General features: G+C 31.6%; 1 protein-coding gene across 6 annotated transcripts; it reads left to right on the top strand.

The window, feature by feature from the left end:
* Positions 1-686: 686 nt before the first annotated feature.
* Positions 687-112,988, top strand: LOC146533115 (uncharacterized). Of its 6 annotated transcripts, none has more exons than XM_085196807.1 (16): positions 688-1,089; positions 105,696-105,780; positions 106,001-106,138; positions 106,394-106,511; positions 106,824-106,955; positions 107,392-107,555; positions 107,897-108,008; positions 108,428-108,537; positions 108,859-108,962; positions 110,180-110,462; positions 110,943-111,026; positions 111,196-111,346; positions 111,714-111,812; positions 111,963-112,034; positions 112,330-112,409; positions 112,853-112,988. In XM_085196807.1, exons 1-16 carry the CDS (start codon positions 1,031-1,033, stop codon positions 112,880-112,882), a joined length of 1,821 nt encoding a protein of 606 aa, XP_085052933.1. In that variant the 5' UTR covers positions 688-1,030; the 3' UTR covers positions 112,883-112,988. The 6 variants fall into 6 exon arrangements, with proteins under 6 accessions (XP_085052931.1, XP_085052933.1, XP_085052934.1 ...); XM_085196808.1 differs by having other exon boundaries at positions 690-1,089; positions 112,333-112,409; XM_085196810.1 differs by lacking the exon at positions 688-1,089 and adding an exon at positions 105,090-105,247 and having other exon boundaries at positions 112,333-112,409.
* The last annotated feature ends 9,919 nt before the right edge of the window (positions 112,989-122,907 follow it).

Below are 122,907 nucleotides of genomic sequence, written 5' to 3' on the forward strand. Positions count from 1 at the left end.
AGAACTAAATCAAGCAATCTAAGCAGGAAAATAGTGACAGATCACTACAACACTAAAACAATACGACATTTACTTTGAAAATAAAAAAAAAATGCAGTTAAAAAACAAACACGACAGTTTCCCACGTTAAATAAAAGATGGTTATAGTCGTAACTAATTCCCGTCCAGCCTATGATATATGGACGGACGCGCGTGTGCGTCGACTCCGCTAACTAGTGTTATTATATAGTCATTTGTGATGGCTGCTTGGAAGTTTTGCTAGTATGAATTATTTGAACTTCTTTTGATATATGTGTAAGATTAGAAATAGAATGATAAATACAAATAATATTTTATTACAATTGTAGGAATTAAATTTTAAATAAAGATAAAGAAGTTTATTTTTATATTTACTCTATATTGTTTTTCTTATATTTCGTCCTGAAAAATAAGTTAGATGCCCTCTCAGCCTAATAAAGCATGTATGAATGTGTGATATAATTTTATATCTTTCTTTAAAATAAATATACATATATTATACATTTTCAGAAAAAATACCATAAATCTTAAAGAAATATTTATTGAAAATAACCAACAACTAACAAGAGGTACAATAAAATCATCTTCACATTATTAAACTTAGTTAATTTATGCAACAATATATCTTGTTATAGTAATGTAAGCAGCCATCACTATTTCGCATTCATCTATCGTTGACCAATAGCGAGGTAGTGTAGTTCCTCCCGCGGCTTCGACAGCCAATGGCAAGGCGCCATTTGAAAAACAATAGAATATAAAAAATTCGTCACTGCGCACGAGTTGACTGTTTAATTTGTTTGTGGTAAGTGTTTTATTCCCACCATTGTTTTTAAGGATTTTGTTTGTATGTAGTACCAATATATAAATTGTTAGCATATTCGTGTAAAAGTGGGTAGATTTAGGTGAAAATGACAATAAAAGCAGTGGAATAGTGTCAAACGAACACAGTTGCTTGTAGGCGGAAGCCCTGATTAGAAGGTAACTAGTGTGTAGTGTTGTTATTGAGTGATACATGTTACTTATTGTAATTACGTGGAACCTCTATCCGAGTACGTTGGAAACATATAGACGGTATGTATTTTTATCGTGTTATTTTAAAAACGCTAACCGCTTCTGATTTCTAACAATATTTTCAATAATAGATGTGACATGTCTCACCGCATTGATTGGGGAATAATAATAAAATAGATAGAAATAGTGAAAGACCATTTCTTCTTTTTTCTTCACTTGAGGCCAATAGGTAAACACACAATTTCTAAATTCACATCAATTGATCAATTAATCATCAATATATCAAATTAATATTATTTTTTTTATACATACATACATATGTACATTAAAATTTACCAATTATGGAGAAAAAAAAATATAAATCAGTCTAGTCAGTCAAACTTTTCTACAGAACCACTAGTTAATCCAATTTGAGAAACACACAAAAATTGTAGAAGAAAAGCAAGAAATAGAAACGAAAATATAAATACTCATTAGGGGCCTACAAAAGTGTTTGTATTAGTATTTCCCATGAGACAAAAGGCTGTAAGGTGCAGTACATCCACGGTGCGGGAACACACATACCAACACCTCAGTAGTCCTAATTAGGGAGCGGACAACACCTGGGTAGAAATGATACCTAGAAATGAGATAGGGTTGCCAAATTAGATATTTTAGATTTTTTTTATAAGAATTTTATTAGATATATTACGTGTTAATATTGGGTAACGTATTGCAATCTAATGTATACGAAAATTTCTATATTATAAAAACAAATATTTTCTAAAGCGTTTAACCCCTACAAATATCTCATTCACAGAGAAATAAGTCTAGTTCGTTTTGTGCATAATTTGCATAATTGATGTGGAGGTACATTTTTATGGTCGCTGATATAGCTAAAATATTTTAATTATTTGAAGGAGAAAGGAGAAAAAAATATTTCTTTCGTCTGATTAAGTTATGTAATTTAATTTTTTGCCTATTTTCTTCATATTTACTATTATTTAATATACCTCATCGACAACCCTAGCCAAGTCAAGGCGTTGCGTGTAATTAGAGAATGTATACATTAGCGAATACAAATAAAGCACAATGCGAGCGGGTCCCCGCGCTAACATTAGTCTCGGGAGGTCGGGGATACGAGTACGTGTGCCCGGTACTGTTGGGTAGAACGATTGTTAGTAAATAAATTAACTATCAGTTAGTTAATGTTTGATATATTCTGAATATAACAAGAGGGAATCTAATGCTAAGACACTGTTTCTCACTTTGTTTCTCACATACACTAATCTGCTACAGTGGAGATAGGACGGCCTCGTCTTCAGACGTATCGACCGTCGATGGATCCAGCACGTGTTAAACGGCAGGCAGCGGATGGACGCTCTCTTTAAGTAGTGGGCGAAGATAAACTGAAAAAAAAAATCAAAATTAGATATTGAATAAGTAATGATTTTGCCTTTACATTTGAATTGGATTAATAAAAATCATTACGTATATTACAATTTTTTTTAATTAATTATATTTAATTTGTACATGAGTAAAACTAAAATATGAGAAATTTCATATAAAAAAAAAACATTTTTTTCGTTGAGCCCTCGAATGCAGAACCTTAGAGATATAATTTATACAAAAGCTGGCAATATATTTAGTGTGTGCACATCATTAATATAAATGAATTTATATCCCGACACCCGGAGCTACATGTTTTTCACAATACACTAGATTTATTATGTTAACTTTAGCTTATAACCTCATATGGGAAATATATTGTAATGCGAACTTGAATTAATGACTATATGCTTTATTTGCTTACAATTGTTTGAATATTGTTTATCGGTGATGTGGTGTGATTTTACTTATTTTTGAGTTATTACTAAGGATAAAATATACATAAGTATCGTTATCATATCGAAATCCTGTCGTTATCATCTACCTAGTGTAACTATATACAAAGTTATTGGACATGGAGTTTTCTCGAAAATTCGGCAGAAAAAAGGAACGAAGTTTATTAATAAGAACATTAGGTTCCCTCTGCCTACCCTGTTATATGTAGGATAAAGCGTGAAGTTAAAGAAAATCTTTAAATTATATAGCAATGGCAATTTCAATTATTATCCGTCGCTTGATATATTTTCAATCAAAATAGTACCGATTATAGGGGAAGATCAGAAGCCAGAAAAAAGTATCAATTCTTGAAAGTCACAAAAAATACATATTTTTATTCAACCTTACCTATGAAAGAAATATAGCTTTTACCTACTTATTTATACTACCTATATTATACAATTCAACAAATTCTCCTTAACTAAAATTAAAACTTTAACTAAACGTTTTATCCTCGACTTCACCAGCCCTCTGACAGTGGCGTGGTCCACTCCAATTAACATAAACATCAACAGTATTTATATCTATACTATACAATTCTATACTATACGTTACAAACAACAGTGTGCCAAGTAATTATTCACGGAGAAAATTGCCGCAAAGATCTAGATCTTATCTCGTAGTGGAAGCTTTGTTTTATTATACGGTTGTTCTATTCGAGATATAATTTAAGCGGATTGTTTAGTTTATATATTACTTTGCGAGAGTTGTTTAGCAATGAATATATTGTCGATTTTGTAGAATATTTTTTTTATTTATCTATTTGCTAGAGGGGTAGAAAAAAAAATTCGGTGTTAAGATTTGTTGTCCATTTTACATTTCAAAGGCGTTGTAAGTGGCGAAACTTAACGCCGCGCTTTCTCTTGCCATATTGGAGAAGGTAATACCTATGTATGATCTAGAGTGTGTCCTACTGTGCGACGATGGTTTTATTCTTTTTAAATTATATTGTTATTATGATTTTGAAAAAGATATTTTACTCTTATCAAATTAGTGATACGAGGTATCTACCAGATAATAAATACAGCTGGATGTTAACTTTTTATGAAAATAAGGGAATTTCACAATTTCTATTATAGAGAAACCAAGGGCAACTCCGTGTGTACACGGAAATTCAATATCCTTAACGCTGTTGTCTATCCAACCTTACAATATTTTTGAGACATAATTATATACCTATTTTTTCTATAAAATGCCATCTCAAGATCGGTCTTAGATTTGAGAGACCCATTTTTCCTTTAAGCACCTATCATATAAAGCTATGCTTATACCAACACCCGCAGGTACAATATTCGCAGATTTGTACCGATGAATTATTAGATTTTATTCGACATTAATCTTAGAAACGTAGATTGTACAAGTGATAATTTACATGACTTTAGCTGTTTGGACTCACGCGATACTTGTCAACGTCCCGCTATTGTAGAAAGTTGAATTATGGTATTTATGTACTGGTTGATGTTAGGATTATCGATGTTTTTTTATAATTATATAGAAATTATGTTAAAATAAGGAAACATTTTTAGTGAATAAGATGCTAGTACGTTAGTGAGCTTCCCACATAACTCAGGAATGGTTGAATATAAAAAAAAGAATATAAAAAGAAAAAAAAAGTATAAGAAGTGAGTGATATTCATTCACATATGACATTGACGTCTCTTAAAAACTAGGGAGAAAAATATATTTTAATATTTAATGTTATATACATTTAAGTGTAATGTATTGTACATATTACATCAGATTCAAGATTGACATCAATAAGTTTCTTGAAAGCGATCCTATGGCATAATGGTTCGATTTCCAGTTGGGTTATGAATATTTTCACTTCCTCCTCCTCCATTGTATATGCAAGACACAAATTGTTCTAGATATTTTTAATAATTATTCTAAATTCTGTTAAAATTATGAAGTAAAATATGTTTAATTACATATTAATTATGCTATAATAAGCACAAAAAGCTATACTCACATAGTAGAATATTAATTTTAGACTGTATGACTAGGTACGACTAATCCCTTGTAGCTATCCGCATGTAGACAAGCTTTGTAATATGAGAATACGTATGCTTTACATTAGTTACATACGTTCATTTAAAACGTCGAACTTCTATGAAAATTTTAATTTCATCTTGTTTGAAAAGTTTCAAGGTTATTATATTATTTTTAGAAGCTTTAAACTTTTCACGCTTTTACTATATTGGGGTAAGCAGAGGGAGCCTGCTGTTAAGACGCTCCCTTCCCCAATTTCCGCTCAAATTTTCAAGACAGTGTATTGAGATGTGAACTCAACGCCGTGATATGTCTATTGAAAAATGTTAACAATTAGTGGAAATCGAACTCACAACCACGGCGTTCACAGTCAGATGTTGTCTGACCCATATGATTCTTAACGTCATAGTGTGAGTTCGATTCCCAGTGGGCAAAAAAAATATTTAATATTTTCATTTCCCCGTTCTGGTAACGAGGAGATTTGTGAACTAAAGTAAATGATTATTTCTCCGCTCAGTTACCTTTAGTTAACAATATCACGGAAAACTCAATTCTAGGTTATTTTTACTTACTCTGTTAAATACTAGATATAAAAAAAACCTTGCTAAATCAATAATTTAAATATATATATAATAATTTAATAATATATATATAATAATTTAATAATTTCAATAAAGCGTCGTTCTCAACTAAACGTACAAAACAATATGAGATCTATGTGGGTGCCAAGTTCATTAATTGAATTATCACTTTTTATTTCATATTTTTATATAAGTAATACTCTCACAATATTTTCACTAAACAATATTAATAGTAAGTTCGATACAATAATGGCTAGTACAAATCCTATACTATAACAACACATAAAATCAATCGCTAATAAATCGAACCGAACTCCATATTAATTAGCTTGCGTGACCGCAACGCTACTGTACCTACACTACACTATTGCGAATTTATTGTTCCTAGCGGACATAAAGTTTATATATGAAAAATGCATTCGCTGTACCATTCGAGTTATCTTGCATGTAAGACATTGCTTCTCGTTTATTTTGTTTTTCCAATAGTTTGTATGCAAAGTTGTTTAAAATTATGTCTAATTATGCTTAGATTAATTTTTGGTGGACATCATGGCACAGTTGAGCAAATGTGATGGTCGTCGATTCATGTTTAATCATGGGAATGGGAAAAATTGGGGCGGGAATTGGATAAGGGGGCAACGACACTAAAATTTTCTACGCCTAACTCAATATACGGGATTAAATAGGGTTAACCTGAAATAAAAACATAATTTTACGTTGTACATATCGTACGTACAATTTTCCTTTTCATTTTCTTTAAGTATTTTAATAGAAAAATATTAAAAAACCCTAAGGATATTAAAACATATGAGATTTATTAAATAAATATCTCGTTATGCATTTGCCATTTAAAAATAAGATCAAATTAGCGTCACAGTATCGCGTTCAAATACATAAGGGGCCAATTCTACCAATTTATTGCCCTCTGGATAGCAGTAGTCAATATGATCGGAAAGCTGAGCCTCGGTGCTAATAAGATAGAAGAAGAAGAAGAATAATTATTTTATATCCATATTTTACTATATATATATATATATATATATATAAATATAAAATTAATATAAAAATATATGCTATTATAAAAGATGAATATAAATACAATTTGAATATTAAATTTATATTATAAAATTTCACATTTTCAATTATAGAATTTTGCAAGAGGAGTTTCATATAAATATGTTTGCATGTCGAATGTACGAGTATATATTTGTGCAAGCTCAAGTTCAAATCTCCAATAATGTAAATATGTTCGTTAGTGTACACATACGTACTGTAATGAATTTATACTTAAAGTCATTTTATGAAAATTTTATATTTTATTTACTTCTTACATTTTTTTTTTGCAAATATGACGGATTTGGGTTCGATTCCCGTTCTGGGTCTCACTCACTCAAAAGACACTATCTCGAAAATTGGGCGGCATTTGTTTCCTCTGCCTACTCTGCTATATAGGATGCTGTATGCAGCTAAAATAGATAAAAATAGATATAAAGATAAAAAATATTTTCACATGTAGGATTTGAACCACTCACCCTAACATACTAGGTAGCTATTTCTCAACTGTATCCCACCACAAAACATATTATAAGCATCGAACAGGAAATTGATACTATTTTTATACTCATAATCAATTTACCTCCGCTACTCCTATACTTTATCAACACTGTTGATTAAAGTTTATGCTTCTATAGCATCGTCGCAGTAATTGGCTATCTCGATATCAAAGAGCTAAGATCCAAAATGGCTATATCCTGATATTAATAAAAATAAGATATTAATAGATGAAGTTACACAGGACTCTCAGTCAGCTGCATTTTCTTAAAGCACCAAGAAAATGATGTCCGATCAAATGTTTGCTTTGTGTGGATATGACTTTTGTTATAAGGTATATAAATAATAATATTTTCGTTTTTCTCTGATTTTGAATATAGTAGTATACAAAAAAACGGGTGTATTTTAAAATATTGTTTGTTAAGCCTTTGACAAAAGGTTTATAGAAAGCTACTTTGAAATAATCAATTGAAAAGCTTAATAAATTTTTAGTAGATCCACTTCCTGTGTGTTTAAACAGGACAAGTAGAAAATAGAAATAAAACACTTCATTACACCATTCTAACGAACCATTTTTATAAATATAAAATTTTACCTAACCACAAAAATATACCATCGTATCCACATTATCCAAATATCAAGTTCATAAAAGCAATGTGGGTAAAATTGCAGGTAGCGCAAAGGAAAGCGGCGGATATAGAACTCAATACCAGGCTTTTAGCTCAAAGCGTGGCCGCGTTGTAATAACTGAGATGTTTTCATGTCTTATTCATTATTGGAGTTCTTGAGAAATTGTGAAACGATTTTTGTTTGGAATGAAAAGAGCTTTGGAGATTTATCACTTTTAATATTAGGTTTTTTTTTAGTTTTAATTTGTTAATGAAAGTAGTAGTCAGTATCTGAGGGAAGATTGTAAGCTCAAATTCAAAATGTTATTTTAATAATATTAAAATGTATCCATAGTTATATAGAATTTAACATACAATGTAAAAAATAATTTAAATAATAATCTTATACTAATAAGTCACTATATTAGAAGTAACAATGAAAAATATGTTTATTTTCTTATTAATATTGTAGGATCCTTACAGAATCTCTATTGTTTAACTGCAACCACGACTGTCATTTGAACTAAATTTTACCTTGAAAAATTAAAATTGTGTTCCGCCACTTAGCACGCAATTCCTCCAGAATTAGACAGAAAGTAGGGAGCAGAGTGTGTTAATATTAGGCTTCCTCTGCTTATCCTGATACATGCGGGATACAGCGTGAAGCCACGTATTAATTAAACAAAATAAAACCATACAACCCTTAACACTAGAAGCGCCGCCGTCCCATTTTTGACCCAAACGCAAGGTTGATTGTTTATAACTTTTTTGTTTGTTAATGTATGTAGATGAAACTTTTTGACTATTACCAATTTTACACCTTTATTTAATTAAAAATATAAATAATTTTATAGCAGTCATACTTTTTGAAAAAAAAAGAGATTTACCTAGAACTGCCGCTGGGTCATTTTTGTCCCGCCATTATTATTTTATTATTTGAGGGTATAATTTGACATATTTTCATGCCTCGGGGACGAGGTGGAAGTGAAAGGACGATGCGGGGGCGGAAAAAAATTGAATAGTAGGTTTAGCAGTCAATACCTAAGTTTTTAGGGTTCTGTAGCTTTTAAGGAAAAAAAAAACCCTTATAAGATCATTTCTTGCCCATCCGGCTGTCTTTGCCTTTATCTCAGGAACGCTTGGAGAAATCGAGTTGATATTCATATGAGTATATGAATATCAACTATATGACGATCTACAGTCCCTTGATTTCCTGAAAAAGCACCCTTAAAAAAAGATATGACCATTTATATAGTAAAAAACGTGTATTTCGACACTATAAAGGGAATCAAATTAATAAGAAACTTTCAGTTAACTTAGAATTATGAAATTTGGCAATTAGCATCTACATGTAGTACTAGTACAGGAAAAAATCTGAAAACTATACATTTATGCATAAATCTTAAAAAATTATAGCCTGAAAAGTGGGGTAAAATTGGTGTCAACACTAAATTTTGCCGCTAGTTCAAGTGAGGTATCAGATGAAAGGATGACTAAGCTAGGCTTGAATTTTAGAAAAACACTCGATACCAAATGTGGGCAATTGTAGGGTAGGTGGAGGGAACCTGGGAACCTAGTGCTATGCACTCCGCTGGCATTTTCCGCCGAATTCTGGAGGCATTACTATGCAATGTTATAAATCATCTGTGATGTATCACTGATGAAGAATATATTAATGCATTATAATAATAATAATAATAAGCCTTTATTTCTATGACTTGATAATACAAAAAATACAAAATAAACTATAACAAATATATGTTCAAGACATAGCCCCTTTTCGGGTATAGGCCTCCTCCAAATTTTTCCATACTTTTCTGTCTTGTGCTGTCTGTACCCATTCCTTTCCAGCAATTTTCTGAATGTCGTCTACCCATCGGTCTTTAGGTTTTCCTGATCTTCTTTTACCACTTGGGCCCTTCCATTTGGTGACTCGCTTTGTCCATCTATTATCTGTTGTCCGAGCAACATGACCTGCCCATTTCCATTTTAAGCTTTGCATGTATTGTACTGCGTCTATAATTTTAGTTTTTCTCCTTATGTTCTCGCTTTTTTGTTTATCCCTGAGTTTGATTCCTAGGATGCTTCGTTCCACGGCACGCTGAAAGGAACGTATTTTCTTTTTTATTTTATGCGTGTAAGTCCATGTTTGTGCACCATAGGATAGACATGGTAGCAAACTCGAGTCAATGACTTTTTTCTTCAGCTTTAGTGGAAATTTTGCTTTTAATATCTCTTTTAAACTCCAATACTTTTTCCATGTGACATATATTCGACGCTCTAATTCGTCGTCGTGCCTTGTTTTCTTGAAAGAAATTTGTTTGCCAAGGTAAACATATTCGCTTACGTTACGTTATATTAATGCATTACTTGGCCTAATAATAATATTAACTAATTTCAATAACTTATAATTTTGTAAAAGTTATTCAGTTAGTTGTCACGACCTTAGAACGTATTTGAAATATTTGATTCTTTCTTTGTGTTTGGTTTTTTGGTACTTTTTGGTGTGTTAAAGAACAAAAATTGATTATTAAAGATGATCTACATATTTTACGAATTATTTTAATAATATTTTTTTTGTATTATACCAAAAATCAACATAATAAGTAGAATGGGACAAATTTGTCACGACGGCGGTTCAAGGGGGGTCTCAATGTTCGGCACTTCTAGTGTTAAACAACCATGAGCGAGCACTTAAAATATCATCGCGAGCAATACGTAATATTTCTAAGAAACAATCAATTACATAGGAACTGTCGAAGTGAAAACTTTGGGGAAAACAGGTAAAACAAAATATAAAACTGTTACGAAACGAACAAAACATTGATTAATGACAAAATGCACTCGCAAACAAACTGTCGAACTTCTTCAAATACGCCGTACAAATGCCTTGAGTGTAACCCCTCGAAAATAATGGTTTCCTCCATCAAGCGTTACCGAAATGACCTAAAAACTATATCAAAACCATAGGAATTTCAACTCTGTACCTATAAATATTAAAGTAACATTTCTGTTATTTGAGGTATAGTGAAAATCATCAAATATTCGACTAAGATTTTCCTTGGTACTTCGCTACTTTTTTTGTTGTCGCGCGGAAGTTAGAATCCATGTATGGACGTGTGCTTCCTCTTTTTTTGTTCAGAAATTGTTTCGGTGCCATTAAGCCGTTGACAGATCACCTTCTTTGAGTAATGCCTTCGATTGTTCGTCGAGGGTGGATTCATTGTGAATGGAATGACGGTTTGGAAGCGATTAGTAAAGTCTTTGTATTTTATGGAAGATACATGTGTTTTGGAAGAGGATTTAAATGTTGATATTTTTTATATTGTTTATGTATGTATGCTTTGACTATTTTTGATTTTAATTTATATGATTTTATATTTTTATTTAGTCCCTGTATTAAGATTTTAAAATAATATGTTATATAAAAACTTCAAAATTGAAGATCCCAGTAAAATGAGAGAAGTAAGAGTATACAATGTACGTCTTTAATTAGTAAATCAATCTTAATTAACATTTAAAGAAATAAATTTTCTGTTAACAGTTAGATAAGTTTGGATTAAAGTAGATACCAGGTGTGTAAAATCATTAATTATTTATAAGCTTTTTTTAAACTAAAGGCGTGAGAGTACAGATTTACAATCTATTACATTTATTTATATACGATACGATAAAGGCGTACACAAAAGCTCTCATAATAAAGGAATTGATGACTCTAACTTAAGTAAAGCCTTCGTAAATAAATCAATCATTGTGTTGGATATTTTGAATATTGATGAGTTTTGAATGTATCGGTTACACGAAAAGCCTATAAGTAAGTATTTTATAATTTATTTTCTTAGAAAAAAAGTCTTTCTCACGCATATCGAGATTTCAAACTTTATGAATAAATGAGGTGTAATGAAATAAAACTATATGGTCATATATTATTAAATTTAGCAAAATAAAAATAATCGATATAAAGAAAAAAAAATGGAGAATTTAATACTTAAAATATACTCGTGTTCCTCAAACTCTGTTCTAGTTAGGAATCGAACTCGCATCTTGTACGTAAAAATCATAGTAAAGAACTGAACAGTTAGTCAATGTATACTTCAGGCGAAGTTCAAATTCTTTGATTTCTCCGCTCTGATATAAATCGCGATGTTGAGTTTCACAACACAACATGCAACATTAAATTCGGGCAAAAAATGGACAACGGAATATTTCTTCACTTCTATCTACCTACCCTGAACGGCGGGAAAATGCGTGAAGCTACAAAAATTAACACTAACATTAACACGCTATAACACTTCCCAAGCCCATAAACAGCGTAGGGTCAAAAGCCACGTCTTGTATAGTCGAATTTTATCTCAATTGTAATCTTGTTCAGTGACTACTAAAGCCTAGAAGATATATTGCACTATTGATATCAATTCCACGGCTTCGTGATTAAATATTAACTTAGAACAAAAACTTATAGTTGATTACTATTACTAGTTTAGACGTTATGAATGACGTGTGGGAATTTTGCTTATTTTACTATGAAATTGTGTAGAATTGTATTATATTGAAGTAAATTGGGCGGTTTTCTCATTGCTTAAATAGGTCATACGCACAAGCTGGGAACCTGGGAACCTAGTGTTAAGACATTCCCCTTCCATTAAGTCACTTACGTTATCAACTTTTCGTTGTGTTGAGTGGCGGTACTCAACGCCGCGCTTTACCTCGTTGCCAAAGCGAGGTAATATTAAATATTTCATTACCACGAGTGAGAATTAAACCTGCAATCATCGCGTTTACAGTTGAACACTTATTCTATGCGCCTCGATAGCGTTACAAAAGTAAAATAACAATAACTTCATGGAATTTCTATTATCTGTACTTCTCTTAGAATATACGAGTATGTACATAGATTTGAATGTGTAAATGCGAGAATCTGATAAAAATCAGAGGTCAATATATTAGTTTACTGTGTAATGGACTGTATCATATTTCTATAAACTTTAAATTAAGTTGTTTAATTTTATTATGTGTGTAGGTATTAGTATGTTTCCTGAGGCGCGTAAATGTAATCTTTGACCTTTTATTAAATATTTAAAATTTTATGTAATTCTAGAGTGGATCCAGTACACAGAACGGTTCATCATAAATTGTACTAAAATTAAATATATAGTTTATATTATATGTGGGAGATTCCTTTAGTGAAGTACTAATCTATATAATTAAGTGATATTTTTGTATATATACAATCTATAATAGGATAAGCAAAGATAATCTAACTTCAAAGTATCTAGACGCCCCGTTCTATACTTTCAGCTCTAATTAAAAAAAAATACTTGTTAGCTAACGGAATTCAACGCCGCGCTTGGCAAAATAATATATATGTAATCGTTCATTCCAAATGAAGTTCGTATCCATATACACCGTGTTTACAGACGGACGCCATTGCGAAACGATGTCTCCAATAGTATATAATATACACAAATATATTCAAGTAAATGAAAATATATGTACCAGTTTCTATTACGAAAAAAGGAAACGATTTTGCCAAGAACTGCCAATGTATGGACAAACGCGTTATCTCCAGTAATTGGCGTCGGCTGATGGATGAGGCTAGAATTGCTTGGTACAGAATCGTTATTGCAAAAAGAACTTATTTTAAGTTTTCTGTTTCCTTATTTAGTTCATTAAAATAGTTGTGTAAGAGAATGAAGGAGAGACATTACGAAGTTAAATCTTATACGTTTCTTAAACCAGTATTTATCTTTTCTAAGTATGTAAAATAAACAAATTAAAACATATCGATATTTCCAAGATACGTGGATTCGAGTCCTGCTACATTTTTTTTTCGGTTTTGAACCTTAGCCAGCCTTGGCAAGACATAACGCCACTGACAATATTATAACAGGAAAATGAAAATGTTGTTACAGAGTTTTCCAATGAAATTTGAACTCACAACTATCACTTCCAGTCAACCATCCCAACTTAGTTATAATGGTGTGTTAAAATGCATTTATTCGTTTTTAAATAAGGTATCCGTCCGAATAGCTGAGAAACAACTTGATGTGGAAATACATTTACGTACGTTTATTGGTAATGTATTGCATTTAAAATGCACTTGCACAAAATATAGTTTATACGTTTCATAGTCTATTTTTAAATTTTATTTATAATAATAAAGGAATAGAGTGCCTTGACACTAGGTTCTCAGGAAACCAAAATGAGAATCTTCGAAGTTTGTCCAGCGACCAGGCACTTTTACTTTTCCATAGTACTTCTTTCGTTTTTCTATTTTTACTATACATATGTCTCATGCAATGAGTGTATAGGGAATAACGTAAGATGTAAAATTTTTAGGACAATGTCACTAAACATCAGTTCCTTTTAGTTCAATAAGCCATTTATATAATCCAAAAGTCACATAAATATCTAACAGATTTACTCTTTATAAAACCCATGTCTATGGCCTGTGACGTTGATCAGCCAGTACTAATAAAAAAAATCAAAGTATATCAAAGTCAATCTATAGTACTCACATACTATATTATTTAGAATCTACTAACATTATATAATATAGTATAAGATAAGAAAAGATAAAAATTCGAACCACCTGTCGACGGCGGGTGAACCGGTCGTACTTATAATAAAAAAACTTTCTATAATAGAATCATCTACGGCTAAGGCATACATGTATGTAGTTTTGTTTGGTAATACACGAAATAGGACCGATCGTAGGAAACAGCCTAGTTATATGTAATTAACATCTAAAGTAGGCGATACTGACTGTTAAGTAGTTGTACACATATGAATCGCTGTTTCCACTGTGGTATATTTAAATATGCACGAATATTTTTAATTCCACTGACTCTTCATAAAGTTGGATTTTTTATTAATGTTTATAAAATCTTTTTTTTTGTGCTAGCGAAATGTGCAAAAGCTTATGTCTAATCTTTTGTTTCATAAGCAGTTGTCCATATTATTATTTGTATATTGATTTTCGAATTTTTATGTACTTTTGAAATTCCAATTTTTCATATGAATTTAAAAAGAAAGAATTATGATGATTCTTCCGCTTCACGCTGTATCGTACAGTTAACATACAATTGTACATACAAATAATTTCAATACAATTCCAAATATAAAAAAAATATTTGTTAACTAAGCCGTTGAGTTCCGCCACCAACACGTAATGCCTCCAGAATGTAACGGAAAATGGGGAACGAACTATCTTAATACTAGATAACCATGTTCCCCCTGCCTTACCTGCTATTTGCAGGATAGAGCGTGAAACTAAAAGAAAATATTGCCAAAAATCAAAATTACAACGTCATTTCAATCTCGTCTCAAAAACCGTCATATAACAACGGAAACACGTCCGAGGTGTGGCTAGAGCGGTTTTCACTTTCTTAAAATCCGCAAGTAATTAATTAGTCACTGTCTCCACGGGACGAGTGTTGCGCAAACACTCTGTGCTTTAGATGACTTGGAAAATTGTTAAATGGAATACTTGTGTTACTTGTTTTGTGTTGTTACGTTTGTTTGTTTGTATGTATATTATTATAGTCAATATATTAAGTATTAAAGTACTTTGGGGAAGTATGTGTGCTGAGTCTTATTAATTGTTTTAGTTAGTCTGAAATATAATATATATTTTTTGTTAGTAGTATTTCTTACGTGTTACTTTTCTTTAGCTTTGTGTTGTTTTTCGTGCAAAGCAAGGTAGGGAAGTTGGAACCTGGGAACCCTGTTAAGATATTCTGTTCCAATTCCCCATTAGAAGAGAACACTACCTACTCAACACGTAATATCTCCAGAATTCCTCTGAATTGTGTGAAACGTGTTGAGTAGCGGAGTTATTTCTGTCTTAATTTAATATACAATTGTTATCAAATATTTAAAAAACAATAATAAAATTAGGCCTCTTCGAGAGTCTTGACTTACTTCTAATTGTTTTCTTATCCTTGACAACTATTCTAATCGCAAAATTTTAAAACTAAATGAAAGTAACATTCAGAATACATAAAATCTTACAAACACTATGCTTTTTATTTACTAAATTTGTATATACCTTCCTATATTTTAGCGCACAGTAAACAAAATAAATTTACTTGTCCACATAAATAAAAAGTTCTATTCAAGTTTTTCTTTAACAAAATAAGACATTCATCACTCGTCGCCGTCGCGTCTGGTGAAGCCTTGTATATCCTAGAAGTCTAGAAATAGTAGGGTATTCTCTATTCCTCGTGCCGTAGACGAACACTGCATATAACGATAGGACCATATTAGTGGTGTTACTATAGACTGAAATATTTTAGAATTAGGCTGTAACAAAAAAAATTGTAAGAAAATTATCCATTTCTATTTCGAGATAAATAGAAGGGATGAATTAAAAGTTTTTTTAGCTTCACGCCGTATCTCGCATAAAGCAGGGTACGCAGAACCTGGGAACCTAGTTTTAAGACACTCTGTTCCCATTAAGACATTTCCGTTCCCCACTTCCTGATTCCTTCAGAATTCATTCTGAAGGAATTGCGTTTAGAGTGGCAGGACTCGACGAAAATATTAAATATTTCACTGACCGGAATGGGAATCGAACCCACAACCTCTCGCTTTTACAGTCGCTTACTTGTGTGTCCCTGCGTTATAACTGTCCTCAATAATTTAATAATTTCTTCAAATCGTACAATAGGTTTCATTTCTATACATTTCTTCAGTCTATAGTACATAACTCGCCAATCAGGAAGCTTTCACATGTCAATCACCAATTACATCACGTTTTGTTCACTATCGACGCTGGCCAATCGGTCTTCTGAATTTCAAATGGATTTTGAAAGGGTATTATCATTCTTTTACTTTATATTTTAACTATATTTTTTTATTAGTTTTTTATACAAAATTTTTTATAATTTTTATTGTTAATTTATCAGCTTCACGCTTTATCCCGTGCACAGCAGAGTAGACAGAGGAGGATAGTTAATATGTTTATCTAATATTCTAAATTCTGGCCGTCATCGACGTAAATAAATTTATTTTTAATTTTCCTTAAGCGAAAATATTACTATTCAATAACTAACATATTAGTTGTCGATGACAGTTTGACAAGAATATATTTGTTTTTGCATATATTAAAAAAATAGAGATAAGAATTATAGTTTTTTTTTATTTAAGATACATATTTTTTTTATAAAATTACCATAAAATTAAAAGAATAAAATTTCCATAATTAATACATGTCAAACTGCAACTACTGTATCCGGCTTATCTAAATATTTGTAATACTATTTTTTTTACATGAATTTTTTTTATGAAAATTTTCATTGTATGTATAAAAAAAAAATACTATCTAAGCGTAAGTGTTATGTTATAAGAAATACATATATTTTTATTCCATTAGAGGATATGCAAAATGCCGATGGTGAATCTGACTTCTAACGCGATTATTGTAGGTTCGATTCCCACTTTGGGTAATGATTATATTTAATTATTTCACTACCTCGCTCCGGTAGATAAAGATCTACCGGAGCGTCGTTGAGTTTCACCACTTACTCGAGGTACGTACTCGAGAATGAGGTGGAAAACTTTCCATCCAAGCGGAAAATGTGTGCTTTTTTTTGTTAAAAAATAGTATAATAAACAACTTAAGTACCCAGCAGATGTACTGACAAATTCTGAGATACGAATCGGCTGTAGATTGTAATCTACAATGAAAGCACATGTCAAAAGACGAATCATCTATCATTTCAAATATCTACAATTTAAAACAAACGAAAATAAACTTTAAACCAATTAAACTTAAAGCTTAAAATTGTGCCAACTTTTGGACCCCATAACAAAATGCATTATTAAATAGCGATTCTATGACCCCATTCGAAAGGCATTAGTAAGTATTATGTCTAATTTGCTTGTTTTAATTCGGTTTTGATTTTAATAAAGTTGGATGTTTAATTATTCAGTAAGGCGCGTGCTGTGGGGGATTTGTCACAATATGGTGTTTTGGAATTCCGGTACAATTGATGTGAATATGAGAGGGGGTACAATATTGATATTACTAGATACATACATATATGTATTTCGAGGTTATCGATGCTTTATCGTCTAACAGTATACGCGATGGTTTTGGGTTCGATTCTTGCTCGGGGGCAAGGATGAGATTCAAATCTTTTTTTTGTTTATTTTTGTTAAAATTATTTTTTTTTAATCTTTATTTATTAGGGATAACCCTATACCCTAGGATGAAAATTGAAACTGAATTTATGTGATTTTCATTAAAACCATAAGTAATTAGTATCTTAATTCACATAACAGCGTGAAATTATAAATAATTCAAATATTTTATCTGCTTTGTCACTGTGTCTTTGATATCATTTTAAATTTAATTTATAATTATAATAGGTGACGTACATTATCACCACATTTTGCCAGAATGTATCCCGTGCTATCAACAAATCGAAAATTCTTCATAATTTTAATTATTAATTTTAACATTTTTTTATACATTAACTATGTTGTATATTCCTGTCAGGCTGGTAACTCCTGCCATTTTAATTCCATCACATCACGACTTACGAGCATCTCATTCTAAATTCCGTATAACGCAGGGTCGTTAAGCAATAACTCATAAATTGAAGCGATTAATTGATATCATACTCGTATACGTGGAAGGGTTGGCGCCCCCGCCGTCTTGTGACAAACGCGCCGACGAGGGGTTGGTAAAAAAAAACGTGTTAGTGTTGTTTTATCGCTAATTGTACTTGAGTGGAGTTTGATATATATATTTTTATAATATATGTGATGATCAGTTCTCTATTACATGAAGAAATATGAAAGACAATACATTCTTAGCGTAACGTGATGCTTGTGACAGTATTTGGTTTCTAAATACGAAAATTTTAATTTTAAGAATGAAATTTTGTATCAAATGTAGATGCAAATATATCAGAGGTGTTGTCCATGGATTTCCTTATAAAATCAGTTGCAATTAGTTAAACATCATAATACAAAAAAGTAAATTTTTCATACTGCACAGCTTAGTAAAATTCTATAACGATATAAGAAAAGGAAATTAATCGATTTTGTGTGAAATGTATTAAAAAAAACAATTTATCTGTCTTTATAAAATTTTTAGTTAAGTTATCAAATATGTTATATTACAAAGTCCGGGTTCAACGAATGGGTATCAATAAGAAATTATATATATCTATGTTTCTTTCAAATTTTCTTTAAAAGGTTCTTGGTCTTCAATCATTCTTATGAAAATTTGGATGCAATTGTTGTTTCGATCTTCAATTGTATAATTGTTATTTAACGAATATATGGTAAATATTTGTATAATATGTAGAGGAACTACTGAAGATACTGAAGATGGTGAAAAGTGGTATATCTGAGTGGAGAGGCATACCCTAGAAACAAACGCCAGAAGTAATCCCAGGTAGAAGTAGAAGAATATGTATGTTCAATACGTCTTTACCTTACTTCTTTTCTGCATACGCAGACGTTTAGAAAATAAGTAAAATTCAAAAATAAATAATATGTTAGTAGCTAAATATAATTTGCATATATTAGTTGATGCAAATAAATCATGGAGGACAGTAATCCGCGGCCATTTTGATGTATAACAGCGCCATCTGTGTCAACTGAATGAGTTATTATCCTTCTATTTTCCTATAGGGTTGTCAGATAAATGTTATTACAATTTTTTTAAATGTTTTTGATACCGTATTGTATTGCGTTTGCTCGGTTAGAAATTGTAATAAGTGACTTTCTTTAATTTTTTTAAAAACCTAATAATATGATAAAAGAGAAAAATTCACCTGTTGAACAAATGAACAAATCGAGGAATTGAAAATAATTGATGTGGTAATGACGCATAGCGCAGCGTTGGGTTCTCTCACTCAGCGTGCAAAGCCTCCAGAAGTTTATTCAAACAACCTCAGATTTATAAGTTTTATTATACATACGAGTAAATCTAACTAAAACTGACGGCCCTACTCAAATAGGAATTGACATGATTTATATGGCAACCCTCGCAAGATTAACCCTTTATCTCAGGTCACTGAGGGGTCACGGAGAACACTTGTTCTCTTGTAATTTATTGTTTTTCGTTACGCTTTTACTATATCTATTTATTGGATGATCATAAATTTGTTTGGGAAATTTAATTTATCATTTAGTATTGTGGTCTCGGTGATTTCTAATATTTATTATTATTATCAAATTCAGAATATACTTTTATTAAATTAGTAAATCAATTTTACATTTTTAAATATAAATTATTATAAAAAATACATTTAAAAATATAAAAAAATATTAATTTATCAAATTTATTATTATTAATGCAGCTTCACGCACTACCCTGCACAGAGCAAGAGGGAGCATAGTGTTAAAACACTCCGTTCACCAAATTCTGGACGCATTCTGTATTGAGTGGCAAAATATTAAATATTACCTTCCCCCGACTGGAAATTGAACCTGCAAAAGTCGCGATTACAATCGCCAGCTTACGCTCCTGCGCCACTACGACCTAACAATCTACCTGAGATATAGATTTTAAACCTATAACAAAGTAAATATTGTCGGGTAGGTCGACAAGAGTACAACAAATTCGTGTTACGTTTTATATTTTTCGTTTAAATTTAATTATATTAACAGTTTTTACATGTATTTGCTATAAAAATAATCAGTCAAGCCTACATTACCTGGTTTACATTTATTCCTTACAATTACTGTGCAAAATAAGAAGTTATCACAAGATGGATATCCATAGTCAACTTTCTAAGAACATGGACGACATCGTGGCACTGTTTCAAGCACGTATGGATAACTTTGACAAGGTACTATCACAAACACAAAACAAAAGTCCAATCCAGAATTCTCAGAAAGTCTTTGGTGATCTGGCTACATTGTCTTCTGATTATACCAAATTCAAAGACTTTGTTTGCAAGACGTTGTCTATGTTGCGTCAGCAAATTCAGCTCCTCACAGAAGGCTACGATATGCAAGAAGCATGCTCCCGAAGGAACATTTTACTGTTTCATGGATTGCCCGAGACTGCAGATGAACGCCCAGAAGCTGTAGTGTTGAATGTGCTTCATGATAAATTAAAATTATCAAATATAGACAGTTCTATGATTGATATATCACATCGCCTGGGTACGATAAAGAGTAAGCCCAGGCCCATACTGGTCCGCTTTTCTAATTTAAAGTCAAGAAATTTAGTTTGGAATACCAAAACTTCCCTTAAAGGTTCCAGTGTAACAATGTCAGAATTCTTGACAAGACCAAGACAAGAAATCTTCAGTGCAGCTAGAAAGCATTTTGGCATTAAGAATTGCTGGACGGCTGATGGAGTGGTTATGGTGATACTGCCTGACAAAAGTCGCAGAAAGGTGGTAACAGTACAGGAACTTCAGATCCTTGTCAGCAATCATCCCCAGCCAATTAGTTCCAAAGATCCAAAGCCTTCCAGGGTTCGTCGGGGTGTTAAAAACGTTAAATAGTGTGCTTACTACTATATTTTCCTATATAAGTAGTTATAGTTTCTAGACCTTGTATTTGTGTTAAATTTATCTTCTATACTTCATTAATACTCAAATCTCGTTGGCGGCTTACGGACGACTTTTCCATATCTTGTTTTATTAAAATCTTTTCACTCAACACATTTTATAAACGCACCACTACAAAGTGTATACATTTGTTTTGACGATCACACGCGAGTAACCTTTGTAATTGCTTTGTAACTACTAACTTGCATTGTAATTGTATTATAGTCGTGCCGCTGACGTCATACTGTTAGCTAGTTCGGATAGTCGTAGTTCGGTAGATGTGTATGATAAATGTATGGATAGTCGAAATATATATACTTATATATATGTATGTATGTGTATATGTATTTATATATGTGTATTGTGTGTATATATATTTTGATAAGGAATAGTATAGGTTTAAATGTGTTTTACTTTCATTGTTCTATTAAACAAGGTACAAAAAAGATATTATATTGCTTGTAATAATATATCATTGTACTGTACCAAACCTATTAAGTTACGCTTATTGTTGTTTACATTGTGTGTGTTTGTTTACACACAAACAATAATGTGGTTTTGGTGTTGTTAATATTGTAATTTAGCATCCTCTCTTCCGAACTGCCAGTGAATGTGGGTTTGATTATATTAAAGTTTTTATTTTTGTATAATTATTGGTGTTACTGTAAACAGTAGCCGATATTAATATTTATTATTTATATATTTGATCTATTTTAATTATATATTTTTATCATTTTATATTTGTTCTTATATAATTTTATTATTGCTGTAAGTATATATATACATATATAAAGTTCATAAATTATGTCAGATATTGATGAAGCCTTAAAGGATAATTATTTTACATGTTCCTCGTCTGAAAGTTTTCATAGTGTAACAACTGATGGTAGTGATTTGGGAGTTAGTGATTTTTCTTTGGATTGTAAACTTCAATCAGTATTCAATGTGAGCTCTTGCTTGAATCTGGTGCACATCAATGCTCAAAGCATACCAGCGCACTACACCGACCTTCTTGTGTCGTTTAACAATGTACCCGTCGACTGTATCTTGGTCTCAGAGTCATGGCTTAAACCTTCTCTCCCTTCTTCTCTTTATTCCATTTCAAACTTTAATCTCATCAGAAATGATCGTATTAATAAAAGAGGCGGTGGTATCTGTATTTACCTTAAAACTGATATTTCTTATAAGATCTTACAACATTCTCCCAATGAATACTCAGCCAATTTAGAATATCTCTTTCTTGAAATTAATTGCCGCCATACTAAAGTCCTTCTTGGTGTTGTTTATAGTCCCTCTATGAATATTAATTATTTCCATACTTTTGAAATAGTTCTTGAAAGCCTTGTCTCTTCTTATGAACACACAATCATTATGGGCGACTTGAACACTTGCCTTCTAAAACAAGACTCCAGAGCTAAAAGGTTACAATCTTTAATGTCTTCTTTCAATCTCTCTATTCTTACCCTCTCTGAAACACATTTTCCTCCAAATTCTGATCCCTCTTTGATTGATGTCATTATGGCCTCCAAGCCGGAGAACGTACGTGTACATGGTCAACTGACAGCCCCCTTCTCGTACCATGACCTCCTGTTTGTAAGTTACACTTTATCACTACCTAAGCGAAGAGGCAAAGTGTTAATGCGTCGTAACTATAAGCATATTGATCACGACTCGTTTGCTTCAGACGCTAGTTTAATGGGTTGGTCTCATTTTTATTCATCTTCTGACATTGACGAAAAAGTTGACATTTTTAACAATAACTTATTATCTTTATTTAACGCTCATGCACCACTTAAACCAGTCCGTTTTAGACGCCCGCCTGCCCCTTGGCTAACTTCGTACGTAAAGATAATAATGAAGAAACGCGACAAAGCCAAGAGAAAGTGCAAGTGGCACCCGAGTCCAGAGAATGTTGCCGTCTATAAAAAGCTGCGAAATCGGTGTAACAGGTTGTGTAGAGATGCAAAACGCCGGTATATAACTTCCTGCATTAATAATTTCTCTCCTTCTCAAACTTGGAGATTCTTTGAGTCACTAGGCGTGGGTAAATCTCGTAACATTTCTTATCAGTCCATTGATTTGAATTCTCTAAATAGTTACTTTTCTGCTTCCCCCGTGCGTATGGCCAAATCCAATAAAACTTTATGTCTTCGAAAACTGGCTCAGGCCACCCAGCCTAACTGTGATCCTTTTGCCTTCCATGAAGTGACAGTAGAAGAAGTTAGAAAGGGTATCGTATCTATTTCCTCTAAAGCTGTTGGAAGTGATAACTTAAGTCGTGACATGTTGCTGCTATTGCTACATCTTGTAACTCCTATTATTACTCACATTCTAAACTTCTCATTCGAGTCAAAATCTTTCCCTACTGCCTGGAAAAGTGCACATGTCCTTCCGTTACCTAAACAATCTAATCCTATTCATTTTTCACACTTTCGTCCTATTTCTATCCTTCCTGTCCTTTCGAAGCTCCTTGAGAAATCAGCTTTTCAACAGCTTTCTAACTATTTATTCCAAAACAATCTTTTAAATACATTCCAGTCCGGCTTCCGTCCATCACACAGTACATGTTCAGCGTTAATTAAAGTTACTGATGATATTCGTTTCGCGATGGATAATAAAAAATTAACTATACTTATTTTACTCGACTTTAGTAACGCGTTTAACTCTGTGGATTTTGATGTGTTACTTGGTATCCTTTCCACACTTAACATCTCTCCTGCTGCCACTGAATGGTTTCGTTCTTATCTTCGGGGTCGCAAGCAAAGAATCTACACCGGAGAGCTTTGCTCTGACTGGGTTGATTTGGTAACTGGTGTACCTCAAGGCGGCGTACTCTCTCCTCTGCTCTTTTCCATTTTTATAAATGAAATTACCAAAATCCTATCTTGTCAATACCATCTCTACGCTGACGATTTACAGCTATATAGACACGCCACTCTTGAAGACTTAAACACTGCAATTTTGAACATTAACACTGATCTCGCTCATATTAGCGAGTGGGCGACTTTGTTTGGCCTTCTTATTAACCCCTCCAAATCTCAAGCTCTAATAATTGGTAGTAGGCAACTACGTGCTAGAGTAGATTTTAACACCTTACCTTGCATTAAATTAAACGAGACAATAGTACCGTTGTCTGATTCAGCAAGAAATTTGGGTCTCATAATTGATAGCCAGTTGTCGTGGTCTGCGAACATTAATGTAATCAGTAAACGTATACATTATTCTTTGCACTCTCTTAAACGCCTTCAAAATTTCTTACCCATTCGCACTAAAATCATTCTTGCTCAATCTCTTCTTCTACCACTGCTAGATTACGCTGATGTTTGTTATCCTGATGCTAATGAAGAGGCTCTCGACAAACTTGACCGACTTCAGAATATGTGTATTCGCTTTATCTTCGGATTACGCAAATTTGACCACGTGTCTGATTTCCGTCGACAACTGAATTGGCTTCCTGTGCGTTTACGTCGTAACCTGCACATTCTCACTTTGCTTTTTAACATTTTAAAGTCATCCTCTCCTCCTTACTTAAGGGAGCGTTTTCAACTGACACTTCCAAGTGAAAGACCTGTACGCTCATGTGTAACTCAAAGAAAGCTTGAGTACCCTATATGTAATACCTTTTTCTATGAAAAATCCTTCACAGTTCAAGCAGTGCACTTATGGAACTCACTACCTAACTCTATACTGTCGGGCAATCCATCTCTAAATACTTTTAAAATCAAACTAAAACAACATTTTCTTCATCTTAATTAGAATCTTTAGTAGTCGCTTTGTCTTTTTCTTTATTAATTTTCTTTTTCTGTTTCAACTCTTTTATGTCATTGTATATATTTATATGTTTGTATGTGTGTATGTTTGTAAAAGTATATTTATGTAGGTATAGGAATATTGATTAATATTATGTATATTTGTATGTAGGTTTATTATTATTATTATTAACATAACATTAAAATACCGCACCCGAATTATTTCTTATAACATCTCCTACATTCAAGGGTTTCTGGTAGAGATCTCTATTAGAGATAAGTTATCCTTTGTACACTTTTTTACCTGTTGTTATAAGTTTTCTGTACATTCTATCACGTGTGGTACATAAATAAATGAAAAAAAAAAAAAAAAAAAAAAAAAATTAAAATTATACCCCTTTATTAAACAATCCGGTAGCACAGTATTTTACGCATGTTATAAAACCTAGTTATAAATATAGCAATCAAATATGAATATTATAACGAATACGCACTTTCCGCATTATTAGTTATAACTAAAGGATATACAAGGCGTTTTCTTTTAATAACCATCTCTAGTACACAAATAGGTAAAAAGATTATACGTTAGGTACAGTCAGCAGTGTTCTACGATATTTTTATTGTCATTTTCTTTCTCTGTCTTTTTCTGTCGAGGAGTATATGCACGGACGTGTCATTTAGCATTTAGCATGTTCGTAAGAACGACAGATTATAGGTTCGATTTCCATTCTAGGTATCGAAATACTTTTTTTTCTATTATATTCAGCTATTTTCTATTAAAATAAGTTTAATTTAAAATCATTTATATTATTCTTTTTCCATTTCCTATTGTACATATTTGTATACATCGTGAAATCAATAAATATTATGATGATGATGAGGTTAGCTTTTAATAAAAAATCTTCTATAAGTATTTAATTAAAATTGATCATTATTCAATAAAGTTATTTTATATACGAATAGAGAGGATCCATTGTTAAGTTACTTTCTTCTCCATCTTTCACACAGAATTGAGACATGCATGTTGAATGGCGTAACTCAACTCCGCGCATCATCTTTGCGGAAATAAAAAAAAAACTTTAATTGTGAATGAATTATTCATAAACCAAATATTACCAACAATAAATTACTTAAAGACAACTTAAGTTTTCTTAAAATTTAAGTTTAGCTTTGGAAAGGTTTTAATGATATTAGAATAATAAATCTCCCCTTACTTAGTTGCTATTTCACACAGAGAATATTTTACGCTGAGTAATTACCAATAAAGGAAGTTAGTTGTTTATAAGACGAAGGCGAAACAATTAGGTAACTTGTTAGCTATTCACTGAGATGCTTTTGCTAACTAATGTTACAATGTTTTAACATGAAGTGGTTAAAATATGAGATCTATGGATTTTCGCAGTTTTTACTAAATTTAAAATCAAATTTTTCAACTCTATCATTCCAGTTAAAGAATTAATTTAAAATGGTTTAAAATTTAAAATGGTTTTCTTGTTTAGTTAGAAACGTACGAAAGTACAATGGTGCCTATGCATAAATGAAAAAAATGAAGCGATCTTTACGGCATGTAAAGATCGCTTCATTCTTTCTTCTTTTGTAATTCCAAAACAATAAACGAAACGGGTCAGAAAAGTCTGGAGTCCTCAGCCGTTAGAATGTTTCTAACGGTGCTTTAACTATTCAGTGGTGGAACTTAATGCCGCGTTTTTCTTTTTATCGGAATGAGGAAATAACAATAATTCATTCTCCCGAGTGCGAATCGTACACACGTTCTGCTGCTTCTCGTCTTTTTTCAAGAGGTTGTATATTCATTATTTTAATGATACAAAAGTCCTATCTAATCTATATCTTTCCAACTTTTATCAGTAAATTTCAAATTATTTAATTTAATTTACTATTTTCATATAAAAGAAATTTCTCTAGTTATCTAATGCGTGCGTAATAAACACTAGTAAGCACACTATCTCTAACCAGATATATAATAGCAACAAGTTTTAGCATCTATAGTGAAACCAATATAAAATTAAACAACCGTTTCTTTACTTAGTACCTAATTGTAAAATATAGAAATTTTCTTTGCTGTCCGTAAATCTATGCGTACGGTTGCGCGGGCGCCTCTCAGCCAGTCTGATTTACTGGTGTCTTAATGAAACCTGTTATGTAAGCGGAATTATTTATTATTTCGTAGCAACGAGCCATTGGAAATTGCTAGCTACTGTATTAGATAATAATTAACTTTGTATTGCAATCACGACACCCTATGTTTTATAATAACCACCTCGCTTCGGTATTGTGAGAATCTTGCGAGTTGTAACTTATCATGTTTTATATTGTATAGACTATAATGCTATTTATACTTACCCAAAAAACTTTACCACTGTTATACTTTTACGGGGTAGGTAAATAAAGTTAGAGTTCTGTCACTATTTTCAGTGTCCAAACTAGAAGTTAGAAACGTTGCGTTCTGAAACTTTATTTAATTGGGGCTGGGGCGCCCCAGTGTCAGTTCGAATCATTTGATCACCTACAACGTAGAGCTGATGAAATCGTTGGGAGCCCAACAACCCGAATTGTCAATGTTCTGGGGAACTGGTTGACCTGGTACCTACCGCCAAATTTGTCTTAATAACCTCAAATACCATCCCCATCACAAAGATTTATAGCACTCTACTACAGCGGAGATCTCTTACCATCATTTGACCCGTACGCTCGTTTACCTTGTCTTTCCATGAAAAAAAAACTTAGATTAATGAATGAGTAATTATTTTGTTTACAGTTACTCCTCTTCTTCCTCCTTTTTCAAGTTTTTCTTAGAGAATCTGTCGGAGAACACTTTAAATTCTTAAATTACAGATACTATGTTGAATCATTAACATATCGCACATGATAATTTTTTTGCTAGAAATTTATGACCGGAGATTTTCCCGATAAGGTATAGATCAATTTCAAGTCGATACAAAAACAACTTCCTTTGAGCTCTTTTTAGATATCCTTTAAAATAACGCGTTTTGTAAGCAATAGTTTTGTTTATGTGTAACAAAAATACTATTAAATATTAAATATTTCATTTTCTCGAGCGGTGATCGAACCCACAACCAGTTGCGTTTACAGTCACATACTTGTGCCTCTGCGTCTAGTCGACTAGCCTCAAGCTAAAAAACTTGATAAGGCATTAAACTTTGAATCTATTACCATTAAATGAACTACCTCGACTAAGCCTCGACAATATGTTTTGTATTAACAACATCTATCTATCTATCAATTTTATGAAGAATTCTCGACATTCCAATATCTAAAACCCATCTTTAGAATAACTAAACAGAATTTAATGAACATTATAACAGTTATTTTAAAGAAAGATCTAACTAACTATGATAAGTATAGTTAATTGTGTTATTTAAGAGGTAAGGTGTCCGTGTGTAAATATTTTGTCGGCTTCGTACTTTATAGCTTGCATTAGACGTCGTTTGAGTTAAAACTATAATTAATTTTGTTTGAAAAAAATTTCGTTGAAATGTACGGCGCGCGAGTTTCTGGTTGCTTGAAAACTTTTGTGTGTTTACTCGTTTGTATGTATATTGGGCTGCTATTACGTAATAGGAAAAAATACTTAGGGTTTCTCAAATACTACGAAAATTTCTTACATTTTTTGTTATCCTCATTTGTTTAAAATAATGGCATCCGTTTAAATTCAATATTAATTTTAAATTTAGAAATGTATTTCATCCACAGTTTTATCAAAACTCAAATATTTACATACAAAATCGTCGCATCGATTGTTTTCAGGTTTTCATTTTAAGTTTATATCCGATGACTCCAATTTCTTTTACTTTTTAGAAGACAATATGCTTCTGCATATGAAATGAAAAATGGCGATAAGTGAGAAACGGAGTCATTTAACACTAGATTTTCTTCGCTTACCCTGTTATGAATATAACGATCTTGAAATTATAATACAAAAGAAAAACTAAGTTGTATCATCACCATAAAATCGGTGGTCATTTACAAAATTGTATCTATTTAATTTTATTCTCTTCTAAAATGTAAATTAAACAAAGATATTATCGAATATTTCTTCACGTTAGCATTTAAGAACAAAAGGAGTAAAGAAGGCCTTATTAAAGACGTCATTTATTAATGGAATAATTTTTCAAAGCTTATCGTGCGACATCGCAAGGCAGATGCTCGAAACATTAATATTTAAACGCCATCAATTTTGTCTATGGTATTTAAGAATTTTCAATCCCATGTTCTTGAACACCTTGGATGCATTTTTGTTGTGCAAGTTTGTTAATTCATATAGATATATGTACCTATTAATATATAAAAGTATTCTAATAACTTTTTTTTTTAAATCTAATTTTGTTATCTACGCGGTTTTCCATGATTGGTGTAAGTAGGTTAGCGGCACACGCACTATAAACGCGATATTAATGGATTTAAATCCACTTATAGGAATAATCATATTTACTTATATTATTTTTATTTCTTCGCAATAACACACAATGCTTTAAACATACTAAAAATGTGAGTAAATTTGAACCCACTTACTTATTGCAGAAGAAAGACACTATAAAAACAAAACCTCAACTATAGTCGACATTATATTTTACATATTAATTATTTTCTTGTATAATCAATCAAAACTTATGTAAAACCAATGAGCTTCGCTTCCAAAGGAATCTGCATTGATTCCCTATTAACATGCGCGAGCGCATAACGAAGCTCCAGCTCCAGTTGGTACAAGGAAGAAGATAACAAAAGCGTATCTCGAATTGGCCTGACCGCAAAAACTGCCGGCCACCAGCGCTCTAAACAAGTTGAGAAGACCTAGCGCAAAGTATTCCCACATGGAACTAAGTTTCAATGTTATGTTCCATAGATATCGACATAGCCGCTTAGAAAATTCACATTTAAAATTGTTTATTAATAATGATTGTTATATTAATCTATCGTGACGCAGTGGGGAAGTAATTAACTGTAACACGCGATGGTTGTTGTCTAAGGGAAAAAAATATTATTATTACTTTCTGCTGTATCGTCGTCGTCGTCGTCATAATTTTTTTTTTAGGTAACTCTCTATCACGTAAAGCAGAGCACACAGAAGCAATCTAGTATGGAGACACTCAATTGTCCCATCGTTTTCAAGGTATTTCATATTGTGTAGCGTATCTTAACGCCACACTTTCCGCCACCAGAGCTAAGAAAGAAAATTATTAAATTTCATTTCAAATTCCCACATTTCATTTCACACGCTCGTACCGTATATAATGTTGTGTCGAACCCTATGGAAACGTACAGGATCGTGTCCCCTCAGCCGTATCGGACATCGTAAGATCGATCGATGTATGTAGATCTTGTTATTTACATACTCCACGACTATTATTTCGCGAATTTAGTGAACGGCCATGCCTCGGTATGCGGGTTAATTAAGACATAGCTGGCTTAAATATTGGTAACAATGTTATATTGTTAGAACTATGAACATGTTAGTAGTAAAAATTATTATTTATTGTAAAAATAAGTATCATCTATTATTATCATTTTTTAAATATCAACATTTGATTGACTTTACCTAATTACATCTACACGTTTGCTCTACCTTTTACAAAACAAATTTCTCTTTACAGAATTCAGGAGCCGAACTGAAATCCTTGTATACATTCAAATGATCTAAGTCGGAGTTAAATACACCATCAGTGGCAATTGTTAAAGAATATTTATTCTAGAAGTATTAAGACAGTATTTTTAGAAATTCCCACGACAACGGGAAAAACGGGACTTTCCATTTTACCTCATAAACCCGTCACCCCCCGGGCGACGACTACTTCAATATATAAATATAGTAAATCAATACCTTTCATGCTAGTATTCCATAAAGTTATTATTAACGAGTGGCAAATAGGAAATTGTACGTAATATACTAATGCCATTATAATAATTAAAGTGAGATTTAAGACTTATTTTACATAAGCCCTTACTTCTAGAGGAAATGTTATCTGTCCGCTATCACATTATCACACTAGCTAACTTTCCCGTACAGTGCACCAAAAATACAATCAATTATATTCCTTAGGTATATAAAAATAAAGACTTCTATATTATTTCGTTGCTAACTGTACCTAACATATGATTGAAACGAAATTTCTTATCGGATTTTCAACTTTATGCCATAGATAATAAAGGTTACACAAATAGTCAACTTGCACATATGAACCAGTGATAGAATCATAAATATGAAACAAGTTTCTGTAATTGTTCAGGAAGGGTTCGTTTAATATATATTGAAATGTACAGTACTTTCCAGTTAGCGTTAAGTAACTAACATGCCTGAGTGCAATTGGCAGGGGATATATTTATGGAATCTTAGAAGGATTATGATGTTTATACCACGTAAAACAATGATTTCACTAATAAATAAACATACAAATATTTTGTTTTATAAAAACGTATCATAAGCAATTTTAAAATCCATTTTTTTCATATTTTTGCTTATTTAGTGGTGGAAATTATTACCTCGCATTGTCTACTAAAGCGTTAATATAAAAATATATAAATTAAATATTCCAGTGGCAGAGTGTCTGACGGTAAAAAGTATAAGTTCGATTTCTGTATGAGGGAATAAACAATTTTCATTTTTCATTAGTTTCAATCGGAAGATGGAGAACGAAGTCTTTTCAGAGTTTTGACAACTGCTTTATGCAATTTACTGTATAAAGCCGTAAGAAAACGTATATCTAAGTTCCATCCAATAAAATAGCACCACACCTCAACAATGACTAACCCTAGCCCTATTATGCACACAAAACACACAAAGACCAAACGCTAAAATAACATTAAAACAACCTGATAAATCCACGCGATTGACAATCCGTAGGGAACAGCGCTTAACGACGTAAAGTTGTATGGCACAATTGCGAACACTAATTTAAGTCGGTACCTTATAAAGGGTGTGCTAAGAATCCGCGGTTGATAGGCGTTTGTATGAGTGCGACTTAAGAGTATCTTTGACGAACGCGTTAACCAAATAAGGTGGTTGCTCTGAAAAATTTACTCCTCAACCGTCTTAATTGGGCACCCAGCTGGTTTACATGTTACATACGGTTTTTAAAATGTTGTTTACTGTTTTTAATATTTGGTCATCGTCAGGGCAGTGTATGGCTGTAAGGGTTATAGTTGTGAGGTCGATTCCCAGTTGCGGTAAAGATTGTTATATAAAATACTCCGAAAGAACAGAGTGAGATAAAAAGACAGAACAGAATACATATATTTTGTTCTGTCTTTATACTAACAATTTAGATATAATATGAGTATACAGATGAACTTTGAAGCTTTTTTTCTATGTGAAAATAAATTAAAATCAGATGGAAATGAGGAATTAAATGATTCTAAGATAACATTTTTTATCATAACGAAAACTTAATGTCTATATTTCTTCACCATTTTGGAACATTATGTACTTATGAATGGCGGAACTTAACGCTGCACCTAGTCTTAGAAATGTAAATTAACCTTACAAATATCAAAAAGCGTGTTAACCAAACTTAAGCATAAAATTTGAACACCGTATGTTTACAAGGGAGGCTGTCACTGATTTGTAGTCGCGATGTTTCTCTCAACAGGTGTGGCACTGATTGGGGGCTTTGCTTATTTGTTATACGTATTGGAATTAATGATTCATTGTCTTACATATATACATTGTATGTACATATGTGTTTGTGTATAGAACCTAGGATAAAATGTGTAAAGAATTATTGGTCAAAAGTAAAATGAAAGTAATTGGATCTTATTTCGTAATTTTATTTAGCAAGGTTACCACGGGGAAGTACGGAATGTATAGTTAAGTACTCTGTTTTTTAATGTATTTTTAAGTATTTTCATTACTGGCGGCAGTATTCATAGACTCAGTACTTTGTATAACCTTACAATTAATGTAAGAACATCTATATTGTAAACTGGCTTTTAAGTGAACCTGTCCCCGCGATCAATATTCGTGATAAATGCAATCCAATACAAAAATATGTTTTCATTTACAACCAGTATGTAGTTTCTGAGATAAGCTCATTTATCCAAACAAACTCCCTCAGCTTTATAATATTAATATAGAATTATAGATAGTATAAACTAATTTAGATGGTATTTAGAAAAAAAATAGATTTATCCCACAGTTATTGAGTGCCTTTTTATATTATTGCTAACTTTTATAAATATGAATATTGGTTAATTAACTTCCTTTTGAAAATATTGTCTGCACACCCATCACTTTTCAGCGGGAGTGAGATGAGCTTAACCATCCAGCATGATGACAAGGTTACTTCTAAAATGTAAAGTCAAAATTACTAACAAAATTGTATAAATTCCAAACATCTCTTTGTAGAGATTTTTTATTTGTATTTGAATAAAATAAATATATACTTATTATATATATATACTTATTATAACCTTATATAACAAAATACATAAAACCAACGTTATAAAACTTTAATGCCACAAACATAAAACATAAATAGAAAATTCATATATTAATTTACATATTCCTACAAAGAAGTATTAATATCTAGAGAGAGAACTGGATTTAGACAGGCGTAATCCCGGATAATAATGACGGCAGATAACCGTTCAATATCCTGTGCTTTAATTGCGGTACTTAACTCTGTGAGGACTAAAGTTATTTGCCATATATGTAAGTGTAATTATAATTTAATTGACGTTTTTGTAAATAGACGTTAATTGTGATATATTTAGTTAGTTGCTAGGAGTGTTTATTTTTTATGTATGTAGTTATGTAGATAAAGTAGTAAAGGCTATTTTTATTTTTTACTATTTTAAATAAACATAGCAAAATATTAAAATTAAGTGTCTATCATAGGGCCTAGAATTTCCACCTTTGGAGTTGAGTCTGACTGCAAGTACGTTAAGTTATGGGTTCGATTCATGTGCTGGGTTTGGAAAGGAATATTTAAATTATTTTCATTTTCCAAAAAAAAAAAAAATGCGCCGTTCCGTTCCACCACATAGCACGCGCATTTCATAAAAAAAGCTTATGTATAACTCTCTAAATTGTGTAAATATATTATTATATTAATATTTCCGTAAATCGTACCTAAATGTAAAATTTCTCAATCGAGAGTCGAGAGGCCACTCAATGAAAGTCAAAACAAAAAAACTCCCTACAATGAAATGTATTAACGACCGTAAAATCGAATAACACTGCACATAAAATCTTACAAATTATATTTAATTTGTATTTTATCATAATTTATGTGCAATTGTGGACTTATCACTATAAGTGATTTCTTACCAGGACTCATTAAGATATAACAGGGTAATATAAGAAAAGTTAAATAATTGGAAAAAGATTTTTCTACAGCTTCACGCCGCACATTGCAGGGTAGGCAGGGTAGGCCAAGTGTTAAGTCACTCCGTTTAAATTTAACAAAAAATAACAAATTTCCTCGAGTGGGAATCGAACCCAATACCTTCACGCTTACAGTCACATATACCACTGCACCAAAACAACCTCTATCTATCTAAATATCTATAACAAACTAAAAATATAATAAACACTATGTAATTATACGAAGATTTCCATGATGAATTTGAACCCCGTCCCCGTGTAACATCGTTTCCGCCCGGTATCCGCGCTAATCTCCTATCTAATAGAACAATCACGGCTCTAAATAGACGAGCGTTGATGCGAACGAATTGGCGAGAAGTATCACACCTACTTACTACTGTAGTGTGGAGGTTTTGATACTTTTACAATTGAATCCTATAAAAGTATGTAAACACAGATTTTTTATTATAAACAACAATATTTAAGATTTATTTGAATGTTTTTGCTCAACTAAATACTTATTCTATTTTCTAAAATTTGTTTTAATTTCAGTGTTTTGGAGCTACATATGTTCACTATATCTACACTTCTATATGCAGAAGATGTGTGTGTGTTTTTGCTATAGATATTCGGTAACCTTTTTTCTATAAACTTTATTTCCGAGATAATGTAATATTCCATCAATTCTGTAAATATTTCTATTTTAATAATTGAGTGAAGACCATTCTTTGTTTATACAAGCTATTAAATTCCAACATTGGGTTCACGTGGCATTGAATGGATAACCATCACATTTATAACTATATCATAGTATTATACTTTATCTTAAAAGATAGATACAAAAACAATAACAAACAATAAAATTACAAATTATTATAAAGTCCTTTCACACTAATAATAATCAGCTGTTATAATTTTTGCCTGTTGCAAAACGTAAAATGCATCTAAAGCTTAAAGTAAAATTAACTAATCATCGTCTGTCTTCACAAAATGCATCGTTGCATTTGCCCCACAATTTGCTCTCAGATATTCCGACATGATTTATATCTGAATGTTCCGGGGAGAGCCAATATCCTCGCTCGAGTCAAAGAAGCGTCGTCGTGATGGATGAGCTGACCGAGTATTTTCAATAACGTAAAATTAATTTCTACATAGAAAGTAAGTATTATGTTGCCTGTTTAAGAGTCTTTATCGATACTATATGGTAGTTTAGTAGGTAATAATTTAATAGTGTTTGGTTATAATATTTACTTTTTACATTCTAAAAGAAAATACATATAGTGATAAAAAATGGGACTTATATTGGTTTCTATTTCGTGTTATTAATATAATAACACAACAATACCACTCATACCGCTACTAAGTCCATATGAAAAAAAATCTAGTTATATTACATTGTACAATTTTTCTAAAAACACATGACATTAATAAAATAAAACGAATATCAAAGACAAGTATCAAATAATTCCATCGCGATAGCAGCGCGTGCGGAAACAATGGGGGATCAATTGGCCGGTAATTTGCTCCCATTGTCTATGTCCCCTCCTGATACCCAGTTCCTCTAATCATAGTATCGTTTATAATGAACAACTCGTGGCCTAATTCGATATATTATTTTATTTCTGATATATAATATTTCCTATGTTTTGTTATTTTCTATATTGTGCGGAGTTGAACTCCGCATGGCAGGCGGCATGGCATATTCTCATATATGCAGGCCAAAACGTTACTTCCCTTCGACTCCTTTAAAGATATTGAATGCTTGCAATTTCAAATTCTACGTAACCATGTCAATACTTACCTTAATATTTCTTGTTTCTTGTTCTGGAATCTTATTCCTTGTTCAAAATATCCTAATTTCAATAGAGAAGATATCTTTGAAACAAACTTACCACACCAGAGGGTAAGATATAGTCAGTTCATTCTGCAAGCATCCAGAGCAGTATGGCGGGCAGTTAATAAATTGTTGGCGGTAGTTAGATATAATAGTTATGTCAACTGACAGACGGGTACAACCTCAGTTTATCCGTGACGGGACTACTATAAAGTGTTCGTAACGTCGGGTTCCCAAAAATGTATATTACTAAATTACGCGTCTAATCCGGTTAAGTATAATATTCTGAAATAATAGTTATAAATACATTGAAATCAATACAATTCTTAAGCAAAACTGCATACATTCATATTTTAAATATAACTTGACAATGACAAAATTATACACACATCGCCTTTTAGCGGTAACAAAAACCACACAACATATTGGAAGACAAAAGTGCTATACAAGGAATAAGTCAGTTACTAATGGAGGTGCCGACGGATCGCGGGGACAGATCTCGGCGCAATTAAACTTAACATTCCTCAGGCCACCGGAGGCAATCAAAATAATCGTCTCGATTTAACACTCTCCTACCTGAAGAGTGAAGATACGTGATAAAGGCTGGTAAAGGTTTGTGCTGATTTTTTTCTGTTTTTGAGTTCTTTTTTTTAGCTTCACATGGTATCCCGCAATAAGATAGGGAAAAGAATACAGAATTTCAGGGTAGCTAGAGGGAACTTAGGGACGTAGAGTTAAGACACTCCGTTTTAGTGCTGAGTTATTGTATATTTGTTTTGTTATATAGAAATGATGTTTTCGTAAATAAAGTAGGCAGTGACCAGTATCGCCAAAACCTACACGCTCACACTTAAAATGCTTTTTAATTGACAATATTCAATATTTATCTGAAATTAAAAAATAAAAAACAAAATGTTGATATTTTTAGTGAGATTCTGTTATATAACAACCATTTCCTTACTTTAAGTCCATCGAGGCGCAGTAGTCTGTTTCTGACTGTATTTACTATAGTTCAGGGTTCGAAGATTAATATTTATATAAATTGTTTTATTTATCCAGCTCTGTTAAGATATTGCACGACATTGAGCACTACCAACCAACACGTAGTGTATAATTTGGACTGAGTAGAATACGTAGTGTCTTGTTTATCTCTAGTATTCTTAATAAATTATTCCCTGAAAATTTGAACCCACATTCACCACGAAAAAAACCACCTGCATCACAAAATAATCAACACATAATAATATTAACATATTAGATTATTTCTCAGAAACACTAATGTGTTCCGATCTTATATTTATTCTTATTCAGAAGTTATTTTGCGAGTCATTATCAAACGTTCGCGTTGTGCGTGTGACCTTTGCGGGTGGAGGTAGCCGAAATGCAAATGGAAATGCAAGACGATGCAAGCTGTTACGTAATCTTATTATTCCTTTTTTATTTATTTGGAACATTCCTGGCTTTTTGTCTCTGGATTTAGATACAGAATGTCATGATTTAAAGTACTTTAATTACGTGGAGGCCAGTCGTGACTCTGGGGCACAAAGTGTTAATGCGGCAGGTTGTAGGTTCGATACCCACCGGAGGAAATGAAATATTTTATTATAACTATTTCCATTTTCTTCACTCTGGTATCTAAGCGGCGTTGAGCTCCGCTACTCAAGATCATTCATCCGCCACTCAACACGCAATGCCTCCGGAATTCCGTAAAAAATAAACTATATTACTGTAAAATTTCATCTAAAACCGTTCAGTAGTTTTTGCGTGAAAGTGTCAACATATATTGTCACAAATTTTCACATTTAAAATATTAGTAGGATGACTTTTTACTTTCTCTTGTCTTAATTCACATAGGTATTATGTCTTATTTTTATCAATTTCCCAAATCACTCAACCCTCCACATAAAAAAAAAATATCTAACAAACACTATTATCAACTAGAGCATTACAACCAAAGTTTTCAAAACTTTTACCTCCCTACCTACAAAACAAAATAAAACAGAAAAAAAAGAGAGAGAAGACCTTCTCAAAGTTTATTACAGTACACATCCTTAATTTATTACATTATGCATATTTTATTTACCGGTTGGTGTCGTGCCTTGATTGGCTTCGTGAGAGATATTGTTCTTTTAAACGCACCGCACTGATTGAACGCTTTAAAAGCATTCTGCATTGTCTTGAGACCAGCGATGAGAAAGACCTTTATTTTTAAGTGAACGAAATAAGGATAAGAATGTAATTAAATTCGTTAATTAGTGTGTGTTTAAGTTTTTTATGGGTATTTTAGGGTTTTGGAGTGTTTCTTTTGTGTGAACACACACAGAGTGTGTTTGTAAACGTGACAGATTGTGGGTTCGATTTCTACGGAAAGTGGGGAATAGAGTGCCTTAGCACTTCGCCTACCCTGCTATGCGGGAAAAGGCGTGAAGATTTTACACCGTAATTCTCTTCTAATTCCTTTCTCTATTGTAAGAAAAATATTTTAAAAAGTAAAGAGGTTTAAATGCATATATAATATGTACAAGTATATACAAACAAGTAGTCTACTCGTCTAAGCGACCTTCGAAAACTTCTCGATAAAAAAAAACAACCTTAATAATTTTATTATTTCTGGAAATCATCAACTTACTATCCTTATGACAACTATAGTGAGTGGAAAAACCAAGTAAATTCTAGGACAAAGCAAAAACTTGTCTTTTTAACCAATTAAGATTAATTGCATTAAAAGGTTTGGGTCACGAATTTATAGTTTGGAGACTAAATTTCGATACTCCTTTATTTAATCTATTTCTATTAAGTAAACGTGGCCCGAAATTTTGTTTTTGAACTATAGAATCTGTTTTTTCCGATTTCGGACGTAATTTCGGATAATTTTCTTCTAGTGCTCTCCTATACTTTCCTAGGAATATATAAATTTCAGCGTTCTACGCCGCTTCCTTTCGGTAGCGCGTTGTCTGTCAGTCACTTAGTGATGACATCTTTTTTTAAATGTACAGGTGATAAGTTGTACAGAGGCCAACTGTGGTGCGAGGATACAAGCGTGTGATTGTAAAACCGACAGGTTGTGGGGTTTGGTTCCCACTCGGACTCCAGAATTTGGCGGAAAATGGGAATTGGAGTGTCCTCACACTGGGCTCCCTCTGCCTATTCTGCATTATAATATCTACATAGTGTTATGTTGATTTTTTTATAAGAGAAATTACTTACTGAAAGTTATTTTCATATACATATTTTTATTATACTAACGGCGTTTTTTATTGAATTTCTTAAAAACATTTAATAAATATGTGTGTCATACGTCTCAACAGGTAATAATCATGCCACAATATTTTCTCACGTCACTAAAATAACATACGAGTACTTAGAGAAATTCTATAAAATGATCAAATAATAATTTATCAATGTTCTTAGAATTATAAAACAAAAAATATCTGGAAACATTAATGAAGTAAAGTAGTATAATATACGTAATTACATTATACATTCGTATATATATATTGTATATGTATTAAATGTAATAAAATTCTAAAAAGTGACAAAATATTCACAACGTTCTGTATAATACTGTATAATAGCATATTAAATTTATAGAATTGCTTCTAGAACTGTGTTTTACTTTATAAAACCAAAAATATAAAAAAAAAATCTAAATTTCTTCTTCTTCTAACTTAGTTCTAATAAGTAAAATCGTGGAGAATCAAATACATAAACGGGTATGTACTCGTAAAGAGAACATTGGAAGCATATTAATTTTCTCTTGCACATCAAAGATCATATAGATACTCGTACATTCTTTATCGCCAATACAAAAATTATAACTAGAATATTTACCATAATCAGAATCATAATTCTGAGTCTTCCCTAACTAATTATAACTAAGTCTACCCTACATTTAAAATATAATCTCACACTTCCATATAAAAACATAACATAAAAGTCCATTCGTCCTTGCGATATAATACAAATTGTAAGTAGAATATCCAGCATAATAGCCAGTTTTGTAACAGACTTGGATTCTAGGTCTTCCCTAATGAATGCTCGGTCTAACCCACCGTTAAAGTAAAATGTCGCGTATTGCCAAACGCGACAGTACAACGACCTGCATACCGACAACCTGATCTATGTGATGACAGAGTGGTTGTTAGCTGGTTTGCGCGTGGTCTGAGAGGTGGGTGGAGCGATTTTAAGTACTTTTTTTTTTTTTTTTTAATGGGATTCAAGTGGTGAAGCTAGATGAATTAGTGATATTTCTATTTTGTCTCTGATCTCGTCTATTGGTAAATAGATTAATATTTTGTAAGTTATAAATGCATATGTCATAAATTTTAAAATAATGTTGTCTTACCTGCTATTTGCGGGATACAGCGTGAACTTGAAAACTGTTAATTTGTAATTTTTTTTTTTTTAATTTTTAGTAGCATTTTTAATTATTCAGGACACAGGTTCTTTCTAACGTTACAAATGACGATTAGAGTCTAAATGTTATTAATACAATTTTATTGCTTAGCATAGTATTTGTAAAATTTACATAGCCAAAATAGCTCATTCATTCATTCATTCTAAATTTAAGGTAAAAATATTACACACAATATTATACAGATGCTAGGGAGTCTTGTTTTATATATATGAGTGTTAGTGTTCGTATAATGTTTTTTTATATTATAGTATTTAAGGTATGAATAAATTTTAGTTAAATAATTTGCACTAATCTCTTGTGTATAATATTTTTTTTAATAAAATAATAATAAATATATAAATATAATAAAATCAATAAAAAAATTATACGTGATTTTCAGTACCTATCATTATTTAACAAAATCGTTAAAATATATACTACTGAGTACACTGATTTCTTACTTCTTAGACCACAAATTATGTAACTGCTATGGTCCATTCATTTTCAAGATAGAATAAAAAGGCTCGAGCTTATTTTTCGCTTCATTTGCAAACTTGTAGTATTAGTCATTTCAAAAGTATATAACATGAAATATTTCTTACATTGTATTTATTTACATCAAGAATTCTATAGTATTATGCAATTACTTTATTGTTGACATAAACCTATAAAGAACAGCTCGGTTGTATGTAATAAATAACAAAATTGAATAAAAATATTATATCTATTATATATTAAACTAGCGACCCCCTTGCGGCTTCGCCCGCTTTTACTACTGGATTATTCATATAATGTATGTTTGCAAAGCACTTAAGATAATGTGAAAATTAATTAAACTCTAATGCAACCCGCATTTTCGTAGTTTCAATAAGGATTTTCCAATTGTTTTACACAGCAAGGATTTTTTAGTAGGTACCGTAATTTTAAATCTGTGCTACTAATCTTTTCAAGTACTTATGAAAATATTTTTAAATGACTATTTTTAGATAGTTAAATGACTATTTTTAAACGGAAGAAATTATAAACAAAAGCCTACCTACTAACAACTACTACAAAAAATATGAAACCAAATATATCGCGCTGAAACATTCAACTCCAATTATCCAATACGTGCAAACGCATCTGAATCTTCGTTGCTATGCCTCTATAGCGGGCGGGTTTTTTTTTCGAGCTTGTGGTTAATGCTGAAGAGAGTATTCTGTCCCTGATGAAAAGCAAGCACTACGTGGCTGCCTGTGAGGAAAATTAAATAGAATGCATTGGCCGGGAATCGAACCCGGGCCACCCGCGTGGCAGGCGAGCATTCTACCACTGAACCACCGATGACTGCTCATGACGCGCTTGTGTATAAATAAGCAAAACGTGGCGGGGCGCGTTTCGCAGCAATGATTTTTTGATATTGTAACAATTTCTAAAGTACTAATTAAAATGAAAAAACAGTAAAAGACATTTTTGATCTATATTAAATGGCCAAAGTAACTAATATATTTATTTATATGCTGAGAGTAAGGGATAAGTAAAACTTGAGTCGGCACAGCTGATGTGTCAACGGCGTGATGTGTCAACAATTAAATGCGTTTTTCTCTAATACTATTCGCAATTTCGAAATAATGTAAAAGCAAATTTTATCTTCGTTTTACGTAGAAAATTAATAAAGTATTTTAAAGGATAAGGATTAATACCATTATGGAAAAATATCCCTCACAATAAAAAATATCTTGAAATTACTATTTTTAGACAGAAATGTGATCACTACACGTTATCCTTAAAAGATAAAAATATGCTCTCGCGGACTTTTTTGTAGATATTATTAAGGGGAACAATACTCCAATACATTTTTTTCATGTAGTACTTACCATTAAAGCAGCGCATGCGCGAAAGTGTCTCAACGGGTAGGACTTTAGACACATTTATCGTATTTATGTTAATTTACATAAGAATGTATAAATAATAAACTATATATAAACCTTCCCTGAAAAATACTCGACCTAATGGTGAAAACTGCATAAAAATCCGTTGGGTGGTTTAGAAGAAGAAGAGTTAGAAAGTTCAGACAGACACGAAAAGCGACTTTGTTTTATAAGATATAGGATATATATGTATATTTACAATGAAATTAATATTATTTTCATTGTAAATATATATTATATAAGTGGTAATTAGTAACGAATTGTGGTGAATGAAAGTGCCTAGTATGCTAGTGTTAAGAAACGTAGTGTTTATGTTCACGTAGTGTTATTTTCATTTCTACGCTCTGGTGTCAAGGCAAAGCGCAGCAGTGTGTCCCGCCCCTCAACACCCAATATTTTCAGAAATCGACGGAGTGTCTTAGCACTATTTTCCCTCTGCATATTCTTCTACAGGCAGAACAGCGTGAGGCTGAAAAAAACACCATACATGCAAATGACTCACAAACTCAAATTTCCATCCAATTCAACGCAATTAGCAGACTACCAACCGACAGCACATACAAATACAAATACAAAATTATAATATAACATTAGCTATAATAAATCACTTGGATTCACTTTCCTAAATTGATATTGTAATCTCGCGTTTAGTTCTTGTTGTATTGTGTATTGAATAAATGAAGCTGTGACGTGCCTTCGTTAAATTGCTATCTCTACCTTTTGTTTTGAATACGCGGAGTGGCTTGTTATTCTGTCTTTTTTTTGTTTTTTTTTTGTTTGTGACATATTTTTTAATTTGATTGTATTTAAAGATTTCGTCACGGTGGGGTCGAAGAACATGTTTAATTTGTACTATATATTAGATGCAAGTTAAATGTTTAAAATGAGCTATAAAAAATACTAAATTTAGAATTTCGAATTTAGATTCTTAATAACTGAAAAATATAGAACGTAAAGATCAGTCACTTCAATCTCTTTTTTCTATTTCCACAAAAAAAAATAGATAAGCAATATATATATAGCAACATTAATAGGATTGATATTTTAAATACGAGTCTCAATTCTCTTTCAAATTGAATATCAATATCTAATCTGCTGTTTTGTTCTTGTTGTTCTTCGAATAAATGAAGACGTTCTGATGCGGCTTCGTTAAATTGCTATCTCCCCTTGTTGAAAAGATATGAAGTAGACGTTTTTTATATTTATTTGTAATAATCTATTTTGAAAGGAAAATTCTACTTTTAAATATATTTATTTGACAGATAAATTAATTGAAATCGTCATATTATAACGACTCACATTGTCTAAATTGATTGTAAAATATAAAGATTATAAATGTAAATATAATCAATTGAAAAATTGGGATTACAATTCAAGTAGTAGTATTCAGAAGTCTTATAGTTTTATAGTGTTTGTATATAATATCATTAATAGAATGTTTACATATAGATTTTACGCAATGTAATTATAATATACATTTTACAAAGAATATTCTATAATTGATACAAAAAATATATCAAAATAAAAGAAACTATTCGACTCCACAGTTTTTAGTGCCGCTTATTGATTAATAGATAAAAGATATAAAAAAAAATGAATACCATCACTCATCATACAACCGACTGTGTCCCGCCATGTGATATGTTCATTCTGACAATAAATATTGGAAGCCAATTAAGACCAAATGGAATAAATAAATGAACTTTTGAAATTTACTATATTCATCAATATTGTGAACTTGACTACTGTTTTGCGGAATGTTGTTATTTTTTCGTTTTTTTTTTTTGTTTGGTTTTTATATCTTGCTCAGGTTTTTAAATGGATATTTTTTATGCATATTTTATTTATTTTTTAAGAAAAATATTAATTGCTAAACGAAAAAAATAGTAAAAAAGGCATAATAATTATTTTTTATTTTACCTAGGAATAACCTAGTGTAATTTTCCTTTTCTTATCCTCCAAATATTTTATCTATTATGCTGTTATTCATCATTTTTGCTAAGGAAGAAAAACAAAAGCATTTTAAATTAAACTTAATGCCTAAAAATAACATTATTTTACATTTTTTTATTTATATTCTTTCACACTTACACAAACCTTACACACATAAAAGGCTCTACAGTTTTTATACTCCACTTATCGCAAACCTCGATACAAAATGGAGTATCACGATGTACAGAAGCTGACTTATGTCCCATCGCCGTCCTCGTGATGTGTTCATCGGAACAATAAATATTCGAAACCAATTACAAGCTATAACATGTTAGAATGTAGTCTGTAAGGTAGTTTTTGTATGCAAATCATACAAAAGTCACTTCAGTCTTATTCCTGTATGGCAAGGTGGCCAGAGAGAAGCTAGTGTTAAGGTTAAGCTCCACGTCCCATCAGAATTTCTATGAGTAGCGGAACTCAACGCCGTGCTTTGTCTTTCTATAGCAAGAACAAAATCTTTCTAAAAATTATTTATTTTTCATTGTAGAAAAAAAAATTTAGGTACTCCATGAATTAATTGTGCGAGCATCGGCCCATCCCGTTGCAAGGAGATAGAAAACTTTCGATCCAAGTATAGGCTTAAAAAGTTCCTACTCTTACGGGAACGGGAAAAAATAAGCTTTTCCAGTTTACGTCTTAAAAACCACTTAAACAAAGTTGTGAGTAACAACTAGTGTGATATATTGTAACACAGTTTAAATATACAAAAAAATATGTATTTTCGATACACTTCCAAGAAATCGTTTAGTTTGTTATTCGCGGAAAGTACGAGTATGCGCTACTGCACTTCGAAATTGACATTTTTAATTATTGATATCACGGACAGACCCCTTTTTTTCTCATAAAGTCATATTTCATACATTAATTGGCGGCTCTTTTATACGTAAAATTGAGCGATAAATCAATAAATTGGTTTGTTTAATTAATTATTTACGTATAATGGCTATACTATTTAAAATTATTGGGAGAAATTTTGTTTGAGATTATGAAAAATAGCCGTTACCGTGCAAAGTGGAGTAGGTTGAGCAGGAAGGCAGACCCTGGCAATAGCCGGGATTAATGCCAGGAGGAAGAGGAGGAAGAGTAGAGGAAGTTTTGTTATTTAAAATGTTAAAACTTAATATTGTGCGTATAAATAATATCTATACAAATTAGATAAGAATTTTAATTTTATCTTCTTATTATATGATGTTTCTTTTTTCTATTATTTGATAAGTTAAGGGTGTAAAAACCCCTTTTAATAGTTCACAAAAAAAATACATTGTGGCTTAGAAATTTGTATAATACTTTCTGTTTCTTTAAAGCAAACACAATCTGAGAATCTCATCTGCATATAACATGCGAGTAGATTGAATTGTTCTGCAAATCGATTAACTTCTTCATCTTGCACCGTTTCTGTACCGATACATTATTTTAATGGTTTTGCATTTTTTGTAATATCAGTTTTTTATTTTTATATCAAATATGAAAGATTAAGAATTAAAAATGATTATTTTATCGATATTTTAATTAAATATTTGGTGAAGGATCAACAATAAATAATAGCGATCAAAAACACAGCAAACTATACTATAAAATTGTTAGAAAATGGAAAAACATTAATCCTCATAGGCTTTTACAATATTAATAGTAGGATTGTCAATATTGTTTTTTTTTAATATATTCACATATTTCTTCTACTCGAAATTTCAACGAAAATGGAGATCGGAGTGTTATAGCACTAGGCTCACTTTTCGTACCCTGTTTTACGTTTTATCTCTTTCCGTTCTCCGCTTTCCGAGTTTGAGACATCGCGTGTGTTGCGTGGCGGTATTCATTACTACACTTTCTTTCGATTAAAGAACCCACAATCATTATAATTATAAACACTTCAAAACTACGCCTCGATGTGGTTTCTTAATTTAAAGATTATTCTAAAAATAAATACTATAAAATAAAATATATATAATTTAAATTAAACATGTAATTTTTAGGTATAATTATAACTTTACTTTAATTTAAACTGAATGCTGTTAAATTGGTCACTTATGTCAATTTACTTTATTTACTTTCTTATTTTCTTATTGCATATAATACGTCTTTCGATTATGAAACATTGACGTTATTATAGCTTAGTGTGTTTTTACCTAATTATTATACCATTTTTTGTTTAACACTATATCCATCAACATTGCAGAGTAGACAGAGGGCACCTGGAGACCTAGTGTTTCTTATTTTCCTCCGAATTCTGGTGGCATTGCATGTTGCAGAGCTACAAGCGTCCAATTGTAAGCGCGACAGGTATAATGGGATATCAATACAATGGGATAAAACGAGAAAATGAAAACTACTCATTTCCTCGAGTTGGAATCGAACTCACAACCAACTTTACCGTCAAATAATGCCGCTGGGCCATGACAACCTTTATATTAAAATCATTATAAAAATACTAAAACAATACAAAATACAATCCATACATACATATATTAATTACAAATATCCAACTAAAGAAGATGTTATAGTAATCAATAACCATTTTAATATAACGTTGATCTGGTACCATTCGTGTCGTGCCAGAACGCTCACGTCCACCTATTAGAATAAAACAAATAGGCTTTTACTGACTTCTTGACAAATTGATTGTTTCTCGTTGCTCGGGTCACTTGGGGCCAATTGGCCATCGTTGGTGCCAAGTTGGGAGTAAGGATAGATTGGATTGGATTTTTGTATTTGTGATTGTTTAATTTTTTTTTTTGTTAATTTAAATTAGGTGCTTATTGTTATTAACTAGCGCAGTTAATTTATCTAGCATATTCTTAAATTGTGAGTTAATAATGGAGTGTCCTAACACTAGATTTTATTTTTCTACTCTGCGAGAAATATGTTTTAAAGTGAAAATAATGGATGACGTCAGCTAATTGTGGTGACAAATTATTAATTCTCTATAAATAATAGCTGTGCTGTAGTAATTGGAAGGGTTCTGATAATATTTGATAAATGTATGACTTTTTTTTAGTATAGAGATCTCTAAAATATTATTAACCATAATTTCCACCACTCCTGCCTCCCATCACCAACCACTCAGCCAACACGGCCAACACGACAAACAAATTATAAAATGTTAATAGAATCGTACCTTTGACTCTGAGCCACAATACATCATTGTCAAGCTGATCCGGTTCTACATAAAGCGAAACGGACACTAACACGACTTTCTCTTATAAAGGTTATTTTGTACCGTTGCATCATCTTTTCCTCTGGTGTTTTAACTAACATGTTATATACATACATATATATATATGTGTATATTACTTAACTTTAATTTCGAAGTCGCTTTAAACTTGTAAATAACTGTAAGTCACGACTTTATTTTGCTCGTGGTTTGTAAAAAATAACATAATTGAACGGATTCAGGTCGCGCTGTCACTTGTCATACGTCACTCTTGAGTAAAATTTTGTGAACGGCCCATTATGGGTCCAATTAGATACATTTTGTATGTTTAAATTTAAATTGAATATATTTTTATATTAAATTAGTTCCAATCTAAAAAGATTTTGCATGAATATTATAGGTAATTAAATATTTCTTTATAAGTTATTTAATGTTAAAATTTATAATATATTTGAATTCTACAATAACGACTTATTGACTCTTAGGTTATAAAATATCGTTTAATTTATTAAAAAAATACGTAAATAAAATTTGATTTTGAATAATAAAAATAAATTTACGTAACTAATAAAAATTATATTTTATAATATATTATTAAAAAAAACATTAAATAAATATTATATAAAATATTCATTTTCATCTATTATAGTATAACATTGTAACAGTGTGCGTCGCTATCATTTTTTCTATTAGAGCTATTTAATCGTCCAGTTCCCACATTGAGACGTAACACGTGAACGTAAACGTTAAACTCACGACCTTTATCTGAACTGTCGGATAAACTGTAATAAGCATCAATTCTTTACTTATAAATTATAATTAACCCTAGCCGATGCTGTTGAGAAATAATTTGAAAGTAACTGAACGTTGGTGGTGGGTTCGATTCTCTCTTGGGCAGAATTGGTTTTCACCGTTACACACGTAATGTGGAAAGATTAGAACAAAATACCTTACAAATATTTAAAATGACAGAGATATTTAAAATTAAAAGGAATATGAAAGTAATTTTTGTATTGGAAAGAATATGTTTTTATACAGCATTGTAATAAAAACGCGGTGTTGATTTACTCCACTTAGGACGGAAAGTCGTTGCTTAAGCAAAACGGGTACCACTTTTAGGTAATTATCTTTGTCTATAAAATACATGTATCTAAATTAAACTTTTCCATTACAGATGTCAAACAGACAATGCACTAATGAAATTACTGAAATTAATAACAATTTGGCTTGGCTGGAAGAATAGGATTTCACATAATGTCTAAATGAATGAAAAACAAACTGTTTTTTTAATTTAACGCTTTAAAACCACCCAAACAAAGTTGCGGGCGACAACTAATATGGTTTTATATATTTAAATTTGAAGAATTCAACAAGCGTCAAGCAAATCAACTATTAAGGTGATAAAGAAATCGATTCTGTAGATTCTTTAAAAGCTCGTATACATATATATTGCGTGATAAGTTTCACGCAGCTATAATAAATGTTTAATTTATACTACAATTCACGCGTAATGGCAACTATTTTTATTAAATTCTTATTTGAAATCATTTAAATGCTTCACATTCCCTTTTTTTAAATTGTATAAAAATAAAAATTCTTGGTAACAATAGTGCTATATCGGATATTTATTTGAACCAACTACTTCATTTTGAGGCAGTTGCACAAAGGAGCAGAGGCACAAAGTGTGTGACTGTAAACGGTTGTGGATTCGATTCCCACTTGGGGAATGAAATAATTTATATTTTCATTTCGTCGCCGTGGTACGAAGCAGGTAAACTAATTAACCTGTGTTATTTTTTTTTCCGTCTGAAATTGTATTTTTCCACAATTGTTTATGTAATGTTTGACCGAAATAACATAGACTCAATATTTTATAAGTTTCTGAGTCCAGTGCGTTAATATGGCAAAAAAAAAACATATAATTGAAACCTAACACTATTCAAACCAAGTGATATATCACCAAGTCCAATGCAATAAAACCCTAAATAAGACGAATAGCTACTGAATTCCACCATAAGTTCCCATAGCTCATTAATTGAAATAATCTTTACTAGTATCAAAGTAATGTATGTATGGGAAAGTGCTACCATCTACAGAACAGTTGATAAATGTTTATAGAAAAGGTCAAAAAGCCTCCTCTATTGATATTCCTTAAGTGTATAGCAATAGTGACTTTTGAACTGTGATAGCCTTTTTAGGTAACTCAAATTGATATTAAAATTATGAATATAATATCTAATAATATATGAAAATGTATTGGGAATTTCTATTTTTAACGGCATCATTTAAGAAAATGACTTTATTATATTTCTACATCATGTCTTGTATATTTTTATATTATATTTTAAACTAGCGGCCTCCGCGTGGCTTCACCCCCTTCAACTATACGAATATTTATTTATTATTATTTATAGGTGTTAAGAGAAACAAAAGGGAAATTTAAACTATAGTAGAGAGAACTAGAACTAGAACTAGAGTAGAGACGGAGTGTCTTACACTAGGTTCCCTCGGCCTACCCTGCTGTGTGCGGGATACACCATAAAGCTAAAAGAAATAACTATACAATAATAGTCACGGGGACATATAAGGAGAAAATTGAGTTCAAAGATTCACACGATGGGCGAAATGTTGATAATTGCGTACCCTCTTATATATGATAAATTATAACACCATCTCAAACTACGGCGTTAAGCACCGCCTCTCAACACGCAACGTGTCAAAATCTAGCAAACAGTAAAAAATAGGTGTTTTGGGTTCTACTTTACCAGGTGTTAGAATACTTTCAGTATAATCCTGTTCCTCTAAATATTTAACTTAATCCAGCTATCTCCAACTAATTGTAACCTACAAGCCTAACTAACTAAAAGCGATTATCATCTGACCTCTGACAGCTATTACACGAACCACACAAAGCACTTAAAGTAAGATTAGGCGCTGAAATTAATCAAAACATTAATGTATTTAGCGCTATTGCATACATCTCGAATAGGCCATTTGGTGAATATCTAAATCTTTACTAATTTGGTTAAGATACCTCTAGAAATATATAATAAATTACTTTTGGTCTAGATTAGTAAAAGATGTCAGTATTATATTGTAGGACGTCTCCTTTTAAAATTTAATGTTATGTTTTATTTTATATGATTTTTTTTTTAATTTATATACTATATACCATACTCGAAAGGGAGCAAGTTTCCCATTTTACATCTTTAAGTCCACGCCAGATAAATCAATAAAAAAAAACCAATTCAATTCATATGCCAATAGCATCATAAACAAAATAAACTTATGCGTACCTAAATATAATAAATATAAAAACGAAAATTAATTTCTCCCGTACGTAAAATAAAAAAAAAATGAACAGCCATACCATCCCAAAGAAATTGCCTCAGTAAGTCGATAAGGCTGCGATAATAATAGGTTTATAACGCACGTCCCTCGGATTGCGATTGTTCTCACTTGTGCGGGTGCGACGCCGCGGGCCTCTTGCCTCTTGCCTGTCTCCTCTCCTCTTATAATTTGATCATATTTGTGCTCAGACAATGCTGGCCCAAAGCGCGAGATGACAGATGAACTTTGGAAGCTGTGGAGATGCTCGATATAATGTTTCTTTTTTTTTCGATTTGTTTTCAACATTGAATTAAATGTGGTTTTGGGGTTGCTATGTGCAATGATTTTATGAAATTAATGAATGAATGGAATGTGGTAAATTTTGTATTAAAAGCTTTTTTTCAGTCCGTCGCGTAAAACCTAATTATGGTATGCAAAAATAAAAAATATATGCTTGTTTAAATTCTATAAGCGTCGTAGAGCAATGATTATTTTATAAATGTAAGGAGCTAAATTATATAAACTCCAGTGGTGTGTACCTTTGAAGAGTTCTATTATTTAGATGCTGGCTCCATCATCAGATCAGCTTGGTGCTATCATATTATTATATGTATCTAAGCTACATATAACCAAATTTCCTGATGATTACTTAAACTACTTAACTTACATTGTAAAGTATAGAAAATACTAAATAAAATAAATCTCAAAAAACAACAACACCAAAAATAATCATCATTTTTCAATTAAATCTACAAAATTTTGTCCACATAGTAAATTCTTAACAAAACTGTCTACTCTAAAGCTATCTAAAACCATTACACGAACTCGACTCCTTCAGAGGGGACGCCGGAGGCGACCACAAAGCGCGCTACTTTTTCCTTCCATAATAAACATTTGTATTCCGTACGATGTCCGACCCGGGCTCCTTAGCTCGAGGCAACATGTAACGTGGATAGGCGATATCTCCAACAATTACTTAATTTTGTTCCTGTGAGGTGTAACGTCAGCGGTAATGCTTTATAATAATGGCTAGTAATAATAGAGGGTGCGGGTTCATTATTTTGGTATTCTCGTACCTTTTTCAATTCTGCAAAAGATTTGAGTGAAGCTTTAAGTAATATTCGGTTATGTGGTGTTCATTTCCTTTGTTTTCTTTTATACAGAAAATACAAAAAGTGTTTTATCACTAAGTAGTCACTAGAAAATTAAGTTTTCAAGTTTTTTTTAAGGCCATCTCATTGGGGCTATCTCGTCATTCTATTAAACACTTTTCTAAGCATAAAAAATATTGTTTCGAAATATTCTTAATCACAATCATTAATAAAAAAATCTCAACAAAAATTGTATCAGCAACCAAATGAACCCGCAACCGTCGTCTTAATTAACCTGTTCCATTATATATTCGTTGCTCCAAATATTTATAGCGCTTTCCATAATTTGAATACGACGATAAGCCCGCCTTAGAATTTGGTAATAATAATAAGGTTTTATAGTGTGAATCCAATTTGAAGGTGCGGCCTATTATTTCTCTTATTGTTTATGATATTGTTATGTAATTGCGATTTATGTAGCACCTGTCGAGATTGCCATACTTGTTGAACCACTGTTTGAGCTCAGATGGTTGTTTTTTATTTATATTTCATCTAGTTTTAACCTGCGGCTTCGACCGCGTGGGTAAATGGAAATAATTAAGGGTTGGTTCTGGATGTAGGTATTAGGGGAAAAATAAATATAATTGTTTAAAAACTCGCGATTACAGTAATTACAAAATTAAATATAATATAAAACATGGGCACAAGAGTGTGACTCTAAACATAAAGATTATGGTTTAAATAATCTCTCATTTATCTTATTACTTAAAGATTAGCGACTGATTTAATTATTTTTTTTGTAAGCTTTATACCTTCTTAAGTAACGCAGCGCCATCTAGTAACGAGTTATGGTAAAATCCAACAAAATGAGGGAAAAGAAATAAATTATATCTAGAAATTATAAAGATTGCCTGTTCAAGTCGTCGTGGCGCAGTGGTTCAGGGTCTACTAGTAATTGACGGTTATAGATTCGATTGCCATATGCGCGAATAAATAATTTTCATTTTCTTCGGTTCGTTGAATTCCGAATTAGTGAAATTGAATTCAAAGTGGAGAATAGAATATCTTAACATCAAGGTCGCTTCTGCCTAACCTGCTATACGCAGGATAACAGCTTAAAGCTAATAAATTTTTAGTGGACATAAAAACCCGTGGACCTCATCAGATGTAATTTCTATTGTTATTAAGTACAGGACTTAACGACGGCTTAGTTTTCATAAGCACGTTATATTACTTTTTTATTATTCATATAATAATCGTTATACTTGTACCAGTCTTTTAAGAGATAATAACCGCGTTGTTAAAAAATCTTCAAATTTATATTATATTTTATATGGTTTAATCTGATCTTCATTTCATATATTTAGATTATATTGTGAAAGGATTGGTGGACTGTATGAAAATTAAATAAATTATATTTTTATATTGTCAAAAGTATTAATGAAATTTAGTATACTGGTACAATTTCTTCTCAGTTTCATGATTCATTGCATTTATTGTCATAGTTTAGTCATCGTCATTTTGTTCATCGTCTGATAAAACCCATGTTTCAAAAAAAGTGTGCTGTAAATAGGCTACTTTCATATTCAGGATATTATGGCTTTCTACTGATGATGTGGGACAGCGATGGTTATGGGTACAATTTCAGTTCGTTCTTTCTTTGATACGATAAATCGCGATGTTAAGTTACGCTATTCAATGTCTCAAACGCAATGTCTCAAATTCGGGCGATCATATAACTCGAAAAAAGAGTGCATTGATGCTAGGTTACAATGAGATATATAGTGTAAAACTAAAGTATTAATTTGATATTGCCAATTTAAATACGCATTCAATACTGATACATTCCAATACTAAACTGATACGTACTTAATTTATTACTAGTAATTATAAAGAGTTCTGTGAACAATGTGAACGTAAATTACAGGTTGTAGGTGAAAGGCAAAATTTTCGCCCGAACTTTAATATTATATGCACAATGATTAATGAGATCTTGTATGTATGTCATATTGTTAATAACGTTATTGTGGATATGACTTTAGTATATCGATATTTTTAAATTAACTTAAGTTTGCAATAACCTTTTTTTTGAAGGAAAAGCGCAGGGTTGAATTCCGCTACTCACCACTCAATATCTTAAGAATTTAGCGGAAAGTGGGGAACGGAAATGTCTTAATAGGAAACGAATGTCTTAATCATAGGTTCCCAGGGTCCCTCTGCGTATTTGTCTATGGCAGCGTGAAGTTAAAAATATATATCATAAAGATATAACCATACGTTTTCAATTATCAGTTTTACCAATATCAATATACGCGTGCCTACCTACGTAACATTTGATATAAATTGTTTAATTATTTCCCTTTAATACACAATAAACTATCATTTATTAACATCAGAGAGCGTATAATTAAAAAAATAATTTAAATTCGTTTCTTACTGTTATCGATGTTAATCTCAGTATGACCGCGGCTTTATTCAAAAGCGCACGCCACCCGACAATTTGCGAGATTCATTACACAATACACTCGTATTACTGTTGTTTTATAATTATTTTACACTAGCGACAGAAGCGCGACTTCGCCCGCTTAAGCTTATAGTTTGTAGAAATTGTAGCCTATGTCTTATTCCGATGTATAAGCTATATTACTGTAAAGTTTTATCTAAATCCGTTCAGTAGTTTTTGTGTGAAATTTGAAGAAACATCCATCCTCACTAACATTAAAATAAAAATAAAATATTTTAACCGCTAATTACCGAACAAAAGGCCCATGGAAAGAATAAATTTGTAAAATTATTGTTTACTACCACCCGGAGCGTGCACTGAAACCTGTCTTAACAAGAAAAAATATTCACAGAAATGCATAATGATTAATGAACCATTTCATAATTACAATAAAATCGATAATAAAATATACAATTATAATAACATTCTTAACATAAGGTAGGTAGGTATATTTATTTAATGACAATTCAATTTCCTATCCATTACGTACCGCAGTTATTTTACCAGGACGGAGAAATGAAAATAGCTAAAATACATAATTTTTTAGATTCACGCAGTATCCCGCACACCTTGTGTGTGGAATCTTGTTTGGCAGAACTCAACTGTTACCAGAGCGGGAAAAATTAAAAAAAAATATATTTAATTCGCAACCTCGCCTCCCTCCCTCCCTCTGCCTCTCGTCATTAAGACACTTTCGGTCACTTCTTAAATTTACCGTCCTAAAATATATAAAATGTTTTAAGCATCGCACCACCCCCACCCCCACCCCCAAATGGGGACGAATCAAAGCCCCAACCACCGCTTTCCTTTAAATCGAATCATTTATGATATTCTCACACATTGTAACAAAAAAGCCGTCATATAAATGTTATTACTTTTTAAATACACTTGTTATTATTATTACAATTTGGCTTATTGAGTTGAAACCAAAAGTAAGTAATAAAATCAATATTTATTATGTAATTATTATTGAATTTACGTTGTTAAATTTTGTATTTAAATCCCAATTTTAATTATAAATAACAATAAAAATAATCCTATAAAATATGACTTAGTTTTTAATTTACTTTTCCAAATAAATGATTCTCATAAAATTAATAACAAAATGTTTATCTTTTTTTTGGCTTCACGTTGCAGGATAGGAATAGGGACCTGCAAACCTGTTCTCATTAAGACATTTCCGTTTTCCGTTCCGTGGTAAGTGGCGGAACTTAACGCCGTGCTTTTTGCCTCGTTACGAAAGGGAAAAAATGAAAATATTAAATATTTCATTTCCTACGCTATCGAACGCTTGACTGTAATAATAAAGGTTGTAGGTTCGTTTCGTACCCAGGGATTGAAATCTGCAAGTGCCCTGAGATTTTTTACTTGGATTTTAGATATACATGGAGGAGACGTGTAAAAGGAAAAATATTTACATCTAGACATATTTACATACAATTCTCTCTTAAATGTGCTACAATAGTATCTATCTATATCTCGCAATAGTAATCGTAACCCATTAAAAATGTAAACCATTTAATTTGGCTACCGTACCGACTGCCGAGTGTTAGCCAAGAATTTATTTGCAATAAGAAAAGACTGAATCGCCCGAAGCATTACTTATAACTTAGAAATTGCGTACATAAAAGGCAGGTTGCGATATAAAATTATCCGTTTATTTTATCATATTCGCTGGAGGTACTGGATCAATCGGTCTGATCGGGTATGTATACTTTTGTCACCAGTAAGAAAGCTAAAATTAAGTTAAAATTTTACATATAATAGAAAAATACCTCTAAATTAGTGAAAAATAGCTTAAAGATGGAGATTATTTAATAAAATGGAGATTATTATATTATATGTACGTTCTTAGTTCGGTCAATTGAATATTTATGTTAATAATATAGGCATTTCCTAGGTTCAGTAAGAAAATGTAGATTTAATAAAAAAAAATATTTATAATTATTTTATAAAAAATCTAACAATAGACACTGTTATAAAAATAATATAATAACATTTACATTAAGCATATACTAGAAACGGAAGTTGAAACTTCGACTGAATTTTCATAGCATCAAGGAACCTGGTGTTAATTCACTCTGTTTCCCATTTTCCGCTCAATTTTCGAGACATTTTTTGCTGAATGGCGAAACTTTATTAATTACAGTTAAAATATATAATAACATTATCTGGAATTCGAACCTAAAATTCCACACACCAAATCTCGACCTCAATAACTCCTGTACTCCAATATCAGTTATTACAATCTCTTTATCTCAGAATGCTTTAAGGCTTCTGTATTTTTACATTTGATTGTTTATGAACACTCATAATTACAGCAGTGCCTTACAGCGTGTATCTTATCGAATCAATCGATATTGGATTTTTAATACATGATACGAGGTCGATCTGATAAGAGGTTTGTGTTTTATAATTATTGTTATCAGAAATAATTGGGGTAGAATGAATCATGTAATAGTATGTAGATTTTTTCTCATCTTTCACGTCACTTGCAAAATATTTTTTTGTTTGAGTTTTATTTCAGCTTTACAGGATATAGTATCCCGCGCATATCAGGGTGGTCAGAGGTGGACTCCATTCCTCATTATTTTCGAGACTTTGGTACTCAAAACCGCGATTTTATCATTACCAGAGCGAAGAAAGAAAAACAATTTATTTCGAGTAGAAATCGAACTCATAACAGTAATCTGATACTAGGACACTGCTCCACGGCAGCTGACTTGGATAAATGTTCTTTATTTACTCTGTTTTTTATTTAGTTACTATTTAAAAATTATTTTAAAAATCAGGGTATATTATGTAAGTGTGTCGATGCTACAGTTGTATACTACCTAGATATCAAAACTCTCCACATTCCACAATCACAAATCTTAATTTTATCCTTATAATAGATTAAACTATAATCTATTAATTTATAAGTGAATCAAAGAAAACCAAGAATCGAACTGGCACCAAGGCAAAAGCACGGCATTGAGTTCCATCACTTAACACGCAATGCCTCGAAAAATTCAGCGGAAAGTGGAGAACAGAGTGTCTTAACACTATGTGTTCCCTCTGCTTACCCAATTGTGTGCGGGATACAGCGTAAAACTGAATAGATTTTTTTAAATTGTTAATTCGAATTATATCTATTACATATTTACATTATTTTTTTGTAATTTACAGTGTCCGTTAAGCATAAGTGCATGGACGTCTTAATTCCATTAAAATATGCATATCTCAAAATGCCTATTTATTTATACAGTATTATCGTACGCTTGTCCCAAGTTTATTTCCTGTATTATGATAAGTGACAGCGTTGTAACTTTATGTAACGAAAGATTACCATAACATTACGTTTATATATTAAATGTTAATATTCAAAGTAGAATAAAGTACCGTTTTTTAGCTTTGAAGGGAATCGATATTTGGGACATTGTGTCTTGAGTGGCGGAACTTAACGTGGCGCATAACGAAAATATTGAAATTTAGGATTGTTATTGATATTTTCCCTGGAACGAACTCATTCGTTATGAAACTGGAGTAAGAGAGGAAGATAGGAGCATCGGTAATAGATGTAGGAAAAGATCTCGGTTAACCTTCAAAAACTCACTATCCATTATACTGGAGGTATGTCAAGTAAAAATTATAAACATGAAACATGTACGAGTATGAAGATGTTGATAACAGTGGACGAGGCGAAAGAGGTATGAAGAGGTCGTAGCCTTTGATGCTCCATTCTATCTGGCTACCACGCTAGCAACTCAGTGTGAAGCTAAAAAATAAAGAAAAAATTAAGAGTTAATATTAAAATTCGCAATATGGACTAGCCTTACGAAGGAAATTGCGAAAATCCTCGCCGGCTATTGTGACCAGCACAATAAATTACAAGCAGATATATAATTATTTTTTTAATGTGGCAATTTTGTGTGAACAGGTGTTGTTTATACGTAATACGAAAGATCGATTTTGATAGAATAGATAAATCAAATTTATGTAATACGTTATAAAAGCAAGTCTTGGCTTATAGACACATGTATATTTTAATATTATATATATTCGACATTTCAATAGTCGGAGAAGACAGCGGGAACCCGCTGGATTCAAAGGGCGCAGGACCGGACGGAGTGGCGAGCATTGGGGGAGACCTATGTCCAGCAATGGACTTCAAAAGACTGATGGATGGAGGTTACCTGAAAAAGAAAAAAGACTTAACTTCAAAACTTTACTTAATACGTTTTTTTTAATAATTTGGAAGAATAACAGCTAATTGGTAAAAACCAGATATGTATTCACTAAAGACATAACTGGAAATTATTATATTACAAAATGAACCGCGCTATTTGTAAATACAACATTATACAAGTCTAAGGCGTTAATTGATTACTTATTTATGAAACCACTTCCTACCTCCGAGCTCGACCAATCGTGGAATGGCATCACACTAATGGGGATATTAGCAACACAATAGTATTAAAAACTGTATAATTTTATATTAATTGAGGTTCCGTATATCAAAGAAATAACCGAACCTTATAAGATCATTTGTTGTCTGTCTGTCTGTGCGTCCGTCAAGACAATATTTCCAAGATCAAGTGGAAGTATCAAATTAAAATTAATTTAAAATACCTACAGTCCCTTATTTTACATTAAAAATTAAGCTTCTAGTTTCAGCTTCAGCTTCATCCCGCTGTATCCCGCACACAGCAAAGTAGGCAGAGCGAACCTAGTGTTAGGACACTCCGTTCCCCACTTTCTGCTGAATTCTGGAGGCATTGCGTGTCGAGTGGCAGAACTCAACCCCGCGCTTTGCCTCAACACCAAAGCGAATTGTGAAGCTGAATGAAGTATTTACGTGTTCTTTGTAAATAGAAATATAAATAACATAATTTATTATAGGGCTGTACCGAGCTATATAAATATATTAATACATTAACAGCCTATTAAAATCTCGCTTATTTATTCTAGACCAGTTATTATTTATTATTTATTACATGAATGTTCAGAATAACAAATGATTAGATTAGTTTTTGCATCAAAAGTTACACTCATATACTTTGATTAACATTTAAATGTCATTAAATAGGCGTTTTATAATAATAACCCTATTTTTTTATTTTTTTTTATTTATTTTAGAAACTACATCCACGGGCGCATAGTTGCCCGTGCCTTTTTTTATTTTATGAAAGTTCTTTTAATGTGGCGTACTTAATTTTGGGACAATTTAAACTGTACTTATATCTAGAGCTTATACTAGAGGGGTTGGATGAGACCCCTACCGACAATTTTTTTTTTTTTTTTTTAATAATAACCCTATTTAATGACATTTAAATCTTACTCGTATATATTTTTGTGGGTACATTTTTTAAATAAGATTTTTTTATGCTATTGTTAAGAAGGGTAGACAAAGAGAACTCGTGCTGATACATTCCTTTCTCCCCTTATCTCCTAATTTCCGAGACATTGCGTATTGATCAGTAGAACTCAAACCTGTGTTTTTTTCTAAGAAAGCAGGAAAAATGAATGGAAATTAAATAATTCCCCAGAGTGTGGATCGAACCTACAACTACCACGTTTACAATTAGAGGCTGTATCACTATGCCTCGCCAAAATAATATATACACAGTCCGACTAAACCTTAACTAAATCAATTATATCAAAGTAGCTTATGCATAATACGTAAATAGGTTACTTTGATTATACTGATTATAATAAGGATTATGTTCATTCAATTAATTTGTTGTATAATAGGAAATGGTATATGGCATGTACTATATATGTAGATATTATATAAAGAAAGTTATTTTACCCTCACGATGTAGCCCGCATATAGCAGAATAGGCAGAAGGCACCTGGAAACTTAGTGTCAAGACATTCCATTCCTGTTAAAAGATTGGGTTTCCCATTTTCCTTAGAATTTTGGAGGCAATGCGCGCTGAGTGGCGGAACGTCTAAAGTTTCACCTTAAAAAGAAAATATTAAATAATATTTTATTTGCTCAAGTGGGAATCAAACTCACGACCTGTCGCATGCACAGTCTTACGCTCGACGCCGAAGACGACGAAGACGAGAAGAACGTTTAAAATAATAAAATAAATAACGTGTAGAAAATAAGATTCTAAATAAGTATGGAAACATTGAAGATATTTCACGTTCAGATCGCGGAAATTTAAATACAAAAAGTTAACTACTTGCAGACCAGAATTGATAATTGAGTGTCTAGACACTAGATTCTCACACCCTACTAAGCTCTAAATTACAAAGCTTCCATATAACAAGTCAACGTAGTTTACTTAACTACAAAAGCTCATCGAACAAAAATAGGATGTTAACAAAACGATCTCTTCCTGTCGTAAGGTGGTACATAATGAGCATAATGAAACTATCGCCACTGGCATCGGTGGCTGGGATGTGCCAATTTTTGATTTCTTTGAGTTAGGCTTAGATGGCCTGGGATGGGGCCTAGAAAAAAATATTTAAACTTACAGTTGACAGTGATTAAATGTCATGTTATTTAACAAATTTATACGTACCAGTCGTGACGCAGGGGCCAGGGGCACAAGCGTGCAACTATAAACTTGACAAGTTGAGGCTTCGATTCCACTTGAGGAAATTAATTCATTTTTTCGCTCTGATAACGACGCGAAAGACGGCGTTGTGTTCCACCTCGCATTTCCTCCAGGCATCCGCAATTCGACTGGAAGCGAAGGACGAAAGTGTCTGAATGAGGAAGTGATTGTCTTAACACTAGGTTTCCAGGTTTCCTCTGCCTACATTACTAAGTAACGGAGTGAAGCTGAGAAAAAATATATAATAGATAAAAATAAAAGTGTGTACATAAATTTCTTAATATTTATCAATGTACATCTTGAAGTTCTTGAAGTCCTTATATAGGTACGTAATCAGTTATTATCACATGATTTTATATACAATTAACTTTTAACTATATAATTGTAATAATAATCGAGCTTTTAATATTGAAGCTTACTTTAATACCATATAAACCCAGCTCTAACGCACTCCGTACGTAATATACTATTAGAAGGAGTCAACGCACCCGTCTAACTGCGTGTATTAACAACAGCTACTGTTTTGAACCGGCTGAGCTGGGGGCAAGCCTGGCCTGGCGAGCATGGAGCTAAGGAATATATGTTTATATTTACATTTTATATAGGAAAATCAAGGAAAATGTTGTTTTTTGAATTGATGTTTTTTTTTTATAATTGATAAGTTTGTAGTTTTTTTTTTATTTATGGTAAATTTCCCTCGCATCCTTTAATAATCTAAGAAATTAAAATAATAATTAATTAATTTAAATAAATTGTAAGTATTATATAAATTTACTTATTTTTATAATTCTGGTAACGAGGCAAAGGGCAGCGTTGAGTTCTACCACTCAACAAGCAATGCCTCAAGAATTCGACAGACTGTAATGTTATAATCTGGAATGGAGTATCTCAACATTAGGTTCCTAGGTTCCATCCTGCTTACGCTGCTACGTGCCTAAAACAGTGAAGTTAAAAAAACGTATTATAAAACCTGTATTTTGAAAAAAATATATTAAATGGGTAAGTTTTAGTACCAATACCACCATCCAAAATGCAAAATATCTTATCTTGCATGTGAAGTAAGCGACACCCATCCGCACTCGCAAGGCGCAGTGCTGCAGCTAGTGAATGATGTAACAACAGGTTGCGTTTATTTGTCAGTTGTTGGCCGCACAATAACCGCTACTTACAGCTCTTGCTGGTAGAGAATTATATATAGTGATTAAAACCTTTGGAAAAATTAGTTTAAAATTATTTATTTAGATAATAAAAAAGTAGTAGGTTTTTAAGACCGTCGTGCCACTGTATCTAGAGATATTTTACAGGGGAGGCCCTGTCGTTAGTTCTGGACTAATTATTTTGTGTAAAGTTTTCTTGCAATATAATGTTTCCTTGTAGTTCTTGTTTCTTGTAATTTAACAGCCTAGCCTGTAAGCATGATGATTGTGGGTTCGATCCCCACTCGGAGGAATGAAATATTATTTATTAATATTTTCATTTATTCATTTTTGTGAATATGCAAAGCGCGGCATGTCCAAAGTAGCGAACGTAGTGTTTTAACACTAGATTCCTTTTGCTTATCCTTCTATATATGGGATACAGCGTGAAGCTAAAAAAAATGACAAAAATATATATAAAAAATAATATTTTCCCTTGTTGCCACAGCTCTAGCAACATAAACGATCGCAATTAGATCGTCAATGGACAAGTGTCGCAGGACCCGTTCCGCAATGGTTATAACGTTACAGCGACTACACGATAATTATTGACTAGTTTTCTAATCCGAGGGGGCAATGGACTCGTCCTACTAATTCCTTTATAAATACACTTTAGAATAGCTAGATTTAATTTAGATTTTACTATTTTTGTTTACTTATTATTGTTTATATAAAATTATTTTAGGTTACTTAAAATTGTAGTCTACAATAAGTAAGTTGGGTAAATGTTTTGTTTTATTGTCAGAGGGAGGAAAATGAAATTAATACATTTTCCGAGTGGGAATTGAACCCAAGAACCATCGCATTTACAATTAGACACTGCCACACTACGACTCAAATATATTTTCGGGAAACTTCCTTTTACTTTAATTTTAATCATCATGCACGAACTATGAAAAAAATCATTATTCATATAATTTTCGCATTAGCCGTATTAAGCTAAAAGTTTTTATTTTTAAGAATGTAAATAGAGGCCACACAGGTATCAGGTAATCTCTATAATGCGGTATGAGATTGCCGGACGTGTCCGATATACATAGGTACCTACTATTGTTTTGTTTGTATGTACATTGTGAAATTGCATGTTTATATTATAGCGGGTACGCGACTGAATTACGCTGTTCGATTTTGACGTGAGAATTGTAAGGATATTCCTATATTTTTTTGGAATTCAATGATGTCTATTAGATTTATAGACGCGGCGTTGAGTTTCGCTACTCAATAGACAGTGACTTGAATTTGGGTTGACAGCAAAGTTCGAGTTTTTTGGGTTGACGTAGACGACATAACGGTTGTGGGTCTCCTTGAAAGGAAGTCAACGATGATGTTTAGAAAAGGCAAGATTTTACATCAGAAGGTGGAAAACGGAGTGTCTTAACACTACTCGTAGGTGCCCTCTGCGCATTATACATAAAATGCTCAAACTAGTCTCTACTATGGCCAACGTTCTATAATGATCGGTTACGAGGCCGGCTCCCGATGTTAGCTCTAAAATTGGCCGTTTGATCAACAAATCATTCAATTTCATCCGCATTACTATCATTTGTGTATAATTTATCTCAGTTGGATAACTTTATAATGACGTTTTCTCTATACTTTTGCGTGTGGTAGTGGGATTGGGGGTAGATTTGCTTTGAAATGCTTGTCGTTTGTACATTAATGACAATTGTATCGAGGGAATGATTAGAATATTCGAATAAAAGTATTATTTAAATAATATGATATAAAAGTTATATTACTTTTAGTTTATTTATATTTTGATTTTATTTGTAACGTCATTATGTTTTAAAATCGTATGGAATTACAGGCTATACCTACCTAGTAGCCATCTACCTTAATTATAAATTTAGTGATTACGATTCGTATCAAAACTTCTCGAGCACTCCCTAACTAACCTACATGCCAAATTTAAACTTCCTTAATCCAATAATTTTATCTGTGCCTCTATCAGTCAGTAAAGAAGTATTTACATATACATATAGATAACCATTTAAGCTGATTTAAAAATCACTTACAAAAGATTTAGATAAAAATACTTAAACTATAACGTATAGACATGCAAATATCTTCTTTTGCCCACTAAATCGTACCTATTCGGTCATTCCGGGCCCAGGCTCTGGTCATCAATCACTAGTGATTGAACGCGGAGGAAGCTACTAGAATATTCTATTTAAGATGTTACGCCGTTATTACTTCCTTTTTGAGGGTAGTTTTTATGCCCTTTTACAGTTAAACGGTTGAATGGGATGGGTGCGTTATTTATGGATTTGATGAATATATTGACTGTCAATTTGTTAAGGTATTTGTATTATTTTATTCGAACATTTTTTAGTTGTGAGACTTTTGGAAAGTACTTCTTTCACCTAACGCCATGTTTGTCAGTTTATATTTGTTTTCAAGGTATATTTTATTTCAAAGTATATTATTTTCAGTGATTTAATTTCTGACAGGCAAGGCACAACCGAAATTACGTAGCACTGTAGTTTCTTGGGGAATGTAGTAGTACTGATGAGGAATTTTCCTTTTTCTTTTTCCTAGGAGGAACGGAGAATAGTGGAATTCTACATTATATGCCATGAAATCTGTTAAATAATTTCGTACAAAAAAGTCTCACAAATTCTATAATATAATCGTTTTTTAAAAAAAACCGTATTATATATCAATAAATTAAAAGCACAACGAAACCAAATACAGATCTAATTTTATGCATCACATATAAAAGCTCGAGTCCAATTATCTAAAACAATAAAATATACGTCGATAAACACTCTATCCAAAACGTATACCTAACAGTAAAACCAAAATTATCTCCACAGACAGACGCAGACAGTATTTATTTAATATATGTAAATTCAACCTCTGTTCGTGTATACAGAGTTCCCACGTTATTTCAAAAGTATAATTAAACAAGAATAGTTCGTCGGTAGAAAGTGCAGCTGGACACTTAAGCCTATCTCGAAGATTTTGATTATAAATCGAAAAGAAACTTGGGAAACGGTGTGTTTTTTCTTAATTGTAATTAAAAATTATTATTCAATTAATATTCATTAATTATTATAATTTATGTGCTTTCTTAGATTACTGTTGTGATATATGCCAGATGAGCCGGCTACTGTGGTTTCATTAGTTTTTTAGATAGGGAACCTAGTAGTTAAGACACCCCGTACATCACTTTTTACTCAATTTTCGAAATCTTGTGAATGGACTTATGGCATATAATATTTTAATTACTTACATTTTTCGTTCTAGTTAAAGACCTGCTACGCTATGTTCCTACACTCAAAAAATGAAGAACAGAGTGTCTTGACACTAAGTTCTCTCTGCATACATACAGAAACGAGTGGAATTGAAAAAACTTTTTATTAATAAGAGTTGAATAAAATTCAAATTTTACATAAACCTTTTAAATCACATGAACATATTCAAATAAACACAACTAAAATATTAAAAAAGCATAAAGAAAAATCTAAAATACACACCAAATAAAAAAAAGACATCCAATCCAACCAACATGTACCTTTCACTGCTAGGGAATGACATTACACTTATAAATTTCAACTTTCCCATAAAATTCCCATAATAATACTGTTCACGTCATTTTGTCAACATTTACATATCAATGCCTATGTTAGTTCCGTACGTTCATACAATAAATCGATTCTAGATAATCCCGATTATTTTCTTAACGATTTTTATTTGATACTATTGAAATCCGATTGATATCTCTCGATTATGTTGATCAGATTAAATTTCAATATGAGTGTGAGAACCCAATTAGTCGTACGATATATTGTCTTAAGCTACAGTTAATGTAGTTTTTTTTTATTATATAAAATTGTTTTTCTTATGTTTTTGTATAGGGCAGGAGAATTGTAGTATAAGAAATAATATATTTTTTAGGTTACCGCTGTAACACATGCACCACCATTTTTCAAGATATTTGCAATATTTAGTAGCGAAACTCAACGTAGTTCTTTGTAGTGTTGCCCCTGTGCTGCTGTGCTAAGAATATTGTGAAACACTGTGAAGCAAAAAATATTTGAATCCATTAACATTGGACATATTAAAAACGTCTGATTTTTTTTTGCTTCACACTCTCACATAGCTTGGGTAAGCAGAGAGAATCTGGGAATCTAGTGTTAAGAAACTTCGTTCCTGTTAAGAAAGTATTTAATATACTTCCTTACCCTACTTTTCGCCGAATTCTCGAGACAATACCTCGAGAATTCGGCGTTAAATGTCGAACTCAATACCGTACTCTACTGTAGCATTATTATTTTTTTTTTTATTGTATATAGGCAAATATTTGTCCGCTATCTCACCTGATGGTAAAATATTTCTTACCGAGTGGAAATCGAACCCACAATCTTTTCATAGTCAGGCACTGAGCCTCTACGCCACGATGGGTTCATTATTCAACATGAATTATTTGAATCCATTAACGTAGTATACATTAAAACACGTCTTAACTGCGCCATAACGGCGTTAGCGTTAAACGTTACTAAAACAACAGCTAAATTAAACACTACCGTTACAAAACAGTGATCAAATTAAAACTTTATTCTAATAGAATATTAAAACACTCCTCTATATTCATATTAGGGCCATATTAAAAGTTTAATTTAATTATTATATGCCTACGGCGTTTAGACATAATAATTGAGAAATATTAATAATTTATATATTTATGTTAACATATTAGCGGGAGTCCGATGTTAGGTGAAAATAACAGTCGTAAGAACGTCGGTTAAATATTCAAATTTGTAATTTAATAAAAAAATTAACGTCATATTAAATATATAGGCCGTTATGTTCGTTTAACTGTGTTAATTTTGATATTTTTAGGCATATAATGCATAATTTAATAGTAATAACTTTAAATTGATATGGATGATATGTTTACCAGTATGGTCGAACCGATGGTTCCTTTTCGTCATCGCCACTGGCCGAGGAAGAGTATAATAGATAAAATAATAAAATATAGTAGTTGTATAATAGGTGCTCTTTCCATTCCTTTGTCTAAAATCAGGGGAGTGGGCTGTTTAGACCAATTTTTTTTAACCGAGTTCTTTAAGAAAAGGAGGTTATCAATTCGACTGTATTTTTTATATTTTTTTTATTTCTCAATAAACTATAACTTTTCAAACATTTCGTTTTATATTCTTTTAACTTTTTTATCATTTTGTTTATGTTTCTAAATTATGTTGTTCAAATCAATACTACTTTGGATTTAGTTCTATAGACAAAATGTCTCAAACCAGTCTACCGATTTAGATTCATTAAGTTTCTAAATCGATGCTGATTAGATGAAAATTAAATTATATTAGACGTGAGAAGAAAATAAGAAATGCGAACATAAGTGCCACGACTGGCATCAACAGTCAACGTACCCATTACGTTTAGGCACAATACTCAAGGAAATTAAATATCTTAATGAGAACGGAATGTCTAAACACTAGGTTCCCAGGTTCCTTCCGCCTACGGACTTAACTATATGCAGAATACAGCGTAAGGCTCAAAAAACGTTTAGCTCCAACAAATCGTCACAATTCTAGAAAATAGACGACTGTGACTTTTCACAATATCACAGCAGCAGCGCGGCTTGAAAATGCTTGCAATACAAAACTTTTAATATTGAAAACGTGCACGCCTATTGAAAGGTTTCGTTTAGAATCTATAAACGAAAACGACTTTTTCACTATATAGTATATAGAAAAATGTATAGTAACAATTCAAATAAATCGGGTAGTCTTTCTACAGATTCATGCTTACTCTTGCAAAATAGGGTATGTAGAGAAAACTTAGTATTAATTAAGACATTTCGTTTTCAACTTCAGGCCCCATTTTCGAGACATTGTGTGTGTCATATGAAAGTCAAATTAGAACAAATCATATCTAGAGTTAAAACTATAATGAAATAAAATAGACAATAAAAACACATGTGATCCAGCTGCCAGTTGATCGTCAAAGAAAAGAAAACATCAGGGAGGTAATATATTCATCTTTAAAGATACCATTTTTCACTACAATTGGCTGCAAATGCATAAAATATTGATGAAAGCCCATACAAAAGTATTCTGTTCAAACTCTATGGTTCTACACCTGATATGTATATGAAAACTGCGCTATAAAACATTGCACTTATTTGGTCTAACTGAAACATTCAAAATCATACCATATTCGAACACAATAAGATATATTTTTGTATATTTCAATAATGTGCAAATATAAGGCGGAATAAAGCACGATAGTTTTGCCTTTGTGCTGTTTTGATTGAATGTTGATGTACAATCATAAAGTTGAATCGACTAATACCTGGAAGCGATTGTAATCGGTATCGATAATGGAGATGAATCGATTATTGTGAAAGTAGTTCTCGTCGATGTTAGAAGTGGTTGTGTTTACTATTAAGTTATTTTAGATAATATTAGATATTTTTACGGTTCTGGGTTAGATTCCCACCCGAGGGAATGATATATTTAATATTTTCATTTCCTCGCTCTTTTACTGAAGCAAAGCGTAGCTTTGATTTCAGCCACTCAACACGCAATGCCTGAAGAATTTGGTGGAAAGTGGATAACGGAAGTGTTAATGGACAGCAAAGTATATTAACATTAGGTTCCCTGGTTCCCTCTGCCGGGATACAGCATGCATCTATAAAAAATAATAAAAACAAAATAAAATCTAAAAGAATTTTAATTAATTGTCACTTCGTATACAGTTCTGTGGAACAAATGCTTGGCTTTGCTATAATGTTATTCAATATCGTGTAGATAACTGGATGTTGTTATGCTAAAAGGATATTATAAATTTAATTTTAATATTTTTTTTCAAATCTTATTGCTGTTAAAAAGGTGGTAGGTAGTCAGCGGCACAACACGACGGTTGTGAGTGAGATTTCTACTCGAGGAAGTGAAATATTTATTTACGTTTATATTTCTATTGCTTCTCTCAGTTGTCGAGGCAGCGGCGTTGAGCTCTGCCACTCAACACGCAATGAATCCAGAATTCGGTAGGAAGTGAGGAACGGAGTGTCTTAAGAACAATGTATGTTTGGTAAACCCTTTATTTAACAAAAATCTCAATGTGTTAAATATTACAATTGAGGAAGACTATTAGGCCATTTACTTTACATGCGGTCAGAGTTATCGGGCTTTTAGAATATGCCAAATGTCAGTTGTAGGCTAGGCAAGGTGATGAAGAAATAAAAAAATATATAAATCTTAACCGGCACAAAAAATTTATTATAAAAAAGTTAATTTAGCCTTAGTGTAGTTCGCATAACACCGTCCATCTCTCCTTATACTAATATGTATTGACGTGGACAGGTTGTGAAACGTCTTCATACTGTAATATTAGAAGTGCATTTGGATCAGTTATATTTTTATAAGAATTATTTTCATATTGATATCTGTTAATTTTTACAGGCGCGTTATATTTAAAAGTGTTTTTAATAAAAAGTATTTCTTCACTGTTACTTGGTATAACTAGGTAGCGTATAACCTACGCTGCTACGATAGACATAGGAAATCTACTATCAAGACTCTCTTTCTCTCTCTCTCTCTCTGTTTAATTTTTGAGATATTACTAGAGATGTTGCAAGCAGTATAGACCAGAAAAATAAAAAAATACATTCGTATTAGCTATCTAAACTATAATATCTTTGATTTATACAAATTAAGCTTATTTAAAGCTTTTGTTCCACTTGACCTTCCCGCGCCATATCGCACGTCCATTTGAATACAAAATTATGTGACCACGAATACTTCCCAAGATAATGTATACGATTTGGAAACTGGACGATCGCATCGTTCACGCGAGCTTCGAATATTATCTAACTATTGTTTGCCATGGAGAACAATAAAATAGAGATATTAGAATAAGGAAAAAAGGTTCTTGTACTTTTAATTAGTATTAGTATTATTAGCAATTTAAAATATCTCAAATAATCCTTTAGTTTTACAAAAACTTTAACAAGTGATCAAATATATAAACATCACGAATTTTCTCACGGGTATATTAAAATACACTCTGTGGAAAGAAAATGTTTGAAAAAACAACAAAATATTATTCTCCATTTAACTAGGCTAACGAGTGTAAGTTACATTCAAATGTCAGTATTGTCACTCCTACATGAAGCTACACCGGAAAAAATAATAAATATAGACCTGAGTGGGAATCGAACAAACAGTCATCTCGCTTACCCCCAAACGCTTTTCCACTGCTTAAAACGTACACTAAAACTAAAATAAAACAAGAACTAGTAAATTCAGATAACTCAACACTCTACATTCACGAGATCATATCGACACACGACAGAATATTTTGTACAGTGAGACCGTTGTCATCGTTGCTCCGCCATAACTATAAAATGCCGATTTCGTGCCTGCTAGGAAAACATTGTTTTAATGCTTCTTTAATTTGCTCGATTTAGCTGTTTTGGAAATATATAATGAACTTTAAATTAGCAGGGGCAACCTAGTATTAAAAGACACACCGGTCCCTATTTCCGCTGAATTTTTCGAGATATTACGTGTAGAGTGGCGGAACTCAACGCTGCGCTTTGTCTTGCTGGAGTGGAGAAATTAAATTATTTTCCTTTATGTGAGAATTGCGTTAACAGTACAACGCTGACTTATCTATTGAGTCCTATACCTGTCGGACTTAATACAAATATTAAGCTAATATAAAAAACTAAAAATGTAAAAGGATTTTTTTACATATATTTTACAAAGCGTCCATTTAAATCTATTATTTTTAATTTTAAATTAAATTGAATACAATTTGCTGGTATTATTTAAAAAAAAATAGTGAAACCCACAAACCTTCAAGAGGGATGAGGTCACGTTAGAACAATTAACCCTGTATGTAAATAAAGGAGGAGCGGCTAATGAGTTGTAGAGCCGCGCTGTGTACGATGAATACATATGAATTGTGGTGATGTGTTACAATAGATATCGATATATTTTTGTTTTTGTTATTGTTTGATTTTTTATTTCATTTATTCGGTTACCACAGTAAATGAAGTTCATTTCCTTCTTCAATTTCTACTCTTTTAAAACGCCATTTTAGTTATCCAAATACTTTTTACCTTTTGACAGATTGATCCGTTTGATTGTTTACTTAGTTACTTAAAAAATGTCAATTTTATTTTCATTTTTAGAAATTGGACTTAAAATGTGTACTCATATTATTATCTATTCTTTTTAAGTTTACTTATTATGTTCCTTTAAAATTCAACTTACCATATCACTTTCTAACATTAAAATCGATAAATCGTTAGATAATCTTATTTTTTATTTTATGTACATTTCAATTAAATATATTAATAAACGTATATCAAATATAAGTATATCTTTATTCTCAACTACCGCTACCCAACCAATATATCCTAACACCATCGATACATCTTCCACCCATCACCACACACCGGACGCGGGCACCGCTGCACGAGTGGTCGGACGCGTGGTACCACACCGCCGCTGTAATTGGTTCTACTTGCTGATTTTTATCATCAATTATTGAATTTTCACGCCAATTAAACATTATCTTGCAGGAAGTAGATACGCGATATCATTGTTTGAATTTACGGTACTTATGGTATTACAATGTATTGGTTATTAATTAACCTATAATGTTATTTTCGTGATGGTTGTGAGTTCGATTCCCATTTGAGAGAAGGATAATGTTTAATTTATCATTTATGTGTCATTTAGCACTGCCATTCAACATTCAATTTTTGTTTAAGTGAGTTAGTAAAATTATTTTATTCAAGCTTATTTGTGTTTTGACTTATTAATAATATTTAAATACAAAATTAAAACAATATTAGCTGTATAAATTCAAAACTACGCCGTAAACAACTGACATACAGCTGTAGTACAGAGCCTGCAATGATTAAATAAAATATCGTCACATACTTCAAACAATAGAGAAGAAAATTTATAATCTCACGTAACTTCTTTCACCAAATTCCATACATTCAGAGACACTTCGAAGTAAGTAATAAAACTTAATACCGCACTTAAAACATTTTCTAACTAACAATTTGAAGGTACAACCATCAACACTCCTCAGTCTTCTTCATTCAACAAAGGCAATCATATAAATCATGGAACTATACGACTGTCGAGATATTAATTAAAGCAATTAAACCTCTATCAAAGCTTAGCCAAGCAAAAAGCCTAAGTACAGACAGACATAAGTAATTTCAAGTTTTTCTTACAAAGACCGATTGCGCGAAAGTCCAGTCCTAGTTTTCCGCATTGACTTGTTTGAACAAGCTTCATACTATCTCTGGTACATTCAGAACACGCAACGCTATGTATTTAATTAGATTTTATTATGTCGTTTACTTTGTTAGAGGTATTACGTTGGCGGTTGGGTAACAATTAATTGTGTTTTTTTTAGAATTTTTTATTGATTATTTATTTTTTAATTTATATCATAATTGGGACGTGGAAAGATTTTTCTTATATCTGTCTGAACAAGATTTAGATTAGCTGGATTGGTAATACAAATATTTTTAAGTTGATATTAAGATATTAAAAGTTTTTGAAGTCAAGCTTAGGTTTGTATACTATGAGATAACAACTTAAAACAAGTATTTTAACTCTAACGTTAATTATGTCTTTATTCTTTTTTATAGCTATTTATCGTATCCTACTTACTCCATGAGTAGGTAAAATACATGAGAACTCTTTCCCTCGAGTAGATCAAATAGCCGGCAACCTCTAATTTTTAATAATTCTAAAATAATTAAAAAATATATGTAAATAAAGTAGCGCAAAATATTTTTATTAGAACCACTTATAAATAAAGCACTATCTGCAATAATAAGTTGGTTGAATTGAGCAAAACAATGGGTTGCCGGTGTGGGCGGCGGATAGCATCGGACTATTGATGAGGAATATTGCGTTAGGGTTGTGTTAACCCTTATAAAAAACGTTAAATACGAATCAAAATAAAAAAATATAATAATCTCTACTTACCTATTCATATCATAAAATATGAATAGAATAGTTCTTCATTGTTTTTAGCTTCTTGTTTCCCTATCGGGGTAGCCAGAGAGAAAAGAGGTACCTCCTAACAGACGCAACGGTCTCTACTGCATCACCGTTCACTGTCATCTCCGGGAAGTTCTCGTGGTTTTTACGTGACCTCCTTTAAATATCATCGCTTTTGTGTTCTCATCACGTCAACTCCTTGCTTCTCTTGTTACTCATTTTTTCGTTACTTGTTCTCTCGATGCGCCCAAACCACTAGCACTATAAAACTTATTTCAGTTCAAACAGTTAATTATATTTAATCCATTTAAAAAATATGATAATTTCGACATTATAATTAATTATTCTAAATGCAATATATAATTACTTAAAATATTGAATTGCAGCAAATAGAAATACCTATACCTAATTATATTCTTATAAATTATACTAAGCTAAATAATTTAGTTCATATAACAACTTATAATACAGAAGCTTCTTGCCTTATTACTTTTCCATATATGGGTGTTTTTAAAGTGTCATATATTTTCCTCATAGGTTAACCTAGCAGGTGTTTATTAATTGATAAATATGCTTGGATATCTAAAATAGTCAACGATTATCTTAAAATATACATTGAGAATACAAAACATGAGTAAGTAGTGTTTAAGCACTAGGTTTTCGTATTTCAGCCTAAATAGGTACGGAAAGTTTGTAAAGATATAAAAACTTTTAGTTTTATGTTGATATTATGTTCACATTTATAAAAGACGATGCATTAGCTAGAAAAGAAACAAGAATAGGTATTATATCGAAATTATTTTAATAAACTAACATGTATTTTAGTACAGTCATCAAACAAAAAATATATACTTTGTCCTTTTATAATGTGTTGATAACTTTGGTTGAAGTGAATATATATTTTAAGCGTAGCGATTGATGTAAAAGAAATACTACGAAAAGGAAGAAAATATCTTCCGCCAAGAAAGAATGTAAGAAAATTTGAAAAGAAGATAATATTTTACTTTCATATAGCGATTTCAAATATGATTTGAACATTTAGTACTAAATAAATTTAAATATAATTTATTGTTTATTATATATTTAGAAAAGCAGTGTAAATATTAATAAAATTTAATATCAAAATCCATTACCAAAAAGTAACAAGAAAATTAGGACTTACTACACCATTAACATACTCAAACTATGATAAATAATAAAAACAATATGTTAATACTTGTATTAAACCTTTGTTCGTCTCGAGCATTGTTATATACTATATCTATATCTATAGTAAGAGCTATAGTAGTTTTATTTAATTGTGGGTGGAAGTTAATTGGCCATTGTCTGACGGTATTGGCCCTCGCTGCCCTGTGCGCGCAATTGTTCTATAATTTACCTACCATTCGATGTATCAATTTACTTATTAGTTTTCGCTTTATCTTGCAACACCATTTGTGGAGTTGTTAAAAATAAATTAGTGACGTGGCTCTCCGATTTTCACTTTTTTTTCCATTTAAAGATATTGTGATAACGACATGAAATATAAAAATCAATCAATAATTACACCATTACCCAGAGCGAGGAACTGAAAACAATATTTGAAATATTTCATTTCCTCCAGTAGGAATCGAACCAATAACCTGTGGTTTACATTCGCAGGTATGTGCTACTGCATCACAACTGGCCTCATGTATAAACATAATTTAGATTAAAATACTTAACAGCGTGATTCACAACCCTGTATTCGAAGGTAATGATATAAGTGAAACGGAGTGATTTGTCTCTTAGTTCACTCCTACTAAATTGTATTTGATACATTATCATTGCTCTGTCTATTCAACTTGTTAATAGGACTATTCAAATTTTAAATATTATTTTACAAAATATTTTTATAAAATAAATTATCTGTACTTTATCCTATTACCAGAGCGGGAAAATAAAAATAATAAATATTTAATTTGTCTGTTTCGCATATACATAAAAAAATACTAAAAAGAAATAGTGAAAGTATTTAAAATAGTAAACAGAGTGATTCGTTACTCTACAGGCTCCTTGCAAAATATAAAAAATCCACATAAATAAAAAAAAATCTAATACAATTTCCATTCTACCCTACGTATCTTGTTGTATTTAGATTTATAACGAAATATCTATTATAGAAAAGCTGATTTAATTGTGGTTAGCGTTAATTGGCTATTGTCCGACTGGCCCCCGGTGACCCGCGGCCGCACTTACCGCCTTTGTCCGTAGTTTACTTTCAAGCAATGTTTTAATTTACTCGTTAACTTATGGTTATAGCTTATCTAAATGGAAACCATTTCCATAGATCTTTTGGTAATATAATATTATTGTTCCAGTTAATGTTACAATTTCTAATTAAAATTCTTTAACTACTATTAGGTTGGGAATAGCGCAAAGAATATAAAATTATATTGAGATATAATAATAAAATTTTATTTGGAGGTGCCAATGTTTATATTATTTAACTTGAGAAATTTGAGACCTGGTCTTTCTCTCTGTTGAGAACGACATACTCATAGTTTATATGTTTCCTATACAGAAGATGCATATATAAAACGTTAAAATATAAATATATAGGCTTTAAATTATAACAACTTTATTGTCACTTTACAGTCAAAATCGTATTAAAAATTGTAAATATTTATAACTACTTCTAATACTATAATTTTAATGTTTTCCTTCATATTAACCAACTACTTAAGTAACATAACATCAACACACTCCCTTTCTCCCTCTTAATGGCCTATTTGAAAATGAGTTAGTCTTCAGTTCCCTTTTTTTTAAATATACATATAAAAATATTTTAATAAGTATAAATAACATTTAAAGCCCCCGTGGCGCAGAAGCACAAGGGTGCAACTCTAAACGCGACGATTGCGATTTCGATTCCCACTCGGAGGAATGAAACATTTAATATTGTCATTTCCTCACTCTCGTTACGAGGTAAAAAGTGCAACGTGAGCTCTATTTATTATGGGAAACAGAAATGTCTTAATGGGAACAGAGTATCTTAACACTGGGTTCCCAAGTTCCGCGAAAAGTGGAGAACGGAGTGACTTTACACACTTCACACCTTCTCTAGAGATCTATATATATTAGAAGAACACAAAAATAAATCGACCATACAAAAGCAAATTTCACAAATGACTTTTTCCCAAACAACATTATACTATAAAACAAACATTTAAAACAACAACAAGTTAATTACAAGCCTATCCCTATTTTCGATCTCAACAATAGTGGTAAGGCAAAAACAATGAAGCATGAAGAGAACAAAGGCAGACCAAATGCCTGACCATATTCCAGGCCATAATAATGATAATTAAGTGTCGCAATAAGGCTCTCCTTATCAGCCGGACGCATGGATGAGGCTACTGACCACGGCATGTCATTAAATAAAAAACCTATCTTACTCTATATTATAATATTTTAGCTATCCATTTCTCTCTATCATCTCAGTTGTAACTAGTTTACAATAGAGTTTACGCAATGTATGACGAATTATAAGAAAATATAGTCAATGTAGAGTCTGGTAGAGTGATATGTCAGGGAACCAGTTAGGTAAATTATCGGGCAGGAATCTGCGAGTCCACCTGCCGGTCACTGCGTTCATATATTCATTTATTCTGCTTTTAGTTTGGTGTGCTTGATTGTACTTGTATTGTTTTCTTGTTTGGTTTCTTATATTTTTACTTGCGGTAGTAGTTTTATAATATTTAAAATTTAGTAAAACCATGTATTTGGGTTAGGTAAATAAATAATTTTGGTAGATTTTACAATGTATCTTTTGTAATTTAGAAACATTGTTTTGTCGATACGCCTAAATTTTGAGAGAGCTCTACAAATTTAAAGTAAATTTTCAATATTCATAATCGATATTTTTAATGTAAATAGATGAATTTTCAATTGTCTCGAATTCGTATAATTTTGTTTTATAATTTAAATATTATATTATGTTTTGAATTTAAATTTACATACAGAAATGTATTACTAATTTATATATAATTAATTATAGTAATATGGTTATACTCATTAACAAAAATTAATAGTAATAAAATAGATATATCTTATTAACAATAAACTAATCTACTTTTAAATTAAAACTCAAAAAAATTAATAATATCCATTACACAGTTAAAAACAATATAAAGTATTTCAAACAACAAACCATATTTTAAGAGGCTTTTTTAACGTCTAACGGATTTTTCAATCGAAAGCTCAGCATGAAGCCTAATTATAACTATAGTGATTTGAATGTTATACAAATATGCATAGCACGTTATAACAAAATCATTTAAGATAAATAGTTGCCGTTATGGCGTGGTGGGAGAGCGTCTGGGTGTAGGCTGTAAATATGACGGGTGTGGGTTCAATTCTCACTTTGGAAAATTAGTTTATATTATTTACATCCTCGCTCTAATGCTAAAAGATAAAGCGCTACTTAATACGTAATATTTCGAAAAACTGGCGGAAAATGGGGACTATTTCCCCCTTTCTTCTTCAATTTTTGAAATGGCCTCATGAACTCTGCATATTTCGGATATTCATGTTTCACATTTTTCATTTTCCTACTATTTTTGAATTGGAGAGGGTTTTCAGGTGGAATATATAGCCGTAAAACTGTCGTCTGTTGCTAGTTACTACGTGGAAAGAAAGCAATTTTATATCTTTAATAAACAGCTAGTACCTACACTATGGTACGGTAAGAAATGAAGAACGGAGTGTCTTAACACGAAACGACGCTACAAAATATGAAAAGAAATAAAATTCAGTTTTAACAATTGTAATATTTTTTTTTTAACATAATCCCATTTAATCCAACTAACAATGAACTATAAAACAGCAATAAAATGTATGACTCAACCTAATGTGGTGTTAATTTATAATGTTTTAATAGTAACATAACGTTTTGTAAAGTAAAATTTAATATCCAATACAGATAATAAATTATTTAAAGGCCCATATCTCAGATTTACTATTATGGGTGTGACATGACAGAGTATAATAATTCCACACTTAATCCAAGTTAAGTATTAATTTTGAACTTCATTAATTTCCATCACGTAGGTACTTGTAAAACATAGCAATATATTAACCGACTTTAAAAAAGGAACATGACGATCAATTTAGACTTCATAGCATGTATGCTAAAATTTGTGTGTTTATTTACGTATCTACAAATTTTTGGAAAAAATAGCAAGACGAAGTTTCTTTATTAAAGTCAGATATTATAACTTAGGGAACCGTTCAAGTTTCATTAAAATCAGCTTTATAGTTTTCTATTATAGATATCCTCGCGTTTCTGCAAGGAACATGTAAAATATGAAAGCTGACCTTGACCGACATTTTCATTTGGTTTCATAATGTATTTTTTATATAATCTTTAGTATGAGATAATATCAGTAAATGAATTACATTATACATAACATGTACAATAAAATACAAGAATGAAAATTTGTAATAAAAATGCGTAAAACATTATAAAAACGTGTTATTATTATTTTCATATTATAAATGCCATATGGCTTTATGATTTAATAATACAACTGATTTATAAAATTTAAATTAGTGATAAATATTTTTTTATTTTCACCTTTTAGTGTATCCTGCATGAGATGACGATAGTGATATATCACTATATTTTTTATTTTTCTTAATATTATTTTATTTTTATTCTTTTTCTGAATATACATATTTTAATATACTTGGTGTGGAATAATACTTTAGAAATGTAATAAATACCTAGCACCTACCTATGAAATTAAGAAACTTAAGCTTACTGGTCATAGAAAGGAAATATTTCATTAGAAATATTCAAAAATAAAGGAACATAAACAATAGTATATATACAGATGTAAAATGCAATGTAAGAGCTTATACAATTATAAATACAAACCCTAAATATCAAACCTATTAACGTCCTATTTGAAAGTCGGTTAAAAACAATTCTTCACATTGTTATCTAACTTTGACTTTTTGTATTGAATTATCTTAACTCTAACACAGAAAAACTTGTACTACAGAAAGAGTCACCTTATATCGAGGAAAATTTACATTAAAAAGCATTTTTAATCCATTATCGTGGGATTTAATGAACGTTTGGTTTATGTTGTAATTAAGAAGTTTATTTATTTAAATTTATTAGAAATTGAATATTTATCTTTAAGTTACAACACTAGAGAATAAAAACTATGCTAGGTTAAATTTTGTTTTGATTTCCGAAATTCGATTATGCATGTATGTGAAATGTACATCTGTATTTGAATTGTGATAGATTATAGTGCCGACGGCGGTTTTGGGTTCAATTCCCATTCTGGGAAATGAATTATTTAATTTCCTCGCTCTGGTTAGACTAAGTATGGCGTTGAGTTTACACAATGTCACGAATTAGTATGAAAATGTGGCATTTAACACTTTTTATCTTAATAAAAGGAAGAACTTGTAAAAATAATTAATGAAAATAGATAAGCTAATATACGTACATTATTTAATTCTTTACACTATAGATAGTTTTAATTCCATAATTATTCCCATAATATATTCAATACAGATACTCATGCGGAATTTGAACCAATAACCACTTTTTATGCTAACTACTACAATACAATGTAACGTGATACCTAAAAACAACAAAAATAGCACACCTTACAAACTATAAAAAATAAAAAGAAAAAACACGAATAATAGGGTATTATTTTTGTATTTTTATATCAATCGATATAAAGGTAGCGTCGAGTTAATAACAAAACAAGACTATGAAAATGTTTGAAAATGTCAAAATGCCTGCACCAGCCGTAATGAAGTATACAAATGAAATCGCACACTTAGCGCTATCTCTGTTGAGGTGATGCGGACAAAAGTGATGCGAGCTAGGCTGGTTGTTCATGGTTAAATGGATATTTTTTAGTATTTCGCATATAGCAGGGTAGACAGAGGAAACTAAGTGTAGAGACACTCCATTCTCCAATTTTCGGTGGCGGACGCTTTTTTATTTTTTACATACGAGAGAACTTAAAACCTCAAGTGGGAATTAAACCCACAACTGTCACATTTTCAGTCAGACCCTGTGCTGATCATGGTCATGATCTGATCATGGCGAGTGTATCCGGCCTTACTCTAGGAGCAAGGAAAATTACGGCGTTGAATTCCGCCACTAAAAATCTCAAAAATTTGACGGTGCGTAGAGAAAGGACTGTCTTAACACTAACTTTTTTCACCTGCCCTGCTATATGCGTGATAGAGCGTGAAACTAAAAAAAACGCATATCCCGAACACTACGATGTGCACACACCCTTCGAAGTGCAAAAGCGATGCATAGTAATATTCACGAATAATCCTCAAACAGGTAATAGTATCCAGGGAACTGAGAACTGCGAGATAAAGAAAATATCAAGACTATTATAGCCCGTCGCACGCACGTCGCTCTCGCGTTCGCCTGTATGTGGATACGTCTCGAGTGCCTTTTGTTTTTTTTTTTATTTTTTTTTTAATGTTTTTAATACTATTTAGAGTGTGCTACAGTTCATTAGTGCTGTGTCTGATTGGGATGTGGTGGTTTTCAGTTCGATTCGGATATATGTAAATATTTTCATATTTATATTGTATTTATTTGTTTTTTCCTTCCTTTCGCTGGGTTTGATTAAGCCATAGGAGAGTTTAGAAGAGTTTATTATATTGTTTACATTTATTATAAGTGGAAGATGCAACAAATTAAAAACAAAAATTATAAAATAACCAAATATAATTTTAAGTACTATAGTGACTGTTTACTATTTAAATCGCACACAGCAGGGTGGGCACAGGGAACCTTAAGACACTCCGTTCCCCATTTGTTCCCTAAAAAACCGTGAACAAGATGTCTTAGAGCATATCTACAATATCACAATGCGACGTAGTCATATCTTTTGTAGTTTCGCATGCAGCGCTGTCACGCGGCGAGCCTTAGCGAATTAACACTGGAGTGAAGTTGTATTACATATACCTTTGTAACACCGGCTTTGTGGAACTACTAGTATAGCACTTTTAATTTTAAAAAAAATGTAAAAAAAAAATGTAATTTATTAAAAAAAAAACTTATAGTAAAAATGTTCTAAAATTTTAATTAATCTATTTGAGGGTGTCCTGATGCAGAATAACTTGTGGGTTCGATTCTTTTTTCATTTGCTCATTCGATTTTCATTTGCTAGCCCTGGTAACACCAGAACGAGGAAACGAATAGACGTATAGAAGCTTTCTTGGCAAAAATACTTAAATATGATGAAAAACTGCTGAAATAGTGCGACAGTTCAGTTCAATTCAAATTATAATATACATTGTATTTAGTTGTGTTCTAGATTTCTCTACTCACCCTTTAAATATGGATACAAGGTAGTTATTATAGAGAAATAAAGGTTAAACAATGTCAAATTCTACAGATCGAACAAAAAATAGTAAACACGCATCGTACATATCTATTAGCTCTAATAGTATCAATTTATATAAAATACCTCATTAAAGTTCAATAGAGATAAATTAATTAGTCAATTAAAATGATAATTTCTTCCTTATTTCGCTTCGGCGCAAATAAATGCTTTAACTCAGTCTCGTATTTGAGTTTCTAAGACGGATTTATTAGAGTGTAGGTACGAGGCGACTATTATATTTTTAATCAATTATTGTGGGTCATTAATGAAGATTATAAACCTGTTTGATGATTTTTCCAATTTTGGTAAAGACATTTTCCTAGATTCCTAAGAAACTTGGCTTTATTGCATTATTGATTAGGAAATTTATTCATATATTTACCACTAACTTAAAACTATGAAAAAATAATTTGAAATTGATTTGTATTGTTGATAATAACCATATCACTTTAATATAAAAATATCCAAAACTTATATAAATCGACTACATCATTATGTAAAGAAATCAAACACCTCGAGGCTTTTACAGAACTTATACTTCTTCCAGGACTAGATACCATTAGGTTTGTACAATGTATATCTTAAATTATAATATAATATTTTATTCTAGAGGACCACTTTCCTCTTCAACTCCAAATCTAAAAGTGCGCATCAGAATTTTCAACACATCAAGCGTCTTTTTTAAATTGTCAACTCGCGCTAGTTCTATGTATAAATTTTCAAATATATCTTTTTATTAAACAAAGAGGTTGATTTACATTTTTCTATAACAAATTATAGTAAATATAAAAACTATTTATGTAAAATCATTACAATTACACGAACAAACAATTATAAACTAATCTCTGTCATCAAATGTGACGGAAGCTAAGGCTGCATAGGCTCCAGTACAGTTAGGTCGCACAATGCCAGTAGTATCGTATAAAAATATCAACCCGGCCTTATATGCGGCACAATGGCGGACGTGCTCGGTGTGCACCGGGCTGGGACGTGCAACTTCATATCTATATATTTGCTAGAGACGAGAGAAATTAAGTTTTTATAATAAAAGGTTTTCTATCTTTATATATCACTCTGGTTATAAGTTATTTAATTCTTCGCTGGTTGTCTATTTGAAGAAGTAAATTCTAATATATATTTTTTTATTACTTCATGTTCATTTATAGGTATGCATTTCATAGTCATACAAAAGTTAATAAATCTTTTATGGGTCTGAGCATACGTGTATATAATAAAATTCCACAGTGTATTCTAGATTTGCCACTTCCAAAATTTAAAATATCTGTAAAAAAAATTCTAACAAGTAAAGCTTATTACACTGTTCAAGAATATTTAGAGGACAAACATGTATGGAATTAATGTCTATTGAATGTAATGCAGGATAGCTGCCAACTAATGTAACAGATTGTGATTGTACCATTGATTTTGAAAAGAGCAACTGTTGAGTTTCTTGCCGGCTCTTCTCAGCAGAACTGCCTTCCGAACCGGTGGTAGCTTTTTGTTCTAAGTGGAGAAAATGGTCACCGTTTTTAGTGTTGATAGAGGGATTTTGTGATGTATATGTTAAAATTATTGAAAACACTTAATAATACGTAAAGTATAGACAAATAAAAAATAATACTTACTAAAAAAGTATTTATAAATAAATTAACTAAATTAACATAGACCTTATCTCGCCATCAGAAGCTAGCAAACTTGAGCTTATAAAGATATAAGTGCAATTTTTATTTTACCTCAAAAGATGAATGTGCGACGCCACTATGAATAATTCCCATGCCGCGTATACGTTGTTTTGTCGCTAACTTACACAGAACTTTTTTTCTCATAGAAGTGATATCAACCATAATATTGATTAGGATATACCTTCACACTGTATCTCGCACATAGGAGGGTAGGCAGAGGAACCTAGTATAAAGATTTCGTTACCTACGCACAATCCAATTTCAGAGACATTAGTTACTTTGAGGTGGAAGTCAGGTAACTATCATATTTTGTTACCAGAACGGAGTAATGAAAATAATTAATTCCCTGGAGTGGGAATCGAACATGCAACCATCACGCTTACAGTAACACACGACCGATATATCATTTCTATATTTCTCATCTCCGAGACCAAATTAAAAGAGAAAAAGCACACGAAGCATTTTTCGTTATTTACTTTGTTTTAATAAAATTATTTTGCCCATAAAAGTGTTTTGTAGCGACGCCGTGTTTGCAAATCATTCAACGTCACCCACTCCCATACAATATAAACAATTGTTAAACATAATTTATTTTCCACATTATTATGATAAATTGCCCTCGGACATGTTAAATAGCGATACCGTTATAGTTGCTATGGGAAATTATATATTTTGTTCAAAGCCTTCAAGGACTTGGATCTTATGTTGTGAATGTTAGTTAACATAGGTTATTTTATGGGATTTTAGCTATTTGTAAACTCTAACTCACGATCAAAATTCTGGTAAAAAATTTAAGAATGAATAGGGTAATCAACTGTACTATTTTTATGACCATTTTTAAATGTTTATTAAATTTTAGTATAGGTATAGGAAGATTTTGCAAAAAAATTAATGTTTTATTTATTTTCACGCTCAATCCCGCACATAGCGGGGAGGCAGGTGAAACCTGAGAAACTAGTCTTAAGATACTCAGTTTCCTAAAAGACTTTTTCGATCCTCACTTTCTAGCGAAACTTAACGCCGCGCTTGGCCTCGTTACCTGAGTGAAATATTCAAAATATTAAATATTTCATTTTCCAGGGTGGGAATTGAACCAACAACCTGTCGCGTTTCTTCATATTCTGCGCCAGGACTGGCCTGACTTCCATAATCTTTATTAATAAGTAAATTTTAATTTCAGTACTTTGTGATATAAAGAGTAAAACCTAAAAATATCGAAAGGAAGAAACTATAATAGTAATTTCAATATGATACTACTAAAAATAAACTCATCTCCCTTAAATAGCAAAGACACTGCCTTCTCTGAACTATTAAAGATTTCTTCTCAAGAACATGTAAGGTCATAACCGCGTTGACATTCGATTGCTATCGAACATGTTCGATTTTATAGCAATAATTACTTGCTATCATAACCCTTTGAAATCATGACAATACTCTACGTATAGTCTAGGAGACGGTGGTACATTTTTGTAAGGGCGATTTGTTCTACTTTTATTGAGAAATACCCTTTTTTCTTGAGACGGGAACTAATTATGATTTGTCATTTATGTTTTTTTGTAAAATATAATAATATATGTTTTGTAAATAGTCATCAATTAAAATAATTTACTTTAAAATAGAAAATACTGCATTTATCGCAATAAGCGAAGTAGGCATAGAGTACCTAATATAATTAATTTTAGAATTATTCCATGTTATCAAACATTAGACTTTGTCAATTCAGGTTAAAGTGTAAAAAAATAAAGAAATGAAAAAATATTATATCCCAAGTTTTTCATTTTCTAAATCAATTCTCAAAACTTATTTAAACTTAAAACTTTCAAGTCTTAGACTTATCATAAAAGTATAAATAGTCCCTAGTAGAATACCAGAACAATTTACATCTGGAAATTAGTCGTCAATAAATGCGACAAGAGAATACAATAAACTAAGTATTATATAGCTTTTGTTGGTCACAATCCCTTTTATGACTCTTGATATGCTATTCTTAAATTTATCGTATGGAGGAAATAATTTTAAATGGTTTTTTTTTTTTAGGGTTAATTAAAACGATTAAATTAGACTATTGCTTTATTATAAGTATCTATATAATTATATAGGCTTTTGTCTGTTAGGAAAATAATACTGTTTAAGAACTCTAATGAGTACCTAAATGAACCTACAACCTCCGTGTTTACAGACGCTGCGTTACGACGGCCTCAAAATTATTTATCGTCAATTTTTACAATAATAATTTGTTTTTTTTCGTTATAACAATTTTTCTTTAATAATTTCATTAAGCCCAACCCGTTTCACACTACAAATTTCCTTTAATCAGTTAAAATTTCCAACAAATACAAAAGGTACCTACCTACTCTAGTATAATTACTGAGGCCATTACTTGAGACAATTAACGTCTTTCATACTTTTCCCTTAGGCGCGGTAATAAGCGCTCGCGCACCGTGGCCGCTAGCTATGCTTCTGTCTGCACAGTGATTGATAAGTATGGTGGAAGTGGTATGGATAGTATTTAAAGTTCTTTATTTTGTATGGTTATACAAAATAAAGAACTTTAAATATTATATATGGCAAACAGAGAGACACTCTGCTCTCCCCAGGTCTAGTAGTATTTTGTTGCTCAAATTCACGCAGCATGAAAGCAATGGAACAACAGCGACGCAGTTTGTTTATAAAAGTAAAGTAATCCACGAAAATTGGGCGGAAAGCTCAGAAGGAAGACTTAGCACTAGTTTTTCTCTGCCTACCCTAAGACAGAAGACCTGTAAAGTTTTTATACACCGTATAATTTAATTTGACAATAGTAACACTTCTATATAAGTAAAAATATTCTCTCGAAACATTACCAGCGTACATTATTTGTATAGAAAAATAATTGTAATCTCATTATATTATCACCGCCACGCCGCTACGCCGCCACGCCGGTCGATTTGTTTTAGTAGCACCGTATAATTATTTTGACGTTTCTAACCTGGTTTTCAATTGTTAGTCATTTGCTACTAGTCTTACTTACTAAAACTACTTAAATATTACTTAGTTACGGTTAAATCGTTTGTACATGTGAATGTTTGTATGTGTGTGTTTAAAATAATTATTGTTTTTAACCCCCGACGCAAAAGGGGGTGTTGTAAGACTGTGTGTCTGTCTGTGACGCTGTAGCTCCTGAATTAATGGAGGCCTCGTTTGGGATCCTTCTTAGATGTATATTTTATGAAAATCAGATTAGTAGTTTAATAGCTAAGTACAAGCACTTTGCCAAAATGAGTAATAAAATTGGGTCGTGATTTTAAAAATTTTAATTTTAAATGTATGAATCAATAAAGTAATAAACTTTCTTATATATGTGTATATAATATATTTCTTTATCCTCATAGTTTCCTTTACATAGACAACAATGGGTTATCCCGTTTGACGTCCCTCCTTACTCATACATAATAGTACCGACAATTTCTTAGGCATCCTAAATAGATCTTTGTTAGACCTGTTCTTACAGTCCAGTCATTTGTGCGGAACGTTAGAAAAAGCATCATTAAGGAAGTCTTCTACAATAAACTGGCTTTATACGTTGAGAAAATACATTGATTTTAATAGTGCTTGGTCACTACCCGTATTAGTATAGTGTGGGTATAATTTAGAAATATTTAAAATCGCATTTTCTTTTTTTTGGTTACAAACTTATAAACGATTTAAAATATCCTTGAATTTCTTGCTTCAACACATTTTTAACATTTTCATTTTTCTCGCTCTGGTAACGAATATGAATTCCACCACTCAACAAGCAATGCCTCCAGAATTCGGCGGAAAGTGGAGTACGGAAGTGTCTTAATAGGAACGAAGTGTCAGCTAACCCAGAAATTCACCTGAAATATGAAACTTGATAAAGCCATATTCATTATACTTTCTTTCCATACATTTAATGGTATATTAAGCTCAACTACTTACTCTCTAATAACAACTTACACACGTCTTAATCAAACGTGCGCAATAAAAATTTCGAATATTAAACGTAAAAATATAGTAGTAAATCAAAAAAAATCTCATGCTCCCGACCGCTTATTACCAAATTACTGTATGTACAAACAAGTTTTTAATATATGAATATGTAACAATATATTACAAAAAGCGAACCAAATTCTCATTCTTGGAACAAAATTTTAATTAAACAGCATGTTGCGTTTTATCTGAGGGAGAACAATGAACACAACAATTACAATCGACTCGTGCTTACGGGACTTGAAGGGAAAAAAGGCGAAAACCTGACCTGAATTGCTCTTTTTTGGTGCTTGCACGATATAGCTGAGAGGCAGCTTTCTCATATTGAAAATAAAATATTAAATTAAAGTAAATTATTGGCTTCAAATAATGAATTTGATTTTAACGTAAAGTAAAAATGGTTTTGATGCTAATGTTTTTAGAAAAACTTTGTTACCTGTATTATGCTATTTCGCTCTGATAACAAGAATAAGCATAGCGTTGAATTCTGCTACGAAACACGCAATCTCTCTAAAACCTATCCTACCCTGCTATGTGCGGGATACTGCGTGAGACTAAAAAGAAATTCACTTAGCTTACTTATATTTGTCTATACTAATATTATAAGGTTAATGTCTTTAAAAGGCTAAAGTACATAATATTATTCCATTAACCATTTCAATGTGATCCATCCCAAGTAGAAGAAAGATGCTAAAGGAAGAATATTTCTCATACTTTTTAAAAATGTAAACACAAAAACAACCAAGCTGCTCAAATATCCCAGCAGCACCACAACGTCCGAAAGTAGCTGAAAGCAAAACATTTCGGGGTCAATTTGATTTATATTCGTTTTGATACAGTTCCACGGCTCTCTTGCCCGACAATGCTGAACTGGAGCTGATGGAAATGGACCTACAAAAATTATCTTAAAAACAGGTTCCAGAAAATAATGCGGTGCTTATATTAAAATTACTATAATTTTTTCATTATTTTAAACACAACCGATTGTTATCGGAGATCGTTAAGATGCTTATACTGAATACTTTTCGACTATTTTGGACGTGAAATAAATTAGTGTACCAAAACTGTCGCCATACGTAGAGTTATGTATGGAATTATTTATTAAATTTATTAAGTAGCTAGTGGAATGTGCGATAAAAATTAATAAAAGAAAATTATATATTAAACAAATGTATTATATATAAGTTTGCATTATTGTTTGTTTGTACATACATATACAACATATCGTAGTAATATAAATAAATAAAAATATTTTTATATGTAAAAGTGAATTATTAAATTTTTCAAAACAATTAAAAAAATATTAATTTTACCATGAATCTAATATTCTAAAAAGTAAAAGATAACATAATATGTAGAAATTATGAACAAAAAAACTTCGTAAGCATTCCACTTCCATTGCTTATAGAGATCCCTTATGTCTTCCTCTAGAAGGTAGCAATTAAAACAAGTTTAAAATCTCGTTCCGCTGACAAATTGCGATATATAAGAACCAGAATACTCTGCGATTTACTTACAAACTGTAATTTTTATCCTTTTAATGTGTTTCTTAATATAGTATTGCATAATTTATTTATTGTATTGTAGGCAGATGGAGCCTAGTGCAAAGACACTCCGTTCCACATTTCCCGAGATATTGCCTGTTGAGTGACGGATCTCAACGTCGCAATTTGTCTTGTCACCAGAGCGAATAAAACAAAATAATTCAATATTCCGAGGGGGAATTGAACCCACAATCAACGCATTTGAAACGTTCGACGTTGTGCCGTTGCTTTATTGTATATACTAATATTGCAGGAATTTAGGAGTTATAAACTGAGAAATTGTTAGTAGTAGAGACAATTCTAGAACATCTTTTTTTTTGTGTTGTTACCGTTGCAAAGCTAGGAAGAATTAAACTAAACTCATTGGTTCTTCGGTTATTGCTATTAGGTACATAAAGTTTAATGAGAGTGTTTTATTTTTATTTTTTACATATTGTGTTGTTTTATTAAAACTACATTTGTGTCTCTCTAAATGTACGAAATTTGATGTTAATAATAAAATAAACTAATATTGTATATAGGAGCGCCGTTAACCAACTAAGTAGAATGAATCATTTCTACATTAAGAGACTGAACTACTATTTGTGTGTTAAGTGGAAATCTCCACCGGCACCCTGTAGTTAAATATGCGTTAATGCTTGAAATATTCACTTATTATATACATAGCTTGGTGGCTAATGTCTTGTAGAACAGAAGCTGATGAGATAGAGGTGTACTGGGAATAATAGTAAATGTCTCTACAAAGTGGTAGTTCGAATCAGTTAAGTTATTTAATTAAGGCCTTATTGGCTTATGAATTAAAATATACATAAATAATAAGTATATCTAGATATATATACGAAGAACGAGAGCTTCCCCTCCAAAATAGAAGCTGGCAATTTGACACATTTCATACAAAATGACTTTACATTCGAACAATCGGCCACACCCCCTCATTGGCTCTGGCACCCAATTCGATCTATTAGGTATCAATCAAAGGTATGAAAAGCTAATACTCGATTTCCCTACCCCTGTTGCGGGTAATTTTACAACGGATATTGTTTCAATTCAATAACAAATGTGTTGGTATTGCATTTTATTTTTTATTTTGTATTAAATTTTAAATGGCTTCGTTTTTGTTACTTTTGTTATTGGGCTTTTCTATTATAATTGTAATAATTTATATCTATAATATAAATAAAATAATTTATCTAAATAGATATTGACCGTGTTTATTCAAAAAATTCCCCATTTCACAAATATTTTCCACATCTCAGTAATTATCAGTAAAACAGGTGTAAAATTACATTACTATTGCTTATTCCAGTATAAGTGTAATAGCTTAAGTAAAAAATTACTTTACTTGAGATATTTTTAGTGCGCATTTACTTAGCAATAACGCTACTACCGTACTCAGTGTGGTAAATGTCATTTTATGCTTCGCTTATACTTTACTATACATATTCCCGCTTTTTCGCTCGTAAGGTAGACATAGGGAACCTAGTTTTAAGGTGTTCTGTTTCATACTTACCGCCTAATTTACAGATATTGCCTGTTGAGTGAAGTAACTAAACGCGATTTCTATACCAGAGTGCCATGAGTGGGAATGGAATCCACAAACATTATGAACAGTATAGTCAGACGCTTCACAACATCCTTTATTATACAGTATTGTTTAAACTAAACTGATATTTATTTCTTAATTATTTCATAATAATTTCATAGGGAGATATTATTGGTTAGTTAATAAAAACGAAAAAACAAAATTAATACATCTTTTAAAGCACTAAAAAATATAAATATGAAATAATAAAATATCCATATCTAAAGACAGCATGAGAGCCGTTACCACACTGGCGCTATCGACGCCCGCAGCTGATTTATCCGGCCGACGTGAACTCATCAAGGCGTATTATTGTTAACGTATTCTGTGTTATTTAGAATCGTTTTGTAGGATAATGCCACTTAAGAAACCAGTCTTAACGCCCCCCCACTGTCCATTTTCTCCCCTATTTCAATACATTCCGTATAATTCTGTTAGTAATAATTGTTAGTAATATATTATTTTTATTTCATCCCCCTAGTGACAAGACAAGGCACGGTGTTCAACACCGTTCTTATTAGATTCCCTCCTCATTCCTGCCTACCATGCTATATGCGGGATAGAGCGTTAAGCTATATAATTATTTTCCACTACACAGACGGAATGAAAATAATTGGAATATAAAAATTCCTAACTAACTCTAACCTAACAATTACCAAGTCTTATCTACTACGAGACCCAAATATGAACAAAGTTATCTTATTTATCTTAATTAATAATAATCCCAACAATTATTAACTATCCAAACACTTTTTTTTAATTTAACTTGTTTCAAAATCGAACCCACGATCTATTACCAAAACCCATATCACCCTCATCTACAGAACTGCATGACACCACATCATAAAACAATCAGCCAGCAGGTTTCCATCATCTGTCAATTGTGGCGCGGAAATTCTCTCATAGACGCCTGACTGTGGCGGCGAGGCGGAAATGTGCCTATTCAATTGTCAGGGTTATACAGTACACGCTGTAGAACAAACATGGGGTTGTATTGTTTTAGTTTGTTTGTTTGTTATTGAATTGTTTTTAAGTAAATTTTTGTAAGCAAAATAAAATGTTGTTTTTTTGTCTGTGGTTATTAACTAAATAGGTGTTTACATAATTATATCTATATAATTAAGATTTTATATATCTTGCATATAGGAGACTGTAAGCAGAGGCAAGCTAGTGTTATAACACTCCGTTCCCCACTTTCCGCTGAATTTTCGAGACATTGGGTATTGAGTGGCGAATTTCAACGAAGCACTTAGCCTTGTTAAGAGCGAAGAAATGAAAATGTTCATAAATAATAATCTATTCTTTCCCTCAAGTGGAAATCGAACTCACAGCCATCATGTTTACAATCACACACTTGTGCTACTGAACCGCGACGTCTCCAAATCTCAATATTTAATTAATAATTGAAATTTATAAACACAGTGCATAATACATGCCATAAGTAAATATATAAACGTAATCATTAAATACTTACGAGCATATCTATGTGGGTAATAAACGTTACATTTCTAAATATAAGGAAGCTATAAAGAACGGATGCAGATGATTGGTGTTACATGATGGAACTATTATAACGAGGAGGTTATAGCAAGATTGCAAATAAATATAAATATACTTACCTTTACTGAACAAGAATAACTTTAAAAATCTATTTTTAAAAATTATCATTATTGAATAATGATAGAGATCCGCCACTAAACCACTCTGCATAAATCCAAAAAAAAAACAAAAAATATTAAAAATTATATAAAAAACCTTAAGCAGAAATGAAAGTTATATAATAAACTTTAAGCAGACGTTATTTATATTAGTTATTTTTCTGATTTTATTTTTACTTCACGCTATATTCCGAACATAGCAAGGTAGGCAGCGGCCACTTAGTGTTAAAACACTTCGTTCCCCACTTTCCGCGGAATTTTACAAGGCATTGCCTATTGCGTGGGAGAACTCAACGGTGGGCTTTTATTTTGGTACGAGAACGAAGAAATCAAAATATTAATAAATAATAATAAACTCCCTCGAGTATGGATCGAACTCATAGCCGGCGTTACAGTCGCATTGGCCCCTGCGCCATGACGGCCTTAGCCAAATATTTATATCAACCATTAATTATTTATAACATGCTTTTCATTTGCAAAATTAATAGTAAATTAAATTTATTTGAAGTAACACATTCGTTCGACATTTATGGATACTTCTAAATGATTACTGCTTGCGCACCTTACTAGAGAAAATTGACTAAAGTCTAAATTATGTGCGTAGAGACTTAACTGTATTTAATTTAACAGGTTTATGTTTTGGTCCAGATTTAGATTATTTTAACGCCTATTTACTATAATTATTAATAATTTTGTCATATTTTCTTGAATTAAGTAATTTGTTTTTTTAGCTTTGCGCTTTATACCTAATGATCTCTGCATACCTCTTTTACCTCTCCCACTGTCATTAACCTCTTCATACATACCACCCATGTCCTCATGTTTTCTCCAGTACCATCGATATTCTGTTCTCAAAGGTATCTTTTTAATGTGATAAAAATGGAGAAAACCTAATAAAACATAATAATAAAGGAACATTGATTGTTATTTTTTTAAATGAAAAATTTTCAGGATTCCTAAATGTTAGTTTTCTTTAATTTAAAATAATTTTCAAATCAAATTTTTGAAGTTCTAATACTAAAACACTCCATTATTCATATTTTTAATATTTTTTAGTGTTGATAAGTACTCTATTGTTCAACTTTCCGTGATCCTCGAGATATTACTTGTTGAATAGTGAAGTGGAAACAATTTACATTTAATCATCTGCCTCAGCCAGGATAGAACCCAAAACCTACACGTACACAGTCAGTCATCACCACTGAGCCCCGACTGCCACAATAATATTTAATGTGCATTTAGCACACATGCCTATCCTATCTTGAATTATTTAGTAATAATGTAAGCTCTTATTTGGTATACAATTGCCCGCATTTCGATATAAGTGGTCATGCCCCAGTTCCGCCTGGTTAGCGCGAGTGTCCACGAATATCGTTGATTGAGTCGTCTAATGGCATAATTGATTTATATAAATTTATAAATACGTTCCAATGTATATATTAAGGTAATATTTTGAACAATTCTAACTTAGATTAATTGCGGATAGTTTTTTTTTAGTTTCACTTTGTATTCCGCACATAGCAAGCATGGGAATCTAGTGATGAGACACTCCAGTATCAAGAGACACCGTTCCACTTTCCGCCCGAATTCGATATATTGTATGTCGTAGTGATGGGCATCAACTTCGCGCGTTGCAGTAACTTTTACACGTATTTAAAAGTTGAAACTGTAGTATAAACCGCACACACACAGACTGACTTTAATGTCAGATTTTTAAATATAATATATTTTTTTAATCTTACTGTCTCATATTAAATTGTAAAATATCAAATATTTCACTTGAAATAAATTAAACTTTTAAATCTGGTTTCATTGTGAACATTGTTCATTAGACTAAGAAACCTGAACTGTGCGTAAGTATCTTTCGATCGATAATAAATCGTGAACACCGATAACAAGCCTAAATTATGACACCTCTCCTGTGTTCATCAGCTCAATCAGGTGATGTAGGGCTTAGAAAGAACTGTAAAGTGACATTATTTTTTAAATTTTAAATTTTAACCTGCATATAGCAGGATAGGCAGGGATCTAGAAATAACTATGCCACGATATAATTAAATAAGATTTCGACAGGAACTAAATACCTATGGCGTAATGAAGAAAATGATGACTATTTCTTCAATAAACATATATTGAACTCTAATAAATTATAAGTTTACTGTGGTCTAATATAAAAGCAAAATTTTCTATATTACGACAAGATGATATCACAGCTGCTAGAAGAAAATTTCAGGTACCTTTGTGTTTTGGCAGTATTTAGGAGAGAATGGACACTAAAAGGAAATTGCAAATTTGGTCGTATAATTTTGTGTCGATTTATGTCGATTCATAGCCCTATGGTGCTGCTCGTTGTATGCAAAATGGGCAGTGAAAGAAATATGCACTGTTCTCCACTCCTGCCTCGCAAATCTGTCGCTACGGCCATCTTCTGTTAGTTATTGATAACACGTTTGTTTTAAAATATTATTGTAAAACCATATTTGTATAGCTTTTGTACGTGAAAGCTTATAATATTTATTTGTTCTGTTGAGTTTTAAAGCTCTTTGTCAATTATTATGTACTGTCTGGTGAGATTATTTTAAGCGAAACTCTAAAATTTTATACTTTATAATATAAAAGTTTTTTTATTATTAATACCATAAAACTGGAGATTTTGTTTGGTTGTACGCACTAATCCCGGGAACTACTGGTAAGAAAACTGTATCTCTTTGCTAATTTCAATCTATTTAAAGCGTAGAAGTATTGAGAATTAAGAAAACAAAAAAATTATAAAATAAACCAAAAATATGTTTCAAACACTTTTAAAATGATAATAAACACATCTTAATAGCAAGGACTGGTATATGTAACTTTCTCGGAATGATTAGTCAACCCAAATATTGTTTACAAAATTATTTATTTGTACTTTGATAAGAAATTCGTATAAACTTATCAACTTACTGGCATTGCCCACTTACATTGATAGGACCAGTGGGTTTTACTTGAACTTTCAACTTAGCGATAGGTATATGTATAAATATTAGCTTTATTATAAATTAAATAGTATATATAGCAAGTTTAGAATAATATGCACGCAGTCTGTTCCATTATAACAACGATGTCTCGTGTTGTTTTTGTTGGTGTGATTTTTGGAGTGGTCCTATTTTCACTGAGCTGTGCACACGAAGGACATCATAGATCCCATCACAACCACAACCACAGCGACCACCAGTACCATGGTTTCCACCATGGCGACCACAACCACAGCGACCACCAGCACCATGGGTACTATCACGGTGACCACAACCACAGCGACTATCAATTTCATGGCTACCACCGCCATAACCACCACCACCACGATTCCGATGAAGTTGCATTAGTAAATGACGCTATCAGCAGCATCAGCAGATTATATTCCAACGCAGAGGCATCCCTTAGGGAATTTTGTGAGCGAAACACTAAAATAACTCCAATAATTTTATACGGACAAAATGCTTATATTATAAAATACGCACTTCCAAATAAGGACAACTTAAGTATTACCGTCAAAATTATCAACAGACTTATAATAACGGAAGTGAAAGAACTGGGAGATTTCAAAGGATTTCACGATGTCAGAATTTTACCGGAGATGCTGGATTTACAGAATGGTATGTGGTCTATTGAAGAATCTTGTCTGAAAATCAATTTGCCATACAAGGTCACTTCAATGGCTGAGTTTAACGCTGCTTGCCCGCAAAGTTACGGTGAAGTGAATATACCACGCGATTTATTACTTAATTTGCCAAAATTTCTAGTTAGATCTAATACAGAACAACAGAAAGGAACTAATAATAACCATTGATGAGTTATCAGGAGAAGAATCTTGAAAGAAGAAGAGGTAGTACCGTACTGTTAATATACATAGATGAATAGTTTATTAATACAATAAAGTAATTACTATATGAGTTATTTTATTTTTTTATTCGCAGCATTTGGTATTTAATATACAAATAATTATAGATTTATCTTAATAATTCTTCAAATTTCTTACATGATAAAAAAATCTCTTATACTTTAATTGAGTATTAGAATATTATCAGTTTAATTCATACATAACAGTAAATCGATAATCATTATTTGATTTTATTGAATTAATTCCCAAGGCTTATTGTAACACAACTGTCAGTTGTTCCCGTTCCATATGCCACCACGCAGGCGAAGTCATGTGAAGTAGCTATACCTATTATAAAAAATATTTTAATCATCTATTGCTTCTGAGTAACGTAATGGTGTACAAAAATGCAATCCCATTAATCAAATTATATATTTTAATATTAATAGAAGCTATAAAGAAGCCTAGGGCGAATAAAACTTCATCTTGCTACGATAATGTAATTGTTGCAAACGTTTTATAACGTTCTACTGTACCGTTAGGTGCATTACGCAATACATATAGATATATTTTAATGTAGCTTTTTTTTCACGCTTCACGCTGTATCCCGCACACAGCAGGGTAGGCAGAGGGAATCTAGCATACCAACCACACCACAACCTACCATTCCCCACTTTCTGCCGAATTATGGAGGCATTGCGTGTTTGTCTCGACACCAGAGCGAAGAAATGTAAATAAATAACTTTAATAATGTTTGACTATACACCACCAAAGTGACGATAATATTCGATATATTACATCGAATACCGGTAACAAGAACGTAAATCTTTATTAACATCTCGCTATGGTCGCTTCTAACACAATGTACGCTATGCATTTCGTATCTCACAGCTATTATATGCTAGTTCACGTCTCAATCTAAAGGTTAACCGTATGTCTGTTACTGTCAGCTCGCGCCCCGCTGAGTGCGCCCGCGCATCCTTATATGCGATGTGGTCTAATTTTAAGACTTTTTATATGAAAATTAATACTCTTCATTGCTAAATGGTATTTACTAGTATTTTTTTTACTGTAACGTATAATTTTTAAGATAAAAAAATAATGTTTCTATCGCCTTAACTCTGTATGTACTTATCGACGTGTATTAGGGTAGGGTTTTCTGGTTCTGTCAGCCACTGGGATCAACAAAATCATAAATATGTATAATGTATATTTTAATGGATTAAACAATATATTATTAGAATTGGTACAAATTTAATCCTCATTTGCTTAGATGTAGCCCTCCGTACCTGTAAGCAGAGTTACCTGCCACTTAGAACGAGTTCATGGAGACGAAGCCACAGATAAAGCATATAGTAAGCTATATAACGATAATGTCTTCAATATTGTAGGTTACATCTTAATACTTGCACCAAACGTATATAATTTGTTCTAGTAAATTATCTTTAAAAGTTTCGCTTGTAGGTTGTTTATTAAGCACTGCCACGGGTGGTTGATTCGTAATTGTGAACGCTGGTAAGAACAAACAGCATTAGACGGTGTTTAGATATCATGGTATGATACTGACAGGTTTGTTGGGAAAAAAATAAAAATATTACTATAGTTGTAAGATTACCACCGCTCTATATTGTACTCACCATGTGAATGTATGATGCCGTCGTAGCGCAGTGGTAGAAGCGGGTGACTGTAAACGACACGGTTGTGTGTTTGATTCCCGCTCTTAGAAATGAATCATTATCTATATATGGACCGTTTATTTTGAAAGTGGTGTAAGTCCATTTTTGAGAAAAATGAGCTATCACGTAATTCATGCTTAATTTAATGTAATTTTTTTATATATAACTAGTCCGTGTTTAATTTCTCAAAAAAACCCATATTTTGAACAACTTAAAATCGGTCGGTAAATGAAATTGCATAATCATCGACATACTAACCTTTAATTTTCTCGAAACAAAAGAAAATGGACTTACACCACTCTCAAAATAAACGGTCCATATATAAAATCGAAAAGTCACTCACTCATCACGAAATCTTAGAAACTACAAGTGCTAGGAATCTTAAATTTTGCATAGGAGTTACTTATAGGACGTAGGTGCTCGCTAAGACGGGAATTTGCAATATTCGACTTCTAAGGGGTTGTTTTTGGGGTCGAAAGTTTGTATGGAACTCCGTTACTACAAATGCTAGAAGTCTCAAATTTTGCATAACGTCGCTATGACGTAGTCATGGAGACAGAAATTAATAATAACATAGTTCACGCGGGTGTAACCGCGAGCGGGCCGCTAGTTTAATAATATTTTCATTTCTTCTTTACTACAAACCATTCGTTCGATAATATAACCATTTGCTTCAGCCGGGATCGAACCCACGACCTCTCTATCTAGCTCTATATAGCTAATTGAAAAAAAAGAAATCCCTAATAACATCACGTACTAACTAGAATCATTTTAAGATATACGAGCACTTACACTCAGTTGATTCCATCTCGACATCCGCCGCTATGATTGGCGCTATTTCTGTAATCATGTGCAATGGGACATATTTTCACGACATTATTGTACTAGAAAGGCTGTAGGGTGACTATGATTTTATTACTAAGGATTTTTTTTTCAGATTCACGCTGAATCCCGCACAAAGCAATGTGGACAGAGAGAAGCTAGTGTTAAGGCACTCCGTGCCCCATTAAAACTTGCTCCCACTTTCTGCTGAAATCTTGAGACAGTTCGTGTTGAGTGGTAGAACTCAATGCTATGCATTGTCTCGGTACTAGAGTAATAAATAAAAATATTTTATATTTCATTACTTGAGTGGGAATCGAACCCACACATCTTAAAGTCGCACGCTTATGGCCCTGCGGTCAACTGTAGGCCAATTACGATCGATATATCATAACCAAATAAAGAAACTTATCTTTTAAACTATTGGCATTTTTAGAGCATTTAGCATAATTTTAGGATATATGTACTTAGACACAAATTCTAGGTATATAGTGGATTATAACCAAAACAAACCAAAATATTGCGCCTTTTATTTTTCTTAAGCACTGGCTTACTTTTAGTCAATAAATTTAGCCAAAATGTGTAAATTACAAAGACATAAAAAACACACAATTATTCTATTTTTTTGTATTAATGGTGACCCTAAACAAAAACAGAACCTAGTTTCTTTCTTATATAGTATTTTATAGGACACAATAAATGGTGAAGCGAGACAACGTTGATAGTATCGAAATCATTTTAGTAACTAGACTCTACGATTGTCGTTATGCGATATTTAATATTGAAGGGAACCAGTTGTTTCTTGTTTTCTTTTATATTCACAGAGGGCGGAAAAAAGAGTGTTTTAAGAAAAAGAGAGATAATATTCTAATTATGTCGGTTTTTATATAGATATTGTATAGTTCATTTTTCCCACATCGTTTTCGCATGAAGATAAAAAAATAAGAAACTGATTAACCTGGCCATTTATATTTGTAATTAAATATAATTATTTTAATAATTAAATTAGACAAAATTAAATGGCAGAAGAACCGATAAATGTAGGTAGATCTTAATTAAAATAAAAATATATCAATCTCATTCATGTTTTTTACAATAAAGAACATCTTACATAAAGCTATCCACCAACAAGCGGACGCTTATACAGAAAATTGTAAAATGTGGACAGAATTATTGTTAGCGGCGGATAATGGAACGTGTGCGACTTAAAATACGACTACACTCAATTGCAAAATATCTATAAACAATAATATATTACACGTTTAACGCTTATTGCTAAAGCAATTTACAAGAACGCACACAATAAGTAATTTAACTGATAATTTTAAATTATTACATCTAAAACTAAACAATAAAAACTAGTTAGTTACTATTATTAGTTTTAGTTAGTTAAACTGTTATTAAAAAGCTTTAAATATAAATTATGTTTATAATTATATTTAATGATCGTAATTATTTTCAAGTAATTATAATTATTTTACAAAGACATAAATACTTGTTTAATATGATTTATTTATATTTAATGGATGAATATTAGTCGCGGTGGAAGAATGATATGAGAAAAATCGCTACTGCAGAATGGATGTGAATGACGAATAGCCCGAGGCTGTAAGAATTGTAGGATATCTTTACATAAAATAAGTTTCTAAGTAAACCAACGTAATGAAATAAAGTTTAGTATAAAATGTTTCCATATAAATTGAAATACTACAGGCAGGCAGTAACAGTAATAGTTAATTATTTTCTAATAACAGGTTATTAGAAAATAAAAGGCTAATTTACATATTTATTTAAATCCATTTAAATTTTATAACCTATAATTAAAAATATAAAACATAAATTTATTTTCCATATATATTACAGCGTATACAAAATTTTGTCACCGAGTGTACGCCAGTAACAACTAACAAGTAACCGAAACTCACGTGCGAGCATTATACGTCCGTGACGTCATCACCGTCTCATCACTTGTCAAGCTCACACGCCTGGGAAATCTTAGTGGAATTCCAATTGGACATGCCTCGTTTGATGTCGATGTTTGGTTGTGGAAATGAGTATGTAGTATCGATTATCGAATACTTTACCTATATCGATTTTTATGTCAAGCTTCTAATTTTTTTTTTAATATAAACATGAAGAGTGAAAGTTTATGAAAAAAAATATTGAAATATTACATCAAGGTAAAAAGCTTTTAAATTGTGTTTTTTCTGTGTAAAAAAATTTTGATTCCTCCAAATGTACATTGCAGAGGGAACCTGGGAACCTAATGTTAAGAACATAAATATGTAGAACAGATTTTACCAAACAAAATACATATTTATTAGGTAAACTCGGACGTAGGTAGCTGAGAATAGACAATGATGTATTTACTGCTAAGCTTCCATTCAGTAATCATAACCACTCGATCTTAGTCCACTTGACGCGAGATAAGGACCAGCTAAAGAAAATACCTGTTGCAGATTCCGCTGATAATAATATAACTTCGTCCTAAGAACAAGTTGCGAAATGTTCTAACGGTTAATTATATCTTATGTTGTAAATATTAGTTTGATTTTACATAATGCGGTTATTAAAAAATAGAAAATAGTTTTTTTTAACTGACGTTGTATTCTCCAAATAACAAGGCAGGCAGAAGGAAGCTAGCGTTAAGGCCTAGTCCAAATTTCGAGATTTTCGAGTTGCCAGAGCGAAGTTACAAATTGTTTTATATTCCTACATAAGTTACACGATCATTGTTCATGAAGTCTTAATCAAAATTGTTTAGTTTCCTATTTTAATATACGTAGTACTTATTATATTTCACATTTTTTTGAGGCTGCCCTGACGAAGGGGCTCGACGGAAAGACGGAGAGGGCAGAAAGAGTTGGAATGAGAAATGAGCGAGTAGTTCTAGGGAGCAGCGGAAAGTAAATACAAAATACAAAACTATTTATTGATGGAAATGTAAGCCTATTTTATTTCGTTCCGCCTAAGCATTACCCGTTTTCTTTCTCGCGGTGGAAACTGGGTTTTTGATTACGTTGCTCAACTTACCAATCTCTTCTTTTTTGTTCCGAATTTGAAGTTAATGCTGTTAACCCTACGGGCTTTTGCAGTGACACGGGGAGGGTAGGGAAGAGGGTACTCTGTCCCTGAAAAATTTGCAAGCACCTTGTGGTTGCTTAAAATGATTCCGAAAGTGCTAATGGCGTCTTCTGCGGGATTGAAATCTCGGCTTATGGTCGTCGATCAGACTGGCAATAACACAAACAATCTCTCTTAGAGAAGAATTTTTAGAAATGGCCTACTTTTTATAGTAGACTCACTGTGAAACTAAAAAACTATGATATCAATATCTCTATATAAAATCAAATTACATTTACTATTTCTATAATTCCACACTCAAAGTACTCTCACAGTACATTATTACGGGATTACCTAGCCCTGCGTACGCGTACTCGTATGTTATAATTGATCACCGTCCTAATAACACTTGGAACTTTACCAGCTTTGTACTCCGTGATATGACAGGCTTGTGTGACAGAATCTTACGTATAAAATATTAAATAGTTAGTGCCTTTTAATATTTGCTTATTAAGTTGTTATATATATAATATTTATTTTAAAGCTCATTGTTTTCTTTTATAAGCTTTTAAACGACTCGCCGTGTTAGTGTGTACGAGTATGTTAGTGTATGTGAAATCTTGTAAGCTCAATTTCCACCACTCAATTTAAACCACTTCCAATCGAGATGAAATTTGGATTTCGAGTTCAGTTCTGATCAAATGAATGAAAATGGCATACGAGTATAATCGTATAGGTATTGTTCTTAATCTAAAAGGGTCGCAGTAACAAAATGGTGAACACAACCCACCTATTATGGGTATCAAATGAAATGCTTTTATTTGTCAATGTATTTCACACCATCAAAAACTTCTTATATCAATTTAGTGTCCAACATTCCGTTCTTCCGTTGCCGGTGGCGATAGGCCGTCCCTTGTAGAACTCAAATCTCGGCTTGTGGTCGTCGAGCATTTCTAAGTAAACCAGCCGCAACGTGAAGACGTGATGGGGACAAATAAGACTATTCTAAGGGAGCTATCTAATAACGAACCACAACTCTATAAACTTACTTATATTTTATATTTTCATATTTTGTTCAACTAAGCACCGCCATGTTTTTTATGATTTCATATTAAAATATTTTATAACATATTTCATAACTAGCTATCACATTCTTATTTTTTAATTTAAAACTGCTAGACTCTATTTTTACAATTTTTATTTTCCTTAATTCTGTCGAAAATCAATGAAAATTTTAGTAGACCAGTTAATTACAAAATTATTTTTTACAAGTGACCTCTATACAATAATTTATGAACTAGTTTGTTTTAAAGCCCTATTAAAGATGTACGAAGAACTGTTACTTTGGTATGTAATATTTCCACTAGATGGCGATAGATTATTTGACATAGTTTAGTTCCATACTTCTGTAATAGATGGCGTTATAATAAAATTTTAAAACAATGTATTTATTGTATTTGAAGTTTTGCAAAGTGACTTTGAAATATATTCTCCCGATCCTTTTAATTTCTAATCGTATTATACTTTTAAAAAACAATATTAAAAACAAATATCTATTTACATTAGGGTTACATCTATTAATCACTGATATCTAAAAAAAAATGTTTTTTAAGTACTTATAAATGAAATATATATAACCAAGCGAATTAAATCAACAAGAAATATTAACTTCTATATTTATTATTTCTAAATCGAACCAACAACAGACGCTGACAGACGACGTACGCATATACAAAAATCATATAGGTATATCTAACATTGTAATTACTCTAAACAATTTAATTTCAACTCCTTATTCACGTTTGACTTGTTCTACTTAACTTCCAGTACCAAGGTGACAAAGCTAAGCGAATTAACGCCTCTTACACGTGGGTATGTAAGAGGCACGTATGGAATTCCAATTAAATGGACACTCAAAGAGATCTACACATCTTATCTGTGGACCGTGATAGTACAATATAACTTATATAGTATTATCACATAATTATATAGCTAGTGAAAAGGAGCTTTGATGTTGTTAGTGAAAAAAATAAAAATATACATTTTTTAATAATCTGAAGAGGCAGAGAGAGACTCCGGTTGACCTTTGAGAACGATGATACTGGATGAACAAGAAGGAAAAGCACGAGGATGAGGCATATATGCATAAGTTGATGACAGTGGACGAGCTGAAATAGATATGGTGAAACAGTAACGGTTGGTGTGCCGTTTTTTCTGGCTACCCCTCTAGGAATAAAGAGTGAAGATAAAACAATGGCATATTTTGAAAGGATAATAAGAGATGACTTGATAATGTCTTTCTTTTGCGCACTTTTCATAAATTTAGTAGTAAGAAAAGAGTCAGTCACTTCATTTTTCATTTTGTACATACGTTCAACAATACTTTTTCCTGAAATTCAACCTTCCTGTTCCTTGTTTCCCACCCATCATCCGTCATCACTGTATCTAATTAAATGAAATTAGAATTAATAAAAACAAAATTGATAAGCACAAAATTATATATCAAATTGGATTAAACTCAACCACCAGTGCAGTGCAGTGCAGTGTTGCATTTAAAAAAAAATAAACAAGCATAAAAACTTAGGTACGCAAAGTAATCCAAGTTTAAGAGTTATTATAGGATTTTCCCACTCGAAACACTCAAACACTGGCAACTTGAGTGCTCTAGACCTTCGAGTGGACTGGAAATGAGCAGACCACTTAGACGTTAACAATCTACTTTTAGAATATACTGGAAAGATTCGCCTCCTTTACTTTCTTTATTTATTTATTTTGATTATTAGGCAGACATTTTTTTCTGGTTTGTTTATTTAATTTGATATAAAGTTAATTAGGATGAGAGATTTTGTATTGGATTTGATATGATTTTTAAAGTGTGTATTGCAATTAAAAAGCTATTTTAAATGCATTAAAAAAATACATATTTAATAACAATAGTGTTTTTTAAAATATTATTGAATTCGTTACAGTAAGTCAAAAAAATTAACACATAATTACTTAATTGTGTTCTGATATGAGCTTTTTCCAAGCATCTTCAAGCTTTTGCCATACCTACAGTTAGATAGGGGATGGAAAATTAATATTTATATTTTCCGTCTTTGTCGTGTTGACTGGTGTCATTCAACTATAGTCATCCCCATAAATAGGGATTGAACTCACAACCGCACCTATACAGATGCTCCTCATTGCTCACCATACGAGTATTAGCATATACTAAAGTTTACAGGTTTACTATCTTTTATGATATAATTTTATTTATAATAATATATTATTGAATATCATACCGGTATTCGTTAACATAATTTTTATTATTTTCTTAAATAAAGCTTAGATGTCTACTACACACTACTCTTCCATACTTTTTTATCTGTGCCTAAATATTTGAAATATATAATATAAGGTATTATAAATATCAATAATCAATAATAAAATATATTAAAAATATTATATATTTAACAAATATTTTATTTAGCTAAAAGAAATAAATTATAAAAATACAAAAGCAAAAATTAGTTACAATATATCACAAAAATATTTATATAACACTAGCACACAGAAAATTCAAAACGTCATTTACTAATTTGAAAAAGAAAAAGACAAAATACAAATTAAGAATCCGTGGCCATAGCGATTTTAATAACAAGAAGCTATCGAAACACGGAAAGTTTGACGTGCGCGAGTTTTTTGTCCGAAAAATAATTGAAATACAAATAAGTGAATATGTTCTCGGATGACGAAATAAAAGAAAACAGCCTCATGCGCCCCGGAGATGAGATCATAAGGTCGGGAATATAGATAGATAGACATTTTTTTTATTTCCATACAAAAGTTGATTATTAAATCGATGTTTTTATGAATTATTAATTATTATTACATGTAATTATTAAAAGAAATCACTGTGTTGAATTTTTATATCATATATGTTCATTTTTATTTATATTATCATAAATCTTGGAAAATTAACAAAAGCTATAGAAAATCATTGCGTAAAATTAGCCTTTAGTATTTTTAACAATTTAAAAGTACTTATTACACACTAAGAAAAAGAAAAAAATGTACAAAAATTTAAACAAAGCGAGGATTTGAACCTGCGCCCCTTGAAAACTTTGACAATTACCAACAGACGCGGGTTCGAGTCCCGTTAAGTTAAAAATAAAGTATTCGTTTTCTAAAAATATTAAGCACTCGGCTTTTGCTATATTTTTTTATTTATTCATCCTTCCATTACAGTATCCAAGAAGTCTGTTTAATTAACAAGTATGACCGGAAATATTTCGAGAGTGAACCGCTGCTGTCTAATACGAGTCGCAATGATGTAAGCAATTATTACATATATTACCTTTACATATATTTATTTAAATGTGGTTGAAGTTTTCATAATTTCTGGTCTGGTCAAATATTTTTCTTATTTCGTTAATTTCTATAATTTATAACAAAACTAACTCTTGTACAAATGAAGTAGGTACGTAACGAGAGTATAACTAGTGTTAAAGATAGCATTTAAGTTAAAAAAATATACAACAACCATTTTTAAGCTGGAAATGCCTCGACTATTCGCCTGGACCGAAGAGGATGGTAACATAGCGTCACTCATCTCTGAGCCAGGGTTTGGTTCTGCCGGTCAAGCTGCCTTCGAGAAAGATCTGGATGCTGCGTTAAGCAGTGACATGAAGGTTACTTTGAAAGCTTTTACGTAAAATATTAATCATATCCATGTATTTTCCGAGACAAGGAGAAAACGTCTCTGCTCTTTTATTTTCTCCCCCTAATACGTGATGGTGGTTGAGTGGAGGAATGTAAGTTGGATTTAAGAAATATATATTCTATTTTCCCATTTTTTCAGTCTTTTTGTCAGTTGCAATTTATTAATAAATTATTTTTTAATAATTCTAAATAAATTATTAAATAATTGTTTTCTTCATAACTAGGAAGCTGACACGTCCACTTCAACATTCGAGGCTATGAAAAACCAGATGTCGTTAGAAGATAAGACTTACAACTCACTGGTATCGTCTACTTCGTCTTCACAACATTCTAATATATCAAGTTAGCTTTTTATAATAACTTATACTAATATTATATAGTATTTATTATGAAGTATTTGTTGGTGGAGCACGCTTATTCCTTACTAATAGTACGAATCGTAAAACTATTTTTGAGGAAGGATATAATTATAGCTAATTATATAAGATTAAGACAATATACAATTGTATATGTTAATATACTTAAACTACTGTACTACCAGAGTTGGACTCTTAGAACATAACTTTTATCCATACAACAGGTACAAGCTTTACTTATAAAAATATATAAGCAGAATAGGGGTCATTGTATATGTATATTTTATTTCTATTTCAGATATTTCTACCAATGGTCCAAAAACTCGTAACAACCATAAGGTGGATAAAGCAGATCCTCGCTCTAGATATCATTACGTGAAATATGTTAAACGTCACGGAAGGACAGTCAAGCTGTGGGAGTGCGGGATATGTAACTTTTTTTTAATATTTTTCTTTCTTACTTCATACATATTATTTTTAATATTTATTTAAGTTTAGTTGTGTATTCGTATAAAAATGAAATCTATTTGAATTTCAATCCGTATTTCTTAGATACCAAGATTAATATAAAAATGTCTGCTTTGGCTCTCTAATTTTCTTTTTGCCATATAAAATTCTACCTTATAAATACCTTTTTGCACAGAAATTAATGATTTTTGGCCATTTAGGTAGACACTAGAAAATTTTTGTGAAAAAACTTAGTATAGATTTAGTTTTAGTGACATGTTATTTTTTAGTGAATTACATTACATTTTACTGTTTTTCATATGTTACGTTTATTCATTATTATTGTTTAATATTTTTTATCTTATTAAGTATAATAATTTCTTTTATAATCTTTTACTTCTTCTCTTTTCCATATAAAGGTGGCAGAGAGTTCCAACACCAGTATACTCTAATGCGTCACCTGCCGACCCACACCGACGAGAGGAACTTCCACTGTGACGCGTGTTCGAAGAGCTTCCGACAGCTGTCCACTCTGAGCCAGCATCGCGCTATACATTCTGCTGCTCGGCCTTATGCTTGCGAGGTAAAATTTAAATATATATTATTTTCTATATAACATTTGCACATCAAATCCACATTTTTACACAAATTATTAAATTCGATAAAAAAATCAGTTATAAATTTTATTTAAAATTTTCTTACCTATATGTAGAGATATATAATATAAGGATTTCTTCTGGATTCTTGTTGTAAACAATAGTAAAAACTACAAGAGATTTAGTTTACATTACTAATTAAGAAAATATTTAATGCAATCTATTTAAAATATACCTAGATAATTAATTTCCCACGCCTATTAATTATCTAACAGGTATCGTAAGTTTTTTTTTTTTTCAAATATATAATTATAAAGTTGATACTCAGGTATGTAATAAGACGTTTAACCGCGTCTCCACCCTCATCTCCCACCGCAAGACGCATTCCAATGAAAAACCCTACAAATGTCACATCTGTCCTAAGGGCTTCCATCAGAAAGGTTATATTTCCGTTCCATTACTATTTTATCATAATATTATGTTTTTTTTAGCTTCGTTCTCTATTCTGCACATAGCAGATAACTTCTTATTATTAAAAGTAATAAATAAATATAAGGCATAACATATAAATAAAAGCATTGTTATTTAGTAAGTATTTAGATTTGGTTATGTAATAAACATGCTCTTCCCATTTCCTCCCCTCGTCTGTCCATCATTTTCCTTCCACTGTTTGTAAAAATAAATTTTAATTTTTAACACTGTTTGTCAAACGTGGCAATTTGTCTAACAACACTAGAGAAAATAACCACTACTACAAGTGGGAATCGAACCCATAGTCTCCATACTCAGTCTTTACACGCACTTGGCACTCTGGCACTTGTCAACTATATCACAATGGAATAAACGTGCAATATCGTAGGTAATCTCCGCAATCACCTCTTCACTCACACCAACGAGCGTCCATACCGCTGTAATATTTGTTTGAAAGGATTCAATCAGCAGTCCAATCTCGTCTGCCATAAAAATAAGGTAAATTGCGCTTTTTTTTATCATTTATATCAAAAGAATGAAATTAATCAGTTCAGAAGCAGAACAAGCGAAAAAAGTATAAAGCAGCAAACATTTTTTGCCCCATATAACGAGAGAAGTTAGGTTTAGAATATTCGTTCTGCACTTTCCGTTCAATTTTTGAGACATTCCGTATTAAGTTGGCGAAACTCACCGCCGCACTTTGTCTACCAGAGCGGGCAAATAAGAATAATTAGGCGGGCGTAGAAATTATAATAAAAAAGTTAATTTTATATTGTATGTATTGAATGAAGAAATAAATTATGATATTTGTATAAACAGGCTCATCCAGATGAGGGTTTTCTAAACCCGAGTAGTTCTAATAAAAGCAACAACGCCGCGAGACCACTACAACCTCCCACTGAGACTCCAGTCGATGCGTCAAGGTTATTTACCACTACAGTTATACTTTACAATAAAATAAACTATGACGATGTGAATAGCGCATTATCGCATATTCTTCGTTGGTTTGATGTTAATAATCTAATGTTAAATGCTAAAAAAACTAAATGTATTGAGTTTGCTTTACAAAATGTTAAAAAAAATAATTACAGTCTACTAATTAAAGGGGAAACTCTCAATTTGTCGGAATCAGCTATTTTCTTAGGTGTAACTATAGATTCCAAACTCCAGTGGAACGCTCATCTGAAAGCACTTGCGGATAAACTCAGCTCTGCCGCGTTCACAATTAAAAAAGTAAGACAAATGACGGACGTTGACACTGCCCGACTAGTCTACCATAGCTATTTCCATAGTATTTTATCTTATGGAATGCTGCTATGGGGCAGTGCTTCAGACATAAATTCAATATTTATCCTCCAAAAAAGAGCCGTGAGATATATTTATAAACTAAGAGCGCGAGATTCTCTGCGAGATGTTTTCAAAGATGCAAGTATTCTTACAGTTGCTTCCCAATTTATATACTATAATATTCTTTTTGTCCGACAAAATATACATTGTCATAGTAAACATAGTGACAATCATACGATAGAAACGAGAAATAAAGATAAGATTGTTACTCCAAGTTTTCGCCTCCAAAAAATTAATAAATCTTTTATGGGTCTGAGCATACGTGTATATAATAAAATTCCACAGTGTATTCTAGATTTGCCACTTCCAAAATTTAAAATATCAGTAAAAAAAATTCTAACAAGTAAAGCTTATTACACTGTTCAAGAATACTTAGAGGACAAACATGTATGGAATTAATGTCTATTGAATGTAATGCAGGATAGCTGCCAACTAATGTAATAGATTGTACCATTGATTTTGAAAAGAGCAACTGTTGAGTTTCTTGCCGGCTCTTCTCAGCAGAACTGCCTTCCGAACCGGTGGTAGCTTTTTGTTCATATGTTCATTCGACGATTCAAAAGTGCTTATTATAAGTTTATTTGAATAAAGAATATTTTGAATTTGAATTTGAATTTACATTTATTTAGTTTTTTGTATATTTCCCCTTTTTTCATACTTTGTAATTTAATAAATCCATATATTTTTAATTTCTATCGGTATTGTTTTTGTTTAATACTGAATAAATAAGAATATTACGAAATATTCCATTTCATGGAATATTTATCTAAAACTTTTTAATTTATTTCTTCAGGCCACCCACAGAGCAATGCGAGGTCACATCAACAGTGCCCTACATACCACTAGAGCCTCCAATGCTCTGGCCCAAACCTGCATGGGAACTATCCAAACTTGATTCAGACATTTGGAATGAAAATCTATGGGGAAACAATGGGGTCATAGTAGACCCCATAAAGACTTACCATATGGGGGTTGCTCTGGCTACACGACAAACACCCTTTGCGTTGCTGAAATCTGATAATAATACACCTGTGCTAGTGAAGGTCGTGGATACGAAGCTGCCTGGTGGGAAGCAGGTTCCAAAAAATGTCTTTTTATATAGTTTTGGGGCTATATTGTTAAAAGATCACTTAGCAGAGCTGCTCTTAGCAAAGTAGGCAAATGGTAGTGAGATAAGATTCTAGGTTTTCCTCTCAACGCCGCGCTTTGCCTATTAAAAGATGATGATGATGATAAGTGGGGGAAAAAAAATAATTTACAATATCATTCCCATGAAAATGGATGACATCGCGTTTATATCTCTAGACCTCTTAGTCGAATATTGTACATAAAATCATTAGAATAAGTAAGTACTCTTGCATTTGGGCCTACCATAAGTTACCTCTAGGTTGACTGCAAGATTTCTCTATCAGAGATAAGTTCACCTGTTGCTAACTATTTTATATTTCTTTATATTTATTACTTTTACAAAGTACAATAAACAGTATAAACAAAAATATTCCGAATACTGCAGACATCATTATACACAAATATACATTTTACCGTGTCTTCTATAGATGCTTGTACCTGCAACGGCAGAAGATTTGAAAATTGGAGGCAAAATAATTCTTAATAATGAAGAAAATACCACCGAACCTCGAGTAAGCAAAATAGTTTTGCGTTTCTTTGAAAAAAGGATTACAGTGTCCTATACTTTTGTATAAGCTTTCTCTGTCCACCCTGATATACGAGTAAATCTTGTGTTAAAAAATATTACATATATAGTATTTCAACTATATATTACATAGAAAATCTATATATTTTAATCAGAAAATAAGCGTGAAAACTCCACAAGAAGTGAACACGGCGTTACAAATCCGCGTCCCGGTGGTCGCCACCGTCGTGCCCAAGGTGAAGCCCGGCGGCGGGCTGCAGCTGTCTGTTGAGGAACCACATCACGATTATTCTTCATTGACTAATGGTAATAACCTGTATTATGTTTTAGAATATAAATTGTGATCCGTAACTTAAATAAAACATTTTTTTTTGTCGTAAAACGAAAAATCTTATTTTTCCTGTTCCCATGGAGATTTCGAGATTTTTTTTAGTGCTCCACTATACCTACTCTTTAACCTTATTTCATGTGAATTTTTAATCTTTGAAGTCTAGTAATTACGTCTGTGCAGTGTCTGTCAGTGTTTCAGCAATAGCGTCTTATATTATATAGAAGATTTTAGAAGCTCTATAATTATATTACTTAGTTTTGTGACACACAAACGTGTATATATATATATATAAGAACAAACTAATCTATGATTTCTCGTTCTGAATCCCTTCTTATTTAAAAGGAGAAGGAAGCTCAAAGGCGTGCACATTAACTCCGCCGACCTCAGCCGTCAACGTGCAACAACTGGAGTCTAATACTTTTGATCCTAATATGAAGCCTGGTAAGAAAACGAAAAAAAAAACAATTTAAACGGATTATCTTGCTCTTGTACTTATTAATATAAATATAATATTAGTAGTTAGAAAGAACATTACATTAATTTCTAAATTAATTATGTTTTTTTTTAAATTAACATTTGAAACACCCATAGGTCGTGCATGCACTCCTCCACTGGATCTCATCTCGCTTGATCTCTTCGAGCCTATAGGGTGCATTCCTTTAGGTAAATATCGTTTGAAATAATTAAAATTTATTCTTACCAATTTTATGGACAAATAAATATCGTTTTACCTATTCACTCAGGTCAATAATAATATATAAATTACAAATGTATAAAAAATTGTGATCTGTGTGGTACATTATAAATTTTTATTATTTTACTTGGAACCATTTCGAAAGTATTTTTTTATTTATATCTTAGGTTTGGTTTGGTTACTTTATTACACTGCACTAATTAGATTCCTCTAAGCTGTGAATTTTCCGTTAAATTTTTTATTAAAATTGGAAATTTGTGGCAGCAGGTCCACAAATAACTACAGTGGACAACATCGACCAGCCCCCGAACGACCCTGATATAATGTTTATAAGGAAATTTGAGGTAATTTCATTATTATTATTTTTCATATCTTATTATTTATATCTCGAGACCACCTAATGGCGCAGTCTGACAGCCTGTAAACGCGGTGGTTCTAAGTTCCTTTTCAAAGGTTTCATATTTAGTTTAATTCCGCTCTGATAAGAAAAAGCTTGGCGTTGAGTTCCGCTTTCAACACTTAGTGTAGAATTCAGAGTAAAAGTATAGAATAGACAGAAAATTTTCTCTACTTTATTCCAAAAATATGCGTGAAGCAGAAAAATGAATAACATATAGCGTATTTACACAGTAAATTTTTCAGATGCTGACGTCTAAATACTTATAATATATTATTTACTGAATAAAGAAATGAATTGAAATCTATGTATAAAAGATAATTTCTTTCTATTTCAAATAGAAATAAAATAATATGAACAATATATAATAAATAATATGTTAATTTTTAGGAAAGCATTCCTTTATCTGATTCCGATTGAAAGAAGATTAGTTAAATGTCAATGAAGTTTACTTTTAAGTATAATAAATAAGTAATAGTTTATTGTTATTTGCCTGCTGTTTTAAAATAAAATATTTTTGATATAATGTTTTACTTAATTTCCCTAATAGATAAATAGATGTAAATTGACAGGTTTTCTTGGATAAAATTTCTGAAAAGAAAATATTTTAAATAGGTGCCTTTTACCCTGTCTAATTGGACAAAATTCGGCGTTAAGTTTCGCCAATCAATACAAACATCCCAAAAAAATTCTATAAATAATCACTAATTTTTTATACTTAAATAAATACATTTAATAACTAGGTATATATTCCCTTCGAAATCGACAAAAGGCAATTTCCTGTTAACTGTAAATAATCTGATATAATGAAGACGTCCTATTATTTAGCTTAAATATCCTTTCTATATCTCATTGTGATCGCCACGTGAACGGAAATAAGCCCTTTGGGGTGACTATGTTAGGAAAATCGATAACAGATGGCGCTACTTGCTTAGTACTGTTGATAACATTTTCATCTTTCTTTTTTGAAATCTTTAAAAATAGTTTGAATTATAAGATTTTTAAGCTTCACTCTTTATATCCCATATAATAGGGAAGACGGAGTCTGTTTCATTTTTTTTTATCAAAGTAACATTCTAAACAAAATTTCAAATACGAGATAATAGTCATTGGGCAACCATTTTTATATATAAAATATATGTTTTTAATATTAAATTTAATTTTCTTCGTTGATAAACACATGTCACAATACTATATTCAACTTCAATCAGAATAAAAACAAGTTCCAAAGCAAACAGCGAAAACATAATTTAAAACAATGCATACTTTACATAAATCAAACTAATTTTTTTATTAAATAATATTTATTTATATTTTACGATAAAAATAATTAAGAAACATGGTTTTAATTGAAATTATCCTAAAAATAATTTTGTTTCTTTATAACAGATGGCGTTAGCAGCAATGCAATTTTTTGTGTGGAAATATCTTAGAACAAAAAAAGAGATGAATTTTATTTTTTTACTATTAATATTTAAAATAAACAGTTGAATTATGAATTTTATGTCATATATGCAAGTATACTTGGTACAGGTTATTGTGTCTCACTGTAAACTTGTCTATACATAGTTATGGATCTTCATTTCTACTTAGGAGAAATAAGTTATATGAACCACACCACATTTGGCAAGATAAAGCTTGGTGTTAAATTCTGCTACTCATTATGTCTTTATTTCGGATGTAGATATCTTTATTTTGAATATGAAATGCTGTCTTTATTTCGGATGGAAAACAAATAAGAATATCTTTTATGTTATATTTTCCTCTGAAACAATTTTGCGTGCAAAAAATATGATTATTTATCTCTCCATACATATTGACATGATTCATTCGTTATTCCACATATTCAATTACACCCAAATCAAATCGCAGGACAAAAAGCCCAGCTTAGAAGCACCCAGCTTTAAACTACACATCGTTAGTCCAATTCAAAATCAGTTAAATTAGAAATAATTACAACATTCCCTGTACCATTAACCGCAAAAAATATATGCCATAAAATTAACAAGTAGAATGCTACAATAAAATGCGAATTACTCTCGTTCAGTTTTTTACCAAAGGCCCACGCGTGGCGGTCACGTGTTCGAAAATATTAAAACTGGTGTCAGATCTGACACGCGGCCTTTCCCACCAATAAATAGAGAAATCTTCTGGCAACCCTATTTATCTAACTGACACACAAAAAACGATTGAAATTACACTTTATTTTGCTATAGCTACAGTATATATTATTTAATCTCAAATATCTTAGATCTAATTCCATAAAGTTATAGAAATTTAAGCTTTAAATATAAGTAATAAAGTAAAAAATAGCCATTCTTTGCACTATAGTAATATAAGGGTTGTCGTCAATGATCTAATACCGCCCCGGACGGTTATCAAATAATGCTAGCACGTGTTGATAGAATGGAGGTTTTTTATGGAATTTTTATGTCGTGCGAATCAGAAGTGGCGTCTGGTGCCGACTGCCTTACAATGGCACGTTGTGGGAATTGAAATGAAAGGATGTATAAACTATTTTTATTAAGCTTTAAGCCCAGGAAAAGCTCTTTAATTGATGATTGCTCAGAAAATTACGTGTATGTTGAGAAAATATTATATTATTACTTATATATTCGGGAAAATAAAATATATTATAAAACTCTTAAAAAAATTAGATATCTAGTAGTTAGGATTTAGCGTCCCTCAACATCCTGAATCCTCATCCTCATGAACCTACACTTATTGTCTCTATGAAAAACCATTTCGAAAATCTTAATCCATTTACAATAAAATAAACTATCAATATCATAAACTATCCTTCAAAAACAAACACGCGTCCGATCCCTCTCCAGCTCCCCCTATAATTTCATATTTTGATTATGATATCAATGTCGCTCATTTTTTATATCCTTTCTCTATTGTCGTATAATACACATATTAAGCCATTAAAAGTCGCGTGCCAACACAATATAATATTTCACACGTATAATGGATTCGATTCTTTGTTGGGGCTATTTATGAGAAATGTGTTTTTTTCGTTTGTTTTATTTGTTAACATGGTGAAGTCGTGATTTCTCTTTTTTTATGCTTTACTAGTTTTTACCCTCGGCTTGCCTCTTTGAACAAGTAGAAATAACTAAACGTTGTATGTCATGATATATTCCAATTTTCTAAGGTAACTCTGGGCGATACAGTTTAGGGCTATATTAGTACTATAGGTGCCAGTACTATAATCTTCTCTGATAAATGGACTATTCAACACAAAAAGTTTGTTTCAATTTGAACCAGTAGTATCAGTAGAGCCTTGAGATTAGCACGTACAAACTAACAAACTCTTTAGATTTTCATAATTATAATAATTTCATATAAGATAATTTTAATTAAATTCAATAAGAATTTATTACGTAGCACTTTTCGTCGTTACTAGAACGAAAGTAATATCACTATAATATTTTCCAATTTAAAGACTATATGATGCAGATTATTTATTTGCGTCTGTGATTATTATTGTATAGATATAACTATATACATATAAACCCTCGAGTGGAATTGAATCCACGACCAAAAAAAGCAAACATTTTCATTGTGCAACACGGTGGTATTATATTAATTCTTTTTCTGTTGCTGTAATCTCATCTGAGGCCAGTCACGGCACTGGTTTAAAATTCTCGAAAAAAATTAATATTTAATATTTTCATTCCTTCGCTCTGGTAACGAGCCAAAAAGTGGAGTTGAGTACCGCCTTTCAACATGCAATGCTACCAGAATACAGCGGAAAGTGGGAAACGTACGCGACTTAATCGTAGTGTTTTAACACCAGATTCTCACTTTTCCTCCACTCTGATATATGCGGGATACATCGTGAACCAAATTTCCTGCAAGTCATATCTGTCAAAAAGCTAAACAACCCTGTCATGCTCCATCAGTATATTAAAATGAAGGGGCCAACTACAGAAGTATAAAGACATCCAATGTGACGAACGAAAGCGGATAATCCGTAGCGTGCGCCGGACGCGTGGACGTGTCGTTCATTATTGTCAGATATACAATTGGTACTAGCTAGCTACGATAATAATTAAACATTTTTCTATTTATTTATTTATTTTTATGTTTAATAATAATAATTTGGTTTGTATGTCTAAGTTAACTTCACGCAGTATCCCGAAGGATTTGCAGAGGGAACCTGGGAACCTAGTTAAGACAACCCGTTTCTCATTAAGATACTTTCATTCCCCACTTTCCGGCGAATCTTGAGGCAGTGCGCGTGGAGTGGCGAAACTAAATGCCGTGCTGCCTCGTTACCAGAGCGAGGAAATGGAAATATTAATAAGTAATAATTTATTCCCTCGAGTAGGGATCGAACTCACAACCGTTGCGTAACAACACCCTTACGCCACTGCGACACGGCGGCCTTTTTGTTCTTTTATAAGCTCAAAACTAGAATATTTCGAATATTATCAAGTTTTTACTTGATATGTTTATAATATGTTTATTAAATTGCAAACATTTGTACATTTTCTATTGAACAATAATAAATTAAACATACAAATTAGCGATTAGGTGTCACTTTCATTATCGTATTGTAATGAATTAATGATATTCAATTGTGCGTGTCGGACACGTCACTTCTAACACTGTGTTTGATTTATATTCAAATATTTTATTGTAAATGAAATAGAGTAGATATTATTGTTAGTTGAATAAAAATAAATTATGGGCCATCGTAGCGCAGTGGATCGGCGCCTAAATATAAATGCGATGGTCGCGTATTCGATCCCCATTCAATGGATTGCAAATATTTAAGTTGTTCTCATTTTCCTTGCCACTAGATTCTCTTTATCTACTCTGCTATGCGGAATAAAGAGTGAAGCTGAAATTTGACCTCTTAAATGTGTAACATTCGTAAAAATATAATATCGCCCTAAATTAAAAAAAAAAGTGCAAATATGACGTTATTGCACCAAATGTGCGATCAATTAGTATCAATTTAATATAATTACTTAAATTGGTTTTGTATATTAAAATTTAAGAAAATTACAATAAGGCCTGTAGGGGGGTAAATTGATGTGCACATACATACATTAACATAAATATAATGTTTATTTACGTTTATATTTCCACTTAACACGCAATGTCTCCAGAATTCGGCAGAAAATGGGGAACTGTGTCTTAACACTAGGCCTACCCTTCCCTCTGCCTACCCTGCTGTGTGCGGGATACAGCGTGAAGCTGACATTACATATTGCTTGCTGAAAGAAAGCTGAAAACATCTATGAAACTTATAGAAATATTCAAATCTGCCAGACCAATTCATTATATCAAACAATACAAAACAAAACGAAAATGCAAGCTTAAAAAATCAATTGCAGAGGGAGGATTGTGCCGCCATATACCACGCATGGGCGGAGAGGCAAATTGTTCGCTAACCTGATTACAACTAGTGCACGCTGTCTTTACCCCCACCCCCCGACTTGCTACCTACGTACCACTGGATCTGATAGTATATTGTATTTCCTAGTAAAATTTGATGTAAAATTTTCAAACGCAGTTTCTCCAATAGTTTACCTACTAAACTGATATTATTTAAATTTACTCATTTAATTTACTTATTAAGCTATTATTTATTATTGGAAACGTTATTTTATATTTTTTAGCTTGACGATATATCCCGCACATAGCAAGGTAGGCAGAGGGAGCCTGGGAACATAGTGTTAGGACGCTACGTTCTTATCAAAACGTTTCCTTCACTTCTACCGAATTCTGAAATCATTGCATTGCACAGTTGAGCGGTGGTTTCTTGTAACCGGAGGAAATTAAAATATTACACATTTTGTCCATCCGAATGGAAATCGAAGCTACAACCGTCGTGTATGCAGTCGCCTATATTTCCCTATATTTTCCACAACATCTGAAATTATGAAAGTATGAAAATTCTGATGAAAATTCTATATTACAATTACAAATATTTCAATATTTCAATAGATTGTTTCTTGTGCGTACAAATTTATTATAATGTCATACTCGCAGCGGGGATGCGATTTTAGTAATTTAATTTGGTGGTTGCAAATAGAATTGCATTCTCTTTGAGAGAACTCCATACTATTTCATATATAATAATGAAAATTGAAATGAACGTGCAATATAATGTTAGTTTATTAGTATTTGAATACAATATATATTTACTGAGGAATAATGTTGGTTTTGTTGACATTTATTTTTTTAGTAATTGGTTTTCTAGTATTTAGTAACGTTTCTAGGAGTAAATAAATTTTTAAAAATAACATATTTTAAGCCTTATTTGATAAAAATTCTTAGAAAAAGATGTACGAAGTTGGATTCTGACTGCACCTCTTAGATGATTTCTAAGAGACGTGGATTTGAGTCCTGCTACATATAAATTTTTATGCTTTTTCTAAAATATATTGTGGTTTAATTGTACAGATAGAGAACGTCTTCTATACAAAAAACTTAAATTATAAAAATTAAGAATTAACTAAACTAAACTTTACAATGAATACAACTTTACTTTTACTACTAAAACATTTATAATAAACAAATAAAACATAATATAAATAATGTAATAGAGTCACTTTCAATACACGAACCACCCTAAAGTAATAAGGATCGGGTGGTCTTATGCAATAATTGCTAATTTGATTTTTATTTTGATCTCATTTGTACCGCCGTACCCTTGATTGTCCCCGAGGGTAGGTTAGCGGTGATATTATATTTGACTAGCTGATGTCCCCTGGCGTCTGTTGTTAAATATTCAAAACTATTTTTGTATCATGATTTATGAATTTATGAATATTTGATGTATTTATCAAGATTTTTTGTTAAAACATATTATGTTCATAATTTAGTGAATTTCATGGGTAAGTTGAAGAAATATTACTTAGGTTAAAGGAAGAAGAAAAATAATTTATGTTATCACTTGGCTTCTTACAAAAATTAGGGTTTTACTCTGACTCAGAGGCTTTAAGGTAGACTATCTTTAAAATTTAATTTTATTGCCTACATTATTAATTCTAACTTAAACTAACAACCACTTTTTTGTACTACATAACATCGCTCTGGTATGCGAGTAAAAATATCTTAAACTTTGTATTTAAAAACTATTTTATTAAAATAAAATACAATTATTATTAAAACTAGTTCTTAACTATAAGAGTGCTGGTAGTGGAATCGACTTATTCCTAAGGTTGGTCGGCTTTAATACAATTTCGGGTGTCCCCACCCCTTTGGCTCGTTTCCCACGATGCTTTGTTTCTCATGGAGTTATTATATGAAATTCCCTGGAAGTCGGAAATCAGCGAGCCTATTGTCATCGACATCCAAATGTTCATGTGCCCCAACATGTGCAGCAGGGTTCTCGTAATGCTTTTATAGAACTTTCTCTCGGAGTCATAAATCTACCATAGGCCCACATGCCGTCGAGCTCTTGTTTTATATTTATTATCTTTTATTTAAACCATTTGTTACAACAATGTTAGAGTAGGTTGACTGTCCCCCTCCAAATTCGAAGTACATGTTTCGAACGAAACCTGGATCTGAGAATTTAAGATCAAATTAGGCATATCAATATAATAATAGTTATAATAGTTGTCAACCATATTATACTATGTCGTGATTTTCATAGTTAAATGTTGGAATTTCATTTATTCTCCATCTTCATCAGCTGTAATTCTTTTTTCCATTGATGGTTTTATCTGAAGACTCTCTGTCTTGTCAGATCTGAGGACATTTAATAAAAACCATTTGACATCTTCCGCTATTCGCTAGTATTCCCTTTTTTCTAAATATTTCCTTTGCATATTAATGTTCCAATTCAGTATAATCTTCGACATCATATATTTCATTTCCATTGTATGCTGTAATTACCGTTCGCATTATAGGATAGGAACAGGGAAGGTTGTATTGGATAGTAGGTACAATTTTTCATATTTTCTATATTCTACTTTACACAATTATCAATAAAAAATCAAATTAAGTTTACAATACAATCTAGTATTTATACTGAAACAATTTTATTTTAATATGTTATAAAATATTATTTATACTTTGATATATATGATTTACATCTTTCTAATTTATGTATAATAATTTTTATTTCTAACTTTTATATATTTATTGTATAGCACTTTCCTTCTAATATTCGAGTAGGTTTTACTACATTTTCCGAAGGGTCTAACTACTGGAACTTATATCCGAAAGAATAGAGGATTCTGAAACAATTAACTCCTCTACGTGATAAATTTTTCCATTGCTTATTTTATATTTATTATGCGGTTCTATACTTAAGATTTTGTATGGACCCAGAAATCTTGATTTCGTTTTGTGCCTATCTACCATTGAATTTTTTAAATAAACCTTATCATCTATTTTAAATAACTTTGGAGGCTTAATTCGTTTATTCAATCTATCATTCCTATAATTCTTTTGTTTCCTACATAATTCACAATTTACGATATATTTCTTAATAATCTTTCGCATATTTTCAAAATAATATTTTTTCCGTAATTGCTTATAAACATTTTTAATACCTGCATGTTTATTATTTAATAAATGACACTCTTTAATCAAATCTAATTGTTCCTCTTTTTTATCTATCTCTATTAAAGACTTAGTATATATTACTGGCTTAAACTTACTATGATCAAAATATTTCCTATATACTTCTGAAACTTTATAATATAACTCTTCACTAGGAATTATAAACGCATATTTTTCTTCACTTAAATATTCTAACATAAAATTTTTAATAACTTTTTCCTCATTATTTGGTGGAATATAAAAATACCACATACTTTTTTCATATTTCGCGTTTTCGTAAGGCGCACTTTCAAACACTACACGTCTTAAACGTTTCGGTGGATAACTGTGAATAATTGGTATGCCATTATCACTGTCTTTTTGGCATGAATCTATTGTATTACTTAATGTTTTATTGTCTGAAAGCAATGAATTGGACTTTGTATTTACAGTAGAGTCCGTTTTACATGGTGTATTGTCTAACGATATTTCCTCACTACAATGAGATTGTAATGAATCCGAGTGATTTTCTTTACCTTTCACATGTTCTATACTATGTGATTTTTTTTCGCGGTCGGTAACTTCGTGAAAATTTAAATTAATATTATCAGAATTATTTTCATTGTGGAATACTTCCTCAGCAACAATACCTTTCCCTAAATTAACCTGACCAGGACGTAATGGAGGGGCTGATTGCATTGAAACATCCCCCATTTCCTGCGGGATCCTATTTGTATTAGGATGATATTGGTTTCTTTTAAAATAACTATTCTGCGGCCTAGTAAAAAAATTATTTGCATTCGGAGTCCATTGATTTTTATTATGGTTGTAATTATTATTATTATAAAAATTATTATTATAATTATGTCGCATCGGAAAATTATTCGATTGCGATGTAGACGGATAAGCACGTCCCTGGTTATAATTAAAGTTCGAATTATATTGCGAATACGCATTTTGACGTACATTACGCGGCAGCGGTAAAACGTTATAAAAATTTTGTTTAAAATTATCATATCTCCCTTCTGCTTCTAATTGCAATATTTTAGTTGCCGTTTCAATAAAATTACAGTTAGATACATATATTTGGTCATGATACGGTAAACTTTTTCTTAAAGTATTCTGGGCGGTATTTATGTACGGCTCCATCACCTCATCTACTAAAAGTTTTTCACTATATTTATCTAATAATTTACTTCTAATAAAAAATAACTTTTGTTTTAATTCGAATATTAAATCTTTATATAAACCTTTTCTCTTAACATTTCCTAACTCTATTAATAACGTATTTAAATCTCTATTATCTCCGCATTCTCTTTTTAATGCTAATTCTATATTATTCCATTTAAAATCATGCTCAATCATAGTATAATATATTGATATAGCAGCTTTAGATTCTAATTTACTTAATAATAACATAATATTTTGCGGCGTATCTCCACCCGCTATCTGTAGCCATTGCTTAGCACAATTAATATAATTATATAAAGTAAATGCATCGCCATTATACGAAGGGACGAACGAAAGTAAGGTTTTTGGATCCATTGTTTAATGTAAACACGGGACTCTAAAATGGTAGGACGACTGACTCGCGCTACTTTCACTACTCTCACTATCAGAAGGAGAGTGAATAACACTACTAGTATTCCTATAGCTATTTTATACAAAAGTTGGGAGTTTCAGATGGGAAGGAATGGTGACAAAGATAATGCTACTTGGTACTTACAGAATGCTTACGACGGCAGCTTCCTTGATCATTTTCTTCCACTGATAACAGTATTTTTACGTATTTATATGGTTTCGTTGCCTAGCCATAGTCTTGAGAGACTTCGCGAAACTTTTTTGCGGAATTACTTATGATTGCGCGTTTTGTTCACTTAGCTAGGCCCCACCGATGGGCGCCAGTAAAAATATCTTAAACTTTATATTTA

This window comes from Heliconius melpomene, chromosome 13 (genome assembly GCF_056956725.1).
Source record: "Heliconius melpomene rosina isolate 202511_hmr_F chromosome 13, ASM5695672v1, whole genome shotgun sequence".
Taxonomy (NCBI): Eukaryota; Metazoa; Arthropoda; class Insecta; order Lepidoptera; family Nymphalidae; genus Heliconius; species Heliconius melpomene.

Bases quoted from the DNA above. Each gene is read 5' to 3' on its own strand.
- LOC146533115 (XM_085196805.1), top strand. From the start codon at position 1,031: ATGTTACTTATTGTAATTACGTGGAACCTCTATCCGAGTACGTTGGAA. The intron at 106,139-106,393 runs GTTACTTTGAAA...CTTCATAACTAG, and splicing joins CGTTAAGCAGTGACATGAAG to GAAGCTGACACGTCCACTTC. The intron at 107,556-107,896 runs GTAAAATTTAAA...GTTGATACTCAG, and splicing joins CTCGGCCTTATGCTTGCGAG to GTATGTAATAAGACGTTTAA.